We start from the raw sequence: 126,339 nt of genomic DNA, 5'->3' as shown, positions 1-126,339 counted from the left end.
TACAGATGTTAATTTAATTTCAGCTTTTTCTGTATTTTAGTTTGTATTAGTTACAGTAATAGTAAAATAATAGTGACTCAAATATGATCAAATGTAATATGGGCAATTATTTTACAACGTGATCTAGGGAACCCATGGGGCAGCGCACAATTGGCCCAGCGTCGTCCAGGGTAGGGGAAGGAATGGCCGGCAGGGATGTAGCTCAGTTGGTAGAGCATGGCATTTGCAACGCCAGGGTTTTCGGTTCGATTCCAGTATGAAAAATAACTAAAAATAAAATGTATGCACTCACCAACTGTAAGTCGCTCTGGATAAGAGCGTCTGCTAAATGACTAAAATGTAAATGAATATACTGTGTGAACCGGTGACCTTTTAAGAAAATGGTCACTAGATGGCGCTAGGGATTCACGATTAACACTGCATCAAGACAGTATAGCTATGTTTCCATTAACTTGTCCAGTGATTTTTTGTAGACATTTAGAAAGTTCGCATAGAAAATACACTGAACAAAAATATAAACGCAATATGTAAAGTGTTGGTCCCATGTTTTATGAGCTGATATAAAAGATCCCAGAAATGTTCCATACGCACAAAAAGCTTATTTCTCTCCAATTTTGTGAACAAATTTGTCTATGTCCCTGTTAGTGACCATTTCTCCTTTGCCAAAATAATCCATCCACTTCCACATCTACAGGTGTGGCATATCAAGAAGCTGAGTAAACAGCATGCTCATTATACAGGTGCACCTTGTGCTGGGGACAATAAAAGGCCACTCTAAAATGTGCAGTTTTGTCACACAACACAATGCCACAGATGTCTCAAGTTTTGAGGGGCCGTGCAATTGGCATGCTGACTCCAGGAATGTCCACCAGAGATGTTGTCATGCCAGAGAATTGAATGTTAATTTCTCTACCATAATCCACCTCCAATGTCGTTTTAGAGAATTTGGCAGTAGGTCCAACCGGCCTCACAACCGCAGACCACTTGAATGGCGTGGTGTGGGCGAGCGTTTTCTTGATGTCAACGTTGTGAACACAGTGCCCCATGGTGGCGGTGGGGTTATGGTATTGGCAGGCATAAGCTAAGGACAACGAACACAATTGCATTTATCGACGTCAATTTCAATGCAAAGTGATACTGTGACAAGATCCTGCGACCCATTGTCGTGCCATTTATCCACCGCCATCACCTCATGTTTCAGCATGAAATCTGTACACAATTCCTGGAAGCTGAAAATATCCCAGTTCGTCCATGGCCTGTATACTCACCAGACATGTCACCCATTGAGCATGTTTGAGATGCTCTGGATCGACGTGTATGACAGTGTGTTCCAGTTCCCGCCAATATACAGTAACTTCGCACAGCCATTGAAGAGGAGTGAGACAACATTTCACAAGCCACAATCACAGCCTGATCAACTCTATCTGAAGGAGATGTATCGCACTGCATGAGGCAAATGGTGGTCACACCAGATACTGACTGGTTTTCTGATCCCAAGTCCCTACCTCTTTTTTTAAGGTATCTGTGACCAACAGATGCATATCTTTACTCCCCGTCATGTGATATCCATAGATTAGGGCCTAAGGAATTTATTTCAATTGACTGATTTCCTTATATGAACTGTAAGTCAGTAAAATCTTTGAAATTGTTGCATGTTGCATTTATATTTTTGTTCAGTATAGATGCGGCAATTGCCTGCTAGGGAGCATTTCCATTTAACTATCTTGTGTCGATGAAAACAGCTGGACGTAATGACGTCACACCTTCCGCAAAAACCTACAGTCTAATAAAAATGCAGTGCTTGAAGTGTTTCCATTACCCATTTAGGCAAATTGCGCATTAATAAATAAATGCCCTCCCACCTATCAGTTTCATGTCTCAGGTAGCCCGCGAAAACCAGCATGGATAGAATGCAATAATTGACTAATATTGACCAAATTCTAATAATTATCATGTGCCAACGTATCGCCAAGGTTTCCTACAGGTTCCCTCATGATACTATTTCAAGTCATGTTTTCAAATTGTTCCGAGAACTTTAAGAAAACTTTCCATAAAAACCACAAGAAAACTTTTGTAACATTCTGAGAGCATTCTAAGAATGGTTCTACAAATGTTATTTAAAAACATATACATTCTATTCTTTCAGCATCAACAAAACTCTCTCTATCCTTTATCTTGTTAAGTGTGTTCAGGTCTGTTGGCCATGCCCACTAATTGGCCACACCTGATCTAAATGAGTGCTTGTTTCCTTTGAAATGGGCTCTGTTTGAACAGCTTTGAATCTCACTGATGCTGTGCCACAATAAAAAAAAGAAATGTGTTTGCATGATTAATGCCAAAGCAAATTCATTTCCATGTGTCCTATCTGTGCTTGGAGGTTAACCCAAACTAAGCTAGCAGTTTTATTAAAAGTATTATTGAAACATGTTCTCAGAAAGTTATTTAATTACCAGCAAGTAAACTATAATTTTAGTTCTCAGAACGTTAATAAAACTTCTCAGGAAAATGTTCACTTCTGTTCTCAGAACGTTTAAAAAACGTTCAGTTTTACCAGTCAGGAAATGTATGTCTTTGCTCCCAGAACCAATGGGAAACCAAAAACGTACCTTCCCACAACTTCCAAGAAACCAAATGTGCTAGCTGGGCAGTAGGCCATGGTTTTCAGGAGGATCCTGGTTGGGTTTGTGTTGACAAGCCTCCCTTCAACATACTGCACAAAACAAATGAGTGGAGGTTACTTAACAGCTGAGACAGCAGAGGAAAATGCAAAAATGTATTTCACAGTCCTGTTTCAGCCTCTATTGACCTGGTATTTAGTTAGAAATCACTTGGTACAGTAAGAGTTTGTACATTCAGTTATTGACCAAATGATATAGAGAGCTATTTTTTCCATGAATCCCAAAGAAACCAAAGGCAGTGGTGTAAAGTACTTAAGTAAAAATACTTTAAAGTACTACTTAAGTCGTTTTTTTGGCAGTATCTGTACTTTACTGTTAATATTTTTGACTACTTTTACTTCACTACATTCCTAAAGAAAATATTGTACTTTTTACTCCATAAATTTTCCCTGATACCCAAAAGTACTTGTTACATTTTGAATGCTTAGCAGCACAGGAAAATGGCCCAATTCACACACTTAACAGAACATCCCTAGGGATCCCTACCGCCTCTGATCTGGCGGACTCATTAAACACATATGCTTTGTTCGTAAATTATGTCTAAATTATGAAGTGTGCCCCTGGCTACCGTAAATAAAATAAAACAAGAAAATGGTGCCATCTGGTTTGCTTAATATAATTTGAAATTATTTATACTTTTACTTTTGATACTTAATTACATTTTAGCGATTACATTTACTGTTGATACTAATGTATATTTAAAACCAAATCGTTTTAGACTTTTACTCAAGTAGTATTTTACTGGGTGACTTTCACTTTGAGTCATTTTTTATTATGGTATCTTTACTTTTACTCAAGTATGACAATTGGGTACTTTTTCCACCACTGCCGAAAAGGTAATTATTATAATCACCATTTTGACTGAGTCATTTCAAAAGAAAATACCAGGTAGATGGCAGACTGTATAATAAAACACCAACGCATATGTTATTTTTAAACACCACTGAAATGCACAGCTGGAGCCTGTAATGTGCTGGCCATGCCAAGATTTGAATGATCCTTCTGCTTTTTTTCCGCTATTACTCCCACAGCTGCTGTTGCTTGTCAACAAGGATAATGATCTCTAAAAGACGACAGTCTGAGCAAACAATACATCTCTATATCTCTAGAAATGTCATCAAGGTAGCCATAGCACCAACATATGTATTCACTTTCTCCAGCCTACCTGTATTAACCCTTTCATTAAACACATATGGGTATAGCTCCTATCCCTTGTTCTCTTTTATATCGGGGTTACTGTTTCCTATCCCCATTTTGAAAGCATCTCAGTGAGCATCTCTGCAGACAGTCCTGTCCAAAGGGAGATTCCAGACCTGCAGTATTACACTCAGCTCCTCTATCCCCTCCAACCTGACCTTATCATCCTCATTACAGACACATTATCTCTCCTGTCTGATTAGCTCTAATTCTGTTGTCCTCCCCTGTACGCCGCCTCCAGATCTCACACACACTCAGAGCTTCACATCTCACACACACGCTTACACACACACAAGAGAGATTGTGCAATTGCTGTTGTCACCATCTTTGTCTGTATCTATAATTCTCCCTCATCTTTACCATTGTCAACAGAGGGATCATTAACATCTAGGCAATAGCAACCTTAACAAGTGATGTTCAGATCCTGGGTGACACCATCCTGTTTCATCTCCCTTATTCTAGTCTTTAAGTTCCCCCTTTTTAATTAACAGCAGTGAGTCAGTGTAGTAGATAAGGCTTTTCCCCAGTGATACAATGTGACCATTGTGCTTTCTTTCAGCTCCGGAAAGTTCTCTGTGTTTCTCCTATAGTAGTTTTGGAGAATATACCCTAAGGGAAGGAGTCAGTTTAAATTATAACCAAAGCCCTCTCAGAAAACAAAAAATACAAACTCACTTCAGAACCAACAGTAAACTAGTTCCAAAAGCCTTGGAGTTCAACACTGTGGAAGGGATAATTCAAAATCCAATTAAAATACCCCCTCACTCACTCTCAACTAAACAGTCCAGGAAATCCTCTTATAGAAAGAGAATGTGTGTGTGTCCATGATGAAAAGTATTATTGACATCAGAGTGAGAGAAATGTGCCCGAGGCTGAACTGACTCAGGATGATAGCCTGTTGATCTGTATCAATAGCTCATTAAAACAATTCCCGATAGACACACAAACACAGTCTAAAATGTTTTTGTCTCAGTACAATCCCTTTAACTGTAGAGAGCACTTTGTCTCAGTATGAAGCTGGAGCCTGATTGTGTGGAGTGATTGACAGCTCGGTGTAGAAGGCACGGATCTAGTAATTACTTCGGAGAGATTGAGGGTTCTGGTTTGATTGCTTGCCTTGCTTTTAAATGATGCTCAGTCTTCAATCTGGTAATTAATTAATTTTGAGTCCAAATATGAGGGAATGACTATTTAGTACCAATAGCCAATGATTCATTGAAGTAAGTAATGTAGGTTAAAGCTGTGTTCAAGTGCATTTAGAATAATATTTTAACAGTAGTGTGCACTGATGAATTCATAATTGAGGAAAGGCTATCTGATCATAGTAGGTAAAGGTTACACCCAATGCAAATACCCATGATGAAGAGAGAGATTCTAATGAAAGCAATTTCAGCCGTAATAACAAACAATATACAGTATGTAGGGGCTAGCGCGTCAGGGAAAATACACTTCTGTGTGTGTGCAGTAAAGGTCAGGATATATGAAGGAATGAGCAGAAGCAATTTATCAGTCCCTTAAACCCGGTCAGCACCAGATGGCCTTTTTCTATGAGTGAGAGGAGTGAGAGATGGGGCTAATATCTCCATTCAGCAGCTGGTTTAATGGGGGGTGATGACAGTGAAAGCAGCCTGACCAAACACCATTAGCATGGCTGTCCGTCCGTCCGTCCTCCATGTCCTCTGGGTGACAGACAGCACTCCATTGGTGATCAAGGTGGTTAACTGAAGGTTAGGTTATTGTGCAGTGACTGTAGTTAATCTACAGTCCACTAGAGGTCCTCACACCATAGTCAATTTAGGACTCCCAGGCAGGAACTTTCTCAATGACAAAAAGAAAAGAAAAAAAGGCATAGTTACCTTCTGGGAGATTTGCTCAGCCACACACACAAACTCACACACTCCCAGCAAGCTGGTAAACAGAACTATGATTATTTCAGACTTGCAGCAGCAGTTTTCAAAGTAATGCACGATGCCAAAGACAGAGGCAGATGGTAGCCTAAGAATGATCTTGTCTGGGTGCAGGAGGTTCAATCGCTCAAGGAATTGTTTTAATGATCTATTATCATTGCTTGTATATTGAAGAGGCCAGAAATCACTTACAGTAAGAATCATATATTATAATTCCTCCATGGATGATTCATTCATATTATTAATTTATGGCTGCAGTACGGATACTCTGTTTTTAAGCGGGATTATTTCTTCCCTCAGTCAGTTTACCCCCACACTAACCTCTTACTGTACATGCAACATGATGTTCCAACATGAGTCAGGAGTCTAATCTGAAGTGATGTCTGATGGGAAAGTAATTTCTGCACAAGGAGAAAGAGGCCAAGAATGAACACTTATATAAATCCTAATTGCTTGACAGATGTAATTAAGTTATTGATGTGTATAAGCCTACATTAAGACTGATACCCACTTTAAAAAGGTGTGGATAAGAGGTCTGGGGGGTGGCCAGTTACTGTATGTGTGTGGGTACAGGAGGAGACTTAGAAGACATGGGTGACATTAGCCAAACAACATGGAGTCCAAAGTACCAATACATTTACACTGTTTAGGAGGTAATTGATGTGAAATTTCGCTACATATTTACAGTAATGGTACCTTGGGTGAATATTCCTGGGACCTCATTTATCAGGTATAGGCACAAATCTGTGCATAAACCATGCGTGGGATCATTTCAACGCAAAGTGTAAGATTGATCAATATGAATGTTTGCTGGAGAGTGTGCATACAGCCATGACCATGCGTACACACAGTGCCAATTGGTGGAATAAGGAACTGCTTGTCAAGCGTAGAATGGGTAAAATATATGCTGAAAATGTGTGAAATTGTGAGAATAAATAAGGTGGGCTTTTTAGCAATCAAAGCCATAGCCTACCTACATTGAATTATTGATATGGTAATACAAAATTGGGGAAATTGAATATTTGCCCTCCAAAAAAAAACACCACCCCATTCCACTATTTAACCCTATCTAATCCTACTCCAGACCAACAGTCTGAGAGGACAGAACACTACCACTCAACACCCCCTGCAGCTGTGCTGCAGTAAATCCTTGCAATCCCAAGTACTTATCTGCCACTGCCACTACAACCTCTATTTTCTGTGACATCCGATACATTTCTGCAGTACAATTGACAACTATGGCTTTGATTGCTAAAAAGCCCACCTTACTGAAGCACATATTCTTCCCATACATTGAATTCTTGATATGGTAATACAAAATTGGGGAAATTGAATATTTGCCCTCCAAAAAAAAACACCACCCCATTCCACTATTTAACCCTATCTAATCCTACAGCAGTACAGTAGGTGGCGGTGTATGCACCTAAAAGTTGGATGCGATCCGCCAACCAAATCCTAAAGAAGGAATTGAATGAGAGACGGCTGATCTTGCTCGGTTTGAAGATTTGACACATGCTACATTTAGCAGAGAGCGCATTTTTAGAGACAGGTGGGACTTTTTCTGCAGAAAGTACAGATTGGCTCAGCAAATATTGTTTCCAAAAAACAGTCATAGGATTTTTGCGAAGATTTAAGACCTACTTTAAAAAGGAAATCATGCCATTCCGGTGCACATGCAAGTGCTATCCACATCCACCCTCGGGTTTTTGGCAACGGCACTTTTCAGTGGGAACTTGCCAATAGGCATCTCACAGCCCTTGATGAGCCAATGTTTTGGATGAATCATCAGCAAAAGGAACAGTAACACATACAACGTCGCACAACAGGTTGAAGTCAAGAGGGGTTTCTTTGCCATGATGCCATCAATGGGTTCCCAAATACGAACAGAGCAATAGACGGCACCCACACCAAAAAAATTAATACCATCCCAAAACGATTTCAACTATGTGAACAGAAAAGGCTTCCACTCTTTATGTGCAGGTGATAGGTTATGTGATGCGTAAAATATGCTGCTGAATGTGGTAGCAAGGTGGCCTGATTCGTTCTGCAGAACAGCAATGTTGGCCTATACGCCTACAGGAGGGAGCTGTTGAGGATGGATGGTTTATTGGTGAGTGTTGCCTTCTCATTTAAAGTATATTTGCCATAGCTAAAGCAACTCGAATTGTCCAAATGGTCCTCTTCGTAGACATGTTTTTATTTTTACTGGTCAAGCCATAACTGCAGGGAGCCAATTAAAACATTTAGGTTGTACTCAATCTCTGACACTAGCACCTCCATTTCAGTCTTGGAAAAGTACCAAAAAAGTATTCGCTTTTTTTGGTTGCTTTGTTGTATTTCATGGTACGGCGTTGTATATTCCGCACAGGCTTTAAAGGGATGGGTTTGACCATAAGTTTAATTAGGGGCCTTTCGAAATGCAAACAGCCAAGGTCATGTACAACCACTGAGGCTGAGAACAATTGGTATTTATCAACGGTTATCTCCTACCAGTGTGCGTATGACGCATGTAGGATTGTTTCATAAATAACTTTCTATGCGTACGATCATTCTAAATTCCATTCCTAAGTAGTATTTTAGAATAGTTTCTAGCAATATTGATAAATGAGGCCCCTGGCCTGTTTGAATTTCATTGATGGCCTCAGAATATATTAATAGTAAATCCATAATTTTCTAATACCGAGATGGATTGGAATTTGTTAAACTCAAAAAGAAAAAATAGAAAATGGCACTTCCCTCTCTCTTTCGGATCAATCATGATGATGATGAACGCGACAAGTCCTTCCACATTCAAATGAGAAAGATGGAGCCTTCACAGGGCTACCATAGTACGGGAAGTCTGCTAAAAGACAAGAGAGAGAGATGAGCTCACTCCATGTCTGTCAGCTGGGCTTTCTCATATCACCAGGACATTAATACACTGGGCACCTGAGAGGAGTCAGAGAAGAATGGACCACTCTAATCTGCTCACCTACGTATCTACAGTAATGGAGAGCCTAGAGGATTTAGCCAAACTCACCATATTATTCCATTCAATATTTTAGTCTGCATAGTAACCCAGTGTCGTTGTAACACGCCGGACCACAGGTAGTCACAAAGAAACAGGCATTGACCATAAGTAGACAGGCTCTCAGATATAAGTGTTTATCAACGTATGAGAATGCTCCATGTTGGCGGGGTTAACGATGCGTCATGCCTCTGTGCTGGCTCTAATTAGCAGGCCCTGACAAGCTGGGTGACAGCTGTTTCCGCTGCAGCTGAGGCAGCTTTAACCAGCGCTAATGAGATCAATTAGGCCTGATCAAAGCAGGAGATTACAGCTGTTTGTGAGACGGGCCTGAGTCATGCCATCCTGATTCATTATTCAGCCTGCCTCTGCTCTGCCACCCAGGCACTAGCACAGACAGCCATCAGTCAGGCCCCCTACGTCAGCACAGACAGGGAACGGGTGAAGCATAACTATCAGAACTCAGGAGAAGACCCAGATGCAGACAGTTCAAATCACAAATGTTTATTAACAGAACAGGGGGCAGGCAGACGACAGGTCAAGGGCAGGCAGAGGTCGGTAATCCAGGGCAGAGTCAGTAAGGTACAGAACGGCAGGCAGGCTCAGGGCAGACAGAGTGGTCAAAACCGGAAAAACAGGGGCTATGGAGAAACAGGAGTACTGGGAAAAACACGATGGTAGGCTTGACAAGATGAACTGGCAACAGACAAACAGAAAACACAGGTATAACTGCACAGGGGATAATGGGGGGAAATGGGTGACACCTGGAGTGGGGTGGAGACAAGCACAAGACAGGTGAAACAGATCAGGGTGTGACAATAACATTAACTGTTTTGTTTGTTTTTCAAGTTATCACACACTTATTGTACAGAGGCCCTTTGGGAATAGTTTTTTTAAAGCCGTTTTCAAAGTGGTGCAGGCCAAGGCTAGACTCTCATTAGAGAATAAAGTATCCTTATTTACAGACTTGCTGGTGTGGTTTTATAGATTGTAATGGATGGTTATTTCTGGGACTTTGCTCGGCTTGCTTAACTGACAATAGCAGATCAAAAACCATCCACTGGGAATAATTGTGTGATAACAAGCGGCAAAATTAAGTTTATTGTGGCGAAAAGGTGAATTGAATAGAGAGGAAGACAGAGGGAGAGAGAGAAAGAGGGGGGTTACAATGAGGAGAGAGACAATCCATAATCACAAGGTTCCTTAGCGAGATTGCTGCAGTCACTTCTAAAGCTTGGCCATCTCATTTGGAGAGATCAAAGGGGATCAGACACTATCAGAGGCTGGCGGAAGTGTCTCCATAATCAGAGCAGACGAATGGTGACTACTGATCATCTTTGCTGCGGCTTCACAGTCTACAGGAACACTCATTCTACTGAAGTTCTATCGAGTTCTGGATTTTTATTTCATTTTCCATTTTAGTCATTTAGCAGACGCTCTTATCCAGAGCGACTTACAGTTAGTGAGTGCATAAATGTTTTAGTTTTTTTCATACTGGCCCCCCGTGATCAATTCACTACATGCTGAAACTCAAGGATAAATATATGCCGGGCATTTAATTAATCATTTATTAAGGTAAGAGAAGTGAGAAAACTTCCCCCACTCCTAGCTAGCTTCCTTTAACTCTCATAGTTCAGGGACAGCAGAGAGACCGAAGGGGCCTTTTATGTGCTGAAACAGCATGTTTCACTCTCTCTTTCCTCTCTCTCTCTCCCCTTTCTCTGAATTGGACCCACAGCAGTGCCCCATTCCCTGTGGCTGCAGCATGTAAAGTGGGAGAGACTAGAGTTCTGTTCTGCTGCGTTGCTGTGTCTGAGGATGGCTCTGGGGATATGCCTACCAGCGTGTAGTGCAGCATATCCCTTCTCTCTCTCACACACTGACTCCCTCTCTCACTCCATCAATCCACAGCATGCTAAATAACTTATGAGAACAAGTGGGCTGGAAACAATCTGGCTCTGGAACTCACACAGGCTTTGATCTCCACCAAAACTTTTACATCAAGGATCTAATTGCATTCTGTGAATCCCGTTTGAGGCTTCTATCCTTCATATCTTCTGGATTTGGATCATAAAAGATCACTCACCCTGTGCTGTTTTCCTTTGAATGTGAACGTTTTATATTGCATGAAAGGGTTTCATGTGATCATTGTTGGGTATTTCTGACCGGTCAGTTCAAGAAAAAATCTGGTATGCTGCCAATGGATCAATGGTGTTGAGACTGTGAATAAGTCCAGATCAATAGCAAATACCCACTGGGCACAGATGTCAATTCAACGTCTATTCCACGTTGGTTCAACATAATGTCATTGAAATTACGTGGAAACAACATTGATTCAACCAGTGTGTGCCCAGTGGGTAGGAGTGTCTTCAGTTTACCTCTCTCCTGTTCTCTCCCTCACTTATTCACTCTACCTCTCTTCTTCCACTATTCTATTTTCCCCATCTAAGTGCTTATTTTTCTCTCCCTCTCTTTGAATCCCTCACTCTTGATTTCTGTCCCCAGTTATATGCTATTCTTTTCATTCAGCCTCACATGTCCCTCTTACTGTCTCTCTCCTGCGTTCCCTCATTCTTTCTCTGCTCATTTTCCCTTAGCTCTCTCCTTCTCATCTCCTTTCTCCGTCACTACAAGTGGGCTCAGACAGCTTGGCAGGCCACTCAGACACCAGGGTCATGTGAAGGGAATGTCCGGGGGATTTAGAAACCTCTTCTCTATCTACGTGTCTTCTCGCTCTCTTTCTTTCACTCTCTCCTCATCCCCTGCTCCACCTCTCCAGACAGCTAGCAGTCACCCTGCCTCTCACCTTTCCTAAAAGCCAGACCACAGATGCTCTTCAGTCCTTCAGCAGCACCTGATTTACCACTGAGAGTGGCTATACCGTCTGTGTGTCATGCTGCTAGATCCCAGTCTTTAAACTCTGTAATTGAGTGACCTTTGTAGCAACAGAGTGTCTGCTAGAACAGTGACAGATGCAGCATGAATAGGCTGGTCCTGGATCTGCCAGCTGGCCTGAGCTGCACAGACTCACCTGCTGATGGGAATGTCCTCTGCCCTCAGCTCCTCTCCACTGTCGGTTAGGACACACCTTTACAGCTTGAGCCCTAGCTATTATTCCACACTACTTTGGATGGGTAGCATGTGTGCAGGATGGCATGCACCACTGAGCTTGCACGAGTGGATAGCATGTACCATAGTATGTGTCAGTGACCAGGCTAAGTGAAATCAACCATAGATGACAACAGAAGAGTGAAAGGGCATTTTGAGTGAGTGGGCTGATATTTGAGGGCATTTTCCTGGAGAGCCCATTTCCTCAGCTCTGTGGAAGACTTTGCTGCCTCTGACTTTGGAAAATATTAATGTGTCAATATAATACATAGAGCCCAGAGAGAGGTATCCAAAATGAGAATGATTGGTCAATATCCCCTTCCAGATTAGTTTTAGCCCATCATTTCAGGCCAAATGAACTTCAACACTAGGTGTGATTTGAAAATCTCTGCACTTGCTACCGAGTTCAATTACAGTCAAATGCCTTGGATATGACCCTGAGCAGGGAAGCAATTAAGTCAGCCAGGATGGAGACTGCATTAGCCAATGTGATTACCACCTTACATATGAAAATAACTCCCAGCCGTAGAGGTGGACTGCCCGAGCGGCCGGCGGGGTGACTGACAGATTGCTAATGAGGTGATGACTCAGAGAGACACGGTCGGGTCCAAACCCAACCTTCCTCCCTTCGGACGCCTCTGGGCAGATTCAGCACCAGTGGCCCAGACCTGGATGATACTACCCAGCTAGCACATTTGGTTCCTTGGAAGTTGTGGGAAAGTACGTTTTTGGTTTCATATTGGTTCACGGAACAAAGCCATACGTTTCTGACCAGTAAAACTGAGAACGGAAGTGATCATTTCGGCTGTTCTGGGAACGTTTATTTTTAGGTTGCTGGTAGGTCCTGATAACGGTTTACTCTGGTTTCTTTAAGTTTTCCTGGGAGTTTTTATTAACGCTCTGAGAACGGAAATTATAGGTTATGGAGGTTTTTGAATAACTTTCTTAACTTTCAATAACACTGCTAGCTTATTTCTTTACGACACATGGACATTTATTAGGCATTAATAATGCAAACATTTATTTTTGTGACACGGCATCAGTGAAATTCAAACCTATAATCTTCTGTCCTCTATCCATGGAATTAGTCCACTGCACCACCAGGATGGAGCTAGAATGCCATTTATTATTTTTTGCATACAGCTGTTCATTTTAGTCTATTAAAACAGACCCTGTTTCAAAGGGAAACAAGCACTCATTAAGATCAGGTGTGTCCATTTAGAGGGTGAGGCCAACCAACCTGAACACACTTAACAAGATAGAGGATAAAGAGAGTTTTGTTGATGCTGAGAACGGAATGTATATGTTTTTAAATAACATTCTTAGAACGTTCTCTGAACGTTACTAAAGTTTTCTTGTGGTTTTTATGGAAGGTTTTCTTAACATTCTCGGAACAATTTGAGAACATGACTTTAAGTAGAACCATGAGGAAACCGGTAGGAAACGTTATAATGTAGTACTGAAATTCCGTTGTTTCTTAACATTCTCTGAACTATTTGAAAACATTCCCAATGTCAAACCAGTTGGAGAATGTTTCTAGAACATTACCAAAATTGAAATTAAATGTAACCATGTTTGAACCTTTAGGAAACGTTCTGTTAAAATAATGAAATTCCAAGAAAATAACATTTTTGTCAGGTTCCTTAAATGTGCTGAGAATGTTCCAAAGCCAAGCAACTATCATGTGTCATTCCCAGAAAGTTGTGGGAAGGTTGTATGCAAAATAACCATAGGACAAGCACGCTCTCACCAAGCTCTAAGAAACACATGGTTCTCAGAACGTTATATGCTAGCTGGGTATAGTCTAGAGCAGGTTCCCTCCTGTTTAGACTGCTCTCTCTCTACCTACCTGCCTGCCATGTGTCTTGCCTCTGGCCCAATTCAAATTGGACTAGCTTCCCTCAGAGAGAAAGGGCAGGCTTATCATGCATGCACAGCACTGTCTGTGTGTCTAAGGGAGGTGCAGGAAGGTTTGAGTCAGGAAGTACAGACTTAGACAGGGAATTGTGTCTGCATGCTCTGGGTCCTGCACTTTTATACATGCTATACATTTTTTTTGGTGAGAATCACATTACTGTATACATTATGTATACTAGAGGGTGGGTATGCATGAATATGCAATATCCTCATTTGCATATTTTTCTACACACTGGCTCTTTTTTTAAGGAGCTCTGCCCCAAAAAAATACCAAATTTTGTTCGTCAAGACTGGACCAAATCTGAATCAATCATATATTTCACAAGTTTGGACAGCTAAGTACAGCACAGTAGAGCTTAGTAGAGTACAGCACAGCACAAAACAGGGTAGAGTTTAGTACAGTACAGCTCAGTACAGTAAAGTACATTATAGTGTACTCAACTCTAGTGTTCTCTATTGTGTACTGTACTGAACTCTACTCTATTCTGCTCTACTGAATTATACTCTACTTTTCTTTAATGTGCTGAACTCTACTGTACTGAACTATACTCTACTGTACTGTCCAAGTTTGTGAACCCAACTGTGGTTTGTGACTACTATGATTTCCCATTGTAGCCAATTTAACTGCAGAAATTATGTTACCGATATGGTAACGGAATTTCGAGTTTGAAGTGGTTAATAGTTGATGAACAAAATTGATATCAGTACAAACACTATAACTAATTGATAGGTCTACCTTTACTTGTTACTTCTGTGAACTTTCATTATCCCCCCTCACGAGGGAGAGAAATTAGAAAAAATCTTAAAGATGTGGGTTTTTGGTAAAGGAATTTCAAGGCACAAGGAAATGTTACGTAAACATTTCTCCAAAACGAAATATACGTGTTGATATTAGTTGGCAGTAGTATTTACTCAAACATTATTGTGTTTTGATGTATTTCTAATACCGTTTAAGAGTTTTTCTGGTAGACCCTGGTTTGACCAAAAATAAGGCTTTGCCTATTCAACATTTTTAGGACGGAAAATGGTTGACAAATTTATATATGCCTTAATAAAAATATAGGCTCTTAGCTTTCATTTGACATTCTCATTTACAGCCATGACCTGCGGAATAGTTACAGGGGAGAGGAGGGGGGGGGGGGGGGGGGGGGGGGGGTGAATGAGCCAATTGGAAGCTGGGGATGATTAGGTGGCCATGATGGTATGAGGGATTTTTTGGGGGGGTTGTATTATTGAAGATGCAAAATATGTTTTATTGTGAAACAAACAAGAAATAAGATAAAAAAACAGAAAACTCAATACTTTGTAGAGCCACCTTTTCCAGCAATTACAGCTGCAAGTCTCTTGGGTTATGTCTCTATAAGCTTGGCACATCTAGCCACTGGGATTTTTGCCCATTCTTCAAGGCAAAACTGCTCCAGCTCCTTCAAGTTGGATGGGTTCCGCAGGTGTACAGCAATCTTTAAGTCATACCACAGATTCTCAATTGGATTGAGGTCTGGGCTTTGACTAGGCCATTCCAAGACATTTAAATGTTTCCCCTTAAACCACTCGAGTGTTGCTTTAGCAGTATGCTTAGGGTCATTGTCCTGCTGGAAGGTGAACCTCCGTCCCAGTCTCAAATCTCTGGAAGACTGAAACAGGTTTCCCTCAAGAATTTCCCTGTATTTAGCGCCATCCATCATTCCTTCAATTCTGACCAGTTTCCCAGTCCCTGCCGATGAAAAACATCCACACAGCATGATACTGCCACCACCATGCTCCACTGTGGGGATGGTGTTCTCGGGGTGATGAGGTGTTGGGTTTGCGCCAGACATTGCGTCTCATCTGACCAGAGTACCTTCTTCCATATGTTTGGGGAGTCTCCCACATGCCTTTTGGCGAACACCAAACGTGTTTGCTTATTTATTTTCTTTAAACAATAGCTTTTTTCTGGCCACTCTTCCGTAAAGCTCAGCTCTGGGGAATGTACGGCTTAAAGTGATCCTATGGACAGATACTCCAATCTCCGCTGTGGAGCTTTGCAGCTCCTTCAGGGTTATCTTTGGTCTCTTTGTTGCCTCTCTGATTAATGCCCTCCTTGCCTGGTCTGTGAGTTTTGGTGGGCGGCCCTCTCTTGGCAGGTTTGTTGTGGTGCCATATTCTTAAAATGTTTTAATAATGGATTTAATGGTGCTCCGTGGGATGTTCAAAGTTTCGGATATTTTCTTATAACCCAACCCTGAACTGTACTTCTCCACAACTTTGTCCCTGACCTGTTTGGAGAGCTCCTTGGTCTTCATGGTGCCACTTGCTTGGTGGTGCCCCTTGCTTAGTGGTGTTGCAGACTCTGGGGTCTTTCAGAACAGGTGTATATATACTGAGATCATGTGACACTTAGATTGCACACAGGTGGGCTTTATTTAACTCATTATGTGACTTCTGAAGGTAATTGGTTGCACCAGATCTTATTTAGGGGCTTCATAGCAAAGGGGGTGAATACATATGCACGCACCACTTTTCCGTTATTTCGTTAGGAAAAATGCCAAGGGGGATGAATACTATTGCAAGGCACTGTATTTTATTCTATGCACACTCACATTCCAACAAACATACAAACACTCACTCATTTGCTCACACACACATAATATGCACATACATTTATACTGACTTTACACACGCCCACTCACATACAATCATCATATACGCTGCTGCTACTCTGTTTTATCATATATTCTGATGCCTAGTCACCTAGTGGAGCTGCCCTGGTCAACTGTAAGATCACAGAACGGGACCGCCAAGTGCTGAAGCGAGTAGCGCGTAAAAATCACTTGTCCTTGGTTGCAACACTCACTACCGAGTTCCAAACTGCCTCTGGATTCAACGTCAGCAAAATAACTGTTCGTCGGGAGCTTCATCCGATGGATTTCCATGGCCGAGCAGCCGCACACAAGCCTAAGATCACCATGCGCAATGCCAGGCGATGGCTGGAGTGGTGTAAAGCTCGCCGCCATTGGACTCTGGAGCAGTGGAAACGTGTTCTCTGGAGTGATGAATCACGCTTCACCATCTGGCAATGCTACCTGCCCCAATGCATAGTGCCAACTGTTTGGTGGAGGAGGAATAATGATCTGGGACTGTTTTTCATGATTCGGGCAAGGCACCTTAGTTCCAGTGAACGGAAATCTTAATGATACAGCATACAATGACATTCTAGATGATTCAGTGCTTCCAACTTTGTGGCAACAGTTTGGGGAAAGCCCTTTCCTGTTTCAGCATGACAATGTCCCCGTGCACAAAGCGAGGTCCATACAGAAATACTTTGTTGAGATCGGTGTGTGGAAGAACTTGACTGGCCTGCACAGAGCCCTGACCTCAACCCCATCAAACACCTTTGGGATGAATTGGAACGCCAACTGCGAGCCAGACCTAATCGGCCAACATCAGTGCCCGACTTCACTAATGCTCTTTTGGCTGAATGGAAGCAAGTCCCCGCAGCAATGTTCCAACATCTAGAGGAAAGCCTTCCCATCGGAGTGGAGGCTGTTATAACAGCAAAGGTTGGACCAACTCCATATTAATGCCCATTATTTTGGAATTAAATATTCAACGAGCAGGTGCCCACATACTTTTGGTCATGTAGTGTATCTACCTCTATCACTCCAGTATCCCTACACATTGTAAATATGGTACTGGAACTGATACTGTATGTAGTATGCTTAGTGTTTTTCTTATTTATTTTTATATCTTGTGTTTTTGTTCTACATTTTAGTCATTTTAGAAGACGCTCTTATCCAGAGCGACTTACATTATTTATTTATTTTATTTTTCATACTGGCCCCCCGTGGGAATCGAACCCACAACCCTGGCGTTGCAAACACCATGCTCTACCAACTGAGCTACATCCCTGTTCTACCTTGTTATTTTTTGTATTACATTGTTATTAATTACTGCATTCTTGGAGTTAGAGCTCGCAAGAAAGGCATTTCACTGTACTTGTGCGTGTGACATTAAAACTTGAAACACACAGCAAAAGGACAATGCAGGAACAAAATGGAATCCTACTACAATGGCTCCGACGCTCGTCAGATGTGGCAAGGTTTGCAGACTATTACAGATTACAAAGGAAGACCCAGCCATGAGTTTCCCAATGATGCCTCCCTCCCAGATGAGCTAAATGCCTTCTATGCTCGCTTTGAGGTAAACAACACAAGCCATGCTTGAGGGCTCCCACTGTTCTGGGCAACTATGTGATCTAGCGCTCTATGGCTCAGGTGAGTAAGACTTTTTAAAGGGTTAACACTCGCAAGGCCGCGGGACCAGATGGAATACCAGGGCATGTGCTCAGAGCATCCACAACCCCATCCACATTTATGGGGTTGTAGTGGAAGTTTCTTGGTGTTCACATATCTTAGGACTTAACATGGTCCACACACACCCGCACAGTCGTGAAGAGGGCAGAACAGCGCCTCTTCTCCCTCAGGAGGCTGAAAAGATTTGGCATGGGCCCTCAGATGCCCAAGAGGATTTACAGCTATACCTTCGAGAGCATCTTGACTGGCTGCATAACCACTTGGTATGTCAAATGCACACCTACCTTAACTACCACATATCCCTGCACAATGACATGTTATTGGTACTCCTTGTATATAGCATCATTCTGTGTTTTATTTCTCGTGTGTTTTTATTTTCTGCATCGTTGAGGAAGAGCTTGTAAGCATTTCACTGTAAAGTCTACACCTGTTGTATTCAGCGCATGTGACAAATAAAATGTGATTTGATAAGACCTTTACAGTAAGCTGAAGGAGGGAGTTAGGTCAGTCAGAACTATTGTATGGCATTTAAATGACCCTTTCTATGTTCGGTTCTTGACCATGACAGTTTGACACTCTCCAGAAAACAACACACTTATAAAACCAAAGACCGCCTCTTGAGAGTCAAAAGATGCTCCAACCTGTCCTGTTGGCTTTCTACAGTGTAATCGTCCAATCTCCTGACCAGCAGAGATGCACTGTAGCTTATGAGATAATAATACAATATAGACCTCTCTGCTGCTTCAGTCCACTTTTTCACCTCACAAAGTCACAGTTAGACAGCTGCGCAACGCATGGTGGAGTCACTCCAGCTGGGGAATGTGAACTGGCTATTACCTGCAGGATTAGAGAAACATCTATGGTCTGCAATAGAGTTATGTCATTGGCAAAGGTAGTGTGAGGGGATGGGGTTTTTCTTTCAGTAAATGCCATGAATCAGGACCTCAGATTAACATCTCAATCAAAAGGACAGTTGGGTGAAGGGAGAGCCTTCCCACTAGGCACAGACGTCAGTCCGTTCAACGTCTAGTGTTGATTTACATTTGGTTGAGTTGTCAACTAACGTGAATTCAACGTGAAATCAACAAGAAATATCACCATATCGTTGAATTTATGTCAAAAGTTGGGTGGAACAGGAAAAGCTCATTGCCTCCCTCGCTCCCTCACCCCGTTTCCATCTCTCTCCTCTCCTCTTCACCATCCGTCAGTTCTCACTCCTGTGCCTGTGCTTTTTGAAGCTCAAGCTAAAGTTCAAGTTGAGTTCACAGACAGGAAAATGATGATTAGAATGGGCTTAAATGTGTCTCTCCATAAAACTCAGGTGACAATGGAGTATAAGCACCTTCATTAAGCTGGCAAATTCCAATCCTCTTCTTTCAACATATCTCATTAAAACTTCTCTTATCTTGGCTAAGAATGTTCAGCGTTTCTGGAGCAGCTTTGATGAGAATGTCTTTCACGTCACCTCAGCCATGTCATAGGCTAGTAAGGCTGAAAAGGTTAGCGGGCTAATTCTGACGCTATAAAATTCTGTCGTCATTAAATCCCATATCACCTCACCTAAATCATAACAGAAATATAATGTACAGTATGCCGCACCAATACTTGACAAAAGTTCAAATCCTATCTCTAAATGTAGCACTGTACTGTAGTTGTGATTCAAGGTAGTAGTAGATATATCTTCTCAACAAAACATCAAAGGAAGAAAGAAAGACCTAATTGAAAAAAGTTTCTCATTGCAGATAGAAATGCACATATCTCCCCATTCCATTAAAACCATTTACACTGTTGGACAGAATGATCCATTTTCATTTGTTGATATCTGGAAGGACAGCCACCAACAACTTTGGTAGACATGACGTTGGCACAGTCCGTAAAAAGTTTGACATACCTCTCAGGACTATGAATGGCCTGTCTCCCATAGGAACCCTGCATGGCAGACGTCTGTCTCATTTCTACCAACTCTATTTCCCCCCTGCAGAGTTTGAGAGGCTATTTGTTACCTGCTGAGAGGAGTGGTACACAACCTGACAATGGCATCTTAATCAGGACAACCACAGGAGGGAGAAGACTGTGGGAGGAGAAACAGGAGTTGGGAGCTAAAACGTATTTAGTCATCAGCACAGATTGTCTGATGATGTGGCGGTTAATGTCATTCTCTGAAATGATAGAATCAGTCATGTGTTTCAGAGTGTCTTCCATGTGTTTTATGAAAAAATAGAGTTCTACTTGTCGATACCAGTGGAAACATTTTATATCAGATGTTGTAGAAATGTCTCCGGCACCGCAGTTTCCTTCACTAAATCCATATTGGTGCCTCTATATCAAAATCAATGTAAATGCATACGAGTACATTATTGGCAGCCTCAACAAGTGAATGATGACGTTCATTTTACATCCAGGTCAGTGAATGAGAAATGCTGATGAGGGCTATCAGCCCTGTTGATTGAAAGGGGATAATTTAACGATGGTCTACAGTATATGGGCTTTCTCAACATCTACCGCCAGCTCAATCTCCCTCAGAGACAGACTGGGGCATGGACTGGCTCCCCTCCAATCTCACTTTACTGGGTCTCATCATGGTATTGGGGTATGGCAGCTGTGGAGTATACGTTTCTGTTTGACGGTTACTTCAGTAAATCATGTCTACAAGACTGAAAATCCTGAAGTCGGACAGACCAAGATAGCAAAGAACTGCAGAGCTGCTGGTTGTGGTGAGACGAGTGAGAGGTGGGACATATTGCACCTAGAGCCATGGATGAGCCAACACTACCCTCTGTCCCAACAGAACTCACTCCGAGATCTGCATAATCTAAAAATGCAGCCTTCCACCCACTCTGGCAACCTACTCACTAATTGTCTGTGGGTATTTAGGCACCATTCCATGAACTAAATGAGTTCAAGCCAACAGTGCCTGCAGAGAAATCACCAACTCTGAAAGAAGTAATTAGAATATTCTCTTCCATTTGGCTTTGTGAAATTGACCAAAAAAGATGGATGACAGCTTTCAACTCAATTGACTTTCTAAATCTACAGAATCATTCTTGTCTCAAGAAGTAACCTGACTCGTAAATTTGTTTTAGAGTTGAAGAGTTGTACCAGAATGTTTCAATTGTCTTTTTATTAATCAACACTTGTATGTACAAATATACTAATGTATGAGACGTGGAAAATATTACATCTAGTAGTGCATCTACAGTACAAATATCCCAACTGCACTATGATCAAAGTATTTTACAGAACATTTCATTCCATACAATATCTGCATGTCACTTGAAGCAATGCAAATACTAGCAACTATAGCATTGCAATAAAATTATCAGGGATATCATTTTGAATCCCCTAATTTATTTGTTCCTCATAACTCCATCCCCCTAACATTCCTGTTGTTGGACCCAATGTAGTCCATAAACACTATTGTAAACCTTTCACCCTATAGCAGCTTCATCACTTTAGCAGGGTACAGTACAATCATGCATTTCCCTGAGATGCATTATCATGTCAGCCACACGTCTTGTTTGGCAGCCATTTCGTGGGTTTGGTGACCAGATATTCAAGTCATTTCAGAATTGTCAATGCACTGAGCCCCTGGTCAGAGCAGCAGGTAGGGAGTCTAATTTTTCTCACTTTAACATTATCCAGCTGTCCAGTTCCATGAAGAATTCCCACCTGTGCTTTAATGATACCAGCAGTGATCTATTGTACAGCTGCACCTCTACCCCAATGCAACCGACCCTGCTGGTTCCTCTGTGTCGCTGCTTCCCAGCCCACAGTGACCTCCAGCAGGGCCATCCTCCTCAGTGTCCCTCCCACCAATAGAAAGGGCCCCTGGGATGGCCAAGGCTGAGGGAGGAGTGGCGGATGGCAGGTCTTCTTCCCCCAGGTCCTGGTCATAGTCATAAGCAGTCCCTGCACAGCGCCACCTGGCCCTTCCGGTAGTCCCTGCAGGGACAGAGGCGGTGGTACTTGGCGTTGGCCCCGGCACAACTGAACAGCAGAGCGTCTTTCTGGAGGCCACACTCACTGCGATCCACTGAGAAGGCTGGGAAGATGTGGTTCATCTCAGCCTCCACCCCCTCACACTGCACCTCCAGCCTGGGAGGAGACACCAGAGAGAAGTTCCTTTATATATCATTTTTCATATTAAGTCATGTGATTTACATTATAATCTATGTTTAAAAAAGGCTTTATAAATGGTTATCAATATCATTACCACCAAAACACATGGGGTAGTGCATTAGAATGAGAGAGGATCTTCAGAAGAATTTAAGATGCTCATGTTCACAGTTTGTTTCCTTAGTGATCGTGCTGTATAACAGAATCTACTAAATGGCTAAATGTTAAATTACAAGATGTAATGTTGTGTAACACAGATGGTGATGTGATCACATGGTGGTGGAGGGAGGCAGCAGCAGCTCACCCGCTGAAGGCCTCTTTGATGTTGATGAAGCGGTAGAAAGCGGGCTCACAGATCAGGCCTGCGCTCTGGCACGCCTCCACACATGACTGGCCCTCCAGGGAGGCCAGCATCCGCAGGGCGCTGAGCGGGGGCCAGGAGGGGGGAGTGCTGATGTTGGAGGCCCAGGCCAGGGCACTGGAGTTGGGCAGCAGGACGAAGGGGCTGGGGGGGCTGCCTGGCCAACTGTTGGAGGCATTCGCTGAGGGAAATTGAGCTTTGGGTGCACAGAATTCCTGCAGGTGTACAATACAATAGAATAACTACACAATCTGGCTATTCAGCATTACATTCATCAATAAATTCTACTGTAGCCTACATTCAGCGCTGAAGCGGAAGGTAGCCTAGAGGTTAGAGTGTTGAACCAGTAACAAAAGGTCGCTTGTTCGAATACCCGAGCCAACAAAGTGAAAAATCTGTCGATGTGCCCTTGAGCAAGGCTTAACCCTAATTTGCTCCAGGGGCACTGTACTAATATGGCTGACCCTGTAAAACAACACATTTCACTGCACCTATCCGGTGTGTGACAATATATATTTTTTTTATTAATTCAGCTGTGAGCTAAACATTCATTTATTAGCTATACATTCAGATGAGTTCTGATTTAGACAGAATAACAAAAGCAGCATCACCATAGAGCTTATGACAGACACATTGCCTTCCAGCCTCCTGGAATAATATTAAGAATCAGTACCAGTCAAAAGTTTGGACACACCTACTCATTCAAGGGTTTTTCTTTATTTTTACAGTTTTTACATTGTAGAATAATAGTGAAGAAATTGCAACTATGAATTAACACATATGGAATCATGTAGTAACCATAAAAGTGTTAAACAAATCAAAATAAATGGTATATTTGAGATTCTTCAAATAGCCACCCTTTGCCTTGATGACAGCTTTGCACACTCTTGGCATTCTCTCAGCCAGCTTCATGAGGTAGTCACCTGGAATATATTTCAATTAACAGGTGTGCCTTCTTAAAAATTAATTTGTGGAATGTCTTTCCTTCTTAATGCGTTTGAGCCAATCAGTTGTGTTGTGACAAGGTAGGGGGGCTATACAGAAGATAGCCCTATTTGGTAAAAGACCAAATCCATATTTTGGCAAGAACAGCTCAAATAAGCAAAGAGAAACGACAGTCATCATTACTTTAAAACATGGTCGAATTGCTGCAAAGAAACCACTACTAAACGACACCAATAAGAAGAAGAGACCTGCTTGGGCCAAGAAACACGAATAATGGACGTTAGACCGGTGGAAATCTGTCCTTTGGTCTGATGAGTCCAAATTTGAGATTTTTGGTTCCAACCGCCGTGTCTTTGTGAGACGCGGTGTGGGTGAACGGATTATCTCTGCATGTATAGTTCCTACCGTGAAGCATGGAGGAGGTGTGATGGTGTGGGGGTGCTTTGCTGGTGCCACTGTCTGTGATTTATTTAGAATTCAAGGCACACTTAACCAGCATGGCTACCACAGCATTCTGCAGTGATATGCCGTCCCATCTGGTTTGGGCTTAGTGGGACTATCATTTGTTTTTCAACAGGACAATGACCCAACACACCTCCAGGCTGTGTAAGGGCTATTTGACCAAGAAGGAGAGTGATTGAGTGCTGCATCAGATGACCTGGCCTCCACAATCACCCGATCTCAAACCAATTGAGATGGTTTGGGATGAGTCGGACGGCAGAGTGAAGGAAAAGCAGCCAACAAGTGCTCAGCATATGTGGGAACTACTTCAAGATTGTTGGAAAAGCATTCCAAGTGAAGCTGGTTGAGAGAATGCCAAGAGTGTCTAAAGCTGTCATCAAGGCAAAGGGTGGCGATTTGAAGAATCTCAAATATAAAATATATTTTGATTTGTTTAACACTTTTTTGGTTACTACATGTTTCCAAATTTGTTATTTCATAGTTTTGATGTCTTCACTATTATTCTACAATGTAGAAAATAGTAAAAATAAAGAAAGACCCTTGAATGCGTTGGTGTGTCCAAACGTTTGACTGGTACGACTGGTACTGTACATACATACATACATACATACATACATACATACATACATAATTTTAACAGCAGGACACTGTAAAGTCCATTATCCCTCTGAAGAGTATGATTTAGGCTGTTTGAGAATGTTTGAATCCTAAGCAACCTGACTACACATAGTTTGAAGTACAACATAGCTTATGTAGTAGGTCAAAGCTGTGTGCTGGAAAACCTTGGTAGAGCATGGGTGAAATAGGCATTGTGGTACTCATATTTTTTCAGCTTCAGACCAATGCCTATTCTCAATTAGAACCTCGTTTTTTGTTTTAAAGGTGATTTATGCAACATTATTATACAACATTATAATTAAGCAATAATGCCCGAGGGGGTGTGGTATATGGCCAATATACCACGGCTAAGGGCTGTTCAACATCCCGACCACTATTTGTATCAGTTTGAATCACTTTCAATGGGGGACTTTTATTCTGAAGGTGAATCGCAAATTCCACTCTTGTGGCTAATCTGTATTGTGGCTAGCTTCACACAGGTGTGCAGGGCAGAGTTAAAGAATATCCGACACATGGCAGAGTTGTTAGTTTGGCACTGTGAAGGAGTGTACTGGAATGTATTATGGATATTAAACTGATGAGTTTTTCTGATGCTAGCAAGCATGCATTTGCACCGCTTACATACTCTGTCAGAAATGCTACAAAAAGGTAGCACATTGTTGGTTCTTAACGAACAGAAATGAGCACGTGAGAGCGATAAATTATACATTTAATAAAAAACTGTTGCACCTACAAATCTAGTCAATCCGGCATTTTAAAAATCCAATGGTCGCTTTATCGACGCTATAGTCTCGTTTTAATCCGACGTCTATAATTTTAGCAAGGTAGGCGCAAGAAATACTCTTAAAAATAAATTGCTAACAACCTGTTAGAACATCTGCTATGTGGTTTTCGGTAACGGCCGGACGGCTCATGACGAGAGGCGGGGAGTGTGTTGTGTACCTCCAATCATGTTGATTTGCGAATTTTCATTGAGATTGGTGTCATATTGGAACTATTGTCGTGTCTATAATGCAGTTATGCCACCAATATTCAAATGAGATTTAGGCAGGAATCAAGCCTGGGAGAGCACCTCCCCCAGCCGGGCCTATTCATAAGGAACAGGTAATAATATTTCTGTAACATCTCCCTCTGGCCCCCGTTTGCAATAACCAGGCCTCCTCCACTCCCCTCCACCACACCACAGCCCCCCAGCCCTGGGCTACTGCTCATCAGGAAAACAGGGTGGCAAGGGCCAGCTGTCACACATCTCATCCAGAGTCTGTGTGTGTGTGTCATGAGAAAGCAGTATTGTAAAAAAAATAGAAAAGAAGAAAAAATAAAAAAAATGAAGAAAAAAACACATCAGTGAGGCAGGGATCTTGGGGGTCAGAGTGGGTTAGCGCTGCCTGTGGAGGAGGATAGAAGGGTTGTCGCTGATTGGGAGTCTGGGCTCGTACATGCCAGGCGGGCAGCCTCAGTGTCAGTCAGTCATAGCCCACTGAGCACACTACTCTGTGTGTGATGGACAGATGGGGGGGGAATCAGGGCTTGGCATAGGCCACCCTATTTCCCCTCTTCTCCCACTGCCATGGCCTTAACCAGACTGGCAGACAGGCCCCTCTGTGCACCGCACAAATCATCTCGGCATGATGAATGAACTGGAGCAATGTGTGTAATTGTGCAAATAAATATTAAAAGGCATTTAGTGTGTGTGGTTGGGTGCGTGTGCATGGACGTATTTAACTATACGTGTGGGTACCAGAAGTCCCCACAAGAATAGTAAACAAACAAAAATTGTACCAACTGGGGACATTTTGTTAGTCCGCACAAGGTCAAATACTATTTCTAGGGGGTTTAAGGTTAGGGTAAGGGTCAGGGGTTAGGGAAAATAGGATTTTGAATGGACTGAATTGTGTGTCCCCACAAGGTTAGTTATACAAGACTGTGTGTGTGTGTATGTGTGTGCATACCTTTATGTGTAATTATGCTTGTTTGTGTGTGTGTGTGTGTGTGTGTGTGTGTGTAAGTTAGCTCTTTTATATGTATACAGTACAGTGTGACTTCATCTTGCCTGTGCATAAATAAATGTGGATGAGGTTGGCTGCACCATCTCCAGGGTAATGGAGGCCGGTGTATGCAACACAAACCCACCTGGTTCTGGATGTAAGCATGCACTCTCTCCAGCATCCCCTCACAGGTGTACTCATAGGGCAGATATGGCTCCACCTGCAGAAAGGATATCATACACTGTCACACACCATCGGCTTTAGACCTCCATCAACACGGCAGCTATAATAGTACTGCAACGTTTTACCATTAATAAAAGCTGACATATTCATTAAGGTAATTGTGAATGGCTTCATTATGAGCATACACCAGGCCCTGCTTCACATTACAATCAATGACCTCATACATCACAGGTGACAGCCTTTGACTTGATTTCATTATTCTGTTAACATCGACTACATCAATATGACAAACAGTGGATTAAGCTGACAATCGACCACAGGTTATGTACGAGCTGTTAAACCGAATGTCTGAATCTATTTAACAACTCACTGGAGGATGTGATGACCATCCCACTTTTGACCTTCACCAGATCATGTGAAAACTTTCTCCAGAGCTGGCATATTTTATAGTGTTACAGGTTAGAACGTATGTTACATACACAACAGATGCTGTGACACTGCAGTGAAAACAGCACTGAGAAGGCACTTATTTTCACTGCAGCAGTAAACACACGTTAGTCATCAGTGTGATAGGATGAAGTCTGCAGGTCAATGCTTTCTATTTTGCTGTTATCCAAAGCCTATTTGGGATAGATTACATAAATAATTATAATATATGTTGGAGTGGGAAATGTTCAATCAGCGTGATGGTAGTCCCATTCCACATCACCTATCCTAAGATGTCTGTGCCATTTGAAAGAGATCTCATTGTTTACCATCAGGCCTCTCCGAGGCACTTGGGCTTTTAAACTGATAAATGGTTCCTTTTAGCGTTCACTTCCTTTTAGCGCTCACTTATTTGTTTATTTCATCTAAGTTTAATGAAATGTATCTGGCACATCATCAGCTATTCCAGAATGCAAATTGCCTTTTGGGCATCTTTATATAATGGAATGAAAAGGGAGAGGAAAAAACTGCTCTCCATGGAGTCTGAATTGAATTCAGCTGTAGAATAGATTTACATCTCTAAACCAACCGCATTTCCTGCATACTTACTCATCAAATCTGACCAGTATACCTGACTACCTGATCACAATATCACAGGGATTATTAGTGTTGTTCAACCACATTGGCTCAAAGAGGGGACATGTTTTTATTCACCTTCCATGTATCCTTTATAGTGTATCAACATAATGAAAAGTGCTTGTGTCCTCTATTATTTAGTTGTTTTGTTTCGCTTCAGCCCCTCTCCTCCACTCCTAACCCACTGCATGCGCGTGTTCTACCGCAGCATTACAACCAGTGGATGCTCCATTTTGATTCCCTCAGCAGCCAGTCTGGGCTATATTTAACCTGCCAGGTATGCTCTCACATTATTCAGAGCGTGGTGGGGGATCGATTGGCCGTACCTTTCATGTTGGCCAAGCGACAGATTGAGCACAGCAGATTGATTAATATCATCTTCAGTAGACAATGGGTAGTGCCTGGAGAAGGCAGTATGGGCCCTCTGGTAGACTGCTATACTAACCCAGGTGTCTGCTGCAGAGTTTACCTACTGAGCCACTCCACCTCTGAGGCAATTAGGACTAAAGGCCTTGGAAGGAGCCAGCTAAGCAGTTTGCAGTTACACTGGATCCTGTGATTAACAGCTCAATTAGCAATGTGAGCTACAGTACAGAGAAGTGGGTCACAACTGGAAATACAGTCTGTGGGAGAGGAGATTATATACCTCCACGGCACCATTAATCATATGCGTAGGTAATGTTAATACTCAAGACTTTCTTTAAAATGAGATGCAGTGAAGATAATACATCTGAAAGGTCATTTGTCTCTCTGAACAGCCACGCTTATCATCTCTGTGAAATCATGTGGTCCTCTGTAGCTCAGTTGGTAGAGCATGGCGCTTGCTACGCCAGGATAGTGGGTTTGATTTCCGGGACCACCCATACTTAAAATGTATGCACGCATGGCTGTAAGTCGCTTTGGATAAAAGTGTCTGCTTAATGGCATATATTATATTATCATCTCAAGTGAAATTAGCATACTAACCTTGGTCCTCATGATGTCACGTATGGCAGACTCAAACTCTTGGGAGTTGTTGAAATCCACCGTGATGACGTGTGGCCTGCCTATATACTGCTCAGCATAGGGATGCTGTGAGGAGACCTGATGGAGGAATTAACACAATACTGTATCAGTCAATATAGTCTCCATCCAGACAATACATGGACACAGCCACAGTCACAAGCAGAGAAACACACGAGTGAGGTTGAGTCGTGCCTTGCACTAATTCACAGACTAACATTAATTTCCTCCACAGTATGGAGACAGTCCACTGACACCACAGAGACAGCCCACTCACCTGTCTGGAAGTGGGCTTCCCTCTGAAGAACTCATGGTTGAGGGAACTGTGGGACGGCTTAAACTTGGGCTGCAGGAAGATGCAGCCGTTGGCTATGGCCTCTAAAGGGGCTGGCCCTTCGTATGGGAAGCCAAACCCAATGAAGAGCTTGTTTGAGAGAGGAAAAGAAAAAGAAAGATGAACCAAACTGCTGCTGTTTACAACTTGTACTTGAAGTATAGTATATAAAAAGGTATTGAAACCCTCCATACCTTGGCCTTTCTGAGCAGCTGTTGCAGCTCTTGTTGGGGCAGCAGGCCGTGGTTTTTGACAAAAGCAGGCACCTCTGGAGGGCGCTGTGTCTCATAATAGACAGTCCCATGGATCTCCATGTAGCGGTGCAAAATGGCCAGGAACTTTTCCTTACCCTACGGGGCAATGGAACAAATGGTTAGGACAGACTGGGAACACAGTATAATCAATCTATCCACCCCAAATATGCAGAATGTAACTAGTTCTTTAACCAATACTGTATGAGTTCAAAGTCCTTCTCAAAAATAAAGCTATGTTCAGTGTGTTGGTTACAGGCATAACCAAGACAGGGGCAAACATGTTATTCATGACATTGGCTGTCAGCCTCTTCCACTTAAGAGATTCCTCCATATGATCTGTGTCACCCTCCTGGGACTGAAGAGCAAGAGAGAATGTGCTCAACCTGTGAAGACTACAGTAGCATGGAGGTCATCTCTCAGAAGAGTTAAAACCCCTTGACTGACAGGCCTCTCACCCTGGAGAGCTTCTGATTGGCCCAGGGCAGTGTGAACAGAATCCTGTGTGACTGACTGTTACTAGGAGTAGTGGGGTGGCTACTGTAGCCTCTGGTGTATACAAGTGGAGGCTCCTCAGAGGAGGAAGGGGAGGACCATCCTCCTCAGTGAATTTCATAAAAATATATATTTTTAAACACTTAAAAAGTTATCATTTTTGGGGGGCGCTGTTGGAAGCCAAGGATGTAGCACGCGTCTCCCTATCGCTCCTGAATTAGTGACCAAATTTATATATTTAACTTTGCAAAATTGCATACATTTCTGTTTGCCCAGGCGTCTGAAGAGACCCATAAACAACTCAGTTCAAGTTTAATAAATTTAAATTCGTAATGACATCAACCCGGCCAAAAACAGAGTCTGCAAGAGCAGGCCGCAGCAAGCCTGCAACTTCTCCCGACTCACCCCCGCCACCGAACGCTGCCAATGCCGGCCCCACGGAAACACTGACTGTGGAGATGCTGCAATCCGTGATAGGCACCCTCAAAACCGACATTTTCGGAAAAATTGACTGTCTCTCTACCAATCTCAGGTCAGAGATATCAACGATCAAAGACGAGCTTAAAAAATCTATCGAGAGTATACAGAATAAGCTCGACGCACATGGGGTGACTTTATCGGATTTGGAGCGAGGTGCTACAGACCACAGCACTCGCATTAGCGAGCTAGAGGCTAACGTCGGCTCATTGACAACTAGGGTGGCATTCCTCGATAATAGATGCGAAGATATGGAAAGTAGAATGCGGAGGAACAACATTCGTCTACTGGGAATACCGGAGGGAGTGGAGGGCCCAAGGCCCACGGAGTACATGGCCCAGCTACTTCAGGAGCTGCTCGGGCTAGAGGAGAAGCCATTGCTAGACCGGGCTCACCGCACTCTGCGTAGCCGACCCAGGGATGGAGAACCCCCGCGACCATTTGTCATCAGGGTGCATTTCTTTCACGTCCGCAACGACATACTGAGAAGATCGGGAGAAGCATCCCCTCTTCTACATAAGGGTAAAAGAGTCTCGATATTTGCGGACTACACAACAGCTGTGGCTAAGAGGCGGGCTAGCTTTGGAGCTGTGAAACGCCAACTACACGCCTGCCCGGGCGTGAAGTTCGGCCTCATCTACCCTGCGGTTTTGAGACTGACTTTACCGGACGGCTCCATGCACAGATTCGAGGACCCGGCTATAGCGGCAGATTTCATCAACAAGAACGTGAAAGCGGCTGTTGTACCGCATGGTGTGTAACAAATGGTTGGCTGGCTGGTCTTCCTAGCAGGCTAGTTAGCAGGCCGAATGGTTGACTAACGAAGCCATCTTTGCTGGGTTCATCGACATATGAAGGTCATTCTCTTTTTTATCTCTTTATTTCCAGCCCAGGTTTGCCGCCTCTAATGCCAATATCTGGGGGTCTGCATGGCTGTTTCAGTTTGATCATTTACCATCTGCGTCGAGGTTAAACCTCCCTTAATCGAGGATAGTTTTCCTTAGACTCTGTTGGGGACCATTCTATCCATGTTTGGCTTACTCTAGTTAAATGGTCACTAATCTTAGGTAGCACAGAGTAAGAGTTATCATGCTTAGCTCTAAACTTTCTTTGTATTTAGGGTTTTGCTTGCATCTCATTTGGGGAGATGCTTCGGCAAGGGCGGGTGTGAGGGAAGGGTTTGTTCACTCTCTATTTGTATATAGTTTGTATATGTTTTTTGTGCCTCTTCGCTTGTCTTTGTTTTTTACATTTGCGCTTTTAGGTTCAACTAAGATCTTCAGTTTACATTGTACCTTGTCCTTTACACATCCTCTCTCTCTCTTAAGATATGACTCAGCCTAGTGTAGCCCATACTGCTGGAGGGAATGGCTTTAATTTTCTTACTTGGAACTGCAGGGGCATAAATAACCCAGTTAAACGTAGTAAGGTGCTACACCATCTTCATCATTTGAAAGCTCACATCATCTTTCTCCAAGAAACTCATCTGAAGGTATCACAACACTCAAGTCTTAGGTGCAGATGGGTGGGTCAGGTGTTCCATTCCTCATTTCAGAGTAAGGCGAGAGGGGTGGCTATTTTACTTCACAGATCGGTACCTTTTACATGTTCTAAGGTGATCGCAGATCCCCATGGTAGATATATAATTGTCAGTGGTAGGCTGCTCAATACAAAGGTTCTTCTTGTTAATATCTATGCTCCTAATTGGGACAATGGTGATTTTTTCAAATCGGTTTTCTCTACACTCCCAGATATGTCCACCCATATGTTGATTTTAGGAGGTGACTTTAACTGTTGGTTAGACCCACAATTGGATCGATCCTCCACTAAACCTACCACCTTATCAACCTCAGCTAGAGTTGTTCGAACCTTTATGTCTGAATTCGCAGTCTCAGATCCTTGGAGAATGGTTAATCCAGCTGGGAAAGCATACTCTTTTTTCTCATCGGTTCACCACACTTTTACGCGCATAGACTACTTCCTTGTTGATGACCGGCTCCTCCACTCCATATCTTCATGTTCATATAACCCAATTGTTGTATCTGACCACGCCCCTGTTACTATGGAAGTAGCTTTTCAAAATGTTGACAATCAGCGACCGCCTTGGCGACTAAAAACTCAACTGCTCAGTAATGAACACTTTGTCAATTTTGTTTTGAGTCAAATCGACTTTTTCATGATTACAAATAGAACCCCAAACATCTCTGCGTCTACTCTCTGGGAAACTTTGAAAGCTTATATCAGAGGTGAAATTATCTCCTACACCGCACATGAGAACAAATTGAAAAGGCATAGGTTATCTATGTTAACACGCTGTATTGCCCAATTAGATGACATTTATGCCGTTTCACCATCCCCGGATATTTATAAGGAACGTTTAACTCTGCAAGCAGAATTTGACACACTATTAACAGACCAGGTTACTGAAATGCTTGTCAAGTCTAGGAGCACTTACTATGAACAAGGAGATAAAGCCAGTAAATTATTAGCTCACAAGTTACGTCAACTATCATCATCATCTCAGATTACAAAAATTCGTACATCATCTGGGATATCATTAGATCCTGGGGGGATCAATGAGGAGTTCAAGAGATATTACCAGTCTCTATATACCTCTGAAAGTAAAGCGGATACACTGGAATTGGATGATTTCTTCCACTCACTTTCTGTGCCTTCGGTCGGCCGGGATTTGGTTAAAAAATTAGAGCAGCCGATCACTGTTGAAGAACTGTCTAACGCTGTCAAATCCCTTCAATCTGGGAGAAGCCCAGGGCCTGATGGCTACTCGACAGAGTTTTATAAAAAGTTTATCTCCAAAATAGCCCCTATTCTAATTGAAATGTACAATGATGCATTTGTAAATGGTGCTCTCCCACATACTCTCACTCAAGCAACCATTTGTGTTATTCTTAAAAAAAACAAAGACCCTCTTGACTGTGCATCATACCGTCCAATTAGCCTGCTAAATGTGGACTATAAAATTCTAGCCAAAATTCTGGCAACGCGGCTAGAAACAGTCCTCCCATCAATTATCTCTCCGGATCAAACAGGATTTATAAAAAATAGACACTCATTCTTCAATCTCCGAAGATTATTTAATATTATATACAATCCTTCTGTCGACAATACCTCTGAAGCCATTATATCCCTGGACGCGGAGAAAGCGTTTGATCGGGTGGAATGGAAATACCTTTTTTACACTCTAAATAAATTTGGCTTTGGCTCCAAATTCATGACCTGGATAAAACTTCTGTACTCATCCCCCCAAGCCTCTGTCAGGACTAATAACACTCAATCAGATCGCTTCCCTTTGCAAAGATCGACACGTCAGGGTTGCCCTTTAAGTCCCTTACTGTTTGCCCTCGCCATAGAGCCACTTGCAATAGCACTTCGCTCCAACCCCCTCATCAAAGGCATAGTCAGATACGGACACGAACACAAACTGTCTTTATATGCAGATGATTTATTAATATACACATCCAATCTTTCTGTCTCTGTCCCTGCTGCCCTTGCTACTTTCGCATCCTTCGGTCACTTATCAGGGTATAAACTAAATCTCAGTAAAAGTGAATTGATGCCACTTAACATGGCTGCAAAAAAATCCCCTTTACATAACTTGCCATTTAAAATAGCTCACAGTAGTTTTATTTATCTCGGGGTACATGTCACAATTAGGTTTGAAAACCTTTTTCAAGCCAACTTTGCTCATCTCTTGACCCGTACTAAGGACGATTTGGAACGGTGGTCTTTGCTACACCTCTCCTTAGTTGCTAGAATTAACTCTTAAAATGAATACTCTCCCTAAATTCTTATACCTCTATCAGTGCCTTCCAATATTTCTACCCAATACATTTTTCAAAAAGATCGACGGCCTAATTCTACCCTTTATATGGGACAAAAAGCCTCCTAGGATGCGAAAACAGCTCTTGCAGAGGCCCAAACCAGACGGCGGTCTAGCCCTACCAGATTTCAGATTCTATTATTGGGCCGCTAACCTTAGGATCATTCAGTACTGGTTGCAGAGCAGAGTGATATTCCCACCCCCAACTTGGCTGGAGATGGAGGCTGCCTCGTCTACACCGGCATCATTGTCTTCCCTCGCTCACTCCTCTGTTACAGGCCCTTACTCCTCCTTCACCAATAATATATGTGTCAAAACAACATTGAAGATCTGGAATCAATTTAGGCGCCACTTTGGGTTTCAAACAACCTCTTCCTTGGCTCCGGTAGCCTCAAACCCAGCTTTTCCCCCATCTATGATTGATGGTGCTTTCTCAACATGGTCTAATCTCGGTATTAAAAGATTCAGAGATCTGTATACTAACAATACATTTAGTACGTTTCAACAATTATCAGCTAAATTTGGTCTCCCCAGACATCATTTTTTTAGGTTCTTACAAGTCCGGAGTTATGTCCGCAGCATAGATCCAGGATTCCCCAACCTTTCTGGTGGAACACAGTTCGACACATTTCTCACCCCACTTCCTAATCAGAAAGGCACATTGTCAATAATCTATAGTCAAATTTGCTCACTACAAGCCATCTCATTAAACAATATCAAATCCTCTTGGGAGGAGGAACTGGGTGAGGAAATATCTGATGAACTATGGGAAGGGGCACTCAAAAGGGTACATAGCTCTTCTATTTGCGCTCGACACGGCCTCATCCAATGCAAACTCATTCATAGGGCCCATTGGACCAAAGCAAGACTATCAAAAATTTACAAGGATGTGAACCCTAATTGTGTTCGATGTAACCAGTCCCCTGCTAATCATGTGCACATGTTTTGGTGCTGCCCATCTCTTGTTGGTTTCTGGAAAGACATCTTTAACACACTCTCAGAATTAAGCGGCACACAGATCGAGCCAGACCCTCTCATTGCATTATTTGGAGTTTCCTTACCCACAATACAATTGACCAAAATGAATAAGGATGTAATTGCCTTTGTCACGTTGTTAGCGAGACGATTAATTTTACTTAGATGGAAATCCCCTGCAGCCCCTTCTCATGCTCTTTGGATTAAATCTATTTTGAATTGCATAAAGTTGGAGAAAATAAAACAGACACTCAATGGGTCTGTAGACAAATTCTATGCAAAGTGGGCTCCCTTCTTTTCTTATGTTAAAAGAATACATTTCCCTGCAGTTCCAGAGTGATGTGTATTTATATATTGGTGATGTAAGAAGCCTGGTATGTGCATATACGACATCTCGGATGTTAAGGACGGTAATAACTGTGCTAGCTGACCTATAACAACTGGATCAAAACAGATATTTTTCCTTTTTTTTTTTTTTTTTTTAATTTTTTTTTTTTTTTTTTTTTGTGTTTTATCTTATTTATGTGTTTAATGTCTATTTTTTCTTTCATGTCTGTCTCTCTATGTTTTGCTGTATCGTTGTCTTCAAATTGTTGTTCCATATTCATACCAAATAATTTTCAAGTGCAATTATTTACTAAATGCTGGTACTGAAAATTCAATAAACAAAGTATAAAAAAATAAAAAATAAAAAATAGTGTCATTTTTTTCCACTTTCAGTTTCTAGCTAGTTCAGCCTACTGAAACACCCGCCTCAAACAGAGGGATGCTATGTTAGCTAGCTGGCTATGTCTATCCAACACAACAATGGAACTCTTCCTAGTCAAGGTAAGCTTTTGGTTTTACTAATTTATTGCCACCGGGGCCGCCGGTGTAACTGCTTACTGACTGTACACTAACGTTACTGCATGATTGTAGCGGGTTTACTAACATGTTAGTTCTATTAGCTATGCTGACTATGACGTTACTTTAGCAAATATGGTGACAACGATGTAGGCTGTGTGTAGCGGTTTGGCTTGGAAAGGTTTTTTCGTCTGGTCACATACAGCTGATGTGTTGTGCATTGAAGTCCACAAGCGAAGGGAAGAGGTGAAAGGAGGAGAGCGCATAGATGCGAGAAGGAATACAACGTGGCTGCTATGAAAGTGAACTGTCAGTCCATGTGTCACTGTCTGTCACCTAAAATGTGTCTCTCGACCTGTGTGAACCTACGGCACTGACCGCCACTGGTGCATACAGACTGGCATAGCCAATTAGAGGGGTGATCTGATTTCCTTCACCAAGCAACAGCAACACCAGGGGCAAATTACATGAGAATGGCCTGAGTGTGAAGAGTAAGCATGGGTTTCACCTTGGCTACAGCAGCACACTGGTCACTGATCATAGAGATGTAATGGGTAAGCAGATGAGCTGACCTGCACTCATTATTACTAACTAATACAATCAGGCCACAGCAAATCAGGCCACACTGAGAATGTACCTGTAGAATTTATACACAAATAAGGAATAAATAAATAAAAACACCATGTCTTTTTGTATTGCCCTAGAGGAGATGATTAGTCAACTTTGGTAATTATCCCATGAAAACCATAGGATATAATGAATTATTTCCTCAGTCAAGTCTTTAATATATTAATCATTCACATTGTTGCACCTCATTTTTTCATATTGGACCAGTTTGATTTTTCAGAAGATCAAACATAAGACGAAAGTAATATACCTTTTCTTGTTCTCTAGTCGGAAGTTTACATACACTTAGGTTGGAGTCATTAAAACTCGTTTTTCAACCACTCCACAAATGTCTTGTTAACAAACTATAGTTTTGGCAAGTCGGTTAGGACATCTACTTTGTGCATGACACAAGTAATTTTTCCAACAATTGTTTACAGACAGATTATTTCACTTATAATTGTCACGACTTCCGCCGAGGCTGCCTCCCCTCCTTGTTCGGGCAGGTTTTGGCGTTCGTCGTCACCGGCTTACTAGCTACTGCCGATCCCATTCTCATCACTCCACTTGTCATGTCTTGTCAATCACACACACCTGGTGCTCATTCCCCTAATTAGTATGTGTATAAGTGTTCCCTCTGTTCCCCTTGTCTTTGTGAGTGATTGTTTATTGTGAGAGCGAGTAGCTTGGTTGAGCTACTCTTCTATTTGTACTTGCCAAGGTGGAATATTTTCCCTTGTATTAGTTTTGTTTTCACGCTGGGAGCGTTTGATTTATGTAAACGGAATAAACTCTGGACTTCGGTGTTTTAACTCCTGCGCCTGACTCCTTCATTCACACCTCGTCACAATAATTCACTATCACAATTCCAATGGGTCAGAAGTTTACATACACTAAGTTGACTGTGCCTTTAAACAGCATGGAAAATTCCAGAAAATGATGTCATGGCTTTAGAAGCTTCTGATAGGCTAATTGACATCATTTGAGTCAATTGGAGGTGTACCTGTGGATGTATTTCAAGGCCTACCTTCAAACGCAGTGCCTCTTTGCTTGACATCATGGGAAAATCAAAAGAAATAAAAAAAATGGTAGACCTCCACAAGTCTGGTTCATCCTTGGGAGCAATTTCCAAACGCCTGAAGGTACCACGTCCATCTATACAAACAATAGTACGCAAGTATAAACACCATGGGACCACGCAGCCTTCATACCACTCAGGAAGGAGGCGCGTTCTGTCTCCTAGAGATGAACGTACTTTGGTGCGAAAAGTGCAAATCAATCCCAGAACAACAGCAAAGGACCTTGTGAAGATGCTGGAGGAAACAGGTACAAAAGTATCTATATCCACAGTAAAACAAGTCCTATATCGACATAACCTGAAAGGCCGCTCAGCAAGGAAGAAGCCACAGCTCCAAAACCGCCATAAAATAGCCAGACTACGGTTTGCAACTGCACATGGGGACAAAGATCATACTTTTTGGAGAAATGTCATCTGGTCTGATGAAACAAAAATAGAACTGTTTGGCCATAATGACCATCGTTATGTTTGGAGGAAAAAAGGGGTCGCTTGCAAGCCGAAGAACACCATCCCAACCGTGAAGCACGAGGGTGGCATCATCATGCTGTGGGGGTGCTTTGCTGCAGGAGGGACTGGTGCACTTCACAAAATAGATGGCATCATGAGGAAGGAAAAGTATGTGGATATATTGAAGCAACATCTCAAGACATCAGTCAGGAAGTTAGAGCTTGGTCGCAAATGAGTCTTCCAAATGGACAATGACCCCAAGCATACTTCCAAAGGTGTGGCAAAATGGCTTAAGGACAACAAAGTCAAGGTATTGGAGTGGCCATCACAAAGCCCTGACCTCAATCTTATAGAACATTTGTGGGCAGAACTGAAAAAGCGTGTGCGAGCAAGGAGGCCTACAAACCTGACACAGTTACACCAGCTCTGTTAGGAGGAATGGGCCAAAATTCACCCAACTTATTGTGGGAGGCTTGTGGAAGGCTACCCGAAACGTTTGACCCAAGTTAAACAATTTAAAGGCAATGCTACCAAATACTAATTGAGTGTATGTAAACTTCTGACCCACTGGGCATGTGACGAAAGAAATAAAAGTTGAAATAAATCATTCTCTCTACTATTATTCTGACATTTCACATTCTTAAAATAAAGTGGTGATCCTAACTGACCTAAGACAGGGAATTTTTAAGAGGATTAAATGTCATAAATTGTGAAAAACTGAGTTTAAATGTATTTGGCTAAGGTGTATGTAAACTTCCGACTTCAACTGTATTTAAACAGCTCAAAAACCTTTCCTGTTGAGAAATGAATTGTAATAACATCATTAAAACTGTATGCATTCCTCTCAAAGTTGTGATTTACATATAGAGTGGTGAGAATGTTGTGTTGTTTCAAATCTTCAGTGGCATACTAAGCCTAACATAGAACATTTGTACTGAACACAATATAAATAAACATGTATGAGCTTTCCCTCTGTAGACTAAGAACCTTTCCACAAACAGTTGTACATAGAGCCACTGATGTCATTGCAGATGCTCAATATAAAAGAGCAAACAAAGTAAAACTATAATTAGTAGAGAGCTGACATTCTGAGTACTGATTAAAGCTCCACCTTTTGTATTTTCCTAAACCTGTCATAGGGCAGCAGTTTATTGATCTGACAGGGAGATGACAGAAGATGTGCAGACAGACCAGGCTGAACGCATAACAACCCTCAGGCCTTTTTATGAAAACTCCAGTATCTTTATCTTTGTGGTAGATAAAGATGATTCACCTGAAAGATCTTTCTTTCTTCTAAAAAGCTAAAGCTGTTGACTCATTCCAAAATGATTTTAGTTAACTGTCTGGCACATTTAATGGAACAATGAATGCATACATTGCGTATGAACAGTATCAATCTCTATAAAATGAATCTGCAGAGAAATCAAAAACCAGGGACAGTCTGTACCATGGCTCAAAGTAAAACAAAGTTTCAGATGGTGTTCAAAATGTCAATCATTGACAGGAAGTGCAGGTATACTTACTTGGAGCTGGAAGGGATCCATCAACATTTCATGAGATCAGAACAAGAGGAAACCATGTGGGAAGGAGAAAAGACAAGAGAGAGACAGTGAGTGGGAGAGATAAAATGATAGTCATGTTGTCTCCTTGTACACATACAGCTGCAGTACAACACATAGCTGACAGGCACATGAACCTGAGAGCTGAGGATGATGCCAGAAGCAGTGAGGGGTAGTCCCAGTGTCGAGGGAGGCCCAGACACAGATGGCATTCACATGGCAATCTCTCACACTCATAAATGTTATACCTCGCACGCCGTACCTCAAACTGTTCAGAGTGAGGGGGAATTCAATAAGCGTAGAGAGTAAGAGATCAAATCCAGCCAATTCATGTGCACCTAACCACGGGGAGGCAGCCAGACACATCAATATGTGATGCCTTTTTCCTGTAGCTTGGAGGGAGAATTTACACTAAACAAAAACAATTGCCACTTCAACAACCCTCACACGTCTCTGGGCGTACATACATATACCTAGTGGATTGAAGTGTCATGCTTGGCAGATGGGCAAGAATAACTTAGTTTCAGCTTGTCTCTGGGAGTGGGGTGCACTCCATTTATCACATCATGACAGAATACACTGCAGCATATAACACACTGCTGACTTGTGTAAATATGTTGAGATGCCATCTCAACTGGACTACACAGCTTAGTAGGGGAAAAGTCATTTGTTTGTTGATATCATGTAGACAGGAGCAGGTGATATGCCCATTGGGGTGTCAGTCAAATGTTACTCTCAGCAATATAGTTTTCTTTGCTTGAGTTGTGACATTAGTGCTGTAGAAATTGAACATTGATATCCATATGATCACCTTCCACATGCTGGCCTCTTTGCCGTACACCACTGCCATGCTGTCCACCTTGTTCCTCTGGATGCTCAGCCTCTCTGTGTCGTTCAGCTCCTCAGCCACAAAACCCATGAAAGAGTTGTCTGGAGTGTGTGCTGTGAGGGGCAAACATAGCAAAGTGTCAGGCTCAATAAGTCAAAGTCAAACACTAAACTAAATCTTGACATTCAGTTTCAAATGCAACTCAGAAGCATGTTGAGTAAGATGTAGGAATAAAGAGACATAGTGGTTAAAGGAATAGTTTTGACTAGCTGGGACCACATCACCTAAGAGAAGGACAGTGGTCACTCCATAAACCAGGAATCAAAACAAGGCCTGAGTATTTCCAGTACACATGAAAAACAAAAAAGCCATGGCTTGCGATTACAATGTTATTTCCAAAACAGCAGGACTTCCACAGAAGCTATGCTCACTGAGTTAATTGGAAGAGCACACACACAGCTGAAGTCTCCATCCACTGATCCCAGTTGGATGTCTGAGCTCTACGTGTGTGCTTGTGAGCGAGCGAGAGCCAAATGGTGCCAAGTTCTAGTGTGTTGCTCTACGCATCTGTTTGGCCACAGCTGCTGCTACCCTCCCAGGGTCCTCCTCGTCTCTCTGCCCTGAGCTTCCACTGTGAGAGGCCAGAAGCCTACACAAGCGCCCCACAACATCTGTGCCCACACACACACTCCAAAAGCCAAACCTCCACCAAAAGCCCTATTACCATGTCCCACTTTCTTTCTTTCTGAGGTTGATACCTGATAAACAAGTGCAACCCCATTCCCCTCACATCCAGTGTCAGAAGAGAGAATATGCTCAGAGTTCACTCACGGAACATGGTCATGTACTGCCTGCAGTTGAGGTTCCAGTAACCCCAGTTGGTCCTGTAGCCATGCAGGGTGGCGTAGTCCTCATGGTTGTAGGCCGGCTCTGTGCCAAATGTATCAATCACACGGATGTGGCACCTGAGAGACAGAGGAAAGAGATGGGAGAATGAATGAGTTCTGTATATCAAAATACTGGAACATAGATAGACATTGCCTCCTGTTGTTGCGATGACATAATATTTATCTGGTAAAAGCCCATGTCTAACAAGCAGTACTATGGGAACCAAGCCCACAAGGCTTGGCCCATAAAGCAGTCAGGGGTGATGGATGTCACCGTGCCTCTCCTCTCCCTCAGTGTGCTGGGCTCAGCCTGCCCTCCAGGTGAGGGGAAATTGACTTTAAATCACACGCTGCTTTAGACCACTGCTAGGCCACTTCAAACCACAGGGGAGATAAATGGAGAGGACAGAGACTGGCTGGGCTAAGCTCTTACTCACAGCAATGTAACCACGTCAAGACACCGCAAGGATACCTCCCTTCTTTGGTGGGTCTCTGATATGGCTGGGGCATAATGTGTGAGAGGCTGCATCCTAATAGTCTGAAAAGGTTTCCTTTCGTTGTGTATGACCACTTACTGTACCTGACAGGATTGAATAGGAGAGAGCAATTTTGACAGGAGCACCACTAACATATATTACTTTGATTGTATCCTTTTAGTAGCAACGGTCATCGAAATTGTTAAAAGGTTTCAAAACAATTCTAATAAATGCAACAGCTGGACATTTACAGTGGAGGCTGCTCAGGGGAGAATGGCTCATAATAATGTTTGGAACGACGCAAATGGAATGGCATCAAGCACATGGAAACCATGTGTTTGGTGTTGTTGATACCTTTCCACTAATTCCGCTCCAGCCATTACCACGTGCCCGTCCTCCCCTATTAAGGTACCACCAACCTCCTGTGTTGGACAATGGATGAAGATACTCCAAACTTTTAACATTTTTATAATCCATCAGATATTATTTTCCGGACAAATAATGAATCGAGTTCAGGGATTTTGGTGGGAATTCATGTATTCAATTTATTGTAAAATGTCACTTTTATATTTTCTTAGAATGCACTCACATTTTGTGTTAAATAAAGAAACATCTACAGTACCAGTCAAAAGTTTGGACACACCTACTCATTCAAAGGTTTTCTTTATTTTTACTATTTTCTACATTGTAGAATAATAGTGAAGACATCAAAACTATGAAATAACACATATGAAATCATGTAGTAACCAAAAAAGTGACCCGACCCAATTGAGATGGTTTGGGATGAGTTGGACCGCAGAGTGAAGGAAAAGCAGCCAACAAGTGCTCAGCATATGTGGGAACTCTTTCAAGACTGTGCCGAATTGGTCAATTGATACATTTTCAAGTACATAACTATAGAGAACATATAAAACTGATATGGTAATACACAATGTAAGTTTACACACTCCCAGGAATGTCATACATGATGGATCATTAGCTTATATACTAACTTTCACACATCTAGATGGCCGGGCGGGGTGGGTGTGGAGCCAGAGACAGCAGGGGTTCAAACTGTAGAACCCAGTTCCTACATTTGAATATAAAAATTGATTTTATCAAACAAAACTATGCTACATTTTATCTCTGGGACCCTTAGGATGACAAATCAGAGCAAGATTATTTACCTTCAGAAGTGAATGTATCAAACCAGTTGCCGTGATACATTTTTTGTTGTTGTGCACTCTCCTCAAACAATAGCATGGTATTTTGTCACTGAAATAGCTACTGTAAATTGGACAGTGCAGAAGATTAACAAGAATTTAAGCTTTCTGCCCATATAAGACATGCTCTACCAACTGAGCTACACAGGACCACGTTTATTTTTATTTATTTATTTATTTCACCTTTATTTAACCAGGTAAGTCAGTTGAGAACAAGTTCTCATTTACAACTGCGACCTGGCCAAGATAAAGCAAAGCAGTGCAGCAGTGTCTATGTCCTGGAAAGTTTGCTGTTACTTACAACAGTCATGCTAATCACATTAACGCACGTTAGCTCAACCGTCCCGTATACGGGACACCGATCCCGTAGAGGTTTAAAAAAGGTAGGGGCATAGATCAGAAAACCACCATTTGCCTTATGCAGCGTGACACATCTCCTTCGCATAGAGTTGATCAGGCTGTTGATTGTGGCCTGTGGAATGTTGTCCCACTCCTCTTCAACGGCTGGGGGAAGTTGCTGGATATTGGCGGGAACTGGAACACGCTGTCGTACAAGTCGATCCAGAGCATCCCAAACATGCTTAATGGGTGACATGTCTGGTGAGTATGCAGTCCATGGAAGAACTTGGACATTTTCAGCTTCCAGGAAATGTGTACAGATCCTTGCGACATGAGGCTATGCATTATCATGCTGAAACATGAGGTGATGGCGGCGGATGAATGGCACGACAATGGGCCTCAGGATCTCGTCACGGTATCTCTGTGCATTCAAATTGCCATCGATAAAATGCAATTGTGTTCATTGTCCATAGCTTATGCATGCCCATACCATAACCCCACCGCCACCATGGGGCACTCTGTTCACAACGTTCACATCAGCAAACCGCTCGCCCACACGACGCCATACACGTGGTCTACAGTTGTGAGGCCGGTTGGACGTACTGGTCACATCACCCCAGGTATTGAGCACCCACTCTTGTTCAGAGCCCTCTGCTGAGCACTGTACTATACCCATATACTTCCCTGATCACATGAGAGTTCCCCAGTGTAAGGCGCTAGTCGATTCAGGCGCAGCTGGGAACTTTATGGACAAAACTTTTGCACGCTGCCAGGGCATTTCATTAGTTCCCCTATCCATTCCACGCCCCATCAGAGCACTTGATAGTCGACCATTAGGGTCCGGGTTGATAAAGGAAGTCACGGTACCAGTCACCATGATTACACAGGAGACGCATTGTGAGCAGGTCACTTTTTCCATCATTGAGTCTGCTGCTTTCCCTGTGGTGTTAGGTATTCCATGGCTAGCACTCCACAACCACACTTTCTCATGGCCGCAGAGGGTTCTCACGGGGTGGTCGCGAGAGTGTCAGGGTAGGTGTATGGGTGTTTCCGTTGGTGCAACCACGGTGGAAAGTCCAGACGGTGCCTCCACCGTGCGCATTCCCCCCGAATACCATGATCTGGCACAAGTCTTCTCTAAAAATAAAGCGACTAAATTACCACCTCATTGGGCGGGGGATTGCGCAATAAACCTTCGGGTAGACGCTGTACCTCACAGGAGTCATGTGTATCCCCTGTCGCAGGCGGAGACGGAGGCTATGGAGACATACGTCACCGAGTCCCTGCTGATTTTGCAGGTTTTCCTACTTACAAAGCATGTAGAGGTCTGTAATTTTTTATCATAGCTACACTTCAACTGTGAGAGACGGAATCTAAAACAAAAATCCTGAAAATCACATTGTATGATTTTTAAGTAATTAATTTGCATTTTATTGCATGACATAAGTATTTGATACATCAGAAAAGCAGAACTTAATATTTGGTACAGAAACCTTTGTTTGCAATTACAGATATCATACGTTTCCTGTAGGTCTTGACCAGGTTTGCACACACTGCAGCAGGGATTTTGGCCCACTCCTCCATACAGACCTTCAGGTTTCGGGGCTGTCGCTGGGCAATACGGACTTTCAGCACCCTCCAAAGATTTTCTATTGGGTTCAGGTCTGGAGACTGGCTAGGCCACTCCAGGACCTTGAGATGCTTCTTACGGAGCCACTCCTTAGTTGCCCTGGCTGTGTGTTTCGGGTCGTTGTAATGCTGGAAGACCCAGCCACGACCCATCTTCAATGCTCTTACTGAGGGAAGACTGTGGTCCCAGTTCTCTTCAGGTCATTGACCAGGTCCTGCCGTGTAGTTCTGGGCTGACCCTCACCTTCCTCATGATCATTGATGCCCCACAAGGTGAGATCTTGCATGGAGCCCCAGACCGAGGGTGATTGACCGTCATCTTGAACTTCTTCCATTTTCTAATAATTGCGCCAACAGTTGTTGCCTTCTCACCAAGCTGCTTGCCTATTGTCCTGTAGCCCATCCCAGACTTGTGCAGGTCTACAATTTTATCCCTGATGTCCTTACACAGCAGGGACGGCTTGTTCAATAGGGCGATATGGGCGACGCACTGCCAAACGGGAAAAGGAAGGGATTTTTTTTCTAATCAATTATAAAAATAAAAAAATAAAAAAATATATATATATTTTTTTTATAAATTTATAAAAAATTATATCACGGCAACAGCAGTTATCAGTGTTCACGTCTGATCTGACAGCCACTAAATGTCAAATCAGGCTAAAGTCGTGCTTCAAATGGCCCCGCCCGTTTTTTGGGCGATTTCAGTCAGGTTGAAAATCGCCCAGAAGTCTCTCATAGCCTGTCATGTAAAATCTATTTTTTTCACATTTCAAAGCTTTCAATACATTCTCTATGGGTGTCTGTGGGCTTGCACTTACGCGCTTTCGTCATACATAACGTAACCACGAATGAACGTAACTAAGAAAAGACCAGGTAGCAGCCTCAATCAATTCACTACTACTATCAAAATGGCTAGGCTTCAGTCCAACTCGATTGTGTCTTTGAAAGAAGTTCCTTTTTGTCGGCGAACAAATTAAGATAAATTGGCAACGAAACAATTAGGACCTCCCAGACCAAATTTAATAATTCAACAGGTTTCTACTAAAGGCGGAAAGTCCTACACCCGAGGATTTTCCAAAAATTGGTACGAACGAAAAAAGACATTGCGACTCACTCAACTGGATGACGAGGGATACAGGCTAGCTGTCCGCCGCCACAACGATGAGGTTAGTGTTGATAATCACAAGTTTACTGGATGTGGATATGGTGTAATAAAGGCAGTTTATTCAGAGGTAAATATATCTGGAATCGCGTTCACGGACCCGTTCGTCAAACTCTTAGGGAGCTATACATTAAGCCCCATTACTTACCATATCAGATAAGAGAAATTGCTGCAGCTACATATATTTTACATCCTGGCCCTACATAGTTCACTATTTGCATCACTTACCAAAATATTACATGTGGTCATATATGCTTGGAAAGTGGAGATGCCATAGAACGTCAAAAAAGTAAACATTGCTGGAGACACATTGTCGTTTTGGAGAAGACATCGCGTTTGCTAGCGAAGAGATTTGTTGTGGCAAATGAACTTGGCCTGGGAATTGCCAGGAACCTCACGATAAGATATATGCATCAGCATTGCGAGTCTCATGATTCTATACGTATTGCGATTCGATACTGTGATTTTATTGCGCACCATATGTCTGTTGCAGAGGGATCAGAAAGCCATGAGAACGAGTTTTGATCAGTCATGGAAATAAAAGTGCTGAAAACTAATTGGCTCCCAATGTGAAAAGATTGAGAACAAGCTATGAAGGAACAATAATGGTGTTTTGGTGCAGGTACAGCCAACTAGCGCTAAAATATTGCGATATTGTCAATACAGTATATCGTAAAGTATCACTATGTAACTCGATTTCTTTCACCCCAATCCCTCAAATTAACGGTAAATAACTGAATTGTTTGCCCCACATTTAGCTAAGATGATTAGCTAGCCAGCTAAAATGTTTTATTTAGTTAGCAGTCGCATCTACAATAGTTTACTGTCAATAACATGTCTCCAAAAATGACGTGGTGTCTCCAATTGTGTTGACATTTTACAATTGCAATGCGCATCCATGAGTATCCACTTTCTGTAGCTCAGCTGGTAGAGCATGGTGCTTGTAACGCCAAGGTAGTGGGTTCGATCCCCGGGACCACCCATACACAAAAATGTATGCACGCATGACTGTAAGTCGCTTTGGATAAAAGCGTCTGCTAAATGGCATATTATTATTATTATTATTATTATCTGAAGAGAGCCCCGAAACATTGTGTGCAGACATTTTATGCAATAAATGAAGTAGGTTCAATCTAGTAGTTCTGATCTTCTGATTGGTCCTGATGAGTTGGGCGAGGTCACCTCCAGGCTACTGTCACTGTTGCATTGGCTCTGAGTCGGGTTCTCTGTCTTCAAATGTTCAGCCTAAGAGAGGGGATTTTTGTGTGTGTGTGTGTGTGTGTTTAACAGTGATGATGTGTGTGTGTGTGTGTGTGTTTAACAGTGATGATGTGTGTGTGTGTGTGTGTGTGTGTTTGTGTGTGTGTGTGTCCTCAGAGCAAGAACTCGTGAGTTGGAAGAACTGAGAGGCCTATGGCGTGGGTGTTGTCCTTGGCCACCTGCTGACAAGGCTGACAAGATAGGACCCTTTTGTCCATTGTTATTGGATAGGAACAGAACTTATAACCAGCTCCTGACCTAAATAGATCTTAGCACAACATTTTACTCAACATATCATATTCCATATTCACTATAACAAATATATTTACTACGACATTAGCAAGAACCGCCACATCCTCAGCCGGCTAATCCAGTGTGTGAAGTTTTGCGGAGTGTTTGAGTTAGCTTTGCGAGGCAAAGATGAAACTGAGGGCTCCACCAACCCTGGTAAGCCAACACTTTTGAGATCAGTCAATAAATGCTTCTGGTATTGACTTATATGCTGCCCCTGTCTTCATGTTGTTGCTGGACATATCTTTTTTTTAAATGTGTGTAGGTCACCTAAATCATCAGAAAAATTGCCCCTCCTGAGAATTTTTTCAGGAGCCGCCACTGTTACACAGCTCTCTGGTCTTGGCCATTGTGGAACGGTTGGAGTCTGTTTGATTGAGTGTGTGGACAGGTGTCTTTTATACAGGTAACGAGTTCAAACAGGTGCAGTTAATACAGATAATGAGTGGAGAACAGGAGGGCTTCTTAAAGAAAAACGAACAGGTCTGTGAGAGCCGGAATTCTTACTGGTTGGTAGGTGATCAAATACTTATGTCATGCAATAAAATGCAAATTAATTACTTAAAAATCATACAATGTGATTTTCTGGATTTTTGTTTTAGATTCCGTCTCTCACATTTGAAGTGTACCTATGATAAAAATGACAGACCTCTACATGCTTTGTAAGTAGGAAAACCTGCAAAATCGGCGGTGTATCAAATACTTGTTCTCCCCACTGTACGTCCCTCCACTTCACCTGCCTCCTCAAGTTTCTTTTTTGTGAAGAAAGATGGCGGTCTGCGCCCGTGCATTGACTATCGACCACTGAACAAGGAGACGATTAGATTTAGTTATCCTCTCCCCCTCATTCCGTCAGTGGTTGAGTCATTGCATGGAGCGCGATACTTCACTAAATTAGATCTCAGGAGTGCGAACAACCAGGTGCGTATCCGAGAGGGAGATGAGTGGAAGACAGCATTCAGCACAACCACGGGGCATCATGAATACCTGGTGATGCCCTATGGTTTGATGAATGCTCCCTCAGTCTTCCAGTCCTTTGTGAATGAGGTGTTTCCGGACATGCTTGGTCGGGGTGTAGTGGTCTACATCGATGACATCTTGGTGTATTCCGCTACGCGCGCTGATCATGTGTCCCTGGTTCGCAAAGTACTGGCCCGACTGTTGGAAAATGACCTTTACGCTAAGGCAGAAAAGTGTAAGTTTTTCCAGCAGTCCGTCTCCTTCCTCGGATACCGCATTTCTACCACAGGTGTGGAGATGGAGGGTGACCGCATTGCAGCCATGCGTAATTGGCCGACTCCAACCACGGTAAAGGAGGTGCAGCGCTTCCTTAGCTTCGCCAACTATTATTGGAGGTTTATCTTGGGCTTTGGCAAGGTCGCAGCTCCCATTACATCTCTGTTGAAGGGTGGGCCGTCCCGGCTCCGCTGGTCTGCTGAGGCTGACAGGGCTTTCAGTAACCCGAGGGAACTGTTCACCTCGGCCCCGGTACTGGCCCACCCCGATCCATTACTACCGTTCGTAGTGGAGGTGGATGCGTCCGAGGTTGGGATGGGAGCAGTCCTGTCTCAACGCTCGGGCACGCCACCCAAGCTCCGCCCCTGTGCGTTCTTCTCAAAGAAGCTCAGCCCGGCGGAGCAGAACTACGGTGTTGGTGATCGGAAGCTGTTGGCTGTGGTCCAAGCTCTGACAGTGTGGAGACATTGGCTCGAGGGGGCGAAACACCCATTCCTCGTCTGGACGGACCACCGTAACCTGGAGTACATCCGGGCAGCGAGGAGGCTGAACCCTCGCCAGGCCAGATGGGCCCTATTCTTCACCCGGTTTGATTTCACACTGTCATACATTCCGGGTACGAAGAACGTGAAGGCAGACGCACTGTCCCGGCTGTATGATACAGAGGAGAGGCCCAGAGACAATACCCCCATACTGCCAGACTCCTGCATTGTGGCGTCGGTAGTATGGGCGATGGACGCGGATATTACGCACAGATCCATCTCCACCGCAGTGACCAGCTGGGCTGCAGTACGTGCCTGCGCTTATCCGTGATCGTCTGATCTACTGGGAACACACGTCACCCTCCTCTGGTCACCCAAGTATCGGTCGTACAGTGCGCTGCCTGACCGAAAAGTACTGGTGGCCTACCTTGGCTAAGGACGTGAGGGTGTATGTTTCCTCGTGCTCAGTGTGCGCCCAGAGTAAGGCACCTAGGCACCTCCCAGCGGGTAAGTTAAAACCTTTACCAGTTCCACAACGACCATGGTCTCATTTGATCGTTGTGGACCGTTGTGGACCGCTTTTCGAAGGCCTGCCGCCTCCTTCCTCTGCCCGGTCCCCCCACGGCTTTGAAAACTGCGGAGGCCCTTTTTACACACGTCTTCCGGCACTACGGGGTACCAGAGGATATAGTGTCTGACCGAGGTCCCCAGTTCACGTCAAAAGTCTGGAAGGCGTTCATGGAACGTCTGGGAGTCTCGGTCAGCCTGACCTCTGGGTTCCACCCTGAGAGAAATGGGCAGGTGGAACGGGTTAATCAGGATGTGGGTAGGTTCCTGAGGTCCTATTGCCAGGACCGGCCGGGGGAGTGGTCGGTGTTCCTGCCATGGGCAGAATATGCCCAGAACTCTCTCCGCCACTCCTCTACGAACCTAACGCCATTTCATTGTGTTTTAGGTTATCAACCGGTTCTGGCACAGTGGCACCAGAGCCAGACCGAAGCTCCTGTGGTGGATGACTGGTTTCGGCGCGCAGAGGAGATGTGGAACGCTGCCCATGTTCACCTCTTTCGTCAGAAGGCCAACGCTGACTGTCACCGCAGTGAGGCCCCCGTCTTTGTACCGGGGGATCGGGTCTGGCTCTCGACCCGGAATCTGCCCCTCCGCCTGCCCTGCCGGAAGCTGAGCCCGCAGTTTGTAGGGCCGTTCAAAGTCCTGAGGAGAATCAACGAGGTCACATATAGGTTATTACTCCCCCCTGATTACCATATTAACCCCTCGTTTCATGTGTCTCTCCTCAGGCCGGTGGTGGCTGGTCCACTCCAGGAGTCTGAGGTGCGGGAGGTCCCTCCACCTCCTTTGGACATCGAGGGGGAGCCGGCGTACTCTGTCCGGTCCATCCTGGATTCGAGGCGCCAGGTGGGGGGCCTTCAGTACCTCGTGGAGTGGGAAGGATATGGTCCGGAGGAACGGTGCTTGGTCCCGGTGAGGGATATGCTCGATCCCTCTCTGCTGAGGGACTTCCATCGTCGCCATCCGACTCGCCCTGCTCCGTGTCCTCTTGGCCGTCCCCGAGGCCGGTGTCGGAGCGCTGCTGGAGCTGCATGTCAAGGGGGGGGCAGGGGGGGGGGGGGGGTACTGTCACGAATTCAGCCGAGGCTGCCCCTCCTCCTTGCTCGGGCAGGTTTCGACGTTCGTCGTCCGTCGTCACCGGCTTACTAGCCACTACCTCTCCATTTATCATCACTCATTTGTCTTGTCAATCACACACACCTGGTACTCATTCCCTCATTAGTCTGTGTATAAGTGTTCCATCTGCCCCCTTGTCCTTCGTGAGTGATCGTTCGTTGTGAGAGTGAGTAGGTATGCAGCCAAGGTTGATTTTCCCTTGTGCTAGTTTCATTCTGTCGCTATATGCGCTACACAATGGTACACTGAATAAACTCTTGATTTCTGTGTTTTACCTCCTGCGCCTGGCGCTCTGACTAAACATACTTTACATTGTTTGCGAGATCAGACATAATATCACTATAATCCGAGTGTTCATTTTCGGAAATTGCTTTCATTTTAGCGCATCTAATTTGTAAACATTTCAACTGTATTAAATTATTACTTTTTTTTTATTCCACCAAAAAAATGTACACCCATCAAAATAAAGTAATCTTTCTTGGGATGTAAGTGTCGAGACGGTGCGTTCAATCCCAGACGAAGCTTTAGTGTTCTTATCGATTCAACTAAAAGCCAATGTATCCCATTGAGCTCATTTCAGCCATTACCGGGGTGTGTTTGACAGGTCTTTACAAACATTTCCGTTGTCGTAACGTTAACGGGAAAGAAAACAACAGGCACAAGCAAGAGTATGAAAGAGTCACAGAAAGCAATCAATCCAGCGAGATTTAAGTGACAAGTGGATTTTGCATCCCTCAAACACAGGAAATAGATGGCTGAAAAAGACAGATCCTCAGGTGGGTGGGGCTACTTTTAGATTAGAAGAAAAGGAAGAAAAGAGGAAGGATGGGGAAAGGAAGCCATATGAGAATACTAAAAGGGTGAGTCGAGCACAGAGCATTGTTTTATCTCCCCACTTCATCAGCTCTGCATATCCAGACTGAAGGAATCAAGGGCTCTTATCAGATCTGGTTGATTTATCAATGTTTATCAAAGCAGTCTGGGGGCCTGCAGAGGAAATTTAATTATTAGCCTGCCAGACTGGGACAGTTGATATGCATCGGCAGTTGACAAGTGACCTTGTATTGACACTGATGGGAATCATTGGTTAATTATTTCAGCAGCATGTACTGTCTGGGCCAGGACTGGGACAGAGGGTCTCATAAAAGAGTCTTATAGGACCTCAAAGTAATCCCACAGTCAGATTTTTCATGTGTCATCTATTCAAACATAATTCCATTGCTGCACGGATATCTGCCTGTAATGCAAATGATCCATGAGGCAAACACAATCATATTGGCATGTGGTCAGTCATCTTTATTAGGAGCTTCATTGTGTGATCGCAAACAATAGTGTGTGCACTACAAATATTGTGCTGTGTTTGCATGTCTATCACAGGAGGCTGCTGAGGGGAGAACGGCTCATAATAATAGCCGGAACGGCGCAAATGGAATGGCATCACACACCTGCAAACTCTGTGTTTGATGTATTTGATACCATTCCACTATTTCCGCTCCAGTCATTACAACGAGCCCGTTCTCCCCAATTAAGGTGCCACCAACCTCCTGTGGTCTCTATAATAATATTAGTGTGTGTGTGCGCGCGCCGCTTAGGGTTGGGCGGTATCCAGATTTGCATACCTTCATACCGTTCCTGTACCATACCGGGGTATACGGTATTACAGACAGTGCACACAAGGGCCGCTATTTCTTTCCAAACATACATTTGATCCAGGAGGGAATTGATTGTCTCTGCTGTAACCAAGAAGTTTGATCTTGCAGGCTAGCCACTTAGCTAGCAGGTTAGCAAACCAAATGCATAGCTGAAGCCCTGAGCTGGAGAAAATGTATTTGGCTCATCTTAGATAGTTAAAGGTAGACTGAGTGAAATTATGTTGCCATGAGCAGCATCGCGGATATTGCGATGAGCGAGATGCACAACTTCGCTTTTACACAGTCACACACAGCATCTGTGCATGTGCACAGGTTCGCTTCACACTTTTGTAACATGGTAGCCACGGGACAAAAACAGCAGAGAAGTTGAGACTCAAGCTTCAAAGCTCTTAATTGTTGCAGAAATTGACCAGTATGCTGTTTACTTTCTGCATCTACACCATATCGCTGTCTATCTTTAACTTAGTTTTAAGCAGTGGGGTAGCACGCCCCCCCCCCGCCCCGAACTTTAGGGTGCCCCAAAACCCACACAAAAATATATATACGGTATACCGCCCAAGTCTATTACATTTTAGTCATTTAGCAGACACTCTTATCCAGAGCGACTTACAGGAGCAATTAGGGTTAAGTGCCTTCACAATCCTATCACTTAAAATTGGCCTGCAATAACTAGGACCAATAATGACACTTTTTATTTGCTTAGTCGACACTTTGCGGGGCCTCGGGCAACTTCCTGTACATTGCAAAGTTCAAAATATATACAGAGAATTCAGGGGCTATAAGCGGTGCCATTTCTCCACTGTGCTACTTAACATTTCTATCAGTCAATCTGGGACTCATTATTTACCCAATTGATCGCTGTGTGAGCTGCTCTCATGCAGATTCCCCCTGGAAGCGCTTTGGTGACTCACAGGGGACCAACCAGCTGACCAAATACCAGCCAATAAGGGCAGCAGGCCAATAAGCCAATGATTAACCAGCACACCAGCAATTCCAGTAACAAAGAAACACACAGACAGTTTAACTTATACATCATGGACAAGTTTGTTCCTACTCCAGAAGGTAAGAGATGATATGGTGCATAGTACATTCCATGCCTACACACACAGTAAGCACATACCCACAAACACACATACAGTTGCGGTCAAATATTTTGGCACCTTTGCACAATTCACTATTTCTTCTCAAATATATATATTTTTTAAATATAATAATAATAAACACTTGGTGTTCACATGTGTATTTCCTTGATTTATAACTGCACAGGACCAAGAAAGAAACAAATCTAAACTGAAATTGCGATTTTTCTCTTAAAAAAAAAAAAATGGCCTGGACTAAATTATTAAACATTTTAATTAATTTTGTTGGAGGCGAGTGATTCTCGTTTTTGTGTAATCTCTCTCACCTGTGGTAAGTTGCAGGTGCCTACAAGGTAAACATTGCCATTCAGCCAGTTTTGAAAAGAGAAATCAGAACATTCCGCTCCATTGCACTCCATTGTAAAGTGCAAGGGTGCCAATATATTTAACCGCAACTGTATAAAAACACACATATAAAACCCCACTGACTTGTGCTTCCTCAGAGAGAGACCCATGTGCTGCCTCATCTGCTGCAGGCCGTGGTAGTCTGTGTAGATGAGGTCAAAGGGCAGAGGTCCTGTCAGGGGGCAGCTTCCTCTTCCAGGGGGTACCCCAAGAAACCTGCACACACACGGCACACACAGAAGCACGGCTTAGATACAGCAAACACATCACAACACAACTTCCTCACTGTACATATATCCACTGTCAATTTGAGAGGAATGTATATTAATAATCGACACTGAGAATAACAACAGACTTGGAAAATAAATACTACACATTGTCCAGTTCCCTATAATGTAAGTAAGACTGTATATCCACACAATGAAGGGAACAAGACACATTCTAGAAATTACAGTAAAAAGCAGCTGAAATACTCCTGCTGTAAAAAGCAGCTGAAATACTCTGTTCCTGTAAAAAGCAGCTGAAATACTATGTTGCTGTAAAAATCTGTCATGCCTAAAGTAAATCAATGGCCTCTTAAGGGGGGTGATTGTAATGCTCTGAAATGGCCTGGAAGTTTCCATAAATGTTGTGTGCCATCTCCCAAGTGGTGTGCGTGTGTGAGAGAGATGAGGAGCCCCAGCCATCAGAGCTCCCAGCTCTAGTCTATTCTCATCAACTAGATTTGTCTGGTGTAAGGGGAATGATACCAGAAGTCTGATAGGTGGAGGTGCAGAAATGGGTCAGCGAATGTTCCTAATTCAGCCATTTCTTTGCCACTCGCAATTAGTAGGGAAATGAAATAAAAGGTGTGTGTGTTGTCATGAGCAATAAAACAAGCAATGCATCTCAGCTCACCTCAAGAGGCCTAAGCTTTTTAGACTTTCCACACTAAAAACTGTATTGTCATGGAAGCAATCATTTGCTTGCCAAAATGCAAACAAACACAGTCTAAGTTTTGCTATTCAGCTAAGGAGCCTCAGATCAAGCCCCACACATACTGACATTAGTGCAGGATACAAGTTAAACATGTAAAGTGAGGTCTTGATTAATTCCTCCGGATTCCACTTTACAGAGTGGCTAGGTTTCTAATGTTGGAGTGTTCTTCAGATGCAGTGAGATTGCACTAGTCAGCAGCCAAAGTAATTGCTTCCCTTTGCTAGAGCCAAAGTTTCAGGAGGCTGTCAGAGACACAAAATGGCCCCTGCAATCAAACGGTTTTCAGCTGAATTATGTCTGCCTCTAAATTATAGGATATTCTGTGATTGCGCAGCAGACGGGAATATTGTCAACACTTTGCCTTTTTAAAGGGAGATGGACAGCCTCTGTGAAAGAGGAAATGTAATTGCAGGGGGAGACAGGGAGAGCAGTTCTGTAAATGACAAGGTATAAGCAGAGGTAAAAACAAGGGTAGCTAAAAGATTAGATGTTATCCACTTCAAAATTCAATGTAACTTATTTTTATACTATCGAACTAGTTGAGTTTGTTGAATAGTTGAATTTGACCCAGATCTGGTCGATGCATCACAACATTTTTGTCAATAATGTTCAGTCTGTACACAAAATCTTGTTGATAACATAGTAACCTAATTGCACAATTTCCAGGCTAAGTTGTATAGATCTATGTAGATGAAGGATGACAGTGTTTGTGTGACTCAACTGTGGTTGATTTAGATGCTTTGCTTAGGTGTGTGGTCTTCTGGATGTGTTCGTGCTCAGAGCTGTTCTAGCGGGGCTTTGCTATAACAGCAGAAAGGCTTTGACAGCTACTGTATAAACAGTGTGAATAAACAGACACAAACAGTCAACACACACCTGCAAATAAAAGCTATCGATCTTGCTTTTGTTCGCTCAACTGATTTAGTCAGAATTGCAAACTGGTGGAAACAGGCGCGGTAGAATGTTCCCCTGCAGTAGATTTGATAATGAGCAGAGAGTCTTTGTCAGCCATCACTGCTTTAGACTAGAGCTTCATCAGTCAATTGTATAAAAGGCTTACAAAAACAAAAAGGGCTCTTCTCTCAAGAGTGGTTTCAATTATCTTTGCCTGCACCTCACTCTCGTGAATAGATAGCACTGGTCAAGCCACTTGAATGGATGTATGCCTGTGTGTGCATCCAAACAGCACCGAAACACAAGCCCTGTATACTTCACCTGACTGAAATTTATCTGATTTCAGTGTGGGCCTGCATAGTAACCCACAGACCTACAGTATAATCATACCCTGTGTCTGCCATTCAAATAACTCAACTTTGCCAGTTTGCATTTTTGTCTGGTAGTGTCATGTTTTACTATTGGAAATGAACACGTCAGGCTTAATTTCAAGCATGACTGCTCCTAAATGGGGTAATTTTCCCCCACTGTGGTCTACTGTGGCAAACTTTTACTCCCAAAATGGCAATGGCATGCCTCACCCTTCTGTGTGCGTGTGCGTGCGTGTGAGTGCGTGCATGCGTAGAGGAATTTGCTCTGTATTTTATTAAGGACAGATATACTGTAGCAAAGACAGCATGGTCAATCTAATACACTTCCACAAGGGAAGTGAAGGAGCTGCGAGACATTGTCTGACCTTGAAAAGTTAGAGAAGTAATTGAACCTCACCATGGCTCGAGCAGTGGCATTCATACCTTCCCTGGGGGCAGCAGTAGATTGAACAATATACAGCTTTCTATTATGACATGTAGTGTTTCTGACAGCAACCCACCGTACTTCATACTGTGGCTTCACCTGTGTACAGTGCCTTGTGTCATGTAAAAATCTTCCCAGCGTGAAAAAGTTTCCAATCGTTCTGATTGTGACGTCATGTTGTAAAATGTTGTACAGCGTGAACATTTTCCCAGTTGAAGAATTACCTTGGCGTTCTTAGGCACAGGTATGGTGGTCTGCTTGAAACATGTAGGTATTACAGACTGGGTCAGGAAGTGGTTGAAAATGTCAGTGAAGACACTTGCTAGCTGGTCAGTGCATGCTCTGAGTACGCGTCCTGGTAATCCGTCTGTGAATGTTAACGGCCTTGTGAATGTTAACCTGTTTAAAGGTCTTACTCATATCGGCTACGCAGAGTGTGATCAAATCAAATGTTATTTGCCACATGCGCCAAATACAACAGCTTACAGTGAAATGCTTACTTACAAGCCCTTAACCAACAATGCAGTTTTAAGAAAAATAAGTGTTAAGTAAAAAATAAAAAAATGATTTTAAGCAGGAATCAGGAGGCTTGAGTTATGGTCAGATTAGCCAAATGGAGGGCGAGGGAGAGCTTTGTATGCATTTCTGTGTGTGGAGTAAAGGTGGTCTAGAGTTTTTATGCCTCTATTTGCACAGGTGACATGCTGGTAGAAATTAGGTAAGAAGGATTTCAGTTTTCCTGCGTTAAAATCACTGGCCACTAGGAGCGCCGCTTCTGGATGAGCATTTTCTTGTTTGCTTATAGCTCTATACAGCTCGTTAAGTGCGATATTAATGCCAGCATTGGTTTGTTGTGGTAAATAGACAGCTACAAAAAATATAGATACACTCTCTTGGTAAATAGTATGGTCTACAGCTTATCATGAGGTATTCTTATTTTTATTTTATTTTAAAAAAAATTCTAGGGGGTAGATCAGCTTTAATATTGCAGATAGATTGTAACTTCCATCAATGTAATTGTCTGCATCACTTCCAATCCCCCATAAATTTCTTTTCTTTTTTCCCCCCATATATACAGTGAGGGAAAAAGTATTTGATCCCCTGCTGATTTTGTACATTTGCCCACTGACAAAGACATGATCAGTCTATAATTTTAATGGTAGGTTTATTTGAACAGTGAGAGACAGAATAACAACAAAAATATCCAGAAAAACGCATGTCAAAAATGTTATAAATTGATTTGCATTTGAATGAGGGAAATAAGTATTTGACCCCTCTGCAAAACATGACTTAGTACTTGGTGGCAAAACCCTTGTTGGCAATCACAGAGGTCAGACGTTTCTTGTAGTTGACCACCAGGTTTGCACACATCTCAGGAGGGATTTTGTCCCACACCTCTTTGCAGATCTTCCCCAAGTCATTAAGGTTTCGAGCCTGACGTTTGGCAACTCGAAACTTCAGCTCCCTCCACAGATTTTCTATGGGATTAAGGTCTGGAGACTTGCTAGGCCACTCCAGGACCTTAATATGCTTCTTCTTGAGCCACTCCTTTGTTGCCTTGGCCGTGTGTTTTGGGTCATTGTCATGCTGGAATACCCATCCATGACCCATTTTCAATGCCCTGGCTGAGGGAAGGAGGTTCTCACCAAAGATTTGACGGTACATGGCCCTGTCCATCGTCCCTTTAATGCGGTGAAGTTGTCCTGTCCCCTTAGCAGAGAAATACCCCCAAAGCATAATGTTTCCACCTCCATGTTTGATGGTGGGGATGGTGTTCTTGGGGTCATAGGCAGCATTCCTCCTCCTCCAAACACGGCAAGTTGAGTTGATGCCAAAGACCTCGATTTTGGTCTCATCTGACCACAACACTTTCACCCAGTTCTCCTCTGAATTATTCAGATTGGCAAACTTCAGACGGCCCTGTATGTGCTTTCTTGAGCAGGGGGACCTTGCAGGTGCTGCAGGATTTCAGTCCTTCACGGCAGTGTTACCAATTGTTTTCTTGGTGACTATGGTCCCAGCTGCCTTGAGATCATTGGCAAGATCCTCCCATGTAGTTCTGGGCTGATTCCTCACCGTTCTCATGATCATTGCAACTCCACGAGGTGAGATCTTGCGTGGAGCCTCAGGCCAAGGGAGATTGACAGTTCTTTTGTGTTTCTTCCATTTGCGAAAAATCGCACCAACTGTTGTCACCTTCTCACCAAGCTGCTTGGCGATGGTCTTGTAGCCCATTCTAGCCTTGTGTAGGTCTACAATCTTGTCCCTGACATCCTTGGAGAGCTCTTTGGTCTTGGCTATGGTGGAGAGTTGGGAATCTGATTGATTGATTGCTTCTGTGGTTAGGAGCACTCCCTTTAAGAGTGTGCTCCTAATCTCAGCTCGTTACCTGTATAAAAGACACCTGGGAGCCAGAAATCTTTCTGATTGAGAGGGGGTCAAATAATTATTTCCCTTATTAAAATGCTAATCAATTTATAATATTTTTGACATGTGTTTTTCTGGATTTTTTTGTTGTTATTCTGTCTCTCACTGTTCAAAAAACCTACCATTAAAATTATAGACTGATCATTTCTTTGTCAGTGGGCAAACGTACAAAATCAGCAGGGGATCAAATACTTTTTCCCCTCACTGTATACACACACACACACACACACACACACACCCTTTAAAAATATATATATATATATTTCCCTTTATTACTTTCCAACCCCACCATCCCCTCCCTAATTGGAGTAAACTAGTGAACAACAATGCTTAGGCCTCTACTTCATGCTTATACATACTATATACATTTTATGGACACAGTCACTAATTATATTTTGTTTGTTTTTACTCCTGAACTTCCTCCGATCATTTTCATGATGTCCATCTGGTATGCCTCTATATGCCATATCTTTCTAACTGTGCTCTTTCACAAAAGCTCACAATATATAACCTATATACTTATTATGGACACAGCATGTCTTACACTAGTTATCTTGTTATTAGTTGTTGTTATTAGTCCCATCCTTCAGCTCCATTCAACACCTCCCATCTATCTCTTAACACCATCCATATTGGATTTCTATTTGCCATTTATTTTTCAACTGTACTGTGATGTTTTACAAAAGTTCTGAACCTTTCTATTCTCATTGTTTCTACAGTTTGTGAATTGAAAATAAACATCTTTTCTAAAAGTATTATTATATTATTGATCGATTGACTATGACTTTTCAGATCACCCAGTAGTGCTATCTGCAAGGTCAGCTCCATGCAAATATTGCAATCCTTCAGCCATTCCTGGACCTGTGTCCAGAAACAAGCTACAAATGGACAGTACCAAAACTAATTATCTAATGATTCTGTATCTTCACAGCCAAATCTGCAGAGCTGGGAAGATTTGATCCCCCATACAAATAACATTCTATTGGTAGCAATAATTTTATATAATCATTTAAATTGAAAAATTCTAAGTTTTGAATCCGGCATCGTTTTACGTATCAATTCATAAACACTATGCCATGGAATCGGTACGTAAAAAATCTCTTCTCAACTATTTTGCAATCTATATGGGACGGCTGTCAATCTTTTGGTCCTTAAATGAAACTGGTAAACTTTATTTATCACAATTTTCTTTAACCAATTATGTTCTTTAATGCAAGTTCCTTACTTTTTCCTCCTTCATGAGGTATTCTTACTCAGGCGAGCAGAACCTTGAGACTTCCTTAATATTACAGATCGCGACACCAGCTGTTGTTAACAAAGAGACACGCACCTCCCCCCTTGAGCTTACCCGACACTGCCGTTCTGTCCTGCCGATGCATAGAAAAACCAGCTAGATGTATATTATCCATGTCCTAGTTCAGCCAAGACTCAGAGAAAGACAGTATATTACAGTTCTTCAGGTTCCGTTGATAGTATAGTCTCGAACGGAGCTCGTCCAGTTTGTTCTTCAGTGATTGTAGGTTTGCCAATAGAACATGTTTTAGAACGTATAAATAAATTATTTAAGGGATAAATTAGATAAAAGGTGCGGTGTGATAATGTGAGAACAAATGTATAATAATGACAAAGCAGTATGTGACTCCATGAGGCAGTATTGCACACAAATGCACTAAATCTGCTGTGTTCAGGGCTTTAATTGGATATATGAAAATCCCTGCAAACTTGGAGAGGAGAACAGGGGGATTACATTTGCAGTTATGGAGCTGAAAATGAGCAGCAGTTGAATAAAAAGCAACACATGCAAGCACGTGCACACGAGTCTGACGCACACACTAGAGGAAAGATATCTGGGGCTGACAGTCCTGCTGGGAGTTCGGCAGGAGAGGGAGAGAGTAGGTGAAGAAGGGGGGAGGGAGGGAGAGAGAAGGAGCGGAAGAAGAGAGGAGGGGAGGATGAACTGGCACCCCATGAGAAAAGCACCAGCCACATGCACCAGGCCATCTTGGTGTATCCCACTGAGTGGACTGGCCACCTGCACCGTGCTGCCAGAGAACCTTAGACTTCTGCTCAGCTACAGTATATCTAACAGAGAGGCGGGAGTCAGACGGTGAGGAGAATTGGCCGTGGCAGATGCCGTGCCACATTCACAGGAAGGAGGCCGGGGTGGGGACATGGGGTGCAAAGGGCTCAGTGTGGAAGAAAATAAATGGGCAGAGAGAGGGTAGTGCCAGCGTGGAGACCTGCTTGCCAGAGCGGAGCCTGGCATACTAATGAGCCAGTTGAGAGAGTGGGGTATAAGAGACTCAGATGGTGCCTCTGTCAACAACAAAAGCACAGCTTCCTCTTAAGGTGGAAAACCCACTTTTCCGCAATTTTATTCACTGATTGCTTATTGTTAGTGTTGAATTTTGACCGCCCACTTTTTGGCTCTCTGTGCAGTCAGTCCTGTGAGTCAAAACCTCAATGTGGAGAAGATTGAGTGGAGCTAGCAGATACCACTGCAGCTCTGTGTATGTGTAGGCTACTGGATCAATGAACTGTGTTTGGGCTCTCCTGCTCCATGTCTACTGCAGTATATATATATATACAGTATATAACGGGTGTTCATATTTGGTCCTATTTTTCAAAATACAGGGTGTGTCCAATTAAATGTCACAATGTTCAAGTGGAACAAATCACAGAGCAATGTTACAATGTACAATACAGCATATGGTAGAGGAAACTGGCAGCGATTGCAATATATTGCATCCATATGTTGTTTACTGTAGTGATACAAACTGACTGAAAACTGACATGCAACCTTGTCAGAAACGCGCCATATAGTCCTTTGGTCTCAATCTCATTTAGGCATCACGCTACAACTCTTGGATGAAGTTGAATCCCTCTCGCTGCAGCTAAATCATGTCACATGATTCTATGATATTATCTTGCCGTGACCCAAATGCTTTGATCAATGCAAGCGATAAAAATCTGCTCTCAACTCTGATTCTGCTGCGCACTGCAACATATTGTAAACACACAGCAGTCTATTTTTAACAGTGCTACTTTAGTTTGGCTTCTCAAAGCAGAGAAACAAAAGCACATGATTGGAAAGGCTGGAGGGTGAGAGAGTGCTGTAGCACTTGCAGGCACACACACAGCAGCCCCCATTCTGGAAGCCTAATAAGCCTCAAAGGGTGATTTGATAGGGGTAAAACGACAGGGAGAGTTATGTTTCTTAGTGCCTCCTTCCCAGACACATAGTAGCTATGCTCTTATCGATGCTAGGAGAGGGGATGTTGTGGCCACAATCGCTGATTCCAGATCAGTTTGAACCCACTCGTCATTTATTGCACGGCTCTATCATGCTTCTGATTGGACTCGTGCTAAGGGTTCAAATTATGTATGTTCCTCATATTGTGGAATCACGCAACAGAAACGCAACGCAACAGAAAAGCGGGCTACCATTAATCATGAAAGTTAACAGATGAAACAGTCCTTGGAGTCTGGGTGAATATTAGTCTTTTACAGCTGTTTTTCTGTGCGAAGGAGGACTTCATGAATCTGGCTGCATGCAAAGGAGCTTCCTCCTCTCTGTCCAGAAACATCACTGAAAATATACGAAAGCATCTTAGTTAAGCATCTGCAGGCAATGCGAGCCAGAAGCTTATACAGAGAAAAAAGACTCCAGCTAAAGTAGAGAGTGGAACGAAGATGTCTGAATAAAAAAAATATCTTTATGAAAAAAGAGAGCCAGGGGACTAGTCCATAGAGCTGGCAGGGGGAACGGAAGTGACAAATTAGAAACAATTACAACGACAAGCCAACTGCTTGGTTTCATCCAAACCACCAGGTACTGTCGCTACTACTAATCTACATCTATCTTCGATTAGTAGTAGCTACAGTACCTGGTGGTTTGGATGAAACCAAGCAACCCATGGTCTGCAAAACAACAATATCAACCATCGTCCTCTCATAACAGCCGCTGCAGACCATGGGATATTAGGATGACACGTTTCCCAGGCTGAGTGGGGGAGATAGGAGGATGAAATCTAAATAGATCTGTGGGAGCGCAACCCACATAACGATCTGTCAACTTAATAGTGAGAGAGAGAGAGAGAGAGAGAGAGAGAGAGAAATAGTGAGAGAGAGAGAGAGAGAGAGAGAGAGAGAGAGAGAGAGAGAGAGAGAGAGAAATGTCCTATTTTCCTATTCATTAATGGTCCTGGAAAGGGATTTATTGGACATTCAGCATCTCTTTTACTGGCCAATTTGAGAAGATAGGATCATAAGAAAAGAGTGGGAAGCGTCTCTTTAATGTACTACGTCTCTTTTCTCTCTGTGAGAAAAAGGGGAAAATGGTCTGTCTGATAAATCCAATAGGCTCCAATTTCAACCTTCCATTATATTTTCTCTAAGGCTGCACATTCCATTTCCTGATAAATAGAGAGCTGCATGGGCCTTATAGTAGGCCATCACATTCACATATCCCAAATATACCAATAAACAAACAAACACATGCACACTCAAACACGCACGCAAACAAAGAGCATTTTAACCTTTGGAAACAGAGCCAACCTTGGCTTTAGCACAGCTCCAATTCATTCCTGATTTACAATTACTGTCAGAGTCTCATGCGGTTTCAACAACATTCACAAGACACATTCCCTGTGGTGACTGAATGCAGTAATTCAATATTCCATGACACCAATTAGTGAGGTAAATAATAGCGTGGGCAGTAGAGGCAGAATCCCATCCGCTCTCACTGATCTCTAGTCTACTCTTATCAAATACCCTTTTCTTCACAAGCTGCAATTTGAGATCACAGGGTAGCTCTAAGTCATCAGTGCAGCTCTAACTCTGACGCTCCCCCACAGTGAGGAATATGTGTTCAATAACAGAAGCAACATCATATGCTGCTGCCTGTCCAATTTGTCTCAGCCTCATGTCGGCACTGGCAGGAATCGACAATATCCGATATCACCAGGTCGACTTAAACACTGCAATTTTGACCAGGCCGCGTGAAGCTGGGAAAGGTAGAAAGATAAAAGGAGAGAGAATGGTAGAGGCAGGGACTGAGTCCTCCAAGACCTTTATGGCATTTACTCCCAGATTGATCCATCTGCTCTCTTAACTCCAGCAGTCACACCTGGCCGGTTTGAAAATCAATAGCGTTATCTTTTCACATGGATAAATAAAGCCTTGGTTAGACCGGATGCTGCTCTGTGGCCCAGCCAGACGCTGCTATCAGTCTGGGGTCGGTGAGCTGGAAGAGGAACACATAAACACTGTCTGTCTGTCTGTCTGGAACTCCAGTCCATAGGGAGACAGGAGGCTCCAAATGTGACCAAACACACTGTGTGGGAATGAACCCTGAGATGGGCTGCCTTATACATAGCTACACATCACCTAAGAAAGGTAAGACAGTTTAAATAGAGAGGTTTGAGTGTTTATAAGGTATGTATGACAAGAGTGCCAGAGAAATAAGCGTGTTTGTTCAGTTGTCAAATGTGTGTGCAAAAACAGCTCAAAGTGGGAAAAATATCATGATGTCACAACAAACATCACATGACTCTCAATAAATATATGTCACAGGACTAGAGCATGCATGGTGATGAGGGGATTAAGAATTGACATAACAGTTAGAATGGCCACAGCACGGTTCTCCCTGGAGCTGTCCATGGTGCTGAAAAAGCCCTCTCTCATGCATGACTTCATACACTCTGAGCCAGAGGAAGAAGTTCCGAACCACTAGGCTCAGTCTGACCACTGTGATAGGTCCCATCCTTACATAAAGATATAGACATAGATAGAATATGACATCGTGACTCACCCCTGCAGCTCCTTGAGCGAGACAGAGATCTTGAGGTTGTGTCCCAGGACGTGCAGGGCTGTGAGGATGTCGGCCCACTGGACCATCTCCCCCAGGGGACCTCCCTTCAGGACCTTGGGGCTGAACACGTCCCCTGCCTCCTCTGTCAGGAAGCCCACGTGCACCAGGATCTGAGAGAAAACCAGAGGGTTGAGGGGTTAGAACCATAGGATTGAATAGTTTCCAGTCTCATCCTGATGAGCTCCCAACTAATATGACTGATCAATTGTGATTTATTGTTCTGCTTTTGTGAAGAGTGGATGCAACATATGTCATCACAAATGCCTTGCCATGACCAGGCAAAGTGCCTCAACAGGCCCCCTGCATCTATGATGCCAGTGAATCCTCATGTCACTGCAGTGGCAGGGTACTCATGCCAACCACACAATACTTGTCACATCACCATAACTACATTAAATAACAGACACTGCAGTACTTCCTTTTCAAATGACTACAAAAGGAATTGGATGTTTTAAAAGTTGTGTCTACAGCAATTTTGCCTTTATGAAAGTTCAGTTCAGTGCAGCGTAGAGAGAAAAATCAAGGTTGCAGACAGAGAGGGGAGGAGAGAGACAGGTGGGGTAGACAGCTGCTGTCTAGTTCCACTCCTCCGTGAAGTCTCCCTTCAATGAGTCTATTTCCATCAGCTGATTATCGCTCTCTCATCTGCGTTTTCACAGCAGCACAGCCATTCCTCCCCGTCTGTTTTCTAAACACGGTTCTGTCCTCTCTGAGAGCCGCTGCAGCCAAGCCCAGAGGGGCCAGTTAATGGACAGTAACCATTACTGTCAAACACACCATTAAAAAGAACAAAGAGACTCTTCTTTTTGTTTTGGTTCTGTCCATTTGTAGCTTGTTTTTGGACACAGGTCCAGGAATGGCTAAAGGATTGCAATATTTACCTGGAACTAACCTTGCAGATAGCATTACTGGGTGATCTGAAAAGTCATAGTCAATCAATCAATAATATAATAATACTTTTAGCAAAAATGTTTATTTTTAATTCACAATCTGTAGAAGCAATGAGAATAGAAAGGTTCAGAACTTTTGTAAAACATCACAGTACGGTTGAAATATATATGGCAAATAGAAATCCTATATGGATGGTGTTAAGAGATAGATGGGAGGTATTGAATAGAGTTGAAGGATGGGACTAATAACAAATAACAACAAATAATAACAAAGATAGCTAATAATGTAAGCATACTGTGTCCATAATAAGTATATAGGTTGTATGTTGGGAGCTTTTGGGAAAGAGCACAGTTAGAAAGATATGGCATTTAGAAGCAAACCGGATGGACATCATGAAAATGATCGGAGAGGTTGAGAGTAGAAGAAGTTCAGGAGCATAAAATATATATATATAGAATTATTGTAAAATTAACTCTGTCCATAAGGTGTAGATAGTAAGTATAGACCGGAAGTAGAGGCCTGGGCGTTGTTGTTCACTAATTTACTCCAAGTAGGGAAAGGATGGTGGGGTTGAAAAGTAATAAAGGGGAATATATATATAAAAAATAAAAATAAACATGGGGGATTGGAAGTGATGCAGACAATTACATTGATAGAAGATACAATCTATCTGCAATATTAAGCTGATCCATTCCCCCCCAAAAAAAATTAAAAGAAAAGAAAAGAAAAAACAAAAATAAATAAAAAAAATAAAATAAAAAAATAAAAATAAAAAGAGACTCTTCTTTTTGGAGGCTGATCAGCGAACAGGCTTGGGAAGGATGTTGTGTGTTGACAACGCTGGTGTTGGCTTATCCAAGCCAATTGTTCTCTAAAGAGAGACTAAAAGAAAAGAAGAATCCTATTTATATACGTTCTGAAAGCATCTCTTGGCCAAAGACCAAACTCTGTTGGCCTGCTTTCCCAAAGCAAGACAATACAAAACGAACACCTATCAATCACTGCGTCTCATGTTCACTCAGGCGTTTGAAGTTATGAGCCTCTTTTTAACTAGAGAAGGATTAAAGGAGTGGGGTTCGCACAAAGAGAATTCTCGGAGTGGTAAACTCAAAGAATACTGCAGTCAATCTATACCTTTTCCAGCCTTGGTTTTGTGAATAATTCAAGCTTCAAGTTTTTAACGTCGCGAGCACAAGTACAGTGAAATGCCTTTCTTGCAAGCTCCAAATCCAACAGTGCAGTAATCAATATCATAAGGTAGAACAGAAACCCATGAGAAATAAAAATAAGAAGAACATGAGAAAGTATGAAGCTATATACAAGGTCAGTACCATATTTACAATGTGCAGGGATACTGGGGTGATACAGGTACAGTGAGGGAAAAAAGTATTTGATCCCCTGCTGATTTTGTATGTTTTCCCACTGACAAAGAAATGATCATTTCATATCATTTTAATGGTAGGTTTATTTGAACAGTGAGAGACAGAATAACAACAAACAAATCCAGAAAAACGCATGTAAAAAACTTTATAAATTGATTTTCATTTTAATGAGGGAAACAAGTATTTGACCCCCTCTCAATCAGAAAGATTTCTGGCTCCCAGGTGTCTTTTATACAGGTAACGAGCTGAGATTAGGAGCACACTCTTAAAGGGAGTGCTCCTAATCTCAACTTGTTACCTGTATAAAAGACACCTGTCCACAGAAGCAATCAATCAATCAGATTCCAAACTTTCCACCATAGCCAAGACCAAAGAGCTCTCCAAGGATGTCAGGGACAAGATTGTAGACCTACACAAGGCTGGAATGGGCTACAAGACCATCGCCAAGCAGCTTGGTGAGACGGTGACAACAGTTGGTGCGATTATTCGCAAATGGAAGAAACACAAAAGAACTGTCAATCTCCCTCGGCCTGGGGCTCCATGCAAGATCTCACCTCGTGGAGTTGCAATGATCATGAGAACGGTGAGGAATCAGCCCAGAACTACACGGGAGGATCTTGTCAGTGATCTCAAGGCAGCTGGGACTATAGTCACCAAGAAAACAATTGGTAACACACTACGCCGTGAAGGACTGAAATCCTGCAGCGCACACAAGGTCCCCCTGCTCAAGAAAGCACATATACAGGCCTGTCTGAAGTTTGCCAATGAACATCTGAATGATTCAGAGGAGAACTGGGTGAAAGTGTTGTGGTCAGATGAGACCAAAATCGAGCTCTTTGGCATCAACTCACCGTGTTTGGAGGAGGAGGAATGCTGCCTATGACCCCAAGAACACCATCCCCACCGTCAAACATGGAGGTGGAAACATTATGCTTTGGGGGTGTTTTTCTGCTAAGGGGACAGGACAATTTCACCGCATTAAAGGGACGATGGATGGGGCCATGTACCGTCAAATCTTGGGTGAGAACCTCCTTCCCTCAGCCAGGGCATTGAAAATGGGTCGTGGATGGGTATTCCAGCATGACAATTACCCAAAACACACGGCCAAGGCAGCAAAGGAGTGGCTCAAGAAGAAGCACATTAAGGTACTGGAGTGGCCTAGCCAGTCTCCAGACCTTAATCCCATAGAAAATCTGTGGAGGGAGCTGAAGGTTCGAGTTGCCAAACGTCAGCCTCGAAACCTTAATGACTTGGAGAAGATCTGCAAAGAGGAGTGGGACAAAATCCCTCCTGAGATGTGTGCAAACCTGGTGGCCAACTACAAGAAACGTCTGACCTCTGTGATTGCCAACAAGGGTTTTGCCACCAAGTACTAAGTCATGTTTTGCAGAGGGGTCAAATACTTATTTCCCTCATTAAAATGCAAATCAATTTCTAACATTTTTGACATGCGTTTTTCTGGATTTTTTTGTTGTTATTCTGTCGCTCACTGTTCAAATAACCCTACCATTAAAATTATAGACTGATCATGTCTTTGTCAGTGGGCAAACGTACAAAATCAGCAGGGGATCAAATACTTTTTTCCCTCACTGTAGATATGTATAGGGATAAGGTGACTAGGCATCAGGATATATGATAGACAGAGTAGCAGCAGCGTAAATTATGATTGTATGTGAGTGTGTGTGCATGTTGTGTGTGTGTTGGAGTGTGCGTGAGTGTGTAGAGTCCTGTGAGTGTGCATATGTGTTAGTCTTGATGTACCGCAATGGTGCAGCTGTATAACTTTTTGAGGACTAGAGGGCCCATGCCAAGCCTTTTCAACCTCCTCCCTTCTCTCAGCACATATCCAAGCTGCAGGCTAAGGTTAAATCTAGACTTTGTTTCCTCTATCGTAATCGCTCCTCTTTCACTCCAGTTGTCAAACTAACTCTGATTCAGATGACCATGCTACCCATGATACCTGGATAGCTACTAGTAAACAATAGCTGGAACGACCTAGCGAACAGACGCGAACTGGCTGAGTCGATTCAGTGGCTAGCTTTGCACTTGGCTAGCTAACAGTAGCTGCTAGGGGTAAGTCACAACCTACATTTGTGTTTTGTTTTTACATATTGGTAGCAAGAGTCGTTCAAGGAATTCGGGACATGGGTGACTAGTTAACGTTAGCTTGGCTCTCTCTGTGTGTTCGTGCCGTGAAAGGAGGGGTTTCTTCTTTGTCTGAAAGCAATGGCTAGCTAGTATGCTAACTATTCTAGCTAACTAACTGGCTGAATAAGTTGACGACGGACTCGCTCAAGCTGTCGGGACTAACCCACAACGTTAGACACGGACGATCTGTTTGGAGTGTTGACACACTGGTGGTTTGTTGTGGCCGAGTATTGGTGCTAAACCGTGTTGTTGGAGTCCGGCATGCTAGCTGGCTGTGGCGTCTTATGACTAGGTGCCCTGGACGATTTTCACGGAAGAATACTGTACCAAGTTAGCTAGCTGAATAAACTAAGTTAGTCTATTCCTAGAAAACATTGAACCGCTGTAGTTTACAACAATTATAGTTTCTGAGGTGGAAGTTGGGAGAGTTATATTTGGGTGTTGTGGTGAGGGAGGCCCCGCTCTCTCCTTTCCCAGATGTTTAGTTCATTTCATTCCGATCTCCTTTGCATTATTGTAGCCATTTTCTGCAGCCTGTCAACTATGCCTCTGTCTATCCCTGTTCTCTCCTCTCCGCACAGGCTATACAAACACCTCACACCGTGTGGCTGCTGCCTCTCTAACCTGGTGGTCCCTGCACGCACCACCCACGTGGAGTTCCAGGTCTCAGGCAGCCTCTGGAACTGCCGTTCTGCTGCCAACAAGGCAGAGTTCATCTCAGCCTATGCTACCCTCCAGTCCCTCGACTTCTTGGCGCTGACGGAAACATGGATTACCACTGAAAACCCTGCCACTCCTACTGCTCTCTCCTCGTCTGACCATGTGTTCTCGCATACCCAGAGAGCATCTGGTCAGCGGGGTGGTGGCACAGGAATCCTCATCTCTCCCAAGTGGACATTCTCTATTTTTCCCCTGACCCATCTGTCTATCTCCTCATTTGAATTCCATGCTGTCACAGTCACTAGCCCATTTAAGCTTAACATCCTTGTCATTTATCGCCCTCCAGGTTCCCTTGGAGAGTTCATCAATGAGCTTGACGCCTTGATAAGTTCCTTTCCTGAGGATGGCTCACCCCTCACAGTTCTGGGGAACTTTAACCTCCCTACGTCTACCTTTGACTCATTTCTCTCTGCCTCCTTCTTTCCACTCCTCTCCTCTTTTGACCTCACCCTCTCACCGTCCCCCCCTACTCACAAGGCAGGCAATACGCTTGACCTCATCTTTACTAGATGCTGTTCTTCTACTAATCTCACTGCAACTCCCCTCCATGTCTCCGACCACTACTTTGTATCCTTTTCTCTCTCCCTCTCCTCCAACACTACTCACTCTGCCCCTACTCAGATGGTAATGTGCCGTCGCAACCTTCGCTCTCTCCCGCTACTCTCTCCTCTTCCATCCTATCATCTCTTCCCTCTGCTCAATCCTTCTCCCTCCAATCTCCTGATTCTGCCTCCTCAACCCTCCTCTCCTCCCTTTCTGCATCCTTTGACTCTCTATGTCCCCTATCCTCCCGGCCGGCTCGGTCCTCCCCTCCAGCTACGTGGCTTGATGACTCATTGCGAGCTCACAGAACAGGGCTCCGGGCAGCCGAGCGGAAATGGAGGAAAACTAGACTCTCTGCGGACCTGGCATCTTTTCACTCCCTCCTCTCTACATTTTCTTCATCTGTTTCTGCTGCTAAGGCCACTTTCTACCACTCTAAATTCCAAGCATCTGCCTCTAACCCTAGGAAGCTCTTTGCCACCTTCTCCTCCCTGCTGAATCCTCCTCCCCCTCCCCCCTCCTCCCTCTCTGTGGATGACTTCGTCAACCATTTTGAAAAGAAGGTTGACGACATCCAATCCTCGTTTGTTAAGTCAAATGACACTGCTGGTCCTGCTCACACTGCCCTACCCTATGCTTTCTCCCCTCTCTCTCCAGATAAAATCTTGCGACTTGTGACGGCCAGCCGCCCAACAACCTGCCCGCTTGACCCTATCCCCTCCTCTCTTCTCCAGACCATCTCCGGTGACCTTCTCCCTTACCTCACCTCGCTGATCAACTCATCCTTGTCCCTTCAGTCTTCAAGAGAGCGAGAGTTGCACCCCTTCTCAAAAAACCAACACTCGATCCCTCTGATGTCAACAACTACAGACCAGTATCCCTTCTTTCTTTTCTCTCCAAAACTATTGAGCGTGCCGTCTTTAGCCAACTCTCTTGCTATCTCTCTCAGAATGACCTTCTTGATCCAAACCAGTCAGGTTTCAAGACTGGTCATTCAACTGAGACTGCTCTTCTCTGTGTCACGGAGCTTCTCCGCACTGCTAAGGCTAACTCTCTCTCCTCTGCTCTTGTCCTTCTAGACCTGTCTGCTGCCTTTGATACTGTGAACCATCAGATCCTCCTCTCCACCCTCTCCGAGCTGGGCATCTCCGGCGCGGCTCACTCTTGGATTGCGACCTACCTGACCGGTCGCTCCTACCAAGTGGCGTGGTGAGAAGCTGTCTCCGCACCACGTGCTCTCACCACTGGTGTCCCACAGGGCTCAGTTCTAGGCCCTCTCCTATTCTCGCTATACACCAAGTCACTTGGCTCTGTCATATCCTCACATGGCCTCTCCTATCATTGCTACGCAGACGACACACAACTAATCTCCTTTCCCCCTTCTGATAACCAGGTGGTGAATCGCATCTCTGCATGTCTGGCAGACATATCAGTATGGATGACGGATCACCACCTCAAGCTGAACCTTGGCAAGACGGAGCTGCTCTTCCTCCCGGGGAAGGACTGCCCGTTCCATGATCTCGCCATCACGGTTGACAACTCCGTTGTGTCCTCCTCCCAGAGCGCGAAGAGCCTTGGCGTGACCCTGGACAACACCCTGTCGTTCTCCGCTAACATCAAGGCGGTGACCCGATCCTGTAGGTTCATGCTCTACAACATTCGGAGAGTACGACCCTGCCTTACACAGGAAGCGGCACAGGTCCTAATCCAGGCACTTGTCATCTCCCGTCTGGATTACTGCAACTCTCTGTTGGCTGGGCTCCCTGCCTGTGCCATTAAACCCCTACAACTCATCCAGAATGCCGCAGCCCGTCTGGTGTTCAACCTTCCCAAGTTATCTCACGTCACCCCGCTCCTCCGCACACTCCACTGGCTTCCAGTTGAAGCTCGCATCTGCTACAAGACCATGGTGCTTGCCTACGGAGCTGTGAGGGGAACGGCACCTCCGTACCTTCAGGCTCTGATCAGTCCCAACACCCAAACGAGGGCATTGCGTTCATCCACCTCTGGCCTGCTGGCTCCCCTACCTCTGCGGAAGCACAGTTCCCGCTCAGCCCAGTCAAAACTGTTCGCTGCTCTGGCACCCCAATGGTGGAACAAGCTCCCTCACGACGCCAGGACAGCGGAGTCACCCACCACCTTCCGGAGACATTTGAAACCCCACCTCTTTAAGGATAAAGTAATCCTTCTACCCCCCCCCCCCCCAAAAAAAAAAATAAACATTGTAAAGTGGTTATCCCACTGGCTATAAGGTGAATGCACCAATTTGTAAGTCGCTCTGGATAAGAGCGTCTGCTAAATGACGTAAATGTAAATGATAGATTACGGAGATGTAATTTATAGATCGGCAGATAAGGGTACTCTTGAGCGGCTAGATGTTCTTTACCATTCGGCCATCAGATTTGCCACCAATGCTCCTTATAGGACACATCACTGCACTCTATACTCCTCTGTAAACTGGCCATCTCTGTATACCCGGCGCAAGACCCACTGGTTGATGCTTATTTATAAAACTCTATTAGGCCTCACTCCCCCCTATCTGAGATACCTACTGCAACCCTCATCCTCCACATACAACACCCGTTCTGCCAGTCACATTCTGTTAAAGGTCCCCAAAGCACACACATCCCTGGGTCGCTCCTCTTTTCAGTTTGCTGCCGCTAGCGACTGGAACGAGCTGCAAAAAACAATCAAACGGGACAGTTTCATCTTCATCTCTACATTCAAAGACTCAATCACGGACACTTTTACTGACACTTGTGGCTGCTTCACGTGATAATAATAATAATAATAATAATAATAATAATAATAATAATAAGCCATTTAGCAGACGCTTTTATCCAAAGCGACTTACAGTCATGTGCGCATACATTTTTACGTATGGTGATGTATTGTTGTCTCTACCTTCTTGCCCTTCGCGTTGTTGTCTTTGCCTAACAATGTTTGTACCATGTTTGTGCTGCTACTATGTTGTGCTTCTGCAATGTTGTGTTGCTACGATGTTGTGTTGTCATGTTGTGTTGTTACCATGTTGTGTCGTCATGTTGTGTTGTTACCATGTTGTGTTGTCATGTTGTGATGCTACGATGTTGTGTTGTCATGTTGTGTTACCATGTTGTGTTGTCATGTGTTGCTACGATGTTGTGTTGTCATGTTGTGTTGTCATGTTGTGTTGTTACCATGTTGTGTTGTCATGTGTTGTTACCATGTTGTGTTGTCATGTTGTGTTGCTACCATGATGTGTTGTCATGCGTTGCTGCCATGTTGTGTTGTTGTCTTAGGTCTCTCTTTATGTAGTGTTGTGTCTCTTGTCTTGATGTATATTTTGTCCCTGCAGGAGGCCTTTTGCCTCTTGGTAGTTCATCATTGTAAATAAGACTGTTCTTAATTGACTTGCCTAGTTAAATAAAGATGAAATAAAAATATATAAATAAAAAGGGCAATGTCGTGCCTTCTTCACGACTGTGTGTGTGAATGGACCATTTTAAGTCCTTAGTGATTTGGACACAGAGGAACTTGAAGCTCTCGACCCGCTCCACTGCAGCCCTGTCGATGTGTTGATCAGCTCCTTGGTATTACTGTCGTTGAGGGAGAGATTGTTGCCCCGGCACCACACTGCCAAGTCACTGACCTCCTCCCTGTAGGCTGTCTCATCGTCACCGGTGATCAGGCCTACCAGCGTCGTGTCATCAGCAAACTTGATGGTGTTGGAGTCATGGGTGAACAGGGAATACAGGAGGGGACTAAGCACACATCCCTGAGGGGCCCCCGTGTTGAGGGTCAGTATGGTGGAGGTGATGTTGCCTACCCTCACCACCTGGGGTCGGCCCGTCAGGAAGTCCAGGATCCAGTTGCAGAGGGAGGTGTTCAGTCCCAGGGTCCTAAGCTTGGTGACGAGCTTGAAGTGGACAATGGTGTTGAACGCTGAGCTGTAGTCAATGAACAGCATTCTCACATAGGTATTCCTCTTATCTAGGTGGGTGAGGGCAGTGTGGAGTGCAATTGAGATTGAGTCGTCTTTGGATCTGTTGGGGTGGTATGCAAATTGGGGTGGGTCTACGGTGTCTGGGATGATGGAGTTGATGTGTGCCATAACCAGCCTTTCAAGGCACTTCATGATTACAGATGTGAGTGCCAAAGGACGGTAGTAATTATGGCTTGAAGCCTTAGAGTTCTTGGGAACAGGAATGATGGTAGTGAATATGCCTGCCAGCTGATCTGCGCATGCTCTGAGAACGTGCCCTGGAATACCGTCTGGCCCCGTGGCCTTGAGAGTATTGACCTGATTAAAGACCTTACTCACATTGGCTTCAGAGAGCAAGATCACCCAGTCCTCTGGGTTGGTGGGGGCCCTCACGCACGAAACTGCGTTGTTATGGTCGAAGCGTGCATAAAATGCATTGATTTCATCTGGAAGAGAGGCATCGTTGGGCAGATCACGTCTTCCTTTGTAATCCGTAATGGACTGTAGCCCTGGGTGTCGGAGCCTGTGTTGTATTATTCCACCTTATTCCTACATTGTCCGTTTGATGTCTCTGCGGAGGTCATGGCAGGACTTCTTGTACTTCCTGTCCTCAGCCTTAGCCTCAGGGTTGTCTGCGATAGCCCTGTGTGCGGTAGCCCTATCCTTTATCTTAGCGCTAACCTCAGTGTTAATCCAGGGCTTTTGATTGGGGAAGCAGCGACCCTTCACTGTGGGGACAACGTTGCCGATGCATTTCCTTATGAAGCCGGTGACGGAGGTGGTTAGCTCGTTAATGTTATGTTATTCACTTCACTGTGAAAGGAAAATCAGCACAGGTACTGTTTAATCCATCTAGTGCACTGCAGACAAGGATGGGCACGTGCACACACACATGCCAATATTATTCTGAGGTTGATTTATAACCGTTTATGACATTACGAAAAGGTTTTCAACACAAAGGGCAGGCTTGGGGAGATTCTACAGTCATTGTCATTTCATCAGTGATGGTAAAGCAGTGTTCCTGTATTCAGGCTCCTCCACCACTCTTTGAAAATGTCCCTGTTAAGGTTAGGCTGGTTAAAGAGCACTAAAGACAATAAATCACAGGCCTGCTCTCCTGATAATGGCTGGTCTGTCTCCTCTTTACAAATCTACTTATCGCGGTCATTCACAGTAACACCACTCACAGCAAATGGGTCCGTAATTGCTAGTCGAGAAAAACGTCACCACCGTAATGTTCATGAAGGCTCTCTTTTGTCAGCCTTCCATCTTTTTGTCAGTTGTGTCTCTGCCTATTTTTCGGAAACAAAATTAACAAACCAAAATGGCCACCTACCTGTACAGCATATGACTGGCCTGCACTGTCATGGGAAGCGATATGAGTGAACTGTCAACCTTTTGACACATGGCAGAGACACAGAAACTCTCTCTCCACAGTCACCTCACACTCACCCTCTTCTGCTCCCTCCATTGACTCCGCAGACTGTCATCCAGCCTGCGTGCAGCCGAGGCCCACTGTGCAGCCAGCCTGCGTGCAGCCGAGGCCCACTGTGCAGCCAGCCTGCGCATCCTTCTCTTCATGAAGCTCAGAGACTCCTTCCCCGTACCCACCTGCTCCAGGAGGGCCCCGATGTCTGACCGGAACGCCAACTGGAGGAAAGGAAAAGGTTGTTTTTTTTTTTTTTTATCTCCCCTTACTATGTTAATCACTTTGAGCACCTAGAAAAGCAATATATATAAATCCAATCCATTAAACACTTCAGAACCTCCCCAAGCCTGTACAAAACAGCCACGTTGTAACCACCAATATCCAGCAGCCCTACTTGGGAGTTGAGGGGAGATGGGTGTTATACGAGTACAGCTCTCCCTGTCATACACATTCCCCCTAGAGGCAGGGCTCTCAGATAGTGTTGCCTGAGGGACTCCTGCCTCATGCTCATAAACAGGCGCCTTCATTTCACTTCGCATGTTTCCCAGACCTTTTTAATCGCTGGATCACAGTGCAATCCGAGCAGCCAAGTGCTAATCAATGTTGTAAGTGAATAAGGGAGCACAGAGGACTTATAAATGGCACACATAGACACTGACACAAATCTCTTTCTCTCTATCTCTCTCTCATTCACAAAGTGGGGACACACAGTCCCTCTTTCCTTCCACACACATTATACACACATACAACATCAATATGAGATGCATTACTTTCGCACTACAAGTTAATTATTGTTTGGAAAGCAACTTGTAGGTACCTCTGTGAATGCAGAGGAACACCTGAGGGAAGTCACAGGATTAGTCAAGCTGGATCCAGGCAGGTAATTAGAATCCATGATTAAGCTGCACAGATCATTCAAATGAGCAGCCGACCCATTGGTGTGTAGTGTACAGCGCTCCGGGGAGCAGCGAGGGGGCTGTAACTAGAACATCTGGCCCTGGTGGACCCATAAATAACTGGAATGCTGCTCTCACAAGAAAAACAGCAACAGCCATGATTCAAGGCAGAGGGAGAATAGACTGTCTGTGAGTGACTGTATATCCACACTGTGGCAGTCAGATAGAGAGCTAGAAATTATGTTGGGAAATTAGATAAAATACAAAGACTAGTATCATAGACACAAACTCTGTACACACACACACACACACACTGTAACAGCCCTGTAAACAGCCCAACCCAGCAATCCCACCTGTCTCTTGGGGAAAGGTTTGTGCGTGGGTGTGGTGGTCTGGTTCCTCCAGGTCAGAGGGGGGCAGAACCACTCCACCTCACTCAGGTAGATGAGGAAGGAGCAGTCGGAGCCGTCCACCCCATAGAAGGCATAGCAGGGGTCTGAGGTCCAGCGGGCACGCATCCACTGAGGGGAAAAGTCAAGGCAGACTCAAGTAATAAATATATACAGTATCTCTATGGATCAAAGGTGGTCACATTTCAGTGTATAAATGAATGTATTATAGCTAAGGAACCCATGAAATCTGACTTGGACTTGGTCAAGGTCCTTTCATTGATCCGAACACAGCACTAGACATGGATCCTTGTGAAACAAGGCAGGGTTGATTGAAGCTGATCATAAAGCTTGAGTTGCAGGGTAATAAACAGTCCAAGAGCAAAAGGACATAGGGACTGTGGGATCAGGAAAACAACTGTGAAATTCCATGACATGCAGACTTACATCCATCTTGCTGGGGCAGTCTGGGTAGCGAGGGTCTTTGGGCACCTCACACTGTCCTGTCGCTCCATCCTTAACTGCAGGACAAAAACACATGTATTAACAACAAACACCTCCCTATGGGCAGAATCCTTACTTAAGATACATGCTCATAACTCAATGGGATATTTGCTATTCAGCCCTATGAGTATAGTATGGAGCAGTTGAACCAGCCAAGCTTTTCAACAGGTCATACCTAAAAGGGAGCACTGTCAAGGTTAAAACTGGGCAGATATATTGGCTTTAGCACTAGTCTCTGAGGTTTCCAGTCCCTTTGTATTAGAGCAGAACTCTCCTGGCCATGGGGATAGAACAGAACATTAGACAGCCTGCCGGGTTAGTTAACTCTCCTGGCCATTGGGATAGAACAGAGCATTAGACACCCTGCCAGGTTAGTTAACAGCCACTTCTGAAAGCTTGGCTTCCCTTGCTGATCCCTGATGCATACTGAGAACAGTGGATAGACAAAACTGTGTGGGCTTGATTAATAAAATCCCCTCTCTCCCCAATGTTCCCTCTCTCCCCAGTCTCACTCCTTCGTTCCCTCTCTCCCCAGCCTCCCTCCCTCCCTCCTTCTCGTCAGCAACTAGCTCCAATTAGTCTTATTAAAGAGAGCGGATGCTGTTCCTCTACCAGCGTGCCGCCAAGCCTGAGTGAGCACAATCACAGACAAAGGATTAGCAGCCATTCTGTTTGATTACCATTATAACTACAGCAGTCACAGTGTGGAGCGCTAACACTAGCAGTGTCAATTAGCCAGGGGATTAGGTTCTGGTAGAAAATACAGTCTCTACAGAATAGGACGTCTGCTTTCCTCAGTGACAAGGCAAATAATGACAATAGTCTATAAGTGGCATTCTAATGTGTCGGCTAGTAAAGTGAGTCTCGCTATGCATGTAAGTAGCCTACTGTATCTCTTGCTCAAACAGAACAGGAGCACAATGAACTGAGCAGAATGTATTCCGTTTCATATCCGCGGCAAATAAAGTAATGGAGAGGACCGCCAATAGAACAAAGCTGACAGGCTCAGATCTTCTTAACTAGAGGGGAATTCATCAGCATACATTGCATTGAACATCATGTAGCATTATTTATAATTATGCTGAGACTGGGAGATAGAGCCCTTGTGCAGCGTAGCTCTCACAAAGACATTAATGTAGACTCATAATTTGAACTACTGTCATAAATGCTGCCTGTCATGTTCAATAAGGTCTTAAAGTGTAACAAGTTCATGGCAGACATATACAATTACCTTTCAAATGTGAAGAGTGGTCAGATGTGTGTGTGTGAAAGGGGTGTGTATGCATGTGTGTGTGTCTCTTGTACCTCTGTTGGTGGCCAAGCTGCGCTGTAGGATCTGCTCCACCCTCACGGCCATGTCAGACATGTTCTGGGCGATGGCCTGGATCCTCTCCACCAGACCCACCGGCTGGATCCTGCCAACACACACGGGAATGACCATCAATAGGGCATATGCAGGCACAGATGAATGAAGTGTTAGGCATGTCTTCTCTTTCTTCCTGATCATTTCTGCCATTTCTTTCCCCTGTGACAACCCACCGGGCACACACTGGTTGAATGAACGTTGTTTCCACGTCATTTCGACCAATGTGACATAGACGTTGAATTGATGTCTGTGCCCAGTGGGAATGCACATGCAATCTTTATCCTTTATCTCAATCCTTTAACTCCCCGGAAATATCTACACAAAGAAACATAGAAGGCTACTTCTTTCATCTAATCTTTCATCCACCCTCCTACAGTATATGCTTACTTTTTCCTCCAGACAGAGAGAGCTTCAACAAGCAGAGGAAATGCTAATTGTATGGAACTTGGTTGGAGCGTGAAATAGAAAAGCTTTTAAACACTGACACAATTTATTTGTTGAGATGAAAAAGTGACTCAGCACATTAAAGCAGGTCCCTGGGAGACTGAGAACAGAGCGTAATTAGGTTGTTAGCAAATGCCTTTTATGGCAGCTGACTGCCATGGCTTGTTGTTGCCATGTTAGTGGTGGCAAAACAATCCGAAAGAAAGAGAAAGTGAGAAAGAAAGAGGGAGATAGCCCTGAACTCACAGCTATCTCAAGACCTAGCAGTGAAAACTGGAAGGTACCCAGGGAACTCCAAGCTGAAGCATTATGGCAGTGTGAACATTTTGAACTTGCCTTGGCTCCCTTCGAATAAAGAGAAATCTCAGCCCTAGCTGATGGTACAACAAGGTCCAAAGAGGCACAGAGATTCCCAGCTGTCTTTATGGAGCCATGATGATTGTGTATAAAAGAACAGTACTCCTGTGTGTGCTGTAGAGAACTGAGGACCAAATGTTCTCACAGTCATAGCCATGGGTAAGCAAGGCCTCAGAGACAGAGTTATCATCAGTCCTTTCAGCCTCTATCGGTTACTTCTCTACTGGGTCTACAGCCCTGTAGTCTATTCCCAAGGCTGCTGTGACCTGGTCAGGAGAAGCTGAGGAACCTCCAATGGGATTGATGCTGGTCTTAATGAGTACTACTGCACTATAGATGGACTCTGTAGAGCTGAAGACACTGTTTATCAGGGAGTATTAACCAGAGCCAGATCAATACCTGTGGTCTAACAGCACTGTCATATCAATGAGACGCCTACTGTACACAGTGTTCAACACTGGGCTTTTGCTTTTGTTCAAACTGTACAGCTTTATCTAACATATGCATTTAAATGAATGGTTGAGAGAGTTTTTTAAAGAAGAAATGGGCAATGGTCTAGACCAGTGCGTTTGGTATAAGTATGAGCATGTGTGTGGTATGTGTGTCTAAAATGCTGCATAACTTTGCATAAAATCCCCCTCCAATCTCACTTGATCATGTATTGCCCTGTGGGCAAGTGTTAGCCATCACTTCCTATTCCCTCCTATGAAGCAGCATGTCAGAACAGATGAGAGCCAGACACAGACAGATCTGTCCTCTAGACAGCCCCAGACAGATCAGAATAGGAAACATTCCTCTGGCCAGACAGATAATCCTGTCCTCCCTCTATAGAACACCACTACTACATTTACAATGGGTGTCTGGCCCTGGAGAACCATATACAGCATTAAAAGAGAGAGAGATGGCTGATTACTTTTTAAAGACCTAACAGAGGACTCTGAATGGCTCTGGGTTCTTTATTTCTATCTGTTAAACTGCACCTTGGCTGAATTCTGAGCAGGTCACCAAGCAGACCATTTTATTACCAGAGGTACACTGCTGAAGCCTGGAGATGCTCCCCCTTTTTATAATCACTTACAGTTAGGCTGACTTAAACAGCAATAATGGCCTCTCTCCGGCAACATTTAGGAAGAAAATCTTGATCATTTCTACAGTACCTCCCAAAGAAGCCAATTAGATGCCTGTACTTTACATGATATAATGTGAATAGGGGGAGTTATTTATGTTCTAACAATACCGTCTTACTCTTGTGGTTAGAATCCATATCAAACATCCACAACTCTGCATCCTGGCAGTTAGCTCAACTCTCAGAGCATAGGTTGGGCCGGGATTATTTTCCTGGTGTGAGACAGTGAGTGTAGGAGCAGGGATGTCCAGAAGGGCCAACGTGTCAGACATAGGCAAACCTCGGCAGGAGGGAGCCTCTCAACCCCCTGTATGAGAGAGGTTAGTTGCCATGGAGACGGAAGAGCAAACTCCGGGCTGTTAGCCTCTGCATGTCTGGCAGAGCAGCATCCCTGTCTGACTGTCCATGTCCACCCAATAACAGGGCAAATAGATATGAACATGTTGAGACTAATGAGACAACTTCTAGTTTAAATATCCTCCAATTATTTGTTTATATGCACACAAATACATGCACATGCTGTACATGCATACATTATGTATTGGCAGGCCTGCTACCAAACCCCAGAACCATACTTGTCCAGTGCTGAGCTGAGCTCATCCAGCCTGTGGGAGTCTGTGGTGGTGTTGCCCAGTTTGGACAAAGTGTCCATCCTCTTCATGATGACCTCCAGCATATCACTGATCTTCCTCAGCACCCCGCGAGACTCTGGACCTCCCAGCACTGCCAACACACAGACACATACAGTAGGTCAGATTATAAGAGCACCAGGGCTAGGGTCAATTTGAATTGAAGGCTGTCAATTCAGGAAGTAAACTTAAATAACAATTCAAAATGTGGAAAAACTGCATCTATTTTCAATGACTTCTCAAACTAAGGAGTAGACGCTACTTATTTCAATGTTTTTTTTTTTGTTTGTTTTTTTTCACTTCCTGAATTGACTGCCTTCAATTCGAATTGACCCCAGCCCTGAAGAGCAAAATACAGTTCAATCGAGTACAGGCTTAACTGAATGATAACAGACAGAATACAATATGGAATTTGATTGAATAGTTTGGGGTAGGCCTCGTCTCCGAGGAATGCTCCTCAGAGCCAGATGCTGATGACAGGTTGCCCTATGCTGGGCAGCTGGCACCAAACCCCCCCCCCCACCCACTGGGAGAACAGGGATCCGATGACGGGCCTTCAGTTGGTGGTGGTGGGGAGGTCATTGGAAGACTGTTGCTGCAAAACAGCAAGTGGGAGACGCAAGGTTTAAGTTGACATATAAATACTTCCCTAGATTCATGCCCATAGACCCTTTTCCAGTACACGACACACTGACTTCACGCACAGATGCGCGCGACTCTTGGCTGCAGTAAGAGAGCCACCACCATCTGCTCCTATTCAACATAGCCTAGATTTGTTTTTATTACTTCTGAAAAAAAAAAAAGGTTGGGGTTCTCATACGCTTACAATTATGTTTTGATTCTTGCTTGAACAGTCGCTAAGATTATATTTATTATAATAACTATTTTGGATGCAGCAGTTGTTAGCTAGAATGCTAACGCTCATTGACATAGGCTGTAGCAAAAGCTAGCCAAAGAGCCATTTTACTGGTTAAGGTTGAAGTGTTTTCTAAGTATAATGCAATTGATTTGCGATGACACAAACATTATATTAAATCAGGACATTCATACAAGCCTTAAAATCCAATTATAATCCAAAAGTAGTGTGAAATGCCCTAATAAGCAACATGTAAATAGAGGCTATTTTTGCTGGAGTTCTATAAGAACCCCCGTGTTCTGCAACCATCAACCTTGTGCGGCAATGTTTGCAAACACAGAAAGGGGTCTATTGGTTGAAAGAAAGTAAAGTAATTATTGCACGAGTGAGCCCATAGGTTAAATCAGCAACCGTGGTGGAATTGCCTTAGTGTGCCATGCTCACAGGCTGAAGTTAATAGGTGAATGACATTCCGCACGCTTGCTAATAATAGAGGAGGAGAGACGTGACGCTATGCTGATGAGGTAACACTATGACATTACCCTATAAATACCTGCTATGCTGACGAGGTAACATTTTAGACACTACCATAGATACGTGCTGTTGATGTGGTAACATTATGGCACTAACCTATAAATACCGGCTATGCTGATTAGGTAATGTTAATGTTATATGAAACAAGTGACGATCCATTCAGACCAGCCTTCCTGATTGAATGTTCGTAAACTACATTACTTTACACACACACACACACAGAGAGAGAGAGAGAGAAACAGAGAGCGAGATAAGTGATAGATAGTGATTGAGATCTGTTGTGTGGTTAACTGCTATTTTGACAAAGAGAACTGCCAGTTAAAACAGACATGTTGGAAGTACAAGCACCATTGCCTCTGATCCACACTGTCAGCATCTCATTCTCCAAATGAAGCTTAAGGCATTTTCAAAGGCTGCATCACAATAAAGATTCACTCAAGGTTGCATTTGAAATGCAATGCATTGCAGACAGATGTCCCATTAATATCCCAGCCAGGCCCTGTGGTATTTTCGGTGCACCTGGACAAAACACCACAACATCCAGGAGTTTCTCTTATTTATTTAACCTTTATTTAACTAGGCAAGTCAGTTAAGAACAAATTCTTATTAATGATGATGGCCTACCTAAAGGTAAAAGGCCTCCTGCGGGGACGGGGGCTGGGATTAAAAATAAAAATGCATCTTCATTTGACCTTCATTACGGAGACAGAGAACACAAACAGGAAGGGAACGAATTAGGCTGACAGTTTTGTTTTTCCCTTCTCTCTCGGCTCCAATAACCCATGAGCCAGGGAGAGCAGGGGAATCAGAATGATGCTGTTAGCCCTCACCTGGTCAATGAAAGAGCCCGTAGATATTAGACCAGGGTCAACTCAGTTCTCCAACGCACCACAATCACATGTCACGGCCATGCTCTCTCTTATGTTTACCTAATTACTCTGCTTCCACTCCGTAATGTAGGTATTATAACAAAAGAGCACATCCAAGTCAAACAGAATGTTGAATCAATATAAACCATCTCTGCAGTTAAATAAATGAGAATAGTACAGCTTCTGGTTAACAAGCTGTTAAAAAAAGAGAAGAGGTCATTGTACAAAAAGTCTAGATACAAAACTAAATAATAGCCTTATCCTTAGCTGTCTGACAGACTGAGTCCTGGAGAACACTGACACTGACCGACAACAGCCCCAAAATGTTGTGATTGTGGTGTGAATGAAATAGAGCTTAATCTTTTATGTGCTCATTCATCAAGCGTATTAGGCTCTTAAAAATGCATTGTGTGCAGACTCACTTGCTTTCACTGTCAGACTTCATTTGTCACCGTCTATGAGAAAGTCACCTTTGTCAGAAAAAACTAAACTGACCATAGATTAAACCACACAACAAAACAAACTCAAGAGCAAGTGCTTAAAATCAGGGGAAAAACCCCTGATTAGAATGGAATTGATCTTCCTGCACTGGAGCTCCACTGTGTGTGTGTGTGTGTGTGTAAATATACGTACACGCTTTTGTCTAAAATGTCTTCCTTTCATCCTATCATGGTTACATCTTCCATGCCTCTCTAGAGTGAATAATTAAAGAGGCTAGATAGGCTTCTCTACATTCACTAAGGCTGACAGCAGGAGCTGTTCATACATACATAGAATGCACATCCATTTAAATGAAATCCCCAGACTGGACCAGTTTGGCAACAACATGACTCAAAGGAGAGGAAGGGAGATCTGTAATGTACAGAAACACATCTCTTATTTTCCTGGTAATAACTGTTATAGAATGCTGAAAGATAGCATACGCCCGTCCTACAGTAATGCTAGTGATTGAAATAATTCAACAATAGCAAAAATGTCTCTACGTAGAAGTCATTAATAATTTTCAATATCAAGAGTAATTCTATTGAGGCATTTGTTCCACAGGGGAGCATGAGGCTTACAGAGACTGTGTCTCAACCAGAGTAGAGGCTAGAAAGCAGGTGCCAAGTTCCAGGGAGGCTTTGCCTGCCGCATTGAGTCTAAACACTGCCCCTGGGCTTTGAGTGTAGGTGGAACTGGAACGTAGCTTCACAATAATGACGTTTCTCACAAGTTTCGCCCATAAATCATCATTATCGAAACTCACACCCCTCCCACACAGTACATTTTTGAATTATTTTATATATGTTGGCAATCTATTGTTCATCAGCCATCTCTATTTATTGCTACAGCGACTAGCCTATCCCCTGGAGGTGAACGGGCTAATGTGTTTTCACAGAGTCCTGCGCTGTTAGTGGTGTTTCAGCAGCCGGTTTGCCGATCGTATCTGGGTGCTAATGTGGGCCATTGCCATGTCATTCCTCATCTACTGGTTAATAAAGGGCCAATTTAACAAGAACTAATCTCCTTTAATGACTCCATTTCGGAAGTGCCACAACACAATCGATTTTATAAACAAATTCTAATTAGATAGCCATAATGTAGCAAGCTGAGAGCGAAGCACTGGCCGGCAAGTCTCATTTCACAGCCACTGTGCCTCCACCACTGGTTTGAAATAGCTCGCCCCAAATGGGACTGGTCACATAGATGGACAGCAAACAGACTTTCACTTTGTTTGTTTGTATAGCTCGGCTGTACTATGGGCAGGGACGGCCTGTTCAATAGGGCGATATGGGCGACGCACTGCCAAACGGGAAAAGGAAGGGATTTTTTTTCTAATCAATTATATCACGGCAACAGTAGTTATCAGTGTTGTAATCTGATCTGACTGCCACTAAATGTCAAATCAGGCTAAAGTCGTGCTTCAAATGGCCCCGCCCGTTTTTGGGCGATTTCAGTCAGGTTGAAAATCGCCCAGAAGTCTCTCATAGCCTGTCATGTAAAATCTATTTTTTTCAAATTTCAAAGCTTTCAATACATTCTCTATGGGTGTCTGTGGGCTTGCACTTACGCGCTTTCGCCTATTCCCCCTCAGGAGACTAAAAAGATTTGGCATGGGTCCTCAGATCCTCAAAAAATTCTACAGCTGCACCATCGAGAGCATCCTGACTGGTTGCATCACCGCCTGGTATGGCAACTGCTTGGCCTCTGACCGCAAGGCACTACAGAGGGTAGTGCGTACGGCCCAGTACATCACTGGGGCAAAGCTCCCTGCCATCCAGGACCTCTATACCAGGCGGTGTCAGAGGAAGGCCCTCAAAATTGTCAAAGACTCCAGTCACCCTAGTCATAGACTGTTCTCTCTGCTACCGCACGGCAAGCGGTACCGGAGTGCCAAGTCTAGGTCCAAAAGACTTCTCAACAGCTTCTACCCCCAAGCCATAAGACTCCTGAACAGCTAATCATGGCTACCCGGACTATTTGCACTGCCCCCCCACCCCATCCTTTTTACACTGCTGCTACTCTGTTAAGTATTTATGCATAGTCACTTTAACTCTACCCACATGTACATATTACCTCAACTACCTCAACTAGCCGGTGCCCCCGCACATTGACTATGCAACGGTACCCCCCTGTATATATAGCCTCCCTACTGTCACTTTATTCTATTGTATATATAGCCTCCCTACTGTCACTTTATTTTTTACTTCTGCTCTTTTTTTCTCAACACTTTTTTGTTGTTGTTTTATTCTTACTTTTTTGTTTAAAATAAATGCACTGTTGGTTAAGGGCTGTAAGTAAGCATTTCACTGTAATGTCTGCACCTGTTGTATTCGGCGCATGTGACCAATAAAATTTGATTTGATTTGATTTGTGACGTAACCATGAACGTAACTAAGCAAATAGCGGCTAGCAGCGTCTCTGTTGCGACCTGCAATGTGGCGTTATTTTATGTTTTTAATTTGTACACTTAGTGGCGTTATTTTATGTTTTTAATTTGTACACTTAGTTTACAAACATTCTGCCAACCATGGATTTCCAGTGGTGGGTTTTGGACTGATCTTGTTGATCGTGTACATACCCGCTACGAACGGACTAAATAATGAAAACATTGCTGGCAGCGGAATCCAATACAGCTGGGAGACTTGGCTGGATGACAGAGTCCCGGACAGAGAAGTGGAGCCGGCCGGCTTCACCCTGGTCGGAGCGGACCTCGATCTGACAGTCACAGGGAAAATCGATCCTGGTAAGAGAGCGACTCTGTACCCCCGAGCCCCGACATTGAACTGCTTTCTGTGTCACTGCGACCTTACTATCTGCCCCGTGAGTTCCCCCAATTGTTTGTTACCGTTGTGTACTGTTGATAATCACAAGTTTACTGGAGAACTGAGACCAAGTAGAGACTTTGGACAGGGTGGATATGGTATAATAAAGGCAGTTTATTCAGAGGTAAAGATATCTGGAATCGCGTGCACGGACTCGTTCGTCAAACTCTTAGGGAGCTATCTGAAGAGAGCCCCGAAAACATTGTGTGCTGACATTTTATACAATAAATGATGTAGGTTGAATCTAGTAGTTCTGATCTTCTGATTGGTCCTGATGAGTTGGGCGAGGTACCCTCCACTGTTGCATTGGCTCTGAGTCGGGTTCTCTGTCTTCAAATGTTCAGCCTAAAGAGAGGGGATTTGTGTGTGTGTGTGTGTGTGTGTGTTTAACAGTGATGATGTGTGTGTGTGTGTGTGTTTAACAGTGATGATGTGTGTGTGTGTGTGTGTTATCAGTGATGATGTGTGTGTGTGTGTGTGTGTGTCCTCAGAGCAAGAACTCGTGAGTTGGAAGAACTGAGAGACCTATGGCGTGGGTGTTGTCCTTGGCCACCTGCTGACAAGGCTGACAAGATAGGACTCTTTTGTCCATTGTTATAGGATAGGAACAGCATTGATTGAAAACAAACGCCCAACACAAAATGGGTCATGCACAAGATTTTAGTCAGACCAAGCTATAACATTATATATTTACTACGACAGTACATTCAACCAAAAGCTAATATAACAAAGGCATCAGAGATTATTTATAATCTGTCACAGAAACTGGAATCCATCTCCCCAGATCAGTCAATAAATGCTTCTGGTATTGACTTATATGCTGCCCCTGTCTTCATGTTGTTGCTGGACATATCTTTTTTAAAATGTGTGTAGGTCACCTAAATCATCAGAAAAATTGCCCCTCCTGAGAATTTTTTCAGGAGCCGCCACTGACTATGGGTTGTTAGAAACAGAATACTTGTAACATTTTAAAAAAGAATTAGCTTACATTCACCACTTTTTTCATAACACTGTGTTATGTTTCTTTCCAGCTAGGATGAGAAACATCTGTTCATAGGAAAACAAATTAGATCAGTGTAGCACTTTTCCGAACAGCTTTGCATGAACAGTTACTAATTGTCTGCTTTCTCATTTACTTTTAGTAGGGACACATAAATTATTAACTTTATAGGTCCTGAGATTCTGGCGTCTGAACTACAACGGTTTCCTGCAGCCCATCATCAGAGCCTCTGAGTTGAGGATAGATAATAAGTTCAGGAACCAGAGGGGCTCCCAGTGGGCTAATAAGGCATGTATGAATCAAATGGTTTGAAGTGAATATTGCCCTGGTTGGCAATATAATGTCATAGTACTAATCAAATTCCAACTTGGTTTATTGATCACTCCGGTTAAGATTCATTTAGCTGAGAGCTCTTACTGCCTGGAGACTGTTAGTTCTGAATCTAAGCCGCATGTAATTTAGATTGAAGTACAAGTGTTCAGATAGATGAAAGCCTTGCCAAAGGGCACTCCCACATAAGTTATTATTTTGCGTTTCATCCAGACCTTTTCCGAAAAGAACAAGTCCCTCTCTGCGAAGCACCGTAAGAGCCTCTGTACTTGTTCTCTTTCTGAAAAAAATATTAACCTTAAGAGTTTAAATGTATTCAATTTTGAGTTTGCATCCCAATATTACACTTTATATACACTACCAGTCAAATGTTTGGACACACCTACTCATTCATGGGTTTTTCTTTATTTAAAAAATTTTTTACATTGTAGAATAATAGTGAAGACATCAAAACTATGAAATAACACATATGGAATTATGTAGTATCCAAGAAAGTGTTAAACAAATCAAAATATGCACACTCTTGGCATTCTCTCAACCAGCTTCATGAGGTAGTCACCTGGAATGCATTTCAATTAACAGGTGTGCCTTCTTAAAAGTTAATTCAGTTGTGTTGTGACAAGGTAGGAGGGGTATACAGAAGATAACCCTATTTGGTAAAAGACCAAGTCCATATTATGGCAAGAACAGCTCAAATACGGAAAGAGAAACGACAGTCCATCATTACTTTAAGACATGAAGGTCAGTCAATACGGAAAATATTGACTGACCTTTTGCAGTCGCAAAAAACATCAAGCGCTATGATGAAACTGGCTCTCATGAGGACCGCCACAGGAAAGGAAGACCCAGAGTTACCTATGCTGCAGAGGATAAGTTCATTAGAGTTACCAGCCTCAGAAATTGCAGCACAAATAAATGCTTCAGAGTTTAAGTGACAGACACATCTCAACATCAACTGTTCAGAGGAGACTGTGTGAATCAGGTCTTCATGGTCAAATTGCTGCAAAGAAACCACTACTAAAAGGACACCAGCATGAAGAGGAGACTTGCTTGGGTCAAGAAACACGAGCAATGGACATTAGACCGGTGGAAATTTGTCCTTTGGTCTTGAGTCCAAATTTGAGATTTTAGGTTCAAACCGCAGTGTCTTTGTGAGACGTGGTGTGGGTGAACGGATGATCTCCGCATGTTTATTTCCCACCGTAAAGCATGGAGGAGGAGGTGTTATGGTGTGGGGGTGCTTTGCTGGTGACACTGTCAGTGATTTATTTCGAATTCAAGGCACACTTAACCGGCATGGCTACCACAGCATTCTGCAGTGATACGCCATCCCATCTGGTTTGGGCTTAGTGGGACTATCATTTGTTTTTCAACAGGACAATGACCCAACACACCTCCAGGCTGTGTAAGGGCTATTTTACCAAGAAAGAGAGTGATGGAATGCTGCATCAGATGACCTGGCCTCCAGAATCCCCCGACCTCAACCCAATTGAAATGGTTTGGGATGAATTGGACCGTGCTCAGCATAGTGCTCAGCATATGTGGGAACTCCTTCAAGACTGTTGGAAAAGCATTCCAGGTGCAGCTGGTTGAGAGAATGACAAGAGTGTGCAAAAGCTGTCAAGGCAAAGGGTGGCTACTTTGAAGAATCTCAAATATAAAATATATTTTGATTTGTTTAACACTTTTTTGGTTACTACATGATTCCATGTGTTATTTCATAGTTTTGATGTCTTCACTATTATTCTACAATGTAGAAAATAGTAAATAAAGAAAGAAAAACCCTTGAATGAGTAGATGAGTCCAAACTTTTGACTGGTACTGTTCATCACAAGACTGAAATGTAACAAAACCGTACAAAAAAAAAACAAGGTTTTTATTAATTATGAAATTATGAAAAATATTAATAATATTCCTCTCATGAGGCCACTAGAGGGCGATTTGGTCATTTGACTGCAGGAAACGACAAGTGTTTGAAACATGCCCTGCGTCATTGAGAGCTAACATAACAATCGTGAGCAGTCATCCTCCAAGTTTTGGGCAGTAATGCTCATCAAAATGTTTGTGGCATGGATCATGAAATCCAGTAAATTTAAACAATCTATCATGGAAAATTGTCAAAAGACAGAAAAACATGGCCACCATTTTGGAGTAGAAAACCGTAAAACATCATCCATGCCTGTGTGTGCATCCAGTACGCTGTAATCCAGGAAGGCTTCAGTTCAGGCACACAAACATGATACAGCTTAATGCTTGTGTTTGCCAAGCCATGCACGTAGCGTAACTTTGTCAACCTCTGTGTTGCCTTTGATACTGTGGCTGTCTGTTCGCATCATTTCCTCAGCCTCCTGTGCTGTGTGTGGATTTGGGCTGACACTCTCCGGCAGCATCACAGAGGGATGTCTCTGCATTGTGTCCCATCACACTGCGCTAATCCTGCAGACACACGCGCTCCAACATCCAGATGATGTATTTATTAGCCTTGTGAAAATCCCTCATTTGTTATTATAAACAGCGGGTGTATGCTTGGACTGATAAAGTAAATTCATTACTTCATCGTGAGACAAAATCAATACCTGCCAAGTATATGTACTAGATGGCAAAGGGTGTGTGTTTGTGTGTGTGTCGAATGAGATGACAGGTGAGGGGGGAGTAGAGGAAAAAGTACTGCTGCTGAGGAGAGAGAGTACGATGAGAAAAAGCTAGTGCTATAAGTTAGGGCTGGGAATTGCCAGGGAAATCATGATATGATATTGTCACGATACTTAGGTGCCGATACGATATGTATTGCGATTCTCACAATACGATATGTATTGCGATTCTCACTCCTCATATGGATATTCATTAATGTGAAGACTGATTGAGTTGCTTTAGTGTACCCGGCACCCATGGGGGAGCTGACAGAACCCAACCTATTAGAGCCGACAACCTCTGTCACTTATCCTCTCTCTCCTCATTGCACCTGACAGCCCAGAAAGAGGAAACTATCTGCACTAATTTATCTGTCTATGCTTCTCCACGGCTTCAATTAAAACCTGCCTCTGCCTCTTCCTCCTATTAACACCCCCCCCCACAGCTAATATACACGGACACAAACAAACCCAAAACACATTGTAGGAGAAGGACAAGCAAGTTGGAAGCCAATCTTCTTCGTCGGTATGAATGGCAGTCATAAGGTATAACTAGATGGGGAGCTTTTTCTGTAGATACTAACAATGTTTACATTCAGCATTCAGTTCACATTTGACCTCCCACCACCAGCATTCTTATGTTCTGATAGAACGTGTGGCCCTGTATTTTCAGGGTAAAATCAGACCCCACCAACAAGACAAAGAGAGGAACCGCTGAGTCAGGGACTCTGCACAAAGACCACTGATAGGTTTCTGATTCAATGTAATGTACGCACACATCAGGTTCACACACACACACTCATTCAAACAGTATAATACATACTGACTACTGAGTTCAGCATTAGGCATTCAATGATTTTGGAAACTGCGTGGAAAGGCCAGCAGAGTTGCAGTTCTTGACACACTCAAACCGGTGCGCCTGGCACCTACTACCATACCCCGTTTAAAGGCATTTCAATATTTTGTCTTGTCCATTCAAGCTCTGAATGGCACACACAAACAATCCGTTTCAATATTCTCATGGCTTAAAAAAATCCTACTTTAACCGGTCTCCTCCCCTTCATCTACACTGATTTGAAGTGGATTTAACAAGTTACATTAAATAAGGGATCATAGCTTTCACCTGGATTCACCTGGTCAGTCTATGTCAGGGAAAGAGCAGGTGTTCCTAATGTTTTATACACTCAGTGTATGTGTGCCATTCAGAGGGTGAATGGGCAAAACAAAAGATTTAAGTGCCTTTGAACAGGGTATTGTAGTAGGTGCCAGGCGCACCGGTTTGAGTGTATCAAGAACTGCAGCGCTGCTGGGTTTTTCACGCTCAACAGTTTCCCGTGTGTATCAAGAATGGTCCACCACCCAAAGGACATCCAGCTAACTTGACACAACTGTGGAAAGCATTGGAGTCAACATGGGCCAGCATCCCTGTGGAATGATTTGACACCTTGTAGAGTCCATGCCCTGACGAATTGAGGCTGTTCTGAGGGCAAAAGGGGGTGCAACTCAATATTAGTAAAGGCGTTCCTAATGATTTGTACACTCAGTGTATACCTGAACACTCCTGAGAACTAATTCACTACATGTAAATTTGACATTTTAGTCATTTAGCAGGCGCTCTTATCCAGAGTGACTTCCAGTTAGTTATAAAACTTGAAAAGGTTTGCACTGTAATATTACATATTCGTTTGTCTTCTTCTAGAAATAATGTTTGTGAGAACGCAAGGAAAATTACTTAATGACTGTGACAGTGTTTTCACTGGATGAAGATTTGATCAATCAACACAGAATCAAGATGACTGTAAATATTTTCAGCTGCTCAAGATGAGGAATCTCTGAGGTTTCTCCCCTCTCCTCTCTCCTCTGCAGAACCCCATGCTTTCCTTACCCTGGTGGATGCCATCAGATCTGCTAAGAATCAAAAACATTTGTGCAGCCGCCCTACCCGTAGAAACATGGTCTATTTCTGCAGCTAAATGTCACTGCCTATCACGGAAAATAGAGTGAGAAAAATCTGTACAACATGCCTGTCGTGAGCTCTTCAAAATCCAACAGAAAAGCATCTCTCTTTGTCTGGCCACCCTGATGGAGGCTCATGTCTTCTTTAGTCACAGCAGCTCACCTCAGTACAGCCTGCTGGACCTCCTGCAGTGTGTCTCTGTCCGTGGGGACTATACACGCACGCTGTGACAAAGACCAATTCTTCTCTATTTTCATAACCACATCTGAGAGGACCGCCCTCTGTTTTAAGGGTGCCATTTTTCTTTCACTGAGGCAATTTGTGCATTTTATGGACCTGTACAGTAAAAAGCCATGTCTTCACTTTGAGAATTCAGTGAACAGCTCTATTTCAGGTAGTGATGACCGCTGAGCTACAAAATACTTGTTCTATCATGTTCTATCTTGACATGAACACATCAATGAACATAGCTGCAGTGTACGTCTTTACACTATGATGGAGTTAACTGCATTATTAGCATTTCAATGAACATGTGAACACATTGTGACAAGATAGCCAAGACATCGAATGGAGGTCAAATTAGACGGAATTTTCCCTCTTGTACATCCTGCACAATAGTTATTCAGCGCTCTGTTTTATCCTCACTTTAGTGGCTGCTGCCCAACCACTATATTTTCTGACGCAATACATGACCTACTATGGGTTACAAGATGTAGGGGAAAACAACATATGCGGTGAGAGTTCATGAGTTATCACCCCTCACTTGGCTTCCGGGCCTAATACGTGTGTGAGCCAGTCTACTTCCCTGGCCCCATATTACCGCCAGACTCCTCCTGTAAATGAGATGTGTACCAACATCCATCAGCGGCATTTGCTGAGAAAGCACACTGTGTGCACAGCTACAGTGCATTAACTGAGTGACTGAGTGAATAGACAAACAGGAGCTTCATAATGGGAGGTTCCATTAAAGGATGCTACAGTACTGTACTTAGCTCTGATTGAGTGTGTATAGCTAGTCTGATAGAATAGCTACTCCGATTGAGTGTAGAACAGCACAATGGAACTTCTACCTCTCATCTCTCAACAGTACAGGGGGGACAGACAAAATATGTTTACATCCAAACTACTGTATATCAACCATTTAAACAGCCTCAGCCTGCCAAGGGCAAATCTTGGCGAACATGACCTTTACCATTTCTCCATCTCCCCAACAGCCAGGCAGGGCCACGTTAATAGCCCCCATTGAAAAGGGGGTCTCCGTGGGGGAGGGCTTCAAAGACTCAATTAGAAGCCCCTGGAACACCTCTTCAGCCTTTAAGATAGAGAGGATCAAAAGTTTCAATCTTTCATGCCTTCCTTCCTTCCTTTCCAGGAAATAGGCCCCGACCACATCATCAGTTTCACCTTCCATGAAAGACCACCTGCATTTATTGGGATGACTCATGTACTGGAGGCAGCTCTACAGAGTGGTCATTAGCTGGCACAGCCACAATGTCATACAATCTGATTTGAAACCTAACCCCAACCTTAACCACACTGCTAACCCTAATGCCTAACCCTAACCTTAAATTAAGACCAAAAGTCACATTTCTGTTTTCATTCATTTTTACAATATAGCCAATTTTGACTTTGCAGCTGGTACATCTAGCGGATATCGCTCAGTTCTGCATCACGGACAAGACTCATCCTGACAAATGTTAACCTGCACCAATAATGGGGTAAACGTTTGTACAGCCACATGCTTCAAACAAGCCCTTTGGATATTTCAGTGGCCTACTGGGTGTAGCCAGGTAAAGCAACGGGACAGGAAAGGCAAATTGTACAATATTGCTCTATCAATAAGCAACAGCAGTCACTGGGAATAGGCTACAACATATTGATTGGTTTTGATTCAGAGGTCAACAAGTCTGAATTTATACATATCAATACGTGGAGGTAATTGAAATGCAAGATTCAAACACTGACTGTATGAAACCTTAGGAATCTATTCTATTTCATTGTTGGGTATCAATTCTGTATAACATTGTTTATATCCCCAGTGTGGTCACTAATCCGACCAGGGATGATCCTACAACTGTATGCCTGCTAATTCTCTCCCTGTCCACACAACAAGCCAATAAAGCCCTAGACAAACAGATCATCCAAAATAAATAGCATCAAAGCTTGCATAGCTGGATACTACACAGACAGGATCTGGGAAGAATCTACAAATGATTCAATGTATTGTAGTCCTCCCAGTAGCCTACAGCAGAATCATTTTGTACAGTACACTACCGGTCAAAGGTTTTAGAACACCTACTCATTCAAGTGTTTTCTTTATTTTTACTATTTTCTACATTGTAGAATAATAGTGAAGACATCAAAACTATGAAATAACACATGGAATCATGTAGTAACCAAAAAAGTGTTAAACAAATCAAAATATATTTTATATTTGAGATTCTTTAAATAGCCACCCTTTGCCTTGATGACAGCTTTGCACACTCTTGGCATTCCTTCAACCAGCTTCACCTGGAATGCTTTTCCAACAGTCTTTAAGGAGTTCCCACATATGCTGAGCACTTGTTGGCTGCTTTTCCTTCACTCTGTGGTCCGACTCATCACAAACCATCTCAATTTGGTTGAGGTCGGGGGGTTGTGGTGGCTGGGTCATCTGATGCAGCATTCCATCACTCTCCTTCTTGGTAAAATATCCCTTACACAGCCTGGAGGTGTGTTGGGTCATTGTCCTGTTGAAAAACAAATGATAGTCCCACTAAGCCCAAACCAGATGGGATGGCATATCGCTGCAGAATGCTGTGGTAGCCATGCTGGTTAAGTGTGCCTTGAATTCTAAATAAATCACAGACAGTATCACCAGCAAAGCACCCCCACACCATAACACCTCCTCCTCCATGCTTTACGGTGGGAAATACACCTTCGGAGATCATCCGTTCACCCACACCATGTCTCACAAAGACACGGCGGTTGGAACCAAAAATCTCCAATTTGGACTCCAGACCAAAGGACACATTTCCACTGGTCTAATGTCCATGTCTCGTCTTCTTATTGGAGTCCTTTAGTAGTGGTTTCTTTGCAGCAATTCGACCCTGAAGGCCTGATTCACACAGTCTCCTCTGAACAGTTGATGTTGAGATGTGTCTCTTACTTGACCTCTGTGAAGCATTTATTTGGGCTGCAATTTCTGAGGCTGGTAACTCTAATGAACTTATCCTCTGCAGCAGAGGTAACTCTGGGTCTTCCATTTCTGTGCCGGTCCTCATGAGAGCCAGTTTCATCATAGCGCTTGATGGTTTTTGCGACTAAACTTGAAGAAACTTTCAAAGTTCTTGACATTTTCCGTTTTGACTGACCTTCATGTCTACCTGGATAGCTACTAAACAATAGCTGGAACGACCTAGCGAACAGACGCGAACTGGCTGAGTCGATTCAGTGGCTAGCTTTGCACTTGGCTAGCTAACAGTAGCTGCTAGGGGTAAGTTATAACCTACATTTGTGTTTTGTTTTTACATACTGGTAACCAGAGTCGTTCAAGGGAATTCAGGACATGGGTGACTAGTTAACGTTAGCTTGGCTCTCTCTGTGTGTTCGTGCCGTGGGAGAAGGTTTTTTTTTCGTTGGCAGAAAGCAATGGCTAGCTAGTATGCTAACTATTCTAGCTAACTAACTGGCTGAATAAGTTGACGACGGACTCGCTCAAGCTGTCGGGACTAACCCACAACGTTAGACACGGACACGAATGATCTGCTTGGCGTGTTGACACACTGGTGGTTTGTTGTGGCCGAGTATTGGTGCTAAACCGTGTTACTGGAGCCTGGCATGCTAGTTGGCTATGGCGTCATAGGACTAGGTGCCCTGGACGGTTTTCACTGAAGAATACTGTACCAAGTTAGCTAGCTGAATAAACTAAGTTAGTCTATTCCTAGAAAACATTGAACCGCTGTAGTTTACAACAATTATAGTTTCTGAGGTGGAAGTTGGGAGAGTTATATTTAGGTGTTTCGGTGAAACGTAAGTGAGGGAGGCCCCGCTCTCTCGCTTTCCCAGATGTTCAGTTCATTTCATTCCGATCTCCTTTGCATTATTGTAGCCATTTTCTGTAGCCTGTCAACTATGCGTCTGTCTATCCCTGTTCTCTCCTCTCTGAACAGGCTATACAAACGCCTCACACCGCGTGGCTGCTGCCTCTCTAACCTGGTGGTCCCTGCACGCACCACCCACGTGGAGTTCCAGGTCTCCAGCAGCCTCTGGAACTGCCGTTCTGCGGCCAACAAGGCAGAGTTCATCTCAGCCTATGCTACCCTCCAGTCCCTCGACTTCTTGGCGCTGACGGAAACATGGATTACCACTGAAAACACTGCTACTCCTACTGCTCTCTCCTCGTCTGACCATGTGTTCTCGCATACCCCGAGAGCATCTGGTCAGCGGGGTGGTGGCACACTCTCCCAAGTTGACATTCTCTCTTTTTCCCCTGACCCATCTGTCTATCTCCTCATTTGAATTCCATGCTGTCACAGTCACTAGCCCATTCAAGATTAACATCCTTATCATTTATCGCCCTCCAGGTTCCGTTGGAGAGTTCATCAATGAGCTTGACAAGTTCCTTTCCTGAGGATGGCTCACCCCTCACAGTTCTGGGTGACTTTAACCTCCCTACGTCTACCTTTGACTCATTTCTCTCTACCTCCTTCTTTCCACTACTCTCCTCTTTTGACCTCACCCTCTCACCGTACCCTCCTACTCACAAGGCAGGCAATACGCTTGACCTCATCTTTACTAGATGCTGTTCTTCTACTAATCTCACTGCAACTCCCCTCCATGTCTCTGACCACTACTTTGTATCCTTTTCTCTCTCGCTCTCCTCCAACACTACTCACTCTGCCTCTACTCAGATGGTAATGTGCCGTCGCAACCTTCGCTCCCCCTCTCCTCTTCCATCCTATCATCTCTTCCCTCTGCTCAATCCTTCTCCCTCCAATCTCCTGATTCTGCCTCCTCAACCCTCCTCTCCTCCCTTTCTGCATCCTTTGACTCTCTATGTCCCCTATCCTCCCGGCCGGCTCGGTCCACCCCTCCAGCTACGTGGCTTGATGACTCATTGCGAGCTCACAGAACAGGGCTCCGGGCAGCCGAGCAGAAATGGAGGAAAACTAGACTCCCTGCGGACCTGGCATATTTTCACTCCCTCCTCTACATTTTCTTCCTCTGTTTCTGCTGCTAAAGCCACTTTCTACCACTCTAAATTCCAAGCATCTGCCTCTAACCCTAGGAAGCGCTTTGCCCCCTCCCCTCCCTCTCTGTGGATGACTTCGTCAACCATTTTGAAAAGAAGGTTGACGACATCCAATCCTCGTTTGTTAAGTCAAATGATACTGCTGGTCCTGCTCACAATGCCCTGCCCTATGCTTTGACTTCTTTCTCCCCTCTCTCTCCAGATGAAATCTTGCGACTTTTGACGGCCGGCCGCACAACAACCTGCCCGCTTGACCCTATCCCCTCCCCTCTTCTCCAGACCATTTCCGGAGACCTTCTCCCTTACCTCACCTCGCTCATCAACTCATCCTTGACCGCTGTCCCTTCCGTCTTCAAGAGAGCGAGAGTTGCACCCCTTCTCAAAAAACCAACACTCGATCCCTCCGATGTCAACAACTACAGACCAGTATCCCTTCTTTCTTTTCTCTCCAAAACTCTTGAGCGTGCCGTCTTTAGCCAAATCTCTTGCTATCTCTCTCAGAATGACCTTCTTGATCCAAACCAGTCAGGTTTCAAGACTGGTCATTCAACTGAGACTGCTCTTCTCTGTGTCACGGAGGCTCTCCGCACTGCTAAAGCTAACTCTCGCTCCTCTGCTCGTCCTTCTAGACCTGTCTGCTGCCTTTGATACTGTGAACCATCAGATCCTCCTCTCCACCCTCTACGAGTTGGGCATCTCCGGCGCGGCTCACTCCTGGATTGCGTCCTACCTGACAGGTCGCTCCTACCAAGTGGCGTGGCGAGAATCTGTCTCCGCACCACGTGCTCTCACCACTGGTGTCCCCCAGGGCTCAGTTCTAGGCCCTCTCCTATTCTCGCTATACACCAAGTCACTTGGCTCTGTCATATCCTCACATGGCCTCTCCTATCATTGCTACGCAGACGACACACAACTCATCTTCTCCTTTCCCCCTTCTGATAACCAGGTGGTGAATCGCATCTCTGCATGTCTGGCAGACATATCAGTGTGGATGATGGATCACCACCTCAAGCTGAACCTCGGCAAGACGGAGCTGCTCTTCCTCCCGGGGAAGGACTGCCCGTTCCATGATCTCGCTATCATGGTTGACAACTCCGTTGTGTCCTCCTCCCAGAGTGCGAAGAGCCTTGGCGTGACCCTGGACAACACCATGTTGTTCTCCGATAACATCAAGGCGGTGACCCGATCCTGTAGGTTCATGCTCTACAACATTCGGAGAGTACGACCCTGCCTTACACAGGAAGCGGCACAGGTCCTAATCCAGGCACTTGTCATCTCCCGTCTGGATTACTGCAACTCGCTGTAGGCTGGGCTCCCTGCCTGTGCCATTAAACCCCTACAACTCATCCAGAATGCCGCAGCCCGTCTGGTGTTCAACCTTCCCAAGTTCTCTCACGTCACCCCGCTCCTCTGCACACTCCACTGGCTTCCAGTTGAAGCTCGCATCTGCTACAAGACCATGGTGCTTGCCTACGGAGCAGTGAGGGGAACGGCACCTCCGTACCTTCAGGCTCTGATCAGTCCCTACACCCAAACGAGGGCATTGCGTTGATCCACCTCTGGCCTGCTGGCCCCCCTACCTCTGCGGAAGCACAGTTCCCGCTCAGCCCAGTCAAAACTGTTCGCTGCTCTGGCACCCCAATGGTGGAACAAGCTCTCTCACGATGCCAGGACAGCGGAGTCACTCACCACCTTCCGGAGACACTTGAAACCCCACCTCTTTAAGGAATACCTGGGATAGGATAAAGTAATCCTTAAACCCCACCCCCCAAAAAAATATATATTGTCAAGTGGTTATCCCACTGGCTATAAGGTGAATGCACCAATTTGTAAGTCGCTCTGGATAACAGCGTCTGCTAAATTACGTAAATGTAAAATGTAAATGTTAAAGTAATGATGGACTGTTGTTTCTCTTTACTTATTTGAGCTGTTCTTGCCATAATATGGACTTGGTCTTTTACCAAATAGGGCTATCTTCTGTATACCTTGTCACAAAACAACTGATTGGCACAAACGCATTAAGGAAATATATATTCCACAAATTAAATTTTAAGAAGGCACACCTGTTAATTGAAATGCATTCCAGATGACTACCTCATGAACCTGGTTGAGAGAATGCCAAGAGTGTGCAAAGCTGTCAAGGCAAAGGGTGGCTATTTGAAGAATCTGAAATATAAAATATAGTTTGATTTGTTTAACACCTTTTTGGTTACTACTTGATTCCATGTGTTATTTCATAGTTTTGATGTCTTCACTATTATTCTACAATGTAGTCTACAATGTAGCTCAAATTTAATTTAGACTTCTCTGAAAGAACATTATGGGCAACAGGTTATGATAAGTTCAGGCTGCCTCTAATGACTGTATTGTCTATAACGAACAGAAAACGGTGTACTGTCCTAACACAGTTTTGTTGAGGCTTTATCCTGTGGTTGCATTGTAAGTGAGTTCCATTATAAAAACAAACTGCTAAGGGAGAGGGAACTGTTCAGTGGGGAACGCCTTTGATCAAGCAACTTTCTCTTCCCTACATTAGAAACCAGTCTGTTGGTTTTCCTAATTGTTATACTTGTTCTCCCTTCCATATACATCTAAACTCATACTCTATCAACTACAGGTCCATTCATGCACTCCCACTAAAAGGCTTATTAACATCACAGTCAATCTGGGACATACAGTATTTCTATGCTCAGTTGGTCTAATGCGTAAAGAGATCCCCCATTATTTACTTGGCCCCTAGCCTTTTTCCTCCCTCTTGCAAAATACTAATTGTGTGTGTGTGTGTTTGTGTGTGTGTGCGTGCGTGCACTAAAATATCCTCATCACTAAAGCAGATTACAGTCAATAGGCTATCTGTAGCACTCCTGGGGCCAGAAGTAGCTGACTTGGTCTCTACTATCCTGGTGCTGCTCCAATGAACACTGACCTCCATCCCTGCCCATTCATTACACACACACACACACACACACACACACACACGCTCAGAGTTTACTTAGCAAGGCTTTCCCTGGTTGGGTAGCAGGCAGTGTTTAATGAGCTGAGGGCCAAATGCCTTCCCTAGACTGCAGCCTGTGAGTGGTTAATTTATCAGGCAGCATTCCAGCCTTCCTCTGCCTGCCCACGTCCCTCTCCCTTTCTCGCTCTCTCTGCTGGGGCTGGCGTGCAGCATGGCGGATTACATTACATGAAGATTATCCATCACTTATGGATTGTATCCACAGTTTGGAGGACGGAGAGGGATTCTGCTTTAGATCAGGCTTTCACACAGACAAACAAGCTGTCACTAGAGATTCCTACTGTACTGTATGGACTGTGTATTCTCACTGCACTGCAGCAGCATTTTAGTCTACAATCATGCATCACTGCTGCACAAACCATAAAAGCAAATAATCTGTCACAAACAGTACAAGTAGAACAATAAAGCACAATAATAATTTTGAGTTCTACTGACTTTCTATTGTTCTGTTGGGTGGTATACAAGTTTGATGGTGGTAATGTCACCTGATAATGCCCACATTGCCCTTTGAGGATGAGACAGTGTCAACCGAGGCAACAGTGCCCAAGCTAACATTGACTCTTCTAAATGGCCTGTGCACTGTGATATACAGTGGGGAGAACAAGTATTTGATACACTGCCGATTTTGCAGGTTTTCCAACTTACAACGCATGTAGAGGTCTGTAATTTTTATCATAGGTACACTTCAACTGTGAGAGACGGAATCTAAAACAAAAATCCAGAAAATCACATTGTATGATTTTTAAGTAATTAATTTGCATTTTATTGCATAACATAAGTATTTGATCACCTACCAACCAGTAAGAATTCCGGCTCTCACAGACCTGTTCGTTTTTCTTTAAGAAGCCCTCCTGTTCTCCACTCATTACCTGTATTAACTGCACCCGTTTGAACTCGTTACCTGTATAAAAGACACCTGTCCACACACTCAATCAAACAGTCTCCAAACTCTACACAATGGCCAAGACCAGAGAGCTGTGTAAGGACATCAGGGTTAAAATTGTAGACCTGCACAAGGCTGGGATGGGCTACAGGACAATAGGCAAGCAGCTTGGTGAGAAGGCAACAACTGTTTGCGCAATTATTAGAAAATGGAAGAAGTTCAAGATGATGGTCAATCACCCTCGGTCTGGGGCTCCATGCAAGATCTCACCTTGTGGGGCATCAATGATCATGAGGAAGGTGAGGGATCAGCCCAGAACTACACGGCAGGACCTGGTCAATGACCTGAAGAGAGCTGGGACCACAGTCTCAAAGAAAACCATTAGTAACACACTACGCCGTCATGGATTAAAATCCTGCAGCGCACGCAAGGTCCCCCTGCTCAAGCCAGCGCATGTCCAGGCCCGTCTGAAGTTTGCCAATGACCATCTGGATGATCCAGAGGAGGAATGGGAGAAGGTCATGTGGTCTGATGAGACAAAAATAGAGCTTTTTAGTCTAAACTCCACTCACCATGTTTGGAGGAAGAAGAGAATGAGTACAACCCCAAGAACACCATCCCAACCGTGAAGCATGGAGGTGGAAACATCATTCTTTGGGGATGCTTTTCTGCAAAGGGGACAGGACGACTGCACCGTATTGAGGGGAGGATGGATGGGGCCATGTATCGCGAGATCTTGGCCAACAACCTCCTTCCCTCAGTAAGAGCATTGAAGATGTGTCGTGGCTGGGTCTTCCAGCATGACAACGACCCGAAACACACAGCCAGGGCAACTAAGGAGTGGCTCCGTAAGAAGCATCTCAAGGTCCTGGAGTGGCCTAGCCAGTCTCCAGACCTGAACCCAATAGAAAATCTTTGGAGGGAGCTGAAAGTCCGTATTGCCCAGCGACAGCCCCGAAACCTGAAGGATTTGGAGGTCTGTATGGAGGAGTGGGCCAAAATCCCTGCTGCAGTGTGTGCAAACCTGGTCAAGACCTACAGGAAACGTATGATCTCTGTAATTGCAAACAAAGGTTTATGTACCAAATATTAAGTTCTGCTTTTCTGATGTATCAAATGCTTATGTCATGCAATAAAATGCAAATTAATTATACAATGTGATTTTCTGGATTTTTGTTTTAGATTCCGTCTCTCACAGTTGAAGTGTACCTATGATAAAAAATTACAGACCTCTACATGCTTTGTAAGTAGGAAAATCGGCAGTGTATCAAATACTTGTTCTTCCCACTGTATATGCAGGGGCACATAGCACAAACACAGATAACGTGCTCCGAAATGTATGAGCCTGCTTTCCCAGAGCACGGAACACTGACCAGGGTGAATACTAAAGACCTGGAGAGGGTGACATCTAAGCAAGACTACAGGGAGGTGAGGGGAGGATAACAATACCCACATCACCATCTCCCCAGGCCCCCTAACCCCCACCTGATGAGCAGCAGACTGAGGGGGTCTGTCAGCCAGCAATCAACGGCTTCTGCTGCACTGAGCGTGTTCATCCCTGTTTATTGTGTGCAGAGAACGTATGTAGTCAGAGGCTGCCAGGCAGCACCGAGAGAGATGCTGTACCATCTATATTCTGGAGCTTACCTTCAGCTCGCATGGTGAAGGGAGTGTCTCCGGGTCGCTTGACCGAGAACTGACCCCCCAGAGAGGTCATTAGGAAGCACAGGCTGAAGAAGCCGATCCCCGCCACAAAGATCCTGCAGGGACAGGGACCAGGGCAGCCAGTAGACAGAGAGCAAGACTCAGGGTTAGAACTCAGGGGGAACAATACGAGAGACACGAGGGAGTTAAGGCAGGGGAGGAGAAGAGAAGGGGGGAGTCAACTGTCAGAATGAAAGCAAAAGAGCTGTACAGTACAAAAGGAATGGGGCGCAAGAAGATGATGCAAAATAACAAAGAAACTTAACGAGCTGAGATGACAACTTTGAACTTGATGGCCATTGAAGTCAGCTTGCTGGCACCCGGCCCGCCACAAGGAGTCGCTAGAGCGCAATGGGACAAGGAAATCCCGGCCATCCAAACCCTAACAACGCTCGGCCAACTGTGCGCCGCCTCTTGGGTCTCCCAGTCACGGCTGGCTGTGACACAGCCTGGGATCGAACCCGGGTCTGTAGTGACGCCTCAAGCACTGTGATGCAGTGCCTTAGACCGCTGTGCCACTAGGGAGGCTTCACTTAGTGTTCTTTCCATTTAACAGAGTATCCACTTGTTGAGACTAGAGATGGATGATGTATCAATCAAATCATCATTCTTAACTCATCTACCTATGGCAATGCTGGGGATCTGGATGTGGACAAAGGTAAATGGCATATTACATACAGTAAATGGGTCTTGTGTATTACACAATGCAATAAAAGTAAACAGAAAAATGAAAACATTAAGGATTACATTCATAGACAGTTGCATGTGTGACTGCGACCACAATCCTTGTAGACATTTTCACATTTTCAGAATGGTGGGTGGAAATTAATGCTCATAAGATGCCTTTCAAAATGTAGATGACGTCCTTGCGTGAGAAAAGTGTTCCACTGAAAAATGCTCATTCAAATGTTGAAATGTTTGAAACAATTCTCATCCATTCCTCCAGAGGAGAGCTGCTGGATGGAGAGCTATATTTACATATTGCATGCCACAGCTCACATTACTTGCTGCTCATTTATTATATTGCTTTCTTCCCTCTCATCCTATGCTGTAAGGGTAGCCCTTTAAAAGAGAGCTGAGCTTTACTTAATTCAGAGTAACAATTATACTCTAAGAAACTAGGAGAGTTACTGCCTAAGAGCACTGTCACACCCCATTACTGTCCAATATTTGGGCTAATGGTGAAGAGCTGATTATTGTGCTCATGAAAGCTAAAACCTGTTTGAGCAGAAATACACGCAAATAGTTTGTATCACCTACTGTATGCTGATCTGTTCCTTTGTGTGTTTGCATACCACTGAACACATTCTACACACCAATGAATGAATTCACAGTAGACACTAGGCAGAAGCCTAACTGATTTTAGAGTGCTGGCAGGGTTCAGGTTTACAATAGTGATCAGAGTATGCCCAAGAGCTCTAAAACAATGCAGTGATCCCTATTGACTCGTGTCAAGTGCATAGTCCTACTGTATAGGTACATGTAATTATATTTACAGACGCTAATTAAGGCAAACTACTGTAGTAATATGTAGTTGATATTCAGCAGTCTTGTTGTGCACTATCTGCAATGCACCCTGATCCGTTACGCCATTAGCCTACTCCTTGCTTTTATGAGGTTGTCATAACATGTTTCTGACATGACAGCTCCATTTTCACACCTCTATTCCATCAAACGTGTATAGTCCTGTCAAGGCACCCTGACCATTGTGAGCTTTGTTTTAGCCTACTCATGACATTCCCATTTTCATAAGGTTAACTATATTTTTTAACTCAATTTGAGACTTAGGCAACACACAGAGAGAATACTGATGGTACATCGAGACAACGAGAATAGTAGCCTACATGTAAATGCTTACCTGAATGGTTTGAACGTCAGAAGACATCTTCTCACCATAGTTGAATAGTCTGTGTTCACAGCACTCATTTTCCGGAGAAAGACAAAACGCAAAGAGCCCCCAACATTGTGTATATTTCACAAAGTGTCCTAAGCGCAAACATCAACATAGTAATTATGAATGAATAGAGTTCTGAAAATATTGATACATCGACTTCGGAATCGGATAACCAATACTACACGTGCTTGGTGTAGTAAAGTTCGGCGGGAATACACTCCGCTTGCCCAGCTGCATACAACAATAGTTTGCCTCCACTGAGTTGAAATTAGTCCGTCAACCCTGACTCCGGAGTCCTAGCCGTTCTGTTGGAAAAACACAAGTAATATTGTTCACTCCTCTCCTCGTTAACATGGTAAACGTATGTGTTTCAAGTAGGGAAAAGGGTGGTAGAATTATCGAGAGTAAAAGTCCATAGCAAACGGTCAATTTGTTACATCTTATGGAGACGACTGCTTCATTCAATGCTCACCAGTGAGCACACAAGGCTCCATTCGCTTTCTGGCGGTGAATTTCCAGATTGTGCAAGTAGCCTACAATTGTCTTCAGTGCAGCGCCATCTAACGACTGATAAATACAATCAAAAGTTTCAGTATTTCAGGAAAAATTACTCCTGTTTTCATAAAAAAATTACCCAGTCAGCCCTGCACTGAAGCCTAAATCAAAATAGCAGTGAATTAGTCTCTAGAATAGAAAGCCAACATCATAAATAGCCTTGTTCCTACAGTTTTCTACTTAAAAGCACACGAGCTATTCAATACAAAAATACATGTTTAGTCTTTGGACAGTATACATTTACTTGAATCTTACATACCAGCTTGTTCACCCGTTGCCGCTTTGGGCTACTTTTTCACTTTTAGCACAATGACCAATTCCCTTTGCCATCAGCAGCAGAGCAGACAGATCAACAGCGGCACTCAATGGTCTGAATGGAGGACACTCAAACCAAGTCACTTATCGACTGCTGCAGTGTGACTGGTAGGACTAGGACCTGACGCTTTTGCATCAGTGAAGAGTTTGCACCTGTTAGACTAGCCTGCTTTGGCCCATTCTATGAATCTGACTGATAATAATCTACTCTACTATTCTAATATATAGCTAGGTAGGCAGAAGTTACTCACAAAGTTGAAGGATCTCACCTTTCCACAACGTATGAAAAAAATATCTATCCTCACTCTGGCTTTTTGTTACCTAGTGAAAATGAAGCATATCAAATAAGATGATATGATAAATGATGAGACATGCAAAGTGGAGGAGAGACAGATGAAACCAATTGTCACAATCCCTAGATTTCATTCAGACACCCATGAAAACCAGCATGGCTGTGACCAGCCTGACCACTTGTGCTCCTGCACCTGCAGGACTAGTCAGAGAGGAGAGAGAGGAGTATGTCATTGGGTTAAGGCAATAAATCACAGAGAAGAGACAGAGAGGAGGCAGCCATTCTTGAGGTCACCCAGGGCCACCCCTACTATGACAGAGAGCAATCTACATCCCTGCTGCTATGGCAACCATTTTCATGCAGCCCTATGAGCCCTGACTCAGACTGACACGACAGGGCTTTCTGGCAGGCACGGTATGGTCATGGTGTGGAGAATGGCATTGCACCCTAGCTCTGGCTTCAAAGGCATCGGCAGTCAGCTCACATTCATTTAAGATGACACGTTCAACTATTCACATTATTTTGTAGAAAAAATAAGGAAGGGAAGCATTGCTGAGGTACACAATAGTAGGTTTTGGTAGACATAAGGATAACATTCATTTTTTGGACCTTGACATCAGTAAAAATGACAAAGGTTGTTTGCACACATCAATCTTTAGGAAGCCTACAGATGGGATTACCATTCTGAGGGCAGACAGCTTCCACCCCAAAAGGCTAAAAGAGAACATTCCATATGGCCAATTCCAAAGAAATTTGTGATCAGAAAACAGACTACAGTTGTCACACCCTGATCTGTTTCACCTGTCTTGTGCTTGTCTCCACCCCCCACCAGGTGTCTCCTATTTTTCCCCATTATCCCATGTGTATTTATACCGGTGTTTTGTGTTTGTCTGTTGCTAGTTCGTCTTGTTTTGTCAGGTCTTACCAGTGCGTTTCCCACGTGCTTGTTTTCTAGTCTTCCCGGTTCCGACCTTTCTGCCTGCCGTTCTGTGCCTTTTTGACTCTGCCTTGGATTACGAACCTCGACCTGCCCTTTTGCCTGCCACTTTGTTTTAATAAATATTCTGAGAACCGAACCATCCGCCTCCTGTGTCATATCCTGAGTCGTGATAACAGTATCAAATCTGCTGAATTGGAGAATCGCTTCTTGAACCGGGGTTACAGTGCTCAGGTCCTGAAAGATGCAGGTATAACGGCCGGACAACTTGACAGAGAGAACTTGTTGCGAAGGGGAGCGCCTCGGGATGCACCAGAGAGTGTACTTCGTTACAAAATATAGCGCTGAAGCAGAGAACATTAAAATAAACTGGGGAAAATAATTGGGGAATCATCCAAAGTGATACGTTATTATGCGAAGTCTTCCTAGAGCCACCAGTAATAAGCTTTAAGAGATGTCCTACCCTAAATGACAAATTAGTCCACAAGTACGCCATACGGGTAGGCAACGGAGACTACCCCATGGCAAGGAACTACAAGTCCTTACGCCATGGCGACCCTGCCTCCCTACAAGCTATCGGTATTGATCATGTTCCGGCCTCAATTAGAAAAGGGGACCGTCATCAACAGCTAAACCAAAGGGAAAGTCTTTGGATTTATAAACTACAGGCCACTAATTACCCTGGTTTAAATGAAGATATGGATTTCTCACCTTTCCTGTAGGGTCATGAGGTCCCTTTGCTGTCATCTAGTGGACATATTGCTCTATTGTCCTCGGCTATGTTTAGACTGCTGTGATCTAGTGTACTATAAAATAGAGACCTCTCCTATTCTTACCACTTTGCCCAGTCATGTTCAAGGTTAGAACTCATTTTCTAGGGGTTCTAATGCTTCTAGCCTTGATTTGCATTTTGATAACATATCTACAGTATTTCACTTTTTAATGTGTATAGTATTGCTTACTAGGTGTTGTCCCATGAATTATGTAACCACTCCCTCTTCAAATCAGGGTTGATTAGAAAAAGCTGTTCAAAAGAGGTCATTGCATTATCATATCTTTGTACTCCCTGATGAAGGCCATGCAGCCGAAACGCATCAGAGTTTTAAATCTTTGTTTCCATTGAACATGCCATACAAATAAAGGCATTTTAATTAAATATAAGAACAGTGCCTTGGTCCTCCATTCTTTTTGATGATCTTCACATTATTTGTTTGGACAGGAAGGAAACTCATTGCAGAGCAGACTGAAATTTGTAGCAAGATATGTCAGGACGAAATACTGTGTGTGTGTGTGTGTGTGTGTGTGTGTGCATCAAAATTGGCTTTAATGCATAACATGTCAGTACTCCACAACCTCCAGGACCTTGTGTGCTCAGTCACAGCGCTCAGCACAAACAATATAGTATAAACAATACAGCCCTAGCTAACTCTGTTTCTTCTATCTGCTGCAGTTGCTCACTACTCCGTAGTTGTATCTCAGTCTGCTTTTCATGCAAGTTCACAGAGGAAAAACCCCTCTGGGAGGGCAAGAGAACTCTTAAAAGGGATTACTTTACATTGAGCTGTGACTGTGTTAACTGGAAAAGATACCCCTAGGGGGGAAAGAAGGGATGAAATGATTGCGTATGTATCATGAAACTCCTCAGTTCTGCTGTCATTAAGAAAAATCAATAGCTCTCTTTCACTGAGACTGTAGCTCTGATCAGAATGGAATAAAACACAGTCTAGTGGTGAGTGGCCTACATACAGATTATCTGGCCTCCGTCCAGCATTTTCCCCCACTGCTCTTCTGCCAGACATCTGGGAGAAGAGGGGAGCGAGATTGGAGAGCTACAGGGCATCCCGTCCTATAGGGAAACAAAAGCTGTGACTAACCACTGTGACGCAAGAGGGAACCAAACCTCAACAGACTCAGCCTTATTATCAGTAGAATTTTATATTGAGAAAGGCTGGGTCTTTTTGCCAAGGTTTGTTGTTTCACTGTAGTGTAGTTAATTTCACCCCTCCACTGTGAATAATTCTCAGATAAAAGTCTGGTATGGTATGAGACATCATGCAATATTCATTTTCCAAACACTTACATACAGTTGAAGTCGGAAGTTTACATACACTTAGGTTGGAGTCATTAAAACTCGTTTTTCAACCACTCCACAGATTTCTTGTTAACAAACTATAGTTTTGGCAAGTCTGTTAGGACATCTACTTTGTGCATGACACAAGTAATTTCGCCAACAATTGTTTACAGACAGATTATTTCACTTATAATTCCCTGTATCACAATTCCAGTGGGTCAGAAGTTTACATACACTAAATTGACTGTGCCTTTAAACAGCTTGGAAAATTCCAGAAAATGATGTCATGGCTTTAGAAGCTTCTGATAGGCTAATTGACATAATTTGAGTCAATTGGAGGTGTACCTGCGGATGTATTTCAAGGCCTACCTTCAAACGCAGTGCCTCTTTGCTTGACATCATGGGAAAATCAAAAGAAATCAGCCAAGACCTCAGAAAAAAATGGTAGACCTCCACAAGTCTGGTTCATCCTTGGGAGCAATTTCCAAATGCCTGAAGGTACCACGTTCATCTGTACAAACAATAGTATGCAAATATAAACACCATGGGACCATGCAGCCGTCATACCGCTCAGGAAGGAGACGCGTTCTGTCTCCTAGAGATTAACGTACTTTGGTGCGAAAAGTGCAAATCAATCCCAGAACAACAGCAAAGGACCTTGTGAAGATGCTGGAGGAAACAGGTACAAAAGTATCTATATCCACAGTAAAACGAGTCCTATATCGACATAACCGGAAAGGCTGCACAGCAAGGAAGAAGCCACTGCTCCAAAACCGCCATAAAAAAGCCAGACTACGGTTTGCAACTGCACATGGGGACAAAGATCGTACTTTTTGGAGAAATGTCCTCTGGTCTGATGAAACAAAAATAGAACTGTTTGGCCATGATGACCATCGTTTTGTTTGGAGGAAAAAGGGGGACGCTTGCAAGCCGAAGAACACCATCCCAACCGTGAAGCACGGGGGTGGCAGCATCATGCTGTGGGGGTGCTTTGCTGCAGGAGGGACTGGTGCACTTCACAAAATAGATGGCATCATGAGGAAGGAAAATTATATGGATATATTGAAGGAACATCTCAAGACATCAGTCAGGAAGTTAAAGCTTGGTCGCAAATGGGTCTTCCAAATGGACAATGACCCCAAGCATACTTTCCAAAGTTGTGGCAAAATGGCTTAAGGACAACAAAGTCAAGGTATTAGAGTGGCCATCACAAAGCCCTGACCTCAATCCTATAGAAAATGTGTGGGCAGAACTGAAAAAGCGTGTGTGAGCAAGGAGGCCTACAAACCTGACTCAGTTACACCAGCTCTGTCAGGAGGAATGGGCCAAAATTCACCCAACTTATTGTGGGAGGCTTGTGGAAGGCTACCCGAAATGTTTGACCCAAGTTGAATAATTTAAAGGCAATGCTACCAAATACTAATTGAGTGTATGTAAACTTCTGACCCACTGGGAATGTGATGAAAGAAATAAAAGCTTAAATAAATCATTCTCTCTACTATTATTCTGACATTTCACATTGTTAAAATAAAGTGGTGATCCTAACTGACCTAAGACAGGGAATTTTACTAGGATTAAATGTCAGGAATTGTGAAACTGAGTTTAAATGTATTTGGCTAAGGTGTATGTAAACTTCTGACTTCAACTGTAGTTCCACTTGTCTCAAAAGCTATTCAAGTTAACTTTCTTTGTGACCTTCACTAAAACCAATTGACTGAAATGACAAAACTGCTAAAGCACTTCTGAAATGGGCCGGCAAATCATCTCTCTGGTTCTCAAGTGCCATCCTCAGGGTTTTTCAATTTCCTGGTGATTCTATGCTTTTAAAGTCAAATTACACCCCCTGACTTGATATCTCAGACAATTACATTTCCTCAGTGGGAGAGTTGAGAGTAACAGAGCGTGACAAGGAACTATGATGTTCTAGGTGCAATGACAACAGAAGTGGCAGTCAGACATTTGCATATGGTATAAACAGCCTGGAACAGGCTGGAGCTAATTAAACCGAAAGACAGATTGGAAGAAAAATACCTGTCATGTCCCAATGGCATCATAATGATGACTAACCTAGCTGGTGAGGGCAATATGATGAAAAATTACATCTCCTGTCAACAAATAGTCAACACCAAATATATAATTTCATCAATAACAATTGGGCTATATAGAAAGACCATCACAGCTATTGGTTGTAAGGTACATCCATTAAAGTGGGAAAATAAGTGGAAATGATTAGATGAAGTGAAGAGTCAACAGGCAAAAGTTAGTTACATTTCCAATGTGTTATCACTATGCTTTCAACCAACTTAAAGTACAGCAAAGTTCAAATTGGAATATTTTGATATTTTGTTTATTTATCTAATAGCAGAACCAAATGACCTGGGCCCGGTTTCCCAAAAGCATCTTAAGGCTAAGTTCATAGTTAGAACCTTCGTAGGAGCATCGTCCCAAAACCATCGTTACTAAAGTTGCAATTGAAAACGCTATTTATTTACTGACTGCCTCAGACCACTCATAGAACAGCTAAGTCTGTCGTTAGATGCATTTTTTTCCCTACCTTGTCACTTTATACACAGAAGATCTCCGCTAAACATATAATCAAGATGTTTATCTGAAGCTCTGTGACGGCTGATAACTTAACAACGAAATGACTACAAGTACAAAGTTGCCAATGTCTTTGCAATTGTTACAAACAAGCGAAGGATAAAAATCAGTTTAAAATGAAAACCGAGATGACTGCAATAAAAGATCAATATGAACACAAACTTAGCTACATAGACCCAGTGGCGTGTATTTATGGAGGCCAAGGGAAGACAGGCTTCCCCAAAAAATGTACCAAGAAAAAAAACATACTAAATAATTTTTATTTCGTCTGTCTGTGTTTCATAAATGTCCTTAAATTCGCAAGAGGCTGAATGTATTTGCCCTTGACCAGCACAAAAACATCCTGTGGCGTACTGCATTAGCATCAAATAGCCCCCGCGATATGCAACTTTTCAGGGAAGTTAGGAACCAATATACACAAGCAGTCAGGAAAGCAAAGGCTAACTTTTTCAAACAGAAATTTGCATCCTGTAGCACTAACTCCAAAAAGTTTTGGGACACTAAAGTCCATGGAGAATAAGAGCACATCCTCCCAGCTGCCCACTGCACTGAGGCTAGGAAACACTATCACCACCGATAAATCTACAATAATCGAGAATTTCAACAAGCATTTTGCTACGGCTGGCCATGCTTTCCACCTGGCTACCACTACCCCGGCCACCAACTCTGCACCCTCCGCTGCAACTTGCCCATGCCCCCCCCCCCCGCTTCTCCTTCACACAAATTCAGACAGCTGATGTTCTGAAAGAGCTGCAAAATCTGGACCCCTACAAATCAGCTGGGCTAGACAATCTGGACCCTTCCTTTCTAAAACTAGCTGCCGAAATTGTCGCAACCCCTATTACTAGCCTGTTCAACCTCTTTCGTAACGTCTGAGATCCCCAGAGATTGGAAAGCTGCCGCGGTCATCCCCCTCTTCAAAGGGGGTGACACTCTAGATCCAAACTGTTACAGACCTATATCCATCCTGCCCTGCCTTTTGAAAGTATTTGAAAGCCAAGTTAACAAACAGATCACCGACCATTTCGAATCCCACCGTACCTTCTCCGCTATGCAATCCGGTTTCCGAGCTGGTCATGGGTGCACTTCAGCCACGCTCAAGGTCCTAAACGATATTATAACCGCGATCGATAATAGACAGTACTGTGCAGCCGTCTTCATCGACCTGGCCAAGGCTTTCGACTCTGTCAACCACCGCATTCTTATTGGCAGACTAAATAGCCTTGGTTTCTCAAATGACTGCCTCGCCTGGTTCACCAACTACTTCTCAGATAGAGTTCAATGTGTCAAATCGGAGGGCCTGTTGTCTGGACCTATGGCAGTCTATGGGGGTGCCACAGGGTTCAATTCTTGGGCTGACTCTTTTCTCTGTGTATATCAATGATGTCGCTCTTGCTGCTGGTGACTCTCAGATCCACCTCTACGCAGACGACACCATTTTGTATACATCTGGCCCTTCATTGGACACTGTGTTAACAAACCTCCAAACGAGTTTCAATGCCATACAACACTCCTTCAGTAGCCTCCAATTGCTCTTAAACACTAGTGAAACGAAATGCATGCTCTTCAATCGAACGCTGCTGGCACCCGCCCACCCGACTAGAATCACTACTCTCGACGGGTCTGACCTAGAGTATGTGGACAACTACAAATACCTAGGTGTCTGGTTAGACTGTAAACTCTCCTTCCAGACTCACATTAACAATCTCCAATCCAAAGTTAAATCTAGAATCGGCTTCCTATTTCGCAACAAAGCCTCCTTCACTCATGCTGCCAAACATGCCCTCCTAAAACTGACTATCCTACCGATCCTTGACTTCGGCGATGTCATTTACAAAATAGCCTCCAACACTCTACTCAGCAAATTGGATGTAGTCTATCACAGTGCCATCCGTTTTGTCTCCAAAGCCCCATACACTACCCACCACTGTGACCTGTACGCTCTTGTTGGCTGGTCCTCACTACATGTTTGTCGTCAAACCCACTGGCTCCAGGCCATCTATAAATCACTGCTATGCAAATTATCTTAGCTCATTGGTCACCATAGCAGCACCCACCCGTAGTCTGCGCTCCAGCAGGTATATCTCACTGGTCATCCCCAAAGCCAACACCTCCTTTGGCCGCCATTCCTTCCAGTTCTCTGCTGCCAATGACTGGAACGAATTGCAAAAATCTCTGAAGCTGGAGACACTTATCTCCCTCACTAACTATAAGCATCAGTTGTCAGAGCACCTTACCGATCACTGCACCTGTACACAGCCCATCTGAAATTAGTCCACCCAACTACCTCATCCCTATATTGTTATTTATTTTGCTCTTTTGCACCCCAGTATCTCTATTTGCACATAATCTCTTGCACATCTAGCATTCCAGTGTTAATACTAATTGTTATTATTTTGCACTATAGCCTATTTATTGCCTTACCTCCATAACTTGCTACATTTGCACACACTGTATATTTATTTTCTGTTTGTATTTTTGACTTTGTTTTGTTTACCCCATATGTAACTCTGTGTTGTTGTTGTTTTTAATCGCACTGCTTTGCTTTATCTTGGCCAGGTCGCAGTTGTAAATGGGAACTTGTTCTCAACTGACTTACCTGGTTAAATAAAGGTGAAATAAATAAAAAAATTCACCGGAGAAAGCATCCGAGCGAACAAACAGCGCCCCTCTGTCTCAGTATGTGTAGCGTATCTGATTCTGACCAGACAGCAAGGGTATGACATTGTTGCTGCCCGTAGCGTTGAACGCAAGGGAAGCCAGTGAGCATTTGGTCTCCCTTGATAAAAAAACGTACAAAATAATAACCAATCAGTGTTGAACTAAACTGAGTGAGCTCAGCTGTGAATGGTGCTGGCGGGCCAAAAAAAAAAAAGTGTCAAGGGAAGCCAGTTTGGATTTGGCTTCAGGACCAATCACATCACAAGCCAAACTTCGTTGTGTTGTTTTCCTCCGGTGGCTAGCTAGCTAGCTAGCTAAAATCGTCCCTTTCCTAAATTAGCCATCAATGGAGATTTGGACTTGTGGTTTTACTTAATTCTCCGTACTGGCCAATGATTATAACGGCGATTCTGATCTAACCATAAATTCAAACCTTGTGCCCCTGGCCTGAGAGGATGGAAGTTCAATATGTAGCTAGATGTAGTATGCTAATGTTAACAAGCTGGCCTGGCATATCGTTGCCCATGAAAGGAAGTTAGGCTAGCGAGCAAGTACAGTTGCATACAAAAGTATGTGGACACCCCTTCAAATTAGCGGATTCGGCTATTTCAGCCACACATTTTGCTGACAGGTGTAGAATATCGAGCACACAGCCATGACATCTCCATACACAAACATTGGCAGTAGAATGGCCTTACTGAAGAGCTCAGTGACTTTCAATGTGGCACCGTCATAGGATGCCACCTTTCCAACACGTCAGTTCGTAAAATGTCTGCCCTGCTAGAGCTGCCCCGGTCAGCTGTAAGTGCTGTTATTGTGAAGTGGAAACATCTAAGAGCAACAACGGCTCAGCCGCGAAGTGGTAGGACACACAAGCTCACAGAATGGGACCGCCGAATGCTGAAGCACGTACAAATCGTCTGTCCTCAGTTGCAACACTCACTAACGAGTTCCAAACGGCCCTTAGGAGCAATATCAGCACAATAACTGTTCTTCGGGAGGATCATGAAATGGGTTTCCATGCCCGAGCAGCCGCACACAAGCCTAAGATCACCATGCGCAATGCCCGGCGTCGGCTGGAGTGGTGTAAAGCTCGCCGCCATTGGACTCTGGAGCAGTGGAAACGCGTTCTCTGGAGTGATGAACAAATCTCAGTTTGGCGGATGCCAGGAGAACGCTACCTGCCCCAATGCATAGTGCCAAATGTAAAGTTTGGTGGAGGGGGAATAATGGTCTGGGGCTGTTGTTCATGGTTCGGGCTAGGCCCCTTAGTTCCAGTGAAGGGAAATCTCAATGCTACAGGATACAATGACATTCTAGACGATTCTGTGCTTCCAACTTTGTGGCAACAGTTTGGGGAAGGCCCTTTCCTGTTTCAGCATGACAATGCCCCCGTGCACAAAGCGAGGTCAATACTGAAATGGTTTGTCGAGATTGGTGTGGAAGAACTTGACTGGCCTGCACAGAGCCCTGACCTCAACCCCATATTTTTGTTCAGTGTACATCTTCGGCCATTGTAAGAAATATGCATTGTTAAAACACTCGTAAGGCTAGATTCCATCGCTATCAGGAAACCGGGCCCTGGATTGCAGGTGAAATGACATTAAAAGTATATGATGCAAGTGATCAATGCCATTCGAGATTCTGCACAGATTATTACAGCAATGGTGAAGATCTCCACAGACCTTCGATGACCTATGCACGCTATCTTGAACATGCACGCTTTATATGATTACATAAGAAATGTATAGGTATAGTAACCTCAAAACGTGGCCATGGATGTGTTGCTCATTTTAAGGTTGAATGTTACATTACTTTGTAAGATAGCCTTAACTTTAGGCTATTTACTGTATTACGAAAGTAACATTGAATTGTATTTGGTTGACAATTCACCCAAATATCAACATTTACAGTAGATATATCTACTGCTTGGATAGTTCCATCTGAGCCACTGGCTTAATCCCATTCTTGTCACTTTTATTTTTGGTTGAGTTGGAGACATGAATCCAACATATAATTTGTTAACACACCGGTGCGTCAATCTAAGTAACATAATAAAAAAATCCCCATCAAAATCCGTCAGTTTAAACTAGAGATACATTGCATGGGCTGCGTCTTAATCCACCGCATCCGCCAATGGCGGCCTTCCACATCTGCGGTGGAAATTGGCCAAACTACAGCGGTGTTTGTCAGACCATGAAACATTCCAAAAATGTCTCCTCGCGAAAACTTCTGTAGAGTCGGAACGGTTTGGCCTACAAACTAATATGGAAAGATGAGACTCTCATGATGGTGGTCTTCGTTTTGCAAGTGTCACGGGACTCATCTGAATGTAACCGGTAGTGGTTAAAAACATTGATGGAAGTATGGAGGTAGTTTTGTGCCTACCACAAAAAATGTGTAAAAATATAGATATTTCCTGAGCTTTCTTATATCTCCTAGATATAGGACAGACACTTCAAAACCTTATTCCTTATGATTTATTTTTGACTGTTATTTTTGCCATTTATTCAATGCATTTATATTGGCTATAGTAGTGAAGGCCAAATTCAATATGTTATCAAATACTTTTTTAATATATATATTTTTTTTTTACCTAAAGGGGTCCTAAAATTCTTAATCAAATAGCTAACAATTGGCCCAGCGTCGTCCAGGGTAGGGGAGGGAATGGCCGGCAGGGATGTAGCTCAGTTGATAGAGCATGGCGTTTGCAACGCCAGGGTTGTGGGTTTGATTCCCACGGGGGGCCAGTATAAAAAAAAAAATATGTATTCACTAACTGTAAGTCGCTCTGAATAAGAGCGTCTGCTAAATGACTAAAATGTAAATGTAAATGATCCATGGTATGACCATCTTAAAACAATTCCATATGTCAGCTTAGAACCCCCAAGGTTTTAACTTGTCAACAAGTTAATATGCTATTTATTGTATTTCTAAAGTGATATTGAATTCCATTTTGTCCACAAATTAATAATTGATATGTTGGATTCACATCTCCATCTCAACCAACAATCAAAGTTATAGAATAGGACTAAATCAAATGAAACTTTAAATACATTTTAAATCAAGTTTAATTTGATTTAGTCCTATTCTTTAACTCAGATTTTTGGTTGAGTTGGAGATGTGAATCCAATATATACATTTTTTATTTGTAGACAAACTGGAATTAAAGCCAGTGGCAGAGATGGAACTATCCAAGCAGAAGATACATCTCCTTCAAATTGTGATATCTGGTTGCGTTGACAACAAAACACAATTCAATATCACTATCATTAAAATGTCAAATCAACCAGAGCTTGAAACCCTAGGCCTATTGTATTGTCTATTTTTACTTGAATTCTGGGTTTAATTCAAACAATTGTTATTGATGACTTTGCAAATACTTTATAGGCCTAAATAGCATCATTGATGATTGATTAAGTATGGTCACATTTTATTTGCTCTGTTAAACCTTCCCTTTGGAATGACGTCGATAGCAACAGTGAATCTATTTAGTTTTTAAGTAGTGATCTCTCAACAATTATTCTCATGATAGCACATTGGTAATAGTCAGTGAAACATATCATAGCTGGGCTTGGTTAAAACCTTGGATGGGAGACCTAAGGGTAGCTGTAGATAAATTCATTCTCCAGCAGGAGGTGATACCCAGCCTAAAGTTTTTTGTTGTTGTTGTTTTTTACATTGTTTTAAAAAGGTACAAATTCAACATGTTTTATACAAAGTATGTTTAAAATTTGGTTACCATGATAACATAATCCTGTGGTCCTCTGTAGCTCAGCTGGTAGAGCACGGCGCTTGTAACGCCAAGGTAGTGGGTTCGATCCCCGGGACCACCCATACACAAAAAAAATGTATGCACGCATGACTGTAAGTCGCTTTGGATAAAAGCGTCTGCTAAATGGCATATTATTATTATAAATTTCACCTTCAAAACAACAGCTTACGTTGATTACTTTTTTTTTTATCCAATGTATTTTCCACATAGATTCCACGTCAAATTAAGTTGAAAGAACGTTGATTCAACCAGTTTGTGCCCAGTGGGATGCTGCTTATCCCAGTTTATGTATGATGTTCACAATGTCTGAAGCAATACATAATACCAAATGTTTTTGATGGAGCTTTTAGCTGCTTCTTTAACCTAATGATCTTTAACCTAACAGTTGCTAGTTAGTTGCATAGGGTAAGCCTACACTTAAATAATGGGATTCAATTTAGTATTTCATCTAATTACCATACCAGATAGGTCATTTTATGCTCTGAATGGGATATCAATATCAGGGTAATACCCCTGCTATATAAAGAGGTTAATCAAAAAGTAAATATAGTTATATTTTCTCCATCTCCCTAACAGCTCAATGAACATCATGGCCTGTGTAGACAGCAGCACAGTAACCTTGACTCCCCTTTTGTATCAGTCATCTATTATTAATACAACATGTTGTCAAGGAGAAAACCTGCTTGTACTCTTGCTTTCATCGTTGTAATTAACTGCCAATCACACGGCATGCCTTATAGATTTTTGACATTGACTATGACTACAATCCCAGTTTCTAACAGGGAGTATTTCTGAATTTCCCTCCTCCTGTCAGGGCCCATACTGGCTGACATATTTAAGAGATCCAGTCATTGGATATCTGACTAGTCTAAAGATAAATCGTTCACTTTACATTAACAATAGCTAGGTTTCCATCCAATTGGTGACAGATTTTCATGTGAATATGACCAACTCTGCATAAAGAAAATATACATATTTTCCTACCAGTGGTGTGTTTCCACCAAACTGACTTGTTGCAGATAAAAATCAGTGTGTGATGACGTAGTGGACACAAAATGTACTTTTCCACTTAAGTTTTCATGTACCGAATAAAAATCTAATGTTCAATGTGTTTCCATCGCATTTTCAACTCTACCGATAGTTTTGTCACAAAAACTGTTGTGTTAAATAGCAAATGTACTTACTCTGGTCTTGGCAAGTGCGCTCTAGCCAACAGCTAGCAGATAGAGTGAAGGTAGGCTAGTCTACATGCATAGCCGCTGGAAGATGTTTGGGGTGCAGAATTTATTTATTTTGCCCGCGCTACAGACTGCTAAATCGGTCCGCTAATACAGGAATAGTAAAGGCCCAGTGCACTACTTTTTATATATTTTTTTTATTGATATTGTTTTATTATTCAGCTTTATTTTTCAGGGGGTGCTGCAGAAACCTCAGCCCCCCTACTTCCTGCAGCTACTGTGGGGAGAACAAGTATTTGATAACCTGCAAAACCGACAGTGTTTCCTACTTACAAAGCATGTAGAGGTCTGTAATTTTTATCATAGGTACACTTCAACTGTAAGAGATGGAATCTAATTGTATGATTTTTAAGTAATTAATTTGCATTTTATTGCATGACATAAGTATTTGATCACCTACCAACCAGTAAGAATTCCGGCTCTCACAGACCTGTTAGTTTTTCTTTAAGAAGCCCTCCTGTTCTCCACTCATTACCTGTATTAACTGCACCTGTTTGAACTCGTTACCTGTATAAAAGACACCTGTCCACACACTCAAACAGACTCCAACCTCTCCACAATGGCCAAGACCAGAGAGCTGTGTAAGGACATCAGGGATAAAATTGTAGACCTGCACAAGGCTGGGATGGGCTACAGGACAATAGGCAAGCAGCTTGGTGAGAAGGCAACAACTGTTGGCGCAATTATTAGAAAATGGAAGAAGTTCAAGATGACGGTCAATCACCCTCGGTCTGGGGCTCCATGCAAGATCTCACCTCGTGGGGCATCAATGATCATGAGGAAGGTGAGGGATACGCCCAGAACTACACGGCAGGACCTGGTCAATGACCTGAAGAGAGCTGGGACCACAGTCTCAAAGAAAACCATTAGTAAAACACTACGCCGTCATGGATTAAAATCCTGCAGCGCACGCGAGGTCCCCGTGCTCAAGCCAGTGCATGTCCAGGCCCGTCTGAAGTTTGCCAATGACCATCTGGATGATCCAGAGGAGGAATGGGAGAAGGTCATGTGGTCTGATGAGACAAAAATAGAGCTTTTCGGTCTAAACTCCACTCGCCGTGTTTGGAGGAAGAAGAAGGATGAGTACAACCCCAAGAACACCATCCCAACCGTGAAGCATGGAGGTGGAAACATCATTCTTTGTGGATGCTTTTCTGCAAAGGGGACAGGACGACTGCACCATATTGAGGGGAGGATGGATGGGGCCATGTATCGCGAGATCTTGGCCAACAACCTCCTTCCCTCAGTAAGAGCATTGAAGATGGGTCGTGGCTGGGTCTTCCAGCATGACAACGACCCGAAACACACAGCCAGGGCAACTAAGGAGTGGCTCCATAAGAAGCATCTCAAGGTCCTGGAGTGGCCTAGCCAGTCTCCAAACCTGAACCCAATAGAAAATCTTTGGAGGGAGCTGAAAGTCCGTATTGCCCAGCAACAGCCCCGAAACCTGAAGGATCTGGAGAAGGTCTGTATGGAGGAGTGGGCCAAAATCCCTGCTGCAGTGTGTGCAAACCTGGTCAAGACCTATAGGAAACGTATGATCTCTGTAATTGCAAACAAAGGTTTCTGTACCAAATATTAAGTTCTGCTTTTCTGATGTATCAAATACTTATGTCATGCAATAAAATGCAAATTAATTACTTAAAAATCATACAATGTGATATTCTCCATTTTTGTTTTAGATTCCGTCTCTCACAGTTGAAGTGTACCTATGATAAAAATGACAGACCTCTACATGCTTTGTAAGTAGGAAAACCTGCAAAATCGGCAGTGTATCAAATACTTGTTCTCCCCACTGTATGTCTACATGATAAGATTATGGATGAGCGAGAATGTTTTTATTTGTCAAAACGGCAGTCAAGCATCGATCATCATGCCACCAGAATAAGACCCTCAACATTTATTGGAAAGGAGCATCAAGCCCTTTCCTGTGCGAGCCAGGCCTAATCGCCCAACATCAGTGCCCGACCTCACTAATGCTCGTGGCTGAATGGAAGCAAGTCCCCGCAGCAATGTTCCAACATCTAGTGGAAAGCCTTACCAGAAGAGTGGAGGTTGTTATAGCAGCAAAGGGGGGACCAACTCCATATTAATGCCCATGATTTTGGAATGAGATGTTCAACGAGCAGGTGTCCACATACCTTTGCTCATGTGAGTTGAGCTGAGTTGTGAGTTGAGCTAAACCAATGTGGTGGAATGTATTTTTGCGACGGCTGTTCGAGGCAACAAACTTGGATGACGCTACTTTGTAACCGTTTAAACAATGTTTAAACATAACTGAAACAAAGTAACGTCGATTAGAAACATGTCTCGACTCTTGATAATTCAACCCGTGACACTAGCGACGTCGGAAAATGGCTGCTAGACAAATCATTTTCGACAGGCTGAGTTGTGTTCGCAATTCCTGGCCTGGGCCGAACCGTGTTAGCGTTCTGTTTTGGTGTTGATTTAGTAGAGGCCTGTAACTGAAATACCTGAAGATCACTCAGGTCGTCCTTCCTATTCATTCGAACAGTTTTTCCTGTTTGTTGGTGTGTTTTGTTGTGATTCTGAAGAGTAAAAGGTAAATGTTTTTATGTAGACCTCATACACCACAAGGAATTCTGAGTCTTGATCTGAATTGATGAAATTAGTGTCGAAGGTCGGTGTGTTGTCTTTCCTCCTCAGCTGATAAAGCAATGGGAGGGAGTTTTTGATAACAACATGCATGCTGTGCACGGACACCTTTATTTTTAAATTAACCTATCAACTGTCAGTGGGTAGATGCTGTATCCGCAATAAGAAGCCTGTGAGTCCTAACTCACCCCAAGAGCCTGGATTCATGTTTATAAGTCTACGGTTGGTGCAGGGTAGTGACAACATGTTATAGGTCCCGGCCTACCAATAAGAGCACAGTTATTCATTAAATAAATTACAATTCAGTTTGAGTGCCTGTAAAGGTATCTGGGTGGATACATGGTTCCATTGGAAATAGAATAGAGGAGAGATTACAAGTCTATAGAGAATTCATTCACTATAGAGAATCTGAGTGAGTTGAGGAAAAATAGCAGAGGAATGCAGCAGCCAGGGACAGACCCGGGGAGAAAATGCCACAGTATAGAAAGACCTGGCCATCATGTCTGTGTCACCAGTATGAGAGCAGTTTGGATAGTCAGACAGGTGAGATTAAATGCTAATATACTTGATAAAGTGTCAGAGACTAGTGAAGGTCTCAGTGATGTGACCAGACAGCATGGTCCACAGAGACCAGTCATGAGCCACCTCCTTAGTCCTGACCTGTAGCCATGTTAATAAGATAACCTGAAATGACTAGAGAGTGAGACAAGCATGGTCATCATTCAATAGCCCCTGTATCTGTTGCACATTTTGGAGTAATGCAAATATACACCTTGGTTTACCTCAAGCACGTCTCTAGTTGAGCTAGTTGGGACTGTATCGACAGTGGCCTATTGGGGGGGGGGGGGGGGGGGGGGGCATGGAGCATGGAAATCTGTTTAGTACGAGCATGGAAATCTGTTTTGTTTTCCTCATCTGATCTCCAGGGAGAGAGAGCTGTTGACATCCACTCTTTTGTTTCAATACGAACCCCACCCCAACTCTGCATAAACAACCATCAATGAGTTCAGGAAAAGAGCCTGCCACCAAATTACGACATATGCCTCTGGGCTCCATAATATTAAAGTGAGGGAGCAAAACAACAGAGATGATGGAGAGGGCTAAAAGATAAGGCAGTAAATTAATAATGGGTAGAATGTCTTGAAGAAGTAGGTGAAGGGATGATGGAAAGGAGGTGAAAGGTCACAGAGAAGAGAGGGAGGGTTGGGGAGCAAGAGAAAGGGAGGGAGGATTAGCTGTGTGTTTTGAATGGTATGTTACATAAGCATCTCTGTCACTACTACCATACTCCAACCTTGCCTGAAATGGAAATCTGTTTAGTACGAGCATGGAAATCTGTTTTGTTTTCCTCATCTGATCTCCAGGGAGAGAGAGCTGTTGACATCCACTCTTTTGTTTCAATACGAACCCCACCCCAACTCTGCATAAACAACCATCAATGAGTTCAGGAAAAGAGCCTGCCACCAAATTACGACATATGCCTCTGGGCTCCATAATATTAAAGTGAGGGAGCAAAACAACAGAGATGATGGAGAGGGCTAAAAGATAAGGCAGTAAATTAATAATGGGTAGAATGTCTTGAAGAAGTAGGTGAAGGGATGATGGAAAGGAGGTGAAAGGTCACAGAGAAGAGAGGGAGGGTTGGGGAGCAAGAGAAAGGGAGGGAGGATTAGCTGTGTGTTTTGAATGGTATGTTACATAAGCATCTCTGTCACTACTACCATACTCCAACCTTGCCTGGGCGGCAGGTAGCTTAGTGGTTAAGAGCGTTTTGCCAGTAACCAAAAGGTCGCTGGTTCTAATCCCCGTGCCGACTAGGTGAAAAATCTGTCTATGTGCCCTTGAGCAAGGCACTTAACCCTAATTACTCCTGTAAGTTGCTCTGGATAAGAGCGTCTGCTAAATGACAAAAAAATGTAATAAATAAAAAATCAACAGAACACACCACAGCTGTATTGTGACTGAGCAGCACTCTATTTGAATCAAACACCATTTGGCTTTGTTGTGTTGGAGGGATTTATTTGAACAATAAGGAGGATTATTGTGGTCCTCTGTAGCTCAATTGGTAGAGCATGGCGCTTGTAACGCCAGGGTAGTGGGTTCGATCCCCGGGACCACCCATACGTAAAAATGTATGCACACATGACTGTAAGTCGCTTTGGATAAAAGCGTCTGCTAAATGGCATTATTATTATTATTATGTAGTGTATCTTATTTCATTTGTAGCCTAATTTAAACTGCATGGTTTCCCAAGTCGTAGTGGGAGGACCACACACCATGTTATCGCTTGACTCCAAGTTTACTTCAAAATAATGGTTATTATATCAATTTGCGCCTAAAGGTGTTTCCACTGCCATTTCTTGCATAATTAATTTTAGACATAAAAAGATCCCACTATGTCGAAGGAACAAATTATCTGTCGGCATTTATAAAATTGTACCGAAACTTCCTGTTTCCATCACAGCAGTCGTGATTTTATTTTGTACGGTATGACTTTACTCGCAGAAAAACTGTGGATAGAAATGTGGTTAGTGTAAAAATAGAGAAGATACCTTTTTACTCCGAACGTGATTATATCACTCCTATTTCGCTGAAGGTTTCATGGTCCTTTATGGTTATAGGAAAACTATTGAGATCACCTTTACCCAAAAACCTGTACGGAGTCAATGGAGAATCAGTTCCATTAAAACAAGAAGCGCAGAATGTCAAACTGACAGATGTCTGCATCTCACACCTCTCATAGAGAGGGAGAGAGGATTCACTGGGAGAGAGGATTGCAGTGGAGAAGGCATTGCACTATGGAGACATGAGGATCCAAGAAGGTAATACAGAAAACGTAATCCTCTTTTTCATGTGTGCACTCATCCAACTCATGACACTTAAGAGTGCAGTAAGAGTCATCCAGATGCCTTCTAAAAGAGGGAAGAACAGACAGAGAGACAAAAATCA

The 126,339-nt window shown here is 43.5% G+C and overlaps 1 protein-coding gene across 2 annotated transcripts; it reads right to left on the bottom strand.

Annotated features, from left to right (window-relative positions):
• Positions 1-21,215: 21,215 nt before the first annotated feature.
• Positions 21,216-106,825, bottom strand: LOC311102524 (alpha-1,6-mannosylglycoprotein 6-beta-N-acetylglucosaminyltransferase B-like; the record flags this gene model as incomplete). Of its 2 annotated transcripts, XM_084143896.1 has the most annotated exons (17): positions 21,216-22,201; positions 22,527-22,798; positions 26,742-26,816; positions 28,808-28,924; positions 29,121-29,267; positions 29,372-29,527; positions 40,561-40,691; positions 41,410-41,543; positions 54,449-54,580; positions 65,271-65,440; positions 76,431-76,628; positions 77,657-77,824; positions 78,140-78,213; positions 79,502-79,611; positions 82,065-82,212; positions 104,379-104,491; positions 106,294-106,361. In XM_084143896.1, the coding sequence occupies 17 exons, from the start codon at positions 106,359-106,361 to the stop codon at positions 22,003-22,005; spliced, it is 2,412 nt and encodes an 803-aa protein (XP_084000022.1). In that variant the 3' UTR covers positions 21,216-22,002. The 2 variants fall into 2 exon arrangements, with proteins under 2 accessions (XP_084000022.1, XP_084000023.1); XM_084143897.1 differs by lacking the exon at positions 104,379-104,491 and having other exon boundaries at positions 106,294-106,825.
• Positions 106,826-126,339: the final 19,514 nt, after the last annotated feature.

The sequence above is a fragment of the Coregonus lavaretus genome, assembly GCF_964263955.1.
Source record: "Coregonus lavaretus genome assembly, chromosome: 2".
Lineage (NCBI taxonomy): Eukaryota > Metazoa > Chordata > Actinopteri > Salmoniformes > Salmonidae > Coregonus > Coregonus lavaretus.
Note: the sequence above shows the minus strand (reverse complement) of the source record. Positions and strands in the feature narration are given on the sequence as shown.